We start from the raw sequence: 144,179 nt of genomic DNA, 5'->3' as shown, positions 1-144,179 counted from the left end.
CTTCACTGGTGCAGGTATATAAATATAAATTAAATAATTGATGATATCTTTAATAGATGTTTTTTTTATCAATTTTCTTATTTTCGTGATGTTTTATGCATCTTTTTATTATAATATTGTGGTTATTTTGAAAGTTTTGGGCATCTTCAAAATATTTTAATATTTTCATCCTTTTGTAATAGTTCATATTATTTTTCGTAATAGTACTTGGGATATTTTATATTAGATAGGGGAAAGTTTTTCGTGTTATATATGTATAAGTTCTTTTTAACCATATAAATGTATCCTAAAACAGTAAGGATTAATTTGACTCAAAGTAAAAAATATTAACAAATTAAAATTTTGGCTAATCATTGGATTTTGAAATTAGATTTGAGCTACATTTATTTTGTGGGTATTTTATGGTTTCTCACTTTACATTTCTATCCAAATTATCCCAATTGCAACACGTCAGATTACATTTTCAAATTAAGATATCCTCATTTATATCTTTGATATTCATATCTCCATGATACTTGGTACTTTTGAAATTTTTATTATTATTATTCTCATACTTGCCTTTATATACAAAAAAAATCATCATACTTTGTGAAAATTTTCATAATCTTACTTCATTAACGTACGTTGCAAGGGATATCGATTTCATTGATATTTCTCTTCCAATATTATTTTAAGAAATAAATATTTCATAACACTAAAATATATTCATTTAAATGTTAAATATGATTCTATGCTATGGTAGTGTATGTTTTTTCTTTAAAAACAAAAAGTTAAAATATTTGACTTTTTTTATTCAACTAAAAATGTCATATTGATATCAAACCATATAATTAAATTAAATTTATTAATAATAAATTTACTTTAGTTAAGTTTATTGATATCAATCGATTACTTTTAGCTGAATAAAAAAATCAACATATTTAGTTTTTCCTATTCAGCCAAAAAACATACACCATTTAAATCTATTTTAATAATGTTTTGAACTGGTATATCATTCCTCGCATGGACAACCTCTATTGTTTAAATTTTTTTTACGACAGTCTTCATCATTTTCTTGGGAAATTTTTGGCTTCAATGTTTCAATATTAAGAGAGGATTGATATATATATATATATATATATATATATATATATATATATATATATATATATATATATATATAGATATATATATATATATATACTTACTTTATTTCATATTATATCATTTGAAATAGAAGTATTGATCTACTTTTGTTACTTGAAGCAAACTATTGCACAAAATCTTCAGAGTTTCCAAGAGAGTGTGCCCCTGATCCCGAATATGTTTGTTTTCAAGAGATGGCCTTGAGATTTGGTGGTGATAAGATGCCTATGAACTGCACCTGCGTTACGCAACTCCCTAATCACTTGTGTAGTTGCATGATGTTAATGTGCTAATTTGTCTCTAAGACAGGACTCCTCAATAAGACAAGGACCCATGTAATAAAAAAGCTTGTTGGAGCTTTTAATTATGTCTATAATAAGACATCCTATGGAAATGTAATGTCATGTGTTCAAGTAAAATGATTGTGATCATATTCCTAATCAGAAGTTTTTACATTTTCTTTTCCCGACTATCTAGGTTTCATGGGGAAATGAATATGGAAAGTTGAAACTTAAGACATCAATGAACTCAAGAAATTATTTGACTTTTTTCATTTAATTAAAAATAACATGTTGACATTAATAAACATAACTAAAATGAATTTGTTATAAAAAAAATTCAATTTAATTATGTTGGTTGATATTAACATGTTATTTTTAGTTGAATAGAAAAAATCAAATAATTTTTCCTTTTCTGTTTAACCAAAAAAACAAACATCACCTTAACAAGTTGTTCAAGAAAGGTAAGATAAAAAAAAAAAAAAAAAAAGGAAAAAAAAAATCAAAATTTGAACATACTTCAATGGGATAATTGTGCTTTAGGGATAGATGAACTTAATAATTTGCCCAAGATCCACAAAACTTGCATATATGATTTAAAAGAGTAGAGAAAAATGTTAAATTATTATGAGGACTATTTTTACATGTCAATATCCAAAAATTCCTAAAATAAAATTCCTTCCTTTCTTTTTTTAAAAGCTCATGTTGAACCCTCTATCACTTTTTAAAAAGCAAAAGTGGATTTTGACTCACTAATTTGAAAAAAAATTAGAAAACAAATTTCAATATTTATAAATCAGTTTTATCTTCATCCATTTAAAAATATTTAAAAATGTATGTACTTTTTCATAAGTCAAATGATTATTTCTTGAAATACCCTTTTATTTGATAATATTAACTAAAATTATCAAAAAATTAATTTATCATTTATTATTTTAATTTGATAAAAGTATCTTACAAATAAATATATTATAAATTTTTTATTATATAATGTGAGATACAAATTATTTTGGAAAAATTTTCTAAGATCCTCAAGTAATAAATAAATTTTTTTTAGTTCTCTAATTAATAATAATTTTATATAGTATATTATATAAAATTTACTCTTCTTCTTACTTTTTTAATATAAATAAATAAAAATTTTGTTACTTGACATCAACAATAAAATAAGAAATTTTAAAAATAAAAAATACACTTAAAACTAAAATATTAAATACAATTAAAACCAATAAACATAAAAAAAATTTAAAAAAATATTGACTCATTGTATTTCCAATTCTTTCTTGAAATCTTAATTTTCTACTAGTGTTATTTGGTGAAGTGAAAATTAATATTTTATTTTTATATTTTTAACATTAAAGTTTTTTTAATTTTAATTGTATTTTTTATTTTTTATTTTTTTATTTTAATCGGTTTTCATAGTAAAAAAATTGTCAATTGGTGTTATTAACTTAACAGTAAAGGTCATTTCAGGAAATAAATATGCTTATGAAAAAAATGTATATATTTTTAAATATTTTTAAATGGATCAAGATAAAATAGATTTATAAAAGTTAGAGTTCCTTTTTCTATATTTTTTCAAATTAGTGAAACATTTTTCCCATTTTAAAATGCTAGGTGGTCACAATAAGTAAATTTGAATCATTTGATGAACTAATGAGACAATGAAATTTTCAAATATTTAATATTTTAACTGAAATAGGAAAATGAAAATATTTTGATTGAAATTTAAGATAAAATTTTACCATCTTAAAAAATTTTAAATTTGAGATAGTAAAAATTTTTAAATGCCTCAATTTTTAAAATATTTTTTAAAATCATTACCTTTTTAATATAAAACTTTAAAAGTTTTTTGTATTTTATGTGAAAGTTACTGTTATTTTATGTTTTCAAATTTGATCTAAACTTCAATTAGAATATTTTAAATTTCCTATTTATTTATAAAATATTTACAAATCAAGTTAAAATATAAAAAAATTAAATTTTAATTCAAAAGATGATTATTTTCTCTCATTTTTAGTTTTATCTTAAAAAATAACCATCTATTTTTATATTTATTGGAGTTTTAAAATTTGAAAAACAAAATTTAACACTTCTTATTTTATTTTTTAAAATTTTCATTCATTAAGACTTTTTAGGTGCTTTGGTGAGGGAAAGAAGTAAGTTGTAAAGAAACATTCAAAGTCCTTCATAATGGGTTATCTTGTACATAAATTGACCTTGTATAATTAGTACAATTGCCTTGTATAGTTGTTCAAAATCCACATACAAGTATGTTAACCATGTTTCTAGTATTTTGTTAATTACTTCTAAAGAGGAAACCCTATACATTTAGTAGGCGTAGGGAATAAAAAACTCTCATGTGTGGGAACACAAACATGCATGGGATGAGTGTGTAATGTGTCTTTCTTGGATGTGAGAAGCCCATAGACAAGGAAAAGAAATAGGGAAGTTGTCGGAAAATACTTCAACTCCCTCACAATGGGCTATGTTGTACACCATTTGTATAGTTAGTTCATTAATCTTATAATTAGTACAATTGTCTTATACAGTTGTTTAAATTTCTACATCTGTACTCTTGAATGTGTGCATAAGAGTGAACCATGATTCAATGGTTTGGTGGGAGGAATCCATGTATTAATTGCTTTCAAAGAGGATATTTGCTTGCAAGTATTATTAAAATGTTTTGTGATTAAGTGTATTTTTGTCTTTCATATTTCACGTCCTTATCATCAATACTACAAAATATCTAACCTTTAGGGTCATTATCATATTCATCTATCCCTAAAACACAATTCTCCATTCTTAAATATATAGAAAATATAAAACATAAGATCCAAAACTTTATTTATTTATTTATTTTACCTCAAATTTCTCAACAACCAAAAAGATATATGTTCACACAATATATATTGATGATATCTTCAACAGGTTTTAATATTTTCTTCTTTTCATGATAATTAATATACCTTATTTATTTAAATATTATTATTATTATTATTATTATTATTATTATTATTATTATTATTATAACTTTTCTTTTATCTACGAAAACTCTTAACTTTACTTTAATTTTTACTAGTCTTTTTCTTAATTTTACTATCTTTCTCTTCTTCTTTTTTTCTTTCATCACTATGTTTTCTTCATTTGCAAAACCTAATGTAGCCTTTCCATTTCTTCTTTGAAAGTTAGGTCCTTTTTCTTCCTTTTGACTTAGAAGACTTTTCAAGTTTCCATTACTCTTGGTTAATGAGTTGATGAGTTGGTAGGGTTTGAAGTGAAAGAGCCTATTTTCATAATTGGATCAATCTTTAAATCAAAAAAGTTATCGGTTCACGTTCCACTGGTTCAATTGTGGTCCAATGGGTAATATCATAAATATATAATTTATATTTTGTTAAAATTAAAAATAATTTGAAGAAATTAATATATATATATATATAATTATTAATAACATTTCATTTTTTTGTATTTGATATGTCAAATTAAATGATAAACATAAATATAAACGTATTAATATATCAAATTTTATTAAATAGAATATTTATAATATTTAATTTATCTATGCATTTTATTATTTTAAAATTTTAAAAATTATTATATTAATTAAAATATTTATTGTTAATAATTATTATAAAAATAAATTTAAAATAAGATAAATAGAATTAATTTATTTATTAATATATATATATATATATATATATATATATATATATATATATATATATATATTAACAAGGGTTGACTTGCCCGTGGCCAAGCATCCATGGTAACACTTTGATCAAAGTTAGCTCGCACCTTAACCAACAGAAATATATGGTCAGGCTTCAAGGGAAGCACCTTGATCAAAGCTAGCTCACACGTTAAAGGCAAAAATATCATGAAGTTTTCCCAAAAAAATCCGTAAAAAAAGCTATAAATATCAATATTTAGACGATAATTTTTAAAAATGAGTGAAATTTCTTCCTATCACTTTCCAAATGTCGTGTCGAGCCACATCGATAAGTGAAATATCAACAACATTTCACCTATAAACCACAACATTTCAATCATAGGCAGTATCATATCATTATGCCGGCATGATTTTACCAAACATTTGCCATATGAGTCTATACCCTATATTGATATGATTTTGTACCATATATTGATTTGATTTTGTACCATATGAGGACTACACTGTCTTTAAATAGTAAACATTTCTTAAGATAAATCTTATTCCCTAAATGTCATTTAAATGCTTATAAAAGCAGCTAGAGTTGGTGAGTATAACAAGAATTAGTTAGCATACAAAAATCATGAAGAAGATTGTAGCCACTCTTATGCTTTCCTTGATTCTTTCCTCGAGCTTGCTAAACTTCACTGGTGCAGGTATATAAACATAAATTAAATAAGTGATGATATCTTTAATAGATTTTGTTTTTATCAATTTTCTTATTTTCGTGATGTTTTATGCATCTTTCTATTATTATATTGTGGTTATTTTGAAAGTTTTGGGCATCTTCAAAATATTGTTAATATTTTCATCCTTTTGTAATAGTTCATATTTGTTTTTGCAATAGTACTTGTGACATTCTATATTAGATAGGGGAAAGTTTTTTGTGTTATATATGTATAAGTTCTTTTTAACCATATAAATGTATCTTAAAACAGTAAGGATTAATTTGACTCAAAGTAAAAAATATCTATATAATTAGAAGTGTATCATAATAAATGGTATCATAACTAAATTCCAATGTCTCAAATATAGGAGTTTTTTTGGTTTGTAAAGAGAGTCTATCTATTTGGCTTCACAATCTTACGAAACATGATGAAGATGTCTTAAAAAAATTAAAAAATTGGCTAATCATTGGATTTTGAAATTAGATTTGAACTACATTTATTTTGTGGGTATTTTATGGTTTCTCACTTTACATTTCTATCCAAATTATCCCAATTGCAACACGTCAATTTACATTTTCAAATTAAGATATCCTCATTTATATCTTCGACATTCATATCTCCATGATACTTGGTACTTTTGAAATTTTTATTATTATTATTTTCCTACTTGCCTTTATATACCAAAAAAAATCATCATACTTTGTGAAAATTTTCATAATCTTACTTCATAAAGTACGTTGCAAGGGATATCGACTTCGTTGATATTTCTCTTCCAATATTATTTTAAGAAATAAATATTTCATAACACTAAAATATATTCATTTAAATGTTAAATATGATTCTATACTATGGTAGTGTATGTTTTTTCTTTAAAAATAAAAAGTTAAAATATTTGACTTTTTTTATTGAACTAAAAATAGCATATTGATATCAAACCATATAATTAAATTAAATTTATTAATAATAAATTTACTTTAGTTAAGTTGATTGATATCAATCGATTACTTTTAGCTAAATAAAAAAATCGGCATATTTAGTTTTTCCTATTCAGTTAAAAAACATACACCATTTAAATCTACTTTAATAATGTTTTGAAGTGGTATATCATTCCTCGTATGGACAACCTTTGCTATTTAAATTTTTTTAACGACAGCCTTCATTTTCTTGGGAAATTTTTGGCTTCAATGTTTCTATATTTACAGAGGATTGATATATTTATATACTTACTTTATTTCATATTATATCATATGAAATAGAAGTATTGATCTACTTTTGTTACTTGAAGCAAACTATTGCACAAAATCTTCAGAGTTTCCAAGAGAGTGTGCCCCTGATCCCGAATATGTTTGTTTTCAAGAGATGGCCTTGAGATTTGGTGGTGATAAGATGCCTATGAACTGCACCTGTGTAACGCAACTCCCTAATCACTTGTGTAGTTGCATGATGTTAATGTGCTAATTTGTCTCTAAGACAGGACTCCTCAATAAGACAAGGACCCATGTAATAAAGAAGCTTGTTGGAGCTTTTAATTATGTCTATAATAAGATGTCCTATGGAAATGTAATGTCATGTGTTCAAGTAAAATGATTGTGATCATATTCCTAATCAGAAGTTTTTACATTTTCTTTTCCCGACTATCTAGGTTTCATGGGGAAATAAATATGGAAAGTTGAAACTTAAGACATCAATGAACTTAAGAAATAAACTAATTAATTGAATAATTTTTTATTACATTTTCTAGCATTCAATATAATAACAAACTTATTTATAATAAACTAATCATACTTGCACTATAATTCCAATAGTCTCCCTTAAGACGAGTTGTAAAGTCAATAACACCAAACATCATCTTCAACTTTATGAACACATCGGTCTTTAGTGACTTTATAAAAACATCAACTTGATCGTTTGATCTACAAAAATCAAGTTGGATCTCGTCATTTTTCTAGAATTCCCTGATTTAATGAAGTTTGATGCTTATGTGTTTATTTCTATGATGAAACATTAAATTCTTTATCAATGCAATAGCAGACTTATTATCATACAAAATCTTTATAGGACCTTTTTCTATTGGGTTGGGTTTCCTTCTCATGTGAAGGATGGCCCATATATGTAAAACCCAACAAAGCCCATATGATATGGGCATTTTTGTCTTTTGGTATAGGGTTTTTTTGAAAACCCCTAAAAAGGATTCACTTCTCGGAATACAGAGTGAGAAGGGTGTAGTCGATGATTTTGAGAGAAAAGAGAGAATAGAAAGAATAAGAAATTGAAGAGTGTGAATGAGCCATTTTCATCCAAGTAATTGATCTTCATGATCTATGGTCCGTTTAATATGAAACTTGGTCAGTTGGTTCATCACTTGTAACTCTTCATTCTAACAGTGGGATTATTGATCGGAGTTGTCTATTTCATTCTATAATTTCCTAAATAGAGTTGGTCAGAAATATAATCGCTTTGGATCAGTTTTGATAAATCTTCTTGATCACTATTTTGAACCGTTGGATCGTTCTAAAATTTGGATAGTAGCTTCGTCTCTTATTTCTATTGATTCTGGTTAGTTGGATAATTGAATGGAGTAGTCAAATATAAGTTAATCATCCGAATAAAGCATAATGGAAAAGGAGAGGAGAACATCTCGGTTCTGTGCAGTCTTCATCAAAGAGTGATATATTTTTTATCCTTGGTCCGATTGAGGTGAAATTTTAACATGAGGTTCGGCACTCATGGTTCTTCAATATGATTGGTTGGATCATCAATTGGAGTTTTTTGGACAAATTAATATACTCGAATAGTACACTAAATTTGTGATATCTTTCTGTTACTATTTTATTATTTGGTGTTTATGTTTGTGAAGCCAATAATTTTTTTTTCTTGATGGTTGTTGTTGTTGATGGTCCCTAATTAATGTTGGGATAGATTGTGTACTCTAACTTTGGTTGATAGTAAAGCCTTTTTTTAGTGGCCTCCAGTCATGTGGTTTTTACTCTTCACATTGAGAAGGTTTTTCACATTAAAATTTTTGGTACATGCATGGTTGATTTTAATTGTAATATTGTGTTCAAATTTCTCCCAACATAGTTTTAAATTCCTTTAATATATTTATATTTATTTATTTTAAAATTTTAAATTTATTTTTATTAAAATATGTTTTATTACATTTTAAATATAAATTTAAATCATTTTTAAGATTTATATAAAATATTTTAGTTGAGATTTAATTTCTAAAATTTTATTACTTGTAGTGCCGAAACTTTTTGTTATTGATATTAATTTATTTAAATAATTAAAACTATTAAAAATTATATTAATAATTTATCTTATCAAATTAATTTTAATTTATAAAAAAAATAAAAGTGAAATGATCGTGATTTTTTAAAATTATATTTATATTCATTTATTTTAAAAATTAAAAACAATTTTTATTACAATTTAAATAAAAAAAATTACATACTTTTTAAGATTTATATAAAATATTTTATTTGAAATTTAAATTCTAAAATTTTATTACTTGTGGTGCCAACTTTTTGTTATTGATGATTAATTTATTTAAATAATTAAAATTATTAAAACTTATATTAATAATTTATCTTATTAAATTAATTTTAATTTAAAAAAATTGAAATGATATTAATTTTTAAAAAATAAGATTAATGAGATAAATGATGATACATTAATATTAAAATTGATACATTAACATTACAGTACACATGTTAAAGTAATTTTGTAAGTGTAATTGATATAGGTATGATCAAGAATGATATTTATAATTTTTTTTAGAAAAATTATATTAAATTACTTTAATATATTTATATTTATTTATTTTAAAATTTAAAATTATTTTTATTAAAACATGTTTTATTACATTTTAAATAAAAAATTAAATCATTTTCAAGATTTATATAAAATATTTTATTTGAGATTTAATTTCTAAAATTTTATTACTTGTGGTGTCAAACTTTTTGTTATTGATATTAATTATTTAAATAATTAAAATTGTTAAAAATTATATTAATAACTAATCTTATCAAATTAATGTTAATTTATAAAAAGAATAAAAGTCAAATAATAGTGATTTTTTAAAATTATATTTATATTAGTTTATTTTAAAAATTAAAAACTATTTTTATTAAAACATGTTTTATTAAATTTTAAATAAAAAAATTACATCATTTTTAAGATTTATATAAAATAGTATATTTGAGGTTTAATTTCTAAAATATTATTACTTGTGTTGCCAACTTTTGTTATTGATGATTAATTTATTTAAATAATTAAAATTATTAAAATTTTTATTAATAATTTATCTTATCAAATTAATTTTAATTTATAAAAAAAATTAAAAGTGAAATGATATTAATTTTAAAAAAATAAGATTAATGTGATAAATGATGATACATTAGTATTAAAATTGATACATTAACATTAGAGTACCCATATTAAAGTAATTTTATAAGTTTAATTGATGTAAGTATGATAAAGAATAATATTTATAATTTTTTTATAGAAAAATTACATTAAATTCCTTTAATATATTTATATTTATTTATTTTAAAAATTGAAAATTATTTTTATTAAAACATGTTTTATTACATTTTAAATAAAAAAAATCAATTTTAAGATTTATATAAAATATTTTTATTTGAGATTTAATTTGTAAAATTTTATCACTTGTGGTGCCAAACTTCTTTTAATGATATTAATTTATTTAAATAATTAAAATTATTAAAAATTATATTAATAATTTATCTTATCAAATTAATTTTAATTTATAAAAAAAATAAAAGTGAAATGATAGTGCTTTTTAAAAATTATATTTATATTCATTTATTGTAAAAATTCAAAAACTACTTTTATTCAAACATGTTTTATTACATTTTAAATAAATAAAAATTACAGTTTTTTTAAGATTTATATAAAATATTTTATTTGAGATTTAATTTCTAAAATTTTATTACTTGTGGTGCCAACTTTTTGTTATTGATAATTAATTTATTTAAATAATTAAAATTATTAAAAATTATATTAATAATTTATCTTATCGAATTAATTTTAATTTATAAAAAATTTTAAAGTGAAATAATTGTAATTTTTTAAAATAATATTAATGAGATAAATGATGATACATTAATATTAAAATTGTAATTTATTTAATTTGAATAAATTATGATACATGTATGTTTTTTTTATAATATTTATATTTTTTATATTTAACTATAAATGATATAAAAAAAAAGGTTTGTTAAGAAAATTATAATGATGGTTTTTATACTTTTACTAATCAATTAAATAAAATAAATAGAATTAATTTATTTATTAATATATATATATTAACAAGAGTTGACTTGTTTGTGGCCAAGCTTCCATGGTGACACTTTGATCGAAGTTAGCTCGCACCTTAACCGACAGAAATATGTGGTCAGGCTTCAGTGGAAGCACCTTGATTGAAGCTAGCTCACATGTAAAATGCAAAAATATCATGAAGTTTTCCCAAAAAAATCCATAGAAAAGCTATAAATATCAATATTTAGACTATAATTCTTCAAAATAAGTGAAATTTCTTCCTATCACTTTCCAAATGTCGTGTCAAGCCTCATTGATAAGTGAAATATCGACAACATTTCGCCTATAAACCACAACATTTCAATCACAGGGGGTATCATATCATTACGTTGACATGATTTTACCAAACATTTGTCATATGAGTCTGTACCCTATATTGATTTAATTTTGTACTATATGAGGACTACATTGTCTTTAAATAGTAAACATTTCTTAAGATAAATCTTATTCCCTAAATGTCATTTAAATGCTTATAAAAACTGCTAGAGTTGGTGAGTATAACAAGAATTAGTTAGCATACAAAAATCATGAAGAAGATTGTAGCCGCTCTTATGCTTTCCTTGATTCTTTTCTCGAGTTTGTTGAACTTCACTGGTGCAAGTATATAAACATAAATTAAATAATTGATGATATCTTTAATAGATTTCTTTTTTTATCAATTTTCTTATTTTCATGATGTTTTATGCATCTTTTTATTATAATATTGTGGTTATTTTGAAAGTTTTGGGCATCTTCAAAATATTGTTAATATTTTCATCCTTTTGTAATAGTTCATGTTTGTTTTTGTAATAGTACTTGTGACATTCTATATCAGATAGGAGAAAGTTTTTTGTGTTATATATGTATAAGTTCGTTTTAACCATATAAATGTATCTTAAATCAGTAAGGATTAATTTGACTCAAAGTAAAAAATATCTATATAATTAGAAGTGTATCATAATAAATGGTATCATAACTAAATTCCAATGTCTCAAATATAGGAGTTTTTTTGGTTTGTAAAGAGAGTCTATCTATTTGGCTTCACAATCTTACGAAACATGATGAAGATGTCTTAAAAAATTAAAAAAATTGGCTAATCATTGGATTTTGAAATTAGATTTGAGCTACATTTATTTTGTGGGTATTTTATGGTTTCTCACTATACATTTCTATCCAAATTATCCCAATTGCAACATGTCAGTTTACATTTTCAAATTAAGATATCCTCATTTATATCTTCAATATTCATATCTCCATGATACTTGGTACTTTTGAAATTTTTATTATTTTTTTTTCATACTTGCCTTTATATACCAAAAAAATTCATCATACTTTGTGAAAATTTTCATAATCTTACTTCATAAAGTACGTTGCAAAGGATATTGATTTCGTTGATATTTCTCTTCCAATATTATTTTAAGAAATAAATATTTCATAACACTAAAATATATTCATTTAAATGTTAAATATGATTCTATACTATGGTAGTGTATGTTTTCTCTTTACAAACAAAAAATTAAAATATTTGACTTTTTTTATTCAACTAAAAATAGCATATTGATATCAAACCATATAATTAAATTAAATTTATTATTAATAAATTTACTTTAGTTAAGTTGATTGATATCAATCGATTACTTTTAGCTAAATAAAAAAAAAATCGACATATTTAGTTTTTCCTATTCAGTCAAAAAACATACACCATTTAAATCTATTTTAATAATGTTTTGAAGTGGTATATCATTCCTCGTATGGACAACCTCTGTTGTTTAAATTTTTTTAACGACAGTTTTCATTTTCTTAGGAAATTTTTGGCTTCAATGTTTCTATATTTACAGAAGATTGATATATATATATATATATATATATATATATATACTTACTTTATTTCATATTATATCATTTGAAATAGAAGTATTGATCTACTTTTGTTACTTGAAGCAAACTATTGCACAAAATCTTCAGAGTTTCCAAGAGAGTGTGCCCCTGATCCCGAATATGTTTGTTTTCAAGAGATGGCCTTGAGATTTGGTGGTGATAAGATGCCTATGAACTGCACCTGCGTTACGCAACTCCCTAATCACTTGTGTAGTTGCATGATGTTAATGTGCTAATTTGTCTCTAAGACAGGACTCCTCAATAAGACAAGGACCCATGTAATTGGAGCTTTTAATTATGTCTGTAATAAGACATCCTATGGAAATGTAATGTCATGTGTTCAAGTAAAATGATTGTGATCATATTCCTAATCAGAAGTTTTTACATTTTCTTTTCCTGACTATCTAGGTTTCATGGGGAAATAAATATGGAAAGTTGAAACTTAAGACATCAATGAACTCAAGAAATTATTTGACTTTTTTTATTTAATTAAAAATAACATGTTGACATTAATCAACATAACTAAAATAAATTTGTTATAAAAAAAAAATTCAATTTAATTATGTTGGTTGATATTAACATGTTATTTTTAGTTGAATAAAAAAAATCAAATATTTTTTCCTTTTCTGTTTAGCCAAAAAAAACACAAACATCACTTTAACAAGTTGTTCAAGAAAGGTAAGAGAGAAAAAAAAAGGGAAAAAAAAATAAAAATCTGAACATACTTCAATGGGATAATTGTGCTTTAGGGATAATTGTGCTTTAGGGATAGATGAACTTAATAATTTGCCAAAGATCCACAAAACTTGCATATATGGTTTGAAAGAGTAGAGAAAAATGCTAAATTATTATGAGGACTATTTTTACATGTCAGTATCCAAAAATTCCTAAAATAAAATTCCTTCCTTTCTTTTTTAAAAGCTCATGTTAAACCCTCTATCACTTTTTTAAAAAGCAAAAGTGGATTTTGACTTACTAATTTGAAAAAAAAAAATTAGAAAAAAATTTCAATATTTATAAATCAGTTTTATCTTCATCCATTTAAAAATATTTAAAAATATATGTACTTTTTCATAAGTCAAATGCTTATTTCTTGAAATACCCTTTTATTTGATAATATTAACTAAAATTATCAAAAAATTAATTTATCATTTATTATTTTAATTTGATAAAAGTGTCTTACAAATAAATATATTATAAATTTTTTATTATATAATATGAGATACAAATTATTTTGGAAAAATTTTCCAAGATCCTCAAGTAATAAATAATTTTTTTTTTAGTTCTCTAATTAATAATAATTTTATATAGTATATTATATAAATTTACTCTTCTTCTTACTTTTTTAATAAAAATAAATAAAAATTTGTTAGTTGACATCAATAGTAAAATAAGAAATTTTAAAAATTAAAAATACAATTAAAACTAAAATACTTAAAAATTAAATACAATTAAAACCAATAAACATAAAAAATTTTAAAAAAAAAATATTGACTCATTGTATTTCTAATTTTTTTCTTGAAATCTTAATTTTCTACTAGGGTTATTTGGTGAAGTGAAAATTAATATTTTATTTATATATTTTTAACATTAAAGTTTTTTTAATTTTTATTGTATTTTTTATTTTTTATTTTTTTTTATTTTAATCTAGCAAAAAAATCGTCAATTGGTGTTATTAACTTAACAGTAAAAGGTCAATTCAGGAAATAAATATGCTTATGAAAAAAATGTATATATTTAAAATATTTTTAAATGGATCAACATAAAATAGATTTATAAAAGTTAGAGTTCCTTTTTGTATATTTTTTCAAATTAGTGAAACATTTTTCCCATTTTAAAATGCTGGGTGGTCACAATAAGTAAATTTGAATCATTTGATGAACTAATGAGATAGTAAAATTTTCAAATATTTAATATTTTAACTGAAATAGGAAAATGAAAATATTTTGATTGAAATTTAAGATAAAATTTTACCATCTTAAAAAATTTTAAATTTGAGATAGTAAAAATTTTTTAAATATTTTTTAAAATCATTACCTTTTTAATATAAGACTTTAAATGTTTTTGTATTTTATGTGAAAGTTACTGTTATTTTATGTTTTCAAATTTGATCTAAACTTCAATTAGAATATTTTAAATTTCTTATTTATTTATAAAATATTTACAAATCAAGTTAAAATATAAAAATAAATAAATTTTAATTCAAAAGATAATTATTTTCTCTCATTTTTAGTTTTATCTTAAAAAATAACCATCTATTTTTATATTTATTGGAGTTTTAAATTTTGAAAAAAAAAAAATTAACACATCTTATTTTATTTTTTAAAACTTTCATTCATTAAGACTTTTTAGGTGCTTTGGTGAGAGAAAGAAGTAAGTTGTAAAGAAACATTCAAAGTCCTTCACAATGGGTTATCTTGTACATTAATTGACCTTGTATAATTAGTACAATTGCCTTATATAGTTGTTCAAAATCCACATACAAGTATGTTAACCATGTTTCTAGTATTTTGTTGATCACTTCTAAAGAGGAAACCCTATACATTTAGTAGGCGTAGGGAATAAAAAACTCTCATTTGTGGGAACATGAACATGCATGGGATGAGTGTGTAATGTGTCTTTCATGGATGTGAGAAGCCCATAGACAAGGAAAAGAAATAGGGAAGTTGTCGGAAAATACTTCAACTCCCTCACAATGGGCTATCTTGTACACCATTTGTATAGTTAGTTCATTAATCTTATAACTAGTACAATTATCTTATATAGTTGTTTAAATTTCTACATCTGTACCCTTGAATGTGTGCATAAGAGTGAACCATGATTCAATGGTTTGGTGGGAGGAATCCATGTATTAATTGCTTTCAAAGAGGATATTTGCTTGCAAGTATTATTAAAATGTTTTGTGATTAGGTGTATTTTTGTCTTTCATATTTCACGTCTTTACCATCAATACTGCAAAATATCTAACCTTTAGGGTCATTATCATATTCATTTATCCCTAAAACACATTCTTCATTCTTAAATATATAGAAAATATAAAACATAAGATCCAAAACTTTATTTATTTATTTATTTTACCTCAAATTTCTCAACAACCAAAAAGATATATGTTCACACAATATATATTGATGATATCTTCAACAGGTTTTAATATTTTCTTCTTTTCATGATAATTAATATACCTTATTTATTTAAATATTGTTATTATTATTATTATTATTATTATTATTATTATTATTATTAATATAACTTTTCTTTTATCTACGAAAACTCTTAACTTTACTTTAATTTTACTATCTTTCTCTTCTTCTTTTTTTTCTTTCATCACTATGTTTTCTTCATTTCGAAAACCTAATGTAGCCTTTCCATTTCTTCTTTGAAAGTTAGGTCCTTTTTCTTCCTTTTGACTTAGAAGACTTTTCAAGTTTCCATTACTCTTGGTTAATGAGTTGATGAGTTGGTAGGGTTTGAAGTGAAAGAGTCTTATAAATTGCAATATTTTCATGATCGGACCAATCATTAAATCAAAAAAGTTATTGAATCACGTTCCACTAGTTCGATCGTGGTTGAATGGGTAATATCATAAATATATCATTTATATTTGTTAAAATTAAAAATAATTTGAAGAAATTAATATATATATATATATATATATATATATATATATATATATATATATATATAATTAAAAATTTTAATAACATTTCATTTTTTTTAATATTTGATATATCAAATTAAATGATAAACATAAATATAAACATATTAATATATCAAATTTTATTAAATAGAATATTTATAATATTTAAATATGGAAAGAAAATTATAATATTTAATTAATCTATGTATTTTATTCTTTTAAAATTTTTTAAATTATTATATTAATTAAAATATGTATTGTTAATAATTGTTATAAAAATAAATATTTATATATGTTTCAATGATTTATATTATAAAAATTCGGAAACAACATTAATATAGTATGTAAACTATATATTAATTTAAAGGATTGTGTAGTATACTGGTTGTACAACCCACTTTCAAATCCTCTTCATGCGGGTTACCTACACTTACAGGTACAAGCAAAAAGAAGGCTGGGTAATGGGCCGGTTAGCAGGGGGAGTATGGGCCGAATGAGGAGAAAAGGCCACGGTGGATTTGGCCGAAACCACAAGTTGGCCGGTTTCCAGAAAATCGGACGGTGCGTCCGTTCTACGGTCTGACCGCCGGGTCTTGACAGACCTTTAGAAGTAGTAAACTTCTTTGATATTCGTCGTTGGCGTTTCCCCTGCTTGAAACCTAAAATCCAGCTTCACCTCCATTACTGCTAAAATGCCTCCACCTACCACCACAGCCAGCTTCTCCCACTCTACTACTGCCCCCAATTTGTAAATAACTTGAAAGCGAGTGGTTATTTTCCCTGATTCGAGGTCACAATAAAAGTACTCCAAATGGTTTTCAAAGGTGTCAAGCACCAGCCACCAGCAACTGCCCCCTCCCCACCGACCTCCATCTCCTTCATTACCCCAAATTCGTATTGCCCACATAAACAAAAACTATATACGCCCATCAACATCTAACAAATGAAAACACAGGCAAGCAAATTAATACAATCTCCACACAAATAGGTACTGTATTGTAGGGATATCCCAAACATTGAATGCCTAAAAAGTCCAGAAATCATCTAACAACCATCATCATTTCTCCTTGAAAATCTCGAAAAATTAGCAGAACCCCGCAAAACCCACTATAATTTTTCTAACAGAGATGCATTTAGGGTCGTCCCAAATTCCCAATCTCGGGGGAAAGAAAAGCATCAACACAAGCATACTGCACCTGATCAGTAGAGAGATAGAAATTGTCCCACCTACTCAGAGTAACCCTCCTCGGCTTCTGAACCTCCTTCCCAAGAACCTCTACTTAATTCCTTTCTGAATGGTAGTCCTGTTTCCAATCACATAATTGATGATGAGAGAGTGTAGAGCAATATTCCTTGTGGTTCCCTTGCTTTGCTTCCTATCCTCACGTGAACCAAACACCTTGGTTTGCAATGAGAAGCAGAAAAATGCCCTGCTTAGCTTCAAACAAGCTCTCTCAGACCCCGCAAACCAACTGACTCTCATCTTGGACTGCAGAGGAAGATTGCCGTGGGTGGATAAGAGTTCACTGCCATAGCATCAATGGTCAAGTCATGGAGCTAATTAGGTGTCCCATGATTGAAATGATTCCCAGAAAGATGAAGGTATGTGAGAGATGTAAGATTTACATACCCGAGCGACGGACTCATGCTATCAAGTTCACAATCGGACAAGTAAAGATAGCATAGATATATTCAAAAGAATGAACTTCCCTGTAAAGGTCGACTTCAACCATAGATAGGTTTTGCAAAGAAGATACGAGAAATCCAACTGAGGGCCTCAAACATATAAGCCATGAAGAATATCAGTATAATTCTGGGAACCCTAGACTGAGGTAATGAAGATCGGAAAGATTTCCAAGCTGAGGGGGGACTAGTCCATCAGGTATGTTAAACTCCGCATGGAACCCAAGAAACTTGGAACTGGAGCACCTCCAAACTCAATGGAGCTCAAGTCCAAGTAATTAAAAAAATTTAGTTGCAGCAGAGCAGGACTAACCTTGCCGCCCAATCCAAAACCGTGGAGGTGGAGCTCCGTGACTTCATGACCACTGATGTTATGGCAGTGGACTCCTATCCACCCACAGCAATCTTCCTGATCAGCAGATCGAGATGAGAATTAGAGTTGGTTTGCAGGATCAGAGAGAAGTTGTTTGAAGCTGAGAAGGGCATGTTTCTACTTCTCATTACAAACCAAGGTGTTTGGTTCACATGAGAGAAGGCAAAGCAAGGCAAACACAGGGGATATTGCTCTACACTTTTTCATCAATTATGTGACTGGAAACAGGAGTTCTATTAAAAAAGGAAGTAGGTTGTTATGATGTAGCAAGCCACAATCGAGTTGCAATTTATAGGACTCTTTCATCTCATTGCACTTTCACTTCAACCCACCTTCTTCAACACTTCTAGGAAATATCATTTCCATTCATGTCTTGTGCCCATACCTTTGTCTTTATCATCCCCACCTTCTTCATCACTTCTAGGAAACATCATTTCTGTCTTTATTATCCCCACCTTCAACACTTCTAGGAAATATCCTTTCTTTTCATGTTGTCTTGTGCCCATACCTTTATATTTATTATCTTTATCATAATGTTTATCTTTTTTTGGTTCTATTGGAAAAGCACACAACCAATATGAAATTTTATTACCCAAATTTGGGGGATAATAGTCCTTCTTTCTTGTACCATAGTTAATAAGGTTAAGTTAGAGTATAACATGCATGCATGCATAGCAAATTTCATGAGTTAGAAATGAGCAAAAACATTTCATATATTCTTTAATTGATTGAAGTTAAACTATATTAACCTCTTCTATTTGATATTCACAATTTCAAGTATCTTAATTTAATTTAGGTCTACAATTTTTTTTGGCACAATATATCAAAATATATATAATCTTGTAGAGGCATATAATTTTACATTAAGATGAAATTGTTTCCAACCTCAATCTTAGTGAGGGATTTTCTTTTATTTATTTTTTTATTATTATTTTTTTATCATATTCCAAACTTACTTTTTTCTCTTCATCCAACACCGAGAAATTTTGAAGAATGAAGGATTTCCTTTAGTTATTGGAACTAGGTTGAAGGTAGATGACTTTGAGATATAATTTAAATATTTCCATGGATATGATTGTGACAGAAAAATGAAATGTAAGAACATGTAGATAGGTTTTAAATTTAATAATTATTTTTGTCACTTCTCATGTGATATTATATTTTCTTCTTTCTATTATAAGAGGAAAATAAGATTTTAATATTTCACTTCTTCATTTTTCTTCTCTCGTGCATGATGGAAATGAGATTTAAAATTATTACTCATTAAAGCTTTGAATAAGGACACAAAGAAATGGCAAAATAGAAGCAAGTCTAATTTGAAACTTATCTTTGATTAATTTCATATCTAAAAGAGACTTCCCTCAACTTCCAATATTTATAATTAGAGGCATGAGATTGAATATGCTCTATATATAATATAGAATTTTATTTTATTTTTTGCTATTTTAGGTATATACCAATTTATGTGAAGCCACTAGTATGGATTTATTAAGTCTTGAGATTGAAAGGATTGTTCAAATTAACTTATCTTATACTCAACATAGGTCATTCAATATACCTCATTTGAATAAATTTAATTACTTGACCATTCCAATCAACATACCTCACTTGGATGCCCTTGACTTTGAAGACTTCAATCTTCCATTAGTATTCTTTCATTAATGTGAAACTAAAGACTTAAAAAAACATTTTTAATAAGGTAATGTGAAATCATTATTCATAGTCTACAATTTATAACCATCATTTTTCAAAGTCTTAAAAGGAATGGACTTCGCTAAGGATTTCTTAACTATAAAAATGTTCCTAAAATCCACTTTCAAATGACCTAAAATGGATTTCTTCTTTCACAAATCACACCTTAATCGACCAACATTAATGTTATAATAATAAAAATATTACATAAAACACTTTTTGAGAGTACCATGGAAACTTCTTGTAAGATATGAGACTATTAATATTTTGAATTAATAATTATTTTCATCACTTTTTCAGTGATATTATTATTATTATTATTATTATTATTATTGTTATTATTATTATAAGAGGAAAATAAGATTTTTACTATTTTATTTCATCATTTTTCTTCTATCATTTATAATGGAAATGAGATTTAAAATTATTCCTCAATAGACCTATGAATAAGGACATGGAGAAATGGAAAAATAAGAGTCAAGTCTAAACCCTTATTAACATTGATTATTGAATGTTTAGTTTTGTCAAAGATCAAATTCTTGAAAAGACATTCAATATACCTCATTTAGATAAATTTAATTGATTTATTTACTTGACCATTTCAATTAACATACCTCACTTGATGAACTTAATTGATTTAATTACTTGTCATTCACTTAGAAGACTTCTCAAACTTCCATCTCTCTTTCACTAGTATGAAACCAAAGACTTAAAAAGCATTTTTGATAAGGTAATGTGAAATCATTATTTATACTTGTCATTCACTTTGAAGACTTCGCAAACTTCCATTTTTCTTTCACTAGTATGAAACCAAAGACTTAAAAAGCATTTTTGATAAGGTAATGTGAAATCATTATTTATACTTGTCATTCACTTTGAAGACTTCGCAAACTTCCATTTTTCTTTCACTAGTATGAAACCAAAGACTTAAAAAGCATTTTTGATAAGGTAATGTGAAATCATTATTTATACTTGTCATTCACTTAGAAGACTTCCCAAATTTCCATTTCTCTTTTAATAGTATGAAACCAAAGACTTAAAACATTTTTGATACGGTGATGTGAAATCATTATTTACAGTCTATAATTTCTAACAATCATTCTTCAAAGTCTTAAAAGGACTAGGATTCCTAAGGATTTCTTAAGTTAAAATCCAACCTTCAAATAACTTGTATGAATATCTTCTTTTACTAGTGACACCTTAATGGACCAACATTAATGTTACAATAATAAATATTACATAAATACTTTTAAAAAAAATATCATAAGAACTTCATGTATAAAGTATGTGAGTATTAATATTTTAAATTAATAATTATTTTTGTCACTTTTTTATGTGACATTATATTTTCTTCTTTCTATTATAAGAGGGAAAAAAATAAGATTTTAATACTTTATTTTATTATTTTTCTTCTATCATTTATAAAGGACATGAGATTTGAAAGTATTCCTCCATAGGCCTAAGAAAAAGGACATGGAGAAATGGAAAAATAGGAGTCGAGTCTAAACCCTTTTTAAAATTGATTATTGAATGTTTAGCTTGGTCAAAAATCTAATTCTTAAAAAGACATTCAATATACCTCATTTGGATAAATTTAATTGATATAATTACTTGACCATTTCAATCAATATACCTCACTTGAATGAATTTAATTGATTTTGATTACTTGCTCTTGACTTAAAAGACTTTTCAAACTTCTATTACTCCTTCACTGATATGAAACCAAAGACTTAAAAAACATTTTTAATAAGGTCATGTGAAATCATTATATGTAGTCCATAATTTTTAGCAATTATTCTTCAAAGGTTTGAAAGTAATTGAATTCCCTAATTATAAAAAGGATAATTAAAACAATTTTTTAAATGTCATAAAATGGATTTCTTGAGGGATTTTCTTTTTCTTATTCCTCAATAGAGTTATGATAGACTCACGAGCACGGACATGAAAAAAATATGAGATGGGTCTAATTTCAAAATTATCTTTAATTAATTTTATATCTGAAAAAGACTTTCCTCAACTTCTAACATTTAATAGTTAGAGGCATGAGATTGTATATACTTTATATATAATATAGATTTTTTTTTTGTACTTTACATATGTACCAATTTATGTGAAGACAATAGTATTGATTTAATTACCTGACCATTTCAATCAACATACCTCACTTGGATCAACTTAATTGACTTAATTACTTGGCATTAACTTAAAAGACTTTTCAAACTTTCATTGCCCTTTCACTAATATGAAACCAACGACTTGAAAAACATTTTTAATAAGGTTATGTGAAATCATTATATATGGTTCACACTTTCTAGCCATCATTTTTCAAAGTCTTGAAAGGAATTGAATTCCCTTACTATTTAAAGATAAACAAAACAAATTTTTAAATATCCTAAAATGTATTACTTAACTATAAAAAGATTACTAAAACTAAATATGAGAGATTCCTTTCTAGAACAATTTTAGAAAACATTTTCTAAACATATCCTTAGTTTATTTTGTGATGTATTCAAAAATAATATTTAAATAAAATTTTAAAATCAATTCATGATTATTTTTTAAGTGTTATCTATATTTCATTGTTTCACAAAACACTATATAAAGCCATTAAAAACATCTTATATCTACTTAAAAAAATAAATTATCAAAAAGCATTTTCAATTAAAAATCTTCCAAACACATTTTTAGGTTAAAAAAAACCTATTTTATGTTCTATAGGGAAAAAAAATTGCTTTCAGAAAATAATTATTGAACAAGCTCTTATAATTTTTTATTCCTCTAGTTACCTAAAAATAAATAAAAATCATTCGTCCATTAATTTTTCAAAATTTTTCTAAAAATATATCTTAAAATCTATCTTTTTAAAAAAAGAAAAAAGAAACAAAGAAAATGTTGATACAAACTTTGTCTTTTATTTTTCCTTATCGAGAAAAATGTCCAACTAAACTGTTTCATGGAGATGTCATCAAAATTCGGAGTAAGTAGCGTGGTCTAGAAATGAAAATGCAAATTGCATCAATATAAGCACTCATGCACATGTCTAGTTGTTTGCCATGTCATCTTACAAAAATGTAATAATCCTAGTTGTCAAACAGGTTGGCAACATTTACTAATAATTGGTTGATTTGTTCACCATTTTTATTTAATAAAAAGCTTACGATAATTATGTTTTAATGTTTAATTTTATTATAAAAATACAAAAGAAAATTAATATAATTTATTATAGTAGGCTTTCACCATCTCATGCGCTTAGGTTCCATCACCCCAACATATTCCTTTGTTTTTTCTCTTCTATTTTTTTTTTCTTTTATTTTGTTAAGCCACATTTAGAGTTAATGTTTTTTTTATTTGGTTATATTTCGTTTAACCAAATATAACATTTTTTTTTCTTTAGGTTACGCTGGCTCCTGAAAAGTTTGAGGAAAAATGAGGGAAAGAAAAAAAAACTTAAAATCAATAAATTATTTACATTTACCATTGGAAAGTGAGTTTACTTATTTTAACTCTTTCATATAAAAATTAAATGATATAAAAAATGTATCAGACTAATTTTAATTATACTTGGTTTTCTTTTATATCTAAAATATCAAAATAAAAATAACACTTCAATATAACTACCATTAAAAAATTTATTTAAAAACAAATGAACAAAAATTTTAATTTGCTTTATAATTACAATTGAGAATGAGGAAACAAAAGAATTTTTAGATATAAGTGAAAAAAAATAGCTTTATAGAGATATTTTACAACAAAAAAAACAAAATAAAATTTTTCATATTTTGTAGTAATAATAAAAAACTTGATAAATAGAGTATGTGAAACTAAGGTTTGACTAATATCAATTTTGATGATAACAAAATAAGGTTTGAAACTAATAATTATATTTCAAGGTAAGATGGTTTTTAAAGTGGCAATCATAAAAACAAAATTAAGTCAAAGGGAAATCAATAAGAGGAAGAAAACTTAAAAAGAAAATTGTTTTTCAAGACTTAAGCTTTATAGAGTTATTTTGTTTTAAATTTTTTAAAATTGAATGATCTCATGTTTTCAATTAAAACCTTCTGTTAAATACTTTCCAAACTTATTTAGAAGGTTTTACGTTTAAAAAAAAAAATGGTTGTTGAGCCAAAAACGACTCAACTGATTGAGGGATCAACTTAACCAATTGAAGAATCTACTCAACCGATTGAACCGGTTGAGAAACTAGTCAACCTGTTCAGCTCAACCAGTTGAAGGATGTAAAAACCTTATCTCTATTCCAGAATGTTTGTTTGATCGATCAAGATTGAACTTCATTCAATGAAGTACCAGTCGAGGTTCAACGATCACTTGTAATTAAATGTTAATGACTAGTGAATCAGTCAAACTAGACCTCGACCAGACAAACCTCCAATGGTTAGTTTGGTTTCTCTTCTTTATAAAAAGACTTTAATCTTCATTGTTTCAAGAGTTTAACCATCTTAAACATTTCTTGAATATATTTGAGTCTTAGGAAAGTATTTTTTTTTAGTGTACCATTGTTCTAAAACTCGATTATCATTAGTGCACCATTCAATCTTATTTTATCTTGTATCATTTGAGCCTAAAGTTTTATACTAGGATTTTGTGAGACCATTTTATATCTTTATTTGTAAATCTTTGAGAGGAAAAATCTAAGTGTGAAGCATCACTTAGGGATTTTCAAGTGCGGGGCATTACTTGAGGGGTTGTTCAAGAGTGAGGTATCTCTTGAGGTTTATAAAGGGTTTTTAGAGCCAAAAGTACAAGAGGGTTGATTGGAACCATAATCCAATTGTATTGTTTAAAGGTTTGGTTTGAAAGCTTTAAATTAGTAAAACCTCAAGCTTGGGATTGCAATTAGAAGAGAGTGGACTTATGTTGTATTGCGTCAAACCACTATAAAAATCTTATATTCCCCCTACCTCTCATGATTACCTTAAGTTGGATTAGCCAAAATTTCTAATAGATGTAATATATGTAATAATATTATAAGTTATTTTAAAAAATTATAAAAAGAATAATATATTAAAAAAATATATGGAAAGTTAGTTTAGAAAAATTTTATTTAAACATAAAGAAAAGAGCATTAAAGCTTTAGAGTAATGAATTAGTGTTGATTTGATACAATTTCTATTTTTTATTTTTAAAATTAGATAATAGAGGTATCTTTTATATAGTTAGAAAAAAAAAAAAAAAAATAGGCCATTGTATAGAAAAAGTAATGTTTTTAAAATGTTTCTAAAAAATTGAGATATAAAAAAAAAAATTATTACCTCCATGTTAATAATTTTTTAAAATTATTTTTAAAGATATAAGATAAATTATTCTTTTTATAGAATATGTTATTTTTTTATAAAGTGTCTGATTTTAAAAATCAAAAGCAAAAAGTGTATCATATTAAGTGAGTAAATTATTTATAAAAAAAAAAAAAAAAAACTATAGAAAAAGAATGTTTAGAATATGGAAATCTACGAAACACTTTTTGAATTTTTAATATGTGAAATAATTTTTTTTAAAAAAAGAAAAAAAATGTATAAAATTATAAATATATAATATGTGACACACTGAAAATTTTCGAAATGTGAATAGGTATTTTACAAAAAAAAAAAAAAAAAAAAAAAAAAAGTCAAGAATAATGATATTCAACTAATTGCCAAAATTATTTTAGCTTCTATATATGTGATTTAATTGTCTATAAATTTGATTTTTTTTGCCATTATGATTGGAAGAGTTGGAAAATAAAGAAATCATGAAGGTGGTAGTCCCTCCCATGCTTTCTCTCGTTATCTTATCAAGTCATCTTACATTTGCTCGAGCTTAAGGTACTTATTTTTTTTAAATAGTTTTATATTTTCTAGAGAAAAAAAAAAAAAAAGATTGCCGATGAGGAGACAAAAAACATAGGGTCTCTTTGGCAAATATTTTTAAGAACAGTTTTCTATTTTCTAAAATAAAAAAATTAGGAATACACATTCAGCAATTAGAAAATAGAGTGTTTTAAAGAATATTTTTAGTTGTTTTTTGAAAAAAAATTATATCGACATATAGAATGATTAAAAATAAAGCACTAGATGTAATTTTTTTTAAAAAAAGAAAAACTTATTTAAAAATATTTAAAATAAGTTAAAATTTTTCAAGTTCTTAAATAGACTTTTGTTCTATAAAAGGTCGAAGAAAATTTTTAAAAAACTGTTCATATTTTCAAAAACAGTTCAAATATGGTTATAGTGTTTTAAGTCATTTTTACTTGTTTTTTAAGGTCGTACAAATATGAAAAATAATTAAAAATAAAACACCACATCTAAAAATTATTTTTAAAATATATTTAAAACATTTAATAAGATTAAGAACATTTTAAGTTCCTACATTGGCTCTTGTACTATATTGAGAGAACCTTTGTTTAAAACAATTTTCGAAAACATTTTCCAAACATACCCTTAATTTCTTTTGTGATGTTTTCAAAAATAATTTTCTAAAAATAATATTTAAAATCAATTCATAATTATTTTTAAAAGAGAAAAATTTTATTTGCAAACTCAAATATAAAAACATTTTTTTTTACCTTATTCTCTATAGAAGTAATGTATATTTTTCTATAATACAAAAGTTTTTAAAGTGTTATTTATATTTCATTGTTTCACAAAACACTAAAAAAAAAAGCACTAAAAAACATCTTACATTTGCTTAAAAAAATAAATTATCAAAAAAAAATTGCAATTAAAAATCTTTCAAACACATTTTTAGGTTTAAAAATATTTTATGTTCTTAAAAAAATTGTTTTTAAAAAATAGTTACCGAAAAAGCTCTTATATTTTCTATTTCTTTAGTTACCTTAAAAAAAACATTTAAAAAAAATCTATTAATTCTTTAAAAATGAAAAGAAAGAAAGAAAGAAAATGTCGGTACAAACTTTGTCTTTCATTTTTTCTTGCAAGGAAAATAAAATATTGCACTATGACCGAGCATTTTCCGGGAAAATGTCCATCTAAACCATTGGGTTGCTTCATGGAGATATCATCAAAATACGGTGCAAGTAGGATGGTTCAGAAATACAAATGCAAATGGCATAGGCCTAAGCACTCTTGCACATGTCTAGTGGTTTGCCCGCCTCCGCCAGCATTTTAGTTATGTCATCTTCCAAAAATGTAATAATCCTAGCTGTCAAACTGGTTGGCAACATTTATTAATAATTGGTTGATTTGTTCACCATTTTTATTTAATAAAAAGCCTATAAATATTATGTTTTAATGTTAATTTTATTATAAAAATACAAAAATAAATAAATAAATAAAATTTATTATATGCTCTTTCACCATCTCATCCACCTAGGATTCCTCCATCACCCTAACATTTTCCTTTTTTTTTCTTTTTTTTCTTTAAACAAATTTATAATTATTTTTTTTCTTTCCTTCTAATTTTATTTTTATTTTCTTTCACCAAATAGAACATTTATATATATATTTTTTCTTTAGGTTATGTTGGTTCTGAAATATTTGAAGAAAAATAAGGGAAAGGAAAAAAAAAACTTAAAATTAATAAATTATTTTTATATACTACTTGAAAGTGATTTTACTTATTTTAATTCTTTTATATAAACACTAAATAATTTAAAAATTATATCGAACCAATTTTAATTATATTTGATTTTTTAAATATTTTTAATGATAAACAATTATTTTTTTCATGTTTTGTTTATCATGAAAATATGGAAGAAAATGAAATATAATTACAAATAATTAGAAAATGATGTATTTTCAAAATAAAATGAATTTGAAGAAATATGTTATTTTTCTTCACTCTTTCTTTCTTTTTTTATTTTCTTTCCTTTCCATTTTTACATTTTTTTTTAAAAAGGACAATTTTCTTACCATATCTTACTTTCTTGTAAATGTTTGAATGTCGAATAAATTAATAATATAAATATTATTGATTTTTTTTATTGAGAAGGTTTTTCAATTTTTTTTTTCATTTGTACCAAACCAATGACATTAATTTATCACAATAGCTTAATGAACAATCTTCAAATTGTACACTTCTAGTTATATATATCACTAAATATATTTTTGTTTCTTATTTTAAATATTTTAAAAATTAAAAACATAATTAAATTTTTTATACTTTTAAAAATAGTAAAAACAAAATTATATCCAAGAGAACACCTAAATTAGGGACAAATTTTAATAAAACTATCCATTAAATTTTGTGTTAAATGTGTTGTTATATTAATCTGGAGAATTTTAGAAATATTTGAGTCCATATAAATGTTATTGTGAAATAATATCTATAAATTATAAATTTAAATTTGGTGTCACACATTGAATTTTGTTACTTCTTAGATAATAGTTATGTCTGCATATTAACATGAGTAAAAATAATTAGGGTTTATTACACTTTACCCCCAACTTATAACATGTTTTGCACATTACCTCATCGAGTTCAAAATTGAGCAATGTACCCTACATCGTTTATAATTGCATGCAATGTGTATTTTTTGAGAGACGACGTTAATTTTTTTAATAGAATGACATGTGCTCTCCACGTGATCAAGAGTAAAATGGTCCATTTTTGGGTTTATTACACTTTACCTCCCAACATATAATGTGTTTTGCACATTGCCCCCTTAAGTTTCAAAATCTAGCAATTTACCTTTCATCCTTTATAATTGTATGCAATGTGCATTTTTTAAGAGACGATATTATTTTTTTTTACATAAAGACATGTTCTCTCCACATGACCAAGGGCAAAATGATCAATTTATAACCAGTTTGGCAAAATGACCAAGGGCAATCCAATTGCAATGTCAAAGCTCCAAACCCTCCAAAAAATAAATTTAAAATAGGAAAAAAAAAAAAAAACACTTCAATTCGATGTGATTACCTCCGATCACAACCAAAGATCCAAAAAAACCAATCTTTTTTAAAAAAAAAAAACCCAAATCAAGAATTTGGAAGTCCCACATCACACAATTCTGCAAATTTTTTAATAAAAATCTTAGCGAAACCAAAACTTTTCCTTGGTGGGTATCTTTTTATAGGTGAAAAACAAATGTCCAAATGCTTATCTAGCATCGACTACTATGGAAATAGGAAGGAGAGTGAAAAAGTGGAGAGAAGAAAAAGAAGAAAAACAAAGAAGAGAAGGTTGGTTAGGGTTTAAAATTAACCCTTTTGCCCTTGGTCATGCACATTACATACATACAATTATAAAAAAAATAACATCGTCTCTAAAAAAATGCACATTATATACAATTATAAAGGATGAAGAGTACATTACTCGATTTTGAAATTAAATGGAGCAATGTGCAAAACACACTATATGTTGGATGGTAAATGTAATAAACCAAAAAAAATGACCATTTTGCCCTTGACTACGCGGAGAGCACATTTCTTTATGTTAAAAAAATTAATGTCGTCTCTCAGAAAAATACACATTACATATACCTATAAAGGATGAAGATACATTGCTCGATTTTGAACTCGATGGGGTAATGTGCAAAAAACGTTATAGGTTGGGGGTAAAATGTAATAAACCCAAATAATTATTTTGTAATTAAATATCATTTTTATATTTTTATTGTTTTATTTAAATTGAAATTTTTAGCCAATTTGGTCTTACCGTTGTTTTTAGATAAATTATTTTTTATTAGCTTTTCTTAAAGAATAATAAGTTTCTAATAAAAACTTTAAGTAAAATATGATTTTTTTTTTCAAAGTGTTATCAATTTTAGAAATAAGATTTAAGTGATTATTTTATTATGAATATCTATAATGTCAAAATAGGGATGATGAAAATTTAAATAATTTTTATTATTTTATATAAAAATCAATATTGAATTCTGTTAGAATTTAAATATTTTTTAAATTCACCATGTCCATAGGTGGGTTGAATAAAAAGGAGGATACATAAGTAGATAAGTAGATAAGATTACATTAAATTCAAATTTTGTTTTTGAATTATATTGGTAAAAAACAGAATGAAGATAATTATCCATCTAGTTTGGACTTATCTTTTACCAATAAGGTTACCCATAAATAGTAGACTCGTTGGTGAGTCCATCAATTTTTCCTCCATAAGGTTTGACCTTCTTTATCTCTCTTTTATTTTTTTTTAAATTATTTTTAAAGATATAAAGTAAATTATTCTTTTTATAGCATATATTACTTCAAAAAAAATTTACTAAAATATGGAAATATATGCAACACTGTTTTAATTTTTAATATTTGAAAGAATATTTTTTAAAAAAAGTAAAAAAGAAAAAATGTGCAAAAATATAAATATATAATCCATGACAGATATTGAAAATTTTCAACATGTGAAAGGGTATTTTAGAAAAAAAAAAAACAAAAAACAAGTCTAAGAAGTCTGATATTCAATTAGTTGCCAAATTTATTTTAACTTCTATATATGTGATTTCAATGTCTATAAATTTGATTATTTTTGTCATTATGATTGGAAGAGTTGGAAAATCAAGAAATCATGAAAAAGAAGATGGTAGTCTCTCTCATGCGTTCTCTTGTTCTTTTGTCAAGTCTGCTTACATTCGCTCAAGCTCGAGGTATAAACCTTTTTTAAAAATGGTTTTATATTCTCTAAAAAAATAAAAAATAAAAAGAAAAAGAAAAAAGAAAAGGGATCATGAGGGAGGAAACAAAAAACATAAGGTCTCTTCGGCAATCATTTTCAAGAACAATTTTCTATGTTTAAAGACAGTTTTTTGTTATTTAGAACAAAAAACAAATAAGAAAACACATTTAATAATCAAAAAATAAAAAAATAAAAAAGGAAAATGTTTTTTTTTTCAAAAAAGAAAATGTTAATACGAACTTTATCTTTCATTTTTTTCCTTTCAGGGGAAATAAAATATTGCACTACGACGGAGTATTTTCCAGGAAAATGTCCAACTAAAATGTTGGGTTGCTTCATAGAGATGTCATCAAAATACGGTGCGAGAAGCATGGTTCAGAAATGCAAATGCAAATTGCATCAGTTTAAGCACTCCTGCACATGTCTAGTGGTTTGCCCGCCTCTACCAGCATTTTAGCCATGTCATCTTCCAAAAATGTAATAATCCTAGTCGTCAAACAGGTTGGCAACATTTATTAATAATTGGTTGATTTGTTCACCATTTTGATTTAATAATTCTTTAAAATTTGTCAGTGTTGTTGGATGTAGAGCAAAAAGAAAGAGAGAATCCTTTGATAACACTGAGGTTAAAAATCCATTTTTAATAAAGTTATGTGAAACCATTATTTATAATCCAGAGTGTCTAACAATTATTCTTTAAAGCCTTGAGATCAATCAATTCTCTTTAATTATAAAAAGACCACCAAAACAAATTTTTAAATGTTCTAAAGTGAATGTTTTAATTACAAAAGAATTACTAAAACTAACTTTGAAATGACCTAACATGAATTTTTTCTTTCACAAGACATACTTAATTTTGATTCATTTGATTAATTAAAATTACTTTCATCCTTTCAATTAATGTCTTATAAATTTAATTGATTTAATTAAATACCCTTGATTTATAATACTTATCAAACTTTCATTACTCTTTCACCAATACGAAACCAAAGACTTGAAAAACATTTCTAATAAACTTATGTGAAATCATTATTTATAATTCACACTTTCTAGTCATTATTCTTCAAATTCTTGCAAGAAACTGAATTATCTAATTATTTAAAGATAACAAAAACAAATTTTTAGATATCTTAAAATGGATTTCTTAATTATAAAAATATTACTAAAATCAACTTTCAAATGATCTAAAATGGATTTCTTTTTTTATAAGTCACACCTTAATGGACCAATAGTAATATTGCAATAATAAAAATATTGCATAAACATTTTAGAAAAGTACCATGGAAACTTCATGTGAGGTATGTGAATAGGTAATATTTTAAATTAATAAAATAAATAAATTGGATGTTAGACACTTCTATTATTTGATCTCTAAGAACTTTCTTATATTTTTCATTTTTACTAAAAATTTGCTTTGATATGCATATCTCATATAAAATATTATATAAGTTTCTTTGGAATTATTGATAATAATCACCATATGAGAATTTAAGGATACTTATTATAAAGTTTAAGTACAAAATATTGCGTATTAACTTAATTTAAAATTATATTATTTCCTTCTTAAGTGAAAGTTAAGGACTCGTAACTTTCCACATGAATAATTAATGATATCGATGTAGTTTCCTTTAACATGACAAAAGGGAAAGAAATAAAAAAAAATAAAAAACCAAAGACCATATATTTACTTTATTTGAAAAGTTTATTGAAAAAATGGTAAGAAGAAGGGAACGAAAAGATCATGACTTATCTTACATTCAAATAAAAATATATTCTATCATACTCTCAATTTAACCCTCTATTTTTATCATTTAATTGAATATCATCAAATTCTCAACCTTTTACAATTGACTTCATTTGTTAACAATATTTAATCTTCAATCAATTCATCTTTTATATAAATTCCCAAATTCATGTAACACAAATTTAATCTTAATTTAATTTTCCTCTAATTCTATTTCATATTTTGTATAAAGTTCAATTCCAATAATGAAAATTGAACATCATTACTAGGTGATTAAAATTCAAAGTTAAAAGCAATGCCCAAATTGATCTATATTCAACCCTTAAACAATTTAATAAATACATCATAATACAGTGTATATGGTTAATGAACATTGGATAGTTGGAAAGCAAAATGTAAACTTACTATTAGGAATATAAACAACAAATTACTAAGATATCTTATTATAAATATGATCCAAATCTCGAAAAGCCAAATCTCATTGTCATCTCTTAAAAGTAAACATATTGTGGATTTGGGGCACAATGTCTTGGAAACTCTAAGTTTGTACTGTAATATGTTTTGTTTTCCCTTCAATTAATCAAAGTATATCAATATTTTATTTCATATGATATAATATGAAATATAGTATATCTATCCTTTAGATTATGTTTGATTCCTTGGAAAAGTGAAGGAAAGAAAATAGAGAGAAAAATCAAAATTAGTTTTAAATACAGTAAATGATTTTTATAAGTTACTTTAAAGTCATTTCACTCATATTTCCTCTTTTATATAAAGATTAAATAATTTAGAAATACACAAGTTTTTAACTAATTTTAACTATGTATATCAAATGTGAGAAAATAATTTTTTTTGACAATTATTTTTCTTTAATACTTTACCAAATATAGGGCCTTAGAAACATGGAAAATTTTTGTAAAAAGAATGATGAAGATTGTCATCAAAATATAATTATTATTTTTTAAAATAATAGAGGTTGACAATATGAGGAATAATATACCATTTCAAAATATTTACCATGGAATTGTCTATAATATGTAGATAAAAAACAAGTTTATCATAAGAGATCAAAAATGATTGCCAGAAACCTAGATTCTAAGATTTATAGTTCATCTAACTATAATCTCATCACTAAAGATAATATTAAAAAAAAAAATATCATTTCTGCAAATGCAACAAAAGCAGTAGGTTTCAGGCACTTATCATAATTGAAAATTTTGAACTTCAAATAAGTGCTATGTTAAGGTACTCTGTGCTGGCAGATCTGTTTGCATTCGCACCAGGTCCAGCAGTTTCTTTTCAAGTTGGTGTTGTTCAGAAAGCGTCATCAACATCAAATTCACATCCGGCACAAGTTGCAAAATGAGCAATGATAAACTGTCCTGAAATGAATGCTGCTTCATCATTATGGAAACTAGCATTATCCTTTCTTTGAATAACAAGTACACACAACTTGAGTGTGGGCCTGTGGGGATTGTCAATGTAATTTTAGAGAACTAAGGTATTGTTAGTTACCTCATGTGGTGTTTGTGTAATATTCTCTTGATAAAAGACTTTTTCTCCCATTTTAGAATCTTGCTTTCATGTCCCTATGTGTATTTTCCAATGACACCATTCAATCTTGGTCCCATCATGCACATGACTTGCCGGTGTAATGAAAGCACTTCCTTTAAATTTTGATAATGAAAGGTTGACAAATGGGAAGAAAAACATTTTTTTGAAGGAACATGGACGATTACATCACATTCCATTATCAACAGGACAGCGGCGTCTCCTGATACTGGCAAAGCCGGTGTCAATGTCAGTTCCATTGTCGTATATCCTATCCCTGAATGTCACACATCTTGCTTGGCCTATTGTATGGGAACCTGTGTATCCATTGAATGAATTAATCAGTGTTGAACCTTGCATATACATGATGAGAAGGGAATTGAACGCTTGAAATATATATATATATATTTTCATCTTATAAATTATTTTTTTCTTAAAAGTGCAAATAGCATTGAAATGGAATATCTATGAAATCAATACTCATTGATACCTACCTTATGAAGAAAATTATAAAGATTGTAGATTTTAAAATGTATAATGATTTTTTTTTTTTTTGGGTAAATCTAAGGCAAATATGAAAATTAAAAATAATAATATATAAAAAAATACCAAAAAAAAAAAAGCATGGAGATACGAATATAAAAGATATGAGGATATCTTCCAAATTACACATTTAAATGCCACATGTTGTAATTGAAATAATTTGGAAGGAAATATAAAATGAGATACAATAACTTACCTACAAAATAAATGTAGTTAAAATGCATTTTCAAAATCTAGTGATTATCTAAATTTTTAGTTTTTTTTATTGTTAGTTCTAAGAGAATGGTCAAAATTTCTTTGTATTTTCACTATCATATGGTAATATTTCAATATAAATATCCACAATAGACTAAAACATGTGATACAAAATTTAATGTACAACTTTATTAGCCAGAACATATTAGTTTTAGGAAATTTACTCTCTCATATTTCCTAAAAGTAATCTTTCCTTTAGGATTCATAAAGATATAGAAAATCTAGACAAATCACATAAATGCATTTTAGACAACCTCTATTGTCTAAAATGCATGAAGTGATGTTAAAAAATTGGAAGTTTTAAATACATTATCTTTTTATTTTAAATAGATAAATGACAATTAGATGGTTTTACTAATCCTTCAAGTTCTAATAAACATTGCACAACTTCAAGTTCTAATAATCATTGCACAACAATGCATACAGATCTTGAAACTTTCAATAGTAGGAAACAAAGAAAATTTTTTAAAGAACAACCAAATGTGATATTTTCAAAAAAAAAAAAATTTTGAGATTTTCAAAATAAAATTCTAAAATTTTCAAAAGAAATTCAAGATTTTCATTTTATCAACACAAAAATTTAAATCTTCTTCAAGATCTTAGATGATAAATTAGAAGGCTCAAGTTACAGGATAAGCACAGTCAAACACATGATGCAATTTATTGTTGATTGTAGCACTTTTGGAATTTCTATTCAAGGAATGAGTTTTATTTGGTAAACTAATTATAACAAGATCAATAATGAGTATTTGATCCTTTGTGTAGAAAAATTCTATTAAAAAAACAAAACTATAAGTGTGCTCTCACTTATAATATTTGCAAAGTCAAAATAGACTTAGACGGTTATCGCCCAATAATCATCAAATACAATAATGAACAAATCAAGTTAAGAGTGTTCCTAAAAAATCTTCTTAGTCTTTTGTAATTCCTCTCATTTATTGAATCTTGATAGAAGCTTAATAATTACATGGAGAGAGATTTTGATTACAAATGACAGATTTTTTAAATGAGATGAATTACAAAAGGCAAAAAAGATTTTTTGGGAACACTCTTCTAGCTTTTATCTACTCTTAGTTGTCCCTGCCTTGCAATTGATCTTGATGACTTTAATTATAGAGAAAATTGACGAACTTGAAACTTGTTAAAATTCACGAGATTGAAACTTGTTCAAATCCATAAAATTATTTGAGTCGACACGTCTTTGTTTCTTCTTATAGATTATTGATAAAAAATTTCCGATGTCACAAATCTTGTTTCCTATCAACCTTATATATTTCACATGTTTCTTTTGAAGTAACTCTTTAAATGGGAGACATCACTTCTTTCATTTTGGAAACTTTTCAAAAAGTTTTTCATCCACTAACTTTTCCATCCACTTTCTTTCTTTACAACTTTTTTTTTTCAATATTTACATCTTTTCACAACCTTTTTTTTTTCTTTTTCTTTTTTTTTTTTCATTAGAAATGCAAAACTATAAGTGTGCTCTCACTTATAGTATTTGTAAAGTCAATTGAACTCATCATTGAAAGCAAACATCCTGAGCAGTCGAATGATGGAGGAGTTTACCCATCTTAACATCTCATTTTCCTTAAAGTCTATTGATAAAACATCCTTTGTTCGAAAAAGAGGCCTCTTGGCCAAGTCTCAAAAAACAAATTCATCATTAGAGATCAAGAATGATTGTTAGACAATTAGACTTTGAGATTTATGGTTCTTCTAACTATAAATTCATTACTGAAAACAATATTCAAAAAACCATTTCCTCAAATGACCTTCCTTAAGTCCCTTCTCTTTTTCAATCTCAATTCTCTTAGCTTATGGATATGTACAAAAGAAAATATGTCAAAGAAAGGCAAGCTAGAGAAGAATTTGAAAATCTTCTCTTAGAAATAATATATTTAAAGATTTCAAGAATTTTTTATACAATTGTATCTTTATAGTTATCTAATGATTAAAAAAAAGTTGAAAACAAAGAAAGTGGATGGAAAAGTTAATGGGTGAAAAGCTTTTTGAAAAATTTTCAAAATGGAAGAAGTGGTGTCCTCCATTTAAACAGTTACTTCAAAAGAAACGTGTGAAATATATAAAGTTGATAGAAAACATGATTCATGACATGGGAGAAGTTTTATTTTGCAAAAATCAAAAAGTTGTCGACTCAAATAATTTGTGTATTTCAACAAGTTTTACTTTGTAAATTTCAACAAATTTCAATCCTGTGGATTTCAACAAGTTTCAAGTCCGTCAATTTTCTCTATAAATAGAGTCATCAAGATTAATTACAAATGTAATTTAAAGCATAAAATAAAGCATAATAATTGAATCTGAAATAAACTTTGTATTGAAATCATACTTTGATACAAAGAGTTTAAATCTTGACACAAGCTTAATGATTACATAGAGAAAGGTTTTGATTATAAAGGAAAGATTTTTTTAAAAAGAGAAATTACAAGCTAAGAAGAAAGTTTTGGAACACTTGAAAATTTTTGTTGTTAAAAGGATAAAATGAAAGGATATTTATTCAAATTAGATTTGTTAAGTAGAATAAATTAATTGAAAGAATGAATTCGTGTATTAAAAGATAAAATGAAAGGGTATTTATCCAAATGAGTATGTTGAATAAAATAAGTTAATTAGAGTACATGAAAGAATGAATTATTGTGTAACATCTCGAATTTTTAGATAGAAATTTTTTTTTTTTTTGAAAATAATAATAGTAATACTAGTAGTATCATTATTCCTCAATCTCTATTGTTTAAATATTTTTCATAATTTGATGAAGATCATCATTCTTCTTACAAAATTTTTGGCTTCAATGTTGTCATGTTTCTAAAGTGTTAATACACTATATTTCATATCATATCATTTGAAATAAAAGTATTGATCTACTATGATTGCTATATATATATATATATATATATATATATATATATATGACAATACAACTTTAGAGTTTCCAAGACATGAATCAATTAATTGAATACTTTGATGGTTGTTCTTGAAAGGTTAAAGAAATAGGAGAAACAAATCAAAACCTAAATTGACTTACTAAATTTATATTGTAGGTATTTAATTGTTTCTCAATCTACATTTCCTTCCAAATTATTCCAATTGCAATGACATTTAAATCCGTTAGGAGGTTCATGACATAAACAAGGATTAAAATAAAATAATCTATGATATCCTCGTGATATCTTCTATATTTGTGTCTCCATGGTACTTGGTATTTTTAATATTTTTATTACTATTATTATTATACTTGCCTAAGATATACCAAAAAAAAGGAAAAAAAAATCATCATACTGGTGAAATTTTTCATGGTTTTCTTAATTTTGCTTCAAAAAGGTAGGTAACAATGGCTATTGGTTTCATTGATATGTCTCTTTTACTTTAAAAGATAAATATTTCATAATATTAAAATATATTCATATGCTCACAAAATTTCATGCTAAACAAATGGTATATTGTTCCTCATATTGACAACCACTGTTATTTAAAAAAAAAAATTATATTTTGATAACAATCTTCATCAGTCTTCTTGCAAAAAATTTCTATGTTTCTAAGACAGTGTTTGATTCCTAGAAAATATTAATATATATAGATTAAGACTAATGGTTTTCTTGTATTCCACAAATACAATTAAAAATCTCCATCATTCTTCTTACAAAATATTTCTATGTTTCTAAGACAATGTTTGATTCCTAGAAAATATTAGGAAAAGAAAAAAGAATATTAAGACAAATAGTTTTCTCGTATTCCATAAATACAATTAAAATTAATTAAAATTTTATACATTTTTAAAGTATTTAATATTAATATAGAAAGAAAAATATAAGTGAAGGTAGCTTGTAAAAATAATTTATTGTATTTAAATCTAATTTTGTTTTTCCTCTTCATTTTCTTTCCTATACATTTTTTTAGAAATCCTAATTTGAAGGATTGATATACTATATTCATATTGTATCATTTGAAATAAAAGTATTGATCTACTCTAATTACTTGAATGGTAGACGGAAAAAAAATGACAATGAATTTCCAAGAGATTGTGCCCCAAATCCCCAATATGTTCGCCTTCAAGAGATGGCAATGAGATTTCATGGTACTCCATAATCACTTGTGTAATTAAATGAGAGAAAGGCACATGAAATAAAAAGCCGGTTGTACAGAGATTTGGATCATATATATATAATAAGAAATCTCAGCAATTTGTTGCTTATATTTCTAATAGCAAGTCTACATTTTTTGTTTCCAACTATCCAAGGCTACACACGATTCCATGCTAAAGCTATTTTAATAACGTCTTGAACCTAGATGGTATATTATTCCTCATATTGACAACCTCTATTGTTTAAAAATGTTTCATATTTTGACAACAATCTTCATCATTCTTCTTACAAAATTTTCGGTCTCGGCATTTCTATGTTTCTAGAGGATTGATGTACTATATATCATTTGAAAAAAGGTATTAGTCTTACTTTGGCTTTTATCTTAAACTTGTAGGACAAACAAAATATTGCAATACAACTTCAGAGATTCTTGAATGGTATGAGCAGATTTTTGCAAATTATGGAGCAGATTGTGACATTATTCATCAACTCAAGGCATCGTCTATGATATATTACTATCGATTCTTGTCAAAGGAAGAGGATGATTCATGATCCTAATCATCATATTCTAAACATATTGATCTAACTATAAAATAAAAGAATATCCAAGCCCTACCCTACAACTAAATACAAGGACCTCTGGTCTTAATTCTTATTGCCAAAGGACACTAGAGCTGATCTACACCTTGGGGGAAAAAGAAAAAAGGAATATTACTTCCTATGATTCCATCATCCCCTCATATAGAGACATTACAAAAATTTGTTTTCCATCAACCTACTCATATATCCTTCCATTTGTTCTATTGCTATATTTTCATATCAATACAAACCAACTAAAATATAATCAATTTGATTAATGATAATAAGCACATAAATAAAGAAGTTTCCAAACATTCTGTTTTTTAATGAGTTGACAATGGATATGATAAAAAACATTAGCTGGCAGAAACAGGAAATATAACCGTAAGAAAAGAAAATTGATGCTGCTTCTGTTATGAGCATAGTAAGTAGCAAAACCAATCCATTCCTACTCTTATTGCTTTGTTTCCATACTAAACAACTGGATCTTGCGCAAATTGAATCAAGAAACCGCTTTTTTTCTTTGCCTGAGCACAATAATTTAGATTAAAGAGAAAAAAAAAAACCTATGTGAGAAACCCTCCTTGGCTCACCAACACCACTTTGTCGCATCCTTGTGAAGCTACTTGAGCTGCAACATCATTGCCTATAGAATCAAAATTCAAATGCAAAGTTCTTTCTCAGCCACATGTACCATATCTGAAATAACCATCTCATTGCTCAACTAATTACTACTTAAAAAGCGCATATTATTGATGCTAATTTAGAACTCTATTGACATGTTTTAGGTAATGATCATTCTAAACTTATGCAATTAACATATTGTCCTCTTACAGTGCTTACCAATAGTCTTTATGAGCTGTGGAAATGTTTTAAGGTATAATTGGCAAGGAATTATGCATAAGTAAGGGTGAGCTTAAGAAGATGGAAGTTGGAATGGTGGATGAACTGTTAATGATTGAGCTGTATTAAAATTGTGGATGGTGAGCATAACATCAAATAGAAGTGTCAGGGGAAGAGGAAGTGGGTGTGTTGAAGGGAAGGATAGAAGTAATGAATGGATTTAGAGGAACAACACAAAAACCCGGATTGAAAGTTTAATTGATGCTGTTGATATATGGGTATTGGATAGTAAAGGGGCTAAATTCATGCAAAGGAAGGAACCAGATGATAGACAGCTTATGGGTGAGAAAACAGAAGCAATATACATGTTTTGGTCAAGTTTGAATGACAATTCAAAATGGGGTAGCATGTGCAAACTTGGGATGCTTGACAGTGCAGTTTGAAACTTCATTACAGTGCAAATTCAAAGAGCCATTTGAACAGGACCAGTAGGTTATAATTCGAGAGATGTAGCAACTCAGTTTGGAACCCCATGCAAACTTGTGCTCTGCCATTTCAAATGTCCATGTGAGATCACACGGCAACTGTGTTTTTAAAGTTTTCATGCAAAGATGGTTTGGAATAAAATTCAAGACTCAGATGAAAATGTTCAAGAGTTCACATGTCATGTGCTGGTTCGAAAGTTCAAATCATCACTTGAAAGTTGTCTCCAAGTTGGTTTGAATGTTCTTGCAAAAGGAAGATGATTGCATCTCTTGTGCAATCAATCTTCCCTTGTTGATGTTTAGAAATCATGTTTGAGAATGTTGTGAGGGGATTTCTACGCTTTTGAATTATTGCACCTGCATTCGGGTGAGACTTCTTGAAGAACTACGTTGATTTCAAATGATGTTGAAGAAGAGAAGCTTTAATCTTTGCAGATGGATGTGAAATCAAGTTCAATTCATCTTTCAACTCATTCAAGCTTGTTAGATGCTGGGTTAGCATGCTTTATAGCTGAATTTGATTGCTCAGTGAGCAAGAAGAGACACAACTTGCCATGCTCTGTTTTCAACTGGATTGAATTGTGAACAATTGATCAATTGAACTGGAATTTCTACATAGAGAATTATTTGATCTAGACCTATTGCCAAATCTAAAATTGGTTTAGCGATGATTTAAGATCTTCACCTAACTAGATGAAAAATGGATCAATATGAGATCTAATTCACCAAGAAAATTAATCTCTAGTGAAATCCAATTCTGAGAGCTTTGTCATTAATAGTTGTTTCATTTTGATTTCCAGCCAATTTTGATATCCAGAATTTTTTCAAATTTGATTTGTTACAATACATCAATTGGACCCTCACCATATCAATTCACACCATTTATACCTTGATCAACTTATACATAATCATCCTTGAGGACAATACATGGATCACCACACTACGATAGCCAACTCATTACCCTTAATCAAGATGAGGGCCACATAATGTGAAATCCCATTTTTGAGAGAAGCAATCACATATGCAATCAATCATCGGCATAAGCATAGATATCCACTATACCAAAAAACAAATCTCTTTGTGCAAAAACTCCACACCCAGGTGCACTAATCACAGTGTTTCCCTGATTAAAAATCTTCAGCCCATGCATTCAAAAGCCTCACTGACCCATGTCACTCTAATCATGGAACTATAGAAACCAAGAAATTAGGACCCAAAAATGAACCAGAAACCATAACAGAATGTTAACTAACATTACTTTCATAATCTAATCAGTCTCCCAAAAAGTCCATCAACTGTGGCTTCCATAAAGAATCTTGGTCTTTTAGGACTTCTGACTCCAAAAATAACGAATTTTCGCTCAGAAGCTCACACCACAAGGATGATCATGAAGTTCAAAGTTTAAACTAGAAATGACTCCCTTTTTTGTACTAAAGATGTTCCAAACAAGTTGCATTTCAGAGCCAATACTCATTCTTCTACAAGCCCTTTTCAACAATGAGTTTTTCCATGGTTCAATCTCTTGTTTTTTGCAATTTGAATTATTATAGTAACTAGATTGATAAGGGCTTTGGATTAATTGATGGTTGAACATAGTATTATATCTTCAGTATAGGGTTCAACCTTTTGTTTATTCCCCTATTTGTTGAACCCATGAGCAGCTCACCTGAGACAAGATGCTAAAGGGTTTGCGGTTTGATATACGCTATTGGCTGTCTGTTTCCTAAGAGTTTAGGCTTTCAGGTCAATCCATCGCTAGTTTAACCAAAATAAAGCATTCTCAAGCAAATCAAAATCAGTTCAAATATCGACATGGGGATTAGAGGTTTTCAAAATGCCACTCAAAAACTTTTCAACAAACACGTTGCATACTGAAATGCTACATACAATCTCAATAACCAAAAACAACCTCAGTCAACACATTCAAATGGGATTCCACAATGTCAGCCAGGCAATTCATCAAACATAGGGCATGTGCTCATAGATATCAAGGAAAACGCAGCAAAAGCTGAGAAAAACAGCAAACCATTGATGGGTTTCAATCTATGACCTGTCTTCTATAAGAAATCCCTCAGATTCAGGTACCACGTCAGTTATGATTGAGTCATTGGGAGTGGCCTCTTGCTCTTGAGTTCTGGTGAGCTGTTGTTCCATGTCTCTTAGCCTTGTCCTCATCACACTTGTAACAAGAACTGCAAAACCATGGGGTCATAAATGTGTAGATAGAGAAGAGAAAAAAGGTTGGCGAGAATAGGATTAGAGAGAGTACTGCCAGCAGTGCCAATCGTCCATAGCCAGAGGATCTTCAAGCCAGGGCTCGTCTCTCTTGGCATTGCTGATGATGTTGTTATTATTCCAACTCATAAATCTATGAAATATGGCTACTTTTGATGTGGGCATGGGCCTCTTTACCCTTTTTAATGTGGGCTTGGGCTTCATTGCCTTTTATTGGGCTCACCTCCCAACGGAAAATTATGGGCGTGTTTGGTAACTGTTTTTTAAAATAATTCTGAAAAATAATTTTTGAAAATTATTCTTTGATTTTTTGTAGAACAAAAATATATTTAAAAACCTAAAATATTTTTAACCTGATTTTAATATTTTTATATATATTTTAAAAATAATTTTTATATCTAGTATTTTATTTTTAATCATTTCATATATTTATATAATTATTTCTTAAAAAACCTTTAGAAGAAAAAATGTGAAAAAAAAAAAAAACATGTTCTATGAAAATATCCTTTTTTTTTTTAAATAACCAAAAATAATTTTTGGTTGTTAAACATGTTTTTTATGTTTTTTATTTTGAAAAATAAAAAACTGTTCTTAAAAAATTCTTACAAACTAGCTATTGGGTTTGGTTAGGTAGATAATGATGATACCATCAATAATTTTTTATAAACAATTGGAATTAAAAAATAAAAAATAAAAACAATTATCAAGAATGTATTCTTTTAAACATGTGCAATTCTATTTTGTCCAAAAGGATAGGTAGTTTGTATCTTTTCTGAAATGTCAACTTGGTAGAGCTTCTTGTAAAGGCATTGCCTCAAAATTTTCAAAATTTTAATTTAAAAAATATATTGATTAATAAAATGTATCCAAACAATACCTATAATTTTTTTATTACAAGTAATTTATTTAAAACTCCTAAATGGTGTTTTTTTTTTTTTTACTTAAATCTAAATAGAATATTATAAGTAAACTCTAAATACAACTTAATAGGATTAAGTATTAAGTTTTTTATTTTTTATTATTTATTTATATTAAATATTAATAGGGTGAGGGTCATAATAATATTATTTTTTGTTCTTTCAAAATTTTATTTTGAGTATTGAGTAAAAAATAAATATTTTGACTTTCTTTATTTAATCAAAAAAAAATTAAAAAGGTAATAAGTAAAAAAATGTTAAAAATAAATCATGTAAAATTTAAAAGCAAATTGCATTCAAGTTTAAAAAACAAACACCACTTTAATATTCTCACTCAAATAGACCTTTACATAATTATTGTAAATTTTTAGTTTGTTAAGATACCCAATTGATTAGGGCAAACGATAAGATGTGTAGTAAAGATACATAATCGTGGACTCAATTCCTATTACTAATTGAATGTCTTGAACTACCCAATACTAGTTGTGGTAGATGTGATCAATACCCGTAGGTTTGGATCTCATAGAGAACTACACAGTACTATTTGTTGTAGATGTGATCAATACCCTGAGATTTGGATTCTATGGAGAGTTTGAAGAGTACAACCTTAATGTTCTTTCACTTTGATAGATCTTTTACATAATTTTTGTAAGTTTTTAGTCTATCAAAGTACCTAATTAGTTAAGGGAAACAATAGGATGTGCAATAAAGATATATAGTCGTGGATTCAATTCCTATTGCTAGTTGAATGTCATGAACTACCTAGTAAAAGTTGTGGTAGATGTGAACAATATTCAAAGGTTTGGATCCCATGGAGAACTACCTGGTACTAGTTGTTGTAAATGTGATCAATAACCCTAAAGTTTGGATCCCATGGAGAGAGTTTGAAGGGCACCACCCTAATTTTCTTTCACTTAGACAAACCTTTTACACAATTATTGCAAATTTTTAGTCCATCAAAGTATCTAATTGGTTAGGGTAAACGATGGGATGTGCAATAAAAATACACAATCGTGGATTCAATTCCTATTACTAGTTGAATGTTATGAGCTACATAATACTAATTATGGTAGATGTGATCAATACTTGGAGGTTTGGATCCTATGGAGAACTACTCGATACTAGTTATTGTAGATGTGGTCAATACCCTGAGGTTTCGATCCCATGGAAAGTTTGAAAGACTCGACCATTTGTGGACCCCGCATTTCGGCTCATGCGTTTCCCACTCGATGGCGAGCTCGATTCTTTTTATTTTGAAAAATTGATTTTTAGTTCATTAAGAAAATGACTTGGAGTCGCCACTTATTTTTGTTTTATTTTTAAAAGGGTAAACAAAATAAGAAAGAAAAACCCTAAGTGTGACTCCTTATTTTAGAAAAGGCGATCTGCGAAAAACCGGATCGGGTTCGGGGGTCAGGTTACTTATCGGGAAGGTACGGTACAGACCGTAGCACCCCTTTAAGTCCCTAAAGTCGGGTCTCTACTAATAAGATGAAGCAATCATGGCAATTGATGAGAAAATCAATGAATACTCAAAGTGATCATGCACACGTGAGAATCTAAACATGCATACCGAAAATGACCAGAGCAGATGTGGATGCGTACCTGGGCAGTGATCCATGAAGCGCTGTCAAGAAGTGAGGTTAGTGCATAATAACAATCACGAGATATGTCACAGAGCATAATAAAATCTATCATTCATGGCAATTAAATCAATCAATTATAAATTCACTTATGTGGGGCCCCCACCAAAGCCCGATTGATCTTGCACGAATTAATCTCACAAATTCCATTATTTTGAAATTATGAAAATGACATTCATGCTTGCTTGTGTAAAAATTAAAAGAAATAGAACATTATTTAAAAATCGGAGTGGAATTAAAACTGTTCAAGAGAAAATTGGATTTTTGAGATTTATTTGGAAATTGAAGTATTAGGAATTTGGAGTTTTAGAGTTTGTTTGGAATTTGGATTTTTAGAAATTAAATTTAAAAGAAATTGGAATTTTGAAAAATTAAACTTTAATGATTGGAATTTTTAAAGGAAATAAACAAACAAATAAATAAAATAATGATAATAATAACGAAATAATGTTTAAACGAGTGAACGTGAATACTGGAATTTTTGAGATTAAAAATTGGATTTGGAAGTCGGATTTTTGAAAAATTGAATTTTAATGATCGAGATTTTTAAAAGAAATAAATAAATGGATAAATTGAATAATGATAATAATAACGAAAATAATAATAATTAAACAAATAAGTGTGAAAGATTAGAATTATGGGAATTGGGGATTAGAATTTGAAAACCGGAATTTATAATTATTGTTACTATTTCTTGAAGATTTACTTTTAGGTGATATTTTAAAAATTAAATTTAGTAACTAGACTTTTTGAAAAATTTATATGAAGATGAAATTTAGAAAATAATAATAATAATAATATTAATAATAATAATAATAATGAGATAAACTAAAGTAAAAGTTGGAGGTTAGAATGAAACGTGTAAGATCAAAAGAAAAATGGGCATGTACATTCTAGGATGGCCCACAAAAAAAATCTTCCATTGACTTCATTGACATGTGATGATTCCCAAGCAAGAAAGTAATAATAAAAGAAAACCACAAATGGTTCTCGGATGTAAGGGGAATGAATGGGTTTATAGGTATTTAGGTGGGGTAGGTATTGGGGACGTGGGTAGTGAAGAGAGGTTTAGGTTAATGGAGGTGAGTAATGGCATGGGTAGGGATGAATGACTATACATGCATGGTTCCATTTGTAGCATATCCAACATAAGTCAAATCCCATAAATAACATGGTACAGCTTCTGTATCATAAAGGGATGGGCTGCTGAAGACATCTTCATGAAAGGTAAGAAGGTTGACTAATGCATTGCCCATCAACACCCAGATTCTCTCGTGCCATAATACCCGGAACACCCACCACACTTCAGTTACCGCTTATTCATTCCAACCATGGCTGCCACTAGAGCAGCCCGATCTCCAACGTTGGTACTGACAGCAAGATTAGTAACTAAGGAAAGCACCAAATCCTGCAACACGGCCAGCCAAACAAGTCGCTCTGGGCTATTGAACACTTGAACAGTCCTCCTTTCTTAGATTCAGAAAGCCATCAAACTAATTCTTTGCAAGAATCTTGAACTCGGACTTTAATCACTTCAAAGGACAGGGAGCCATATTGGCGAGTACTTTCTGTAGTTCCTTACCCCTCAAGCAGAGGTGAGAAAATGGACACGCACCATGGACGGATATCAAGAGCAGAGGAGGATAACCAAAACAGAGCACAAAGAGTTGCTACAAGAAAATGAGCCTGACAAGCTATGCTTCATATAGTACCAACAGGCTTAGATGATGGTGGGTAAGATTAAATGAGCATCAAATGAAAGGTAAAACGTGGTTACAAAAAATATCTCATGGAGAAATCAAAACCAGTGCAAACCAAACCACTACAAAACCATTAGCAAAAATCTGAAGGTGCTCACTCCCAATCAACAATCATCATCCGAGAATCAGTAAAAACAGAGTAGAAATGCACACCAATAGATGCTGACGAAAAATCTACAATAAACGTACCTCGAAATAACTCTCTCCAGCTGGGTGGGCAAGAAATCAGACCGCTATCCTTCCACCTCTTCTCCCTCTGGCTATCCCCCGTCTCTGCATCCCCTTTTCTTTTCTTCTTTCACAAGCCATGACCAACTCTCCTGTTCACCCATCAGCAGCATGGTGGTTTTTTTAACCACCAGCATGGCTGTCATCCCCCATTTGCTACTCGTCCAATGCCGCTTTCCCCTAGCAGAAAAGGGGCCCCCTCCCCTTATTTTAGAAACAAATGCAGAGAAGTCAAAAAAACTCTCTCCCGGGTCCCCCACAAAAGGGGTCTACACCATTATATTTTCAAAAATATATAAAATGATGAATTTAAAGATACAAAAATCTTTAAATAATTTTCAATTGTACTCTCCCATAGTAAACCGAATAAAGGAATTTAGATATCCTTCTAACCTTTCTTTTTTTCCTCTTATTATGACACTTTGGAGCAATTTTGATGGAATAATACAACCAAATCTAAACTCAATTCAAACCTTTTGACTAACCTTTATAATCATTTTTGATATTTAATTCAATTTAATATAACTTTTATAAACTCAATTATAACTTTTTAACCCAATTCAATTCGAATTAAGCTTAACTCAAGTTTCGAGTATCACAAGCCTAACATAAATCCCATTTAATCACTTTCTAATACATGTAATTTTATGTATAATAATATTAATTTCATTTATTTATAATATATTTTTGAAGAAAAAGTATAAAATAGTAATTATGTTATCTAAATTGCATTTTCTTAGAAATATAAATAAATTTTATTTTCGTTTTTATTACTTCAAATATTATATAATTTACTATTTTAATCATGACATAAATATATAACTAAAACAAAAATATTTATATGCCAGTCAAATCTAACCTCATCCATCTTGAACTTCTTATATAGAACAATTGAATCTAACCACAGTAAATTCACTTAAAAAACTAAAGTCAAATTAAATTTAAGTTAAACACTTTAAATAAAGTTGAGTTAAGAATTTATTAATTCAAATTAGCCTTGGATCAGTTAAAAACTTAATTCAATTTTACTAAGTATTTATTAATTCGAATTAGGCTTGGATAAGCTAAAAACCCGATTCAATTTTGCCAAGTTGTGGCTCACATAAATTCTCGTGTGGTTACAATCGAGAATGGTACAACTTTCATAAAAATTATATCATTCTTTTGTGTAGTCACAATCGAAAATGGTACAACTTTCATAAAAGTCATATCATTCTTTTGTGTGGTTACAATCGGGGATCTCAAGATTGTCGGCTTAGGACAAGCCACCACCATGTCAATTCCATATACATTATTAAATATAATCACATCCGCATCCCTTGAAGCAAAAAATTTTAAGGGGAAAATATGTAAAGATGCACCATCTAAAAAATATGGATGAATTGAGAACTTTTAAAAATGGGTTTCATGGAGTTATATTTTGGGAAAAATAATTTATAAATCATGTACTAGAATAATAACTTGTATATACTTCTAAGACCACCTTTCAACCAGTTGATTTACATACTTCGAAGACCACCTTTCAATCGATTGAAGGTGGGTTGCTACCTCTATCAGGTAAAATGACAGGTACACTTTATTAGGTCTCACGTACACAGTTGTCACATCATCTATTATCACTTCAACATCTATATGATTGTTTTTACCTAAAAATAATAATGTTAGAACTAAAAATAAAATGACAGGCACATTTGATTAGGCCTCACGTACGCAGTTGTCATATCATCTATTATCACTTCAACATCTATATGATTGTTTTTACCTAAAAGTAATAATATTAGAACTAAAAATACCATTATAGGTAGTAGTATATATTAGCCTATTTATCACTCATCACGATTTTAGGTTACATATCAAACGTGCAACTAGAGATAATAGCATTGTTTTTATTTAAAGTAACAATATTAGTAGCTAAAAGTGTCACTGTAGTTAATAGGATGTACTAACCTATTTAGTTTTTTATGATTTTGGCAATGATTATTAAATAATATGCAAAAAAAAATACACATAATGTACTTTTTTAAAAAATATTTATTAAAAATAAAAAATAATTTTAATAGTTTAAATTTTTAATTCAACAAAAATATACCTTTTTACATATTTAATAAAAATTATCAGTTTTTCTGTTTTTTTTTTTTTTAAATATCAATGTATTATGATGGGAATTGTGAATTTATATTCAAAAATTTAATGCAAACGCTTTTAAATTTTTAATTTTACCTACCTTCATATATTAATTTTAAAATTAAATATTCTTAAAGAATGATCATAACTAATTTTTTGTTGAATGAAATTAAAGGTAAGTTAATATGTTAATATTTTTTATATTATTTTTCTATTTTTATTTTGAAGAAAACAAAAAATTTAATTTCAAACACATGTGGATAGTGTTTTTTTTAAATAAAAAAAAAACAAGTTTAATATTCTATAAAAAAATTAAAAATATAAAAAATATAAAAAAAAAAATGAGATCTGGAAATTATAAATATTATAAATATAAAAATATTATGAATAAAAAATAAAATAAAATATTATATATATATATATATATATATATATATATATATATATATATATATATATATATATATGTGTGTGTGTGTGTGTGTGAAATCAATATTATTTAAAATGTTAGTATTTATTTAATTATTTATTAGATTATTAATTATTATGGGTGAATATAATTTTATATTAAAACTAATTTATTTTAATGTATTAATTATATATCATGTTAAAATTAAAGTTCGATAAAGAAAATGAAAAAAAATAATGAATAAATGAATTGTACATATAAAAAATAAATTTTGCTCTTTTTAATTAAATAGGTTTTCAAAAACAGGGGGGAAAAGGATTATTTTAAAAAGAAATCAAAATTAAAAAACGTTTTACAAAACATGAAGAGAAATGGAATAGGGGAGGATTGACTTGGGGAAGGAAAAAAATAGGAAAGGAAAGAAAAAAACCACACGTGCTTTGCTTTTTTGGGTGGCAACCTGCATTTATGACGGGACGGTAATCTTGGAAACATGCATAAAGGCATGAAATGAAAATTATTTTCCTCCAAATCCACTCCTAGTGAAAGTGCCTTTCTTGGGTTCTCAATTCATTCATATTTTATAGACCGTTCATGTTTACATTATTTCCCCATTTTCTAAATTATTTTTATAATTCTTTATTTATATTAAAATAAATATATCTTAACATCTCCTTGGACTTTAGTAGGCAACAATTAAAGACAAGGATATACCATGTCCATGACTATATGGTATTTCACCCAATTAACAAAATAATAATTATAAATTATAAAATTAGAGTCTAAAATATATTTTTAAGCAATCTTTTTTCAAAATAGATTTTTTAAAAATTAGTTTCTATAAAAAAAATTTACCAAATATATTTAAATTAAAAATTATTTTATATTATGAAGAATAAAATTTACCAAAGACATTTGACATGTTAGGAGTCAAATGTTCAAGGTTGTATGGTGTTTACGATAGGTTGGACAAATCTCGTGTTAGGCAGTGTATGGTTGATTTCTCTAACACTTGTTGCTAACGTGATTGGATAAGGTTCCCCTTCAAGATTTGTTACTCGTATAAGTCTCGTCACAACCCTTTGTTCCTTGTACAAGTCTTATCGTAGTCATTGGTGTCTATGTCATGCAATTACCAAGCATGTAGGATGTTCTTTCCAGAATCCATATGTTTAGATTTCCCAAGTCGACTAGTGCAAGCTCTCAAACAATTTGGGAATGAATGGATCGAAAGCTTCCCTACTAGAAAGACTTGATTAGACAATACAGGTTTCAATACTTCTTCACAATAAGGATCCGGGCTCTCATTCCCAAAGTGCCCACTGATAGAGATATACTATTAACCATGCATATGCGTGAATTTAATAGTATGTTATTATGATGACATTCTATAAACAATTATTTCTTTGTATTTAATTGGAGATTTGCATTAGATAAATTAATCTTTCGGTATAATTTAATAATAATTGTGTTAGTATATTTTATATATAACTAACTGGACCAAGTAGAGAATGGATGTTTTGTACTGACTGTTAAAACATATTCTCTAGGACATTAGAAATAAGATTTATGTTTTTAATCATGATTTAATTAATATGAGCAAATATAAAATGTCTTGTGTTTTGATTCATTAAAGAGTGAGTTTCATTTATTGGAGCGATAAGACTCGATGAGTTGGACAAAGACGCTTTATGTTTGCGATGTATTAAATAATGATTGAATCCACGTCTCGGTATAGAGATTGATGATGCACTTTAAGTAAGCTTATAAGGTTTCATAGTGTAAACCCTGCAGGCGGATTTTTATCCGACACATGAATTAAGTTAAGCGACAATCTTGAAGATCTATTGTTACTAAAATAAATTGTCAGTAATTTGTTTGATGTAAATAGCATCTGTAATCTTAACGTGGGAAACATAAATTATTATGTAATGGAATTGTAAGATTAATAAGGAGTTCAATCATGAATTTTTAGTGGTATAATTTGTGATTAATTATAATGAGAATATACTGGTCCTGTATGAATTCTTATTATAATTAGTAGCCTTGTTAATTTTATTCCTGCGGTCCCTGCTGTGCCTTAATTGTTTGGACTATACATGAATAATGTGTTTTAAATAAATGATAGATTAGTTTTTAATTAAATTTTATTTAATTAAAAATAGATAATCTAATTTATTTAAAATGAGCATTTTAAGGGAAAGGGTTTCTTAGAAAGCGGTTTTTTTAAATAAATGATAGATTAGTTTTTAATTAAATTTTATTTAATTAAAAATAGATAATCTAATTTATTTAAAATGAGCATTTTAAGGGAAAGAGTTTCTTAGAAAGTGGTCTTCTTCCCATCGAAGAGATTGATATATTAGAAACAGAAAAAAGAGTAAAAAACCCTAGCTATTGTTTTTCTGCCCACTCAGAAATCATAGTCCGGAAAATTGATAAGGTAAACAGCAGAAGATTGTAGGAGATTGTGGGCGTTTTCAGCAGAGAAAAAGGTCAGTCTTTTACATATGGTTTTGGCTTGCCTCCATACTTGTTTCATCATGATTTGTTTCCGCTGCGTAAATCATGGTTTCTATCAATTGGTATCAGAGCTTTGTCTGAAACTCGTTTGGAGGTAGCTAAACATCTTTTATATAGATTCTCATATTTACAATGGATTGTTTTTGTGTTTCATCTATTGTATGATATGGGTGTTTTACGATTCAAAATCACAAAAGATTTTTGAATGACGGAAATTGGGTGTTTGCTGTTTGCAACGCAAATGGTTGTTGTTTTCTTTTATTATGAAAACAGAGTTATATGCGTTGGATTAAAGAGATAATGGCTGCAGTTGTTATATGAATATGCATATGTTCATTGATGTTAACACGCAGATTGGGTTTTTTTTTTAACATTACCACAATTATTAATATTATATTGCTCTTGGTTTGTTCTTTTTGAATTCAACGAAGATTGGCATGATAATGGGTGTTTTATATTATAATATTATATTGCATATAAGGATGTTAATGGCTGCCATTTTCAATATTATAATATTATATTGCATATAAGGATGTTAATGGCTGCCGTTTTCATAAAATGCTTCAATTATAATATTGTATTGTTGAATGCTTCTAATTATCGCAAGTCAAGAGTGATAATGGCTGCAATTTTTTTTAAATATAAGTGCATAAGTTCACTGCTGTTCATCCGAATGTCATGCATAATTTCATTTGTGATTTTGGTGATTTGCCATGCGAGTTTTTGCAATAAGATTGTACTGTTGTAGACTGCGCAAAAGACAATAATTAGAATGCTACATGGTTGAACATTGGTGTTTATTGCTGATTTTTGTTAGGTTATTTTTTCTATCGCAAATCAGAACATGCTTGCTGCAGTTTTGGTTTTGATAACATGAATGTTTTTAGTAAACCAGCAGCTCATTTATTTCCATTAATTTGTGAGTATTTCAAGAGTTGCTAGTTGTGATTACTTACATTTTCTTCCTCATCGGCAGATGATATGTTTTGATGTAATCACTGTAACTCTTCTAGTATTGTCTATATTTATTTATCTCTCTATCTGAGTAAATTAATTAGGGACATAGACTAGAAGTTATAATTTCACATTTATATTTAAGAGGCATGTTTTCTCCCATCGAGTGGTACATGTTGATCTTATGTTGCTTTTATATGCATAACATATGTTTAGTTTAATTCTCCCATCGAGATTACTGTCCATGGATGTTATGATGCATATATGAATTTTGCTGTCATTATTGTTATTATGCAATCTTGATTTATATTCAGTTTTTTTATTATTATTGAATTGCTGTAATTTTATTTTATGCATAATCTTGTGACAGAATGACATCTTTCAATCCCTTAGCCAATATCCTAACCCAAAACAAGCTTGAGGGTCCTAACTATGTTGATTGGAAAAGAAACTTGGACATTTTGCTTACTGCAGAAGAATATAAGTTTGTGCTCAATGAAGTGTGTCCTGAAAAACCCGGTGAAGGTGCCACTCAAGATCAAATTAAGGCTCACCAGAAATGGGTTAAAGCTGATGAGATGGCGCGATGTTACATTTTGGCATCTATGTCAAATGTTTTGCAACATCAACATCAGAAAATGGATACAGCTTATGACATCTTAGAAAATCTCAAGGAGATGTTTGGAGACCAAACTAGTGCAGCAAGGCAGAACGCACTAAGGGAGATCCTGACTTCTAAAATGGAGGAAGGAACTCAAGTAAGAACTCATGTTTTGAAGATGATGAGTCTTCTGAATGACATGGAGGTTCTAGGTGCTGAAGTTGACAAGGCTACTCAGATTGAGATGGTCTTGAACACTCTGCCTCCCAGTTTTCAGCAGTTTCGTTTGAACTATAACATGAATAAAATGGATTTTACTCTGTCTAAACTGCTGAATGAGCTGGTAGCTGCTGAGACTATTATTAAGCAAGGAGCTGCACCTGTTGTGCTTAACATTGAGCGAGCTTCTTCATCTATCCAGAAAAAGGGTAAGAAAAAGAAAAATGTTAAGCCGAACAAAAATGGTGCTGCTAATGGTGTAAATGGTGTTGTGAAAAAGCCAAAAGGTAAGTGTTTTCACTGCAAGCAACCTGGTCACTGGAAGCTACAATGTCCGACATGGCTAGCCAAGAAAAAGCAAGGTACAACTCCTTTTCATTTACTGGTTGTTGAAACTTGTTTAGCGGTGTTGACTACACACCAATGGTGTGTAGACTCAGGAGCCACTAATCATGTCTGCAATTCATTGCAGGGGTTTCAGGAAACACGCCAGCTAAGTAAAGGGGAAGTGAACATTTTTCTGGGAGATGGCACTGAAGTTGCAGTTTTAGCTCTAGGAAACATTGCTTTGAATTTTAAGAATAATAGAACATTGATTTTAAAGAATGTCTTGTATGTTCCTTCGATTAGAAGGAATTTGATTTCAGTTTCTAGTTTGAGTAAGAACGGATATTCTGTTTGTTTTAATGAATTTTATGATGATTCTGTCGTTATTAAATTTAGAGAACAAATGATATGTTCTGGCTCTTTAATTGATGGTTTATATATTCTTAAAGTTACACCTGAACTGCAACTTACTAATTCTGAAGTAAATAACTTTGATATTGTTGCTCCATTGAAAAGAAAGCGTCCTATTGAATTGAGTTATACTTATCTTTGGCATTTGAGACTTGGTCATATTAATTTAGATAGAATTTCTCTGTTGGTTAAAGATGGACCTTTGAGTTCATTGAAAGTGGAGGCACTACCAACGTGTGAATCCTGTCTAGAAGGAAAAATGACTAAGAGACCTTTTCCCTTAAAGGGCAATAGAGCCAACGATGTTCTTGAATTAATCCATTCTGATTTGTGTGGTCCAATGAGTGCCCAAGCTAGGGGTGGTTTTGAGTATTTTGTGACATTCACAGATGATTACTCAAGGTATGGATATATTTACTTATTGCGCCGTAAGTCTGAATGTTTTGAGAAATTCAAAGCATTCAAGGCAGAAACGGAGAAGCGACATGGAAAATATATCAAGACATTACGGTCTGACCGTGGTGGAGAATACATCTCTAGGGAATTCATTAACTTTTTATCAGAACAAGGGATTACTTCACAGTTATCTGCACCTGGTATGCCACAACAGAATGGTGTAGCAGAAAGAAGAAATAGGACACTTATGGAAATGGTTAGATCAATGATGAGTTATTCAGATTTGCCAATTTCATTCTGGGGACATGCAATTGAGACAGCAGCATACATTCTGAATTTAGTTCCTTCTAAGTCAGTACCTAAGACTCCTACAGAACTGTGGACTGGACGTAAGCCCAGCCTGAAACATGTTCGGATGTGGGGTTGTCCAGCACATGTGTTGAAAGGGAAAACAGATAAGTTGGAAACAAAAACAGAATTATGTTTCTTTATTGGATATCCGAGAGGAACGAAAGGTGGTTTATTTTATAGTCCTAAAGATAAAAAGATCATTGTTAGCACCAATGCACATTATCTTGAGGAAGACTATATTAGAAATCATATTCCCAAAAGCCAATTAGCCTTAAATGAGTTGAGAGGAGACACCATACCAGCTAGAATTTTTCCATCAGAACATGAACCTGAACCATTCATGGTCGGAGCTGACATTCCGTTACCTCAACGTAGTGGGAGAAATGTTAGTGGACCGGAATTTGAAACTTCTAACATTTCATTGCCTGTTGGTGATGAAGAAAATGTTGAAGCACCAATACGTGTGTCGTTTGAAGAACATATTGATGAAGTACAGGATGTGGTCCCACCAGTCATAGACTTGCCGGCCTTACAGCCACAGCAAGATGAAAGTGTGGCTGAACAACCTGTAGTACTTCGTCGTAGTGGGAGAACAAGACGACCACCGGTTCGATATACACTCTTGGGAGAAGCATTTGATAGAATCCCTGAAGAAGTGAATACCGAACCAGTATGTTACGACGATGCACTACAAGATAAAGATGCTGATAAGTGGCTTGTAGCTATGAAATCTGAGATGGAGTCTATGTACTCTAATCAAGTCTGGGAACTTGTAGAACCACCTAAAGGGATGAAACCCATTGGATGTAAGTGGATCTATAAGAAAAAGAGAGGTATAGACGGAAAAGTGCAAACTTATAAAGCTAGGCTTGTTGCAAAAGGGTATACTCAGAAAGAAGGGATCGATTATGAGGAAACTTTTTCGCCAGTAGCCATGCTTAAGTCTATTAGAATTCTCTTATCCATTGCAGCTTATTTCGATTATGAAATTTGGCAAATGGATGTCAAGACAGCTTTCTTAAATGGAAGTCTTGATGAATGCATCTATATGAAGCAACCAGAAGGTTTCATAACAAATGGGCAAGAACATTTGCTATGCAAATTGAATAGGTCCATTTATGGCCTTAAACAGGCATCTAGATCTTGGAATACTTGTTTTGACCAGACGATCAAGACTTTTGGTTTTGATCAGTGTCATGATGAGTCTTGCGTGTATAAGAAGTGGAATGGTAAGAAGGTGGTATTTTTGGTACTATACGTGGATGATATTCTACTTATAGGAAATTGTATAGGTATGTTGACTTCGGTCAAGGACTGGTTGTCTCAGCGTTTTGATATGAAGGACTTGGGAGAAGCTGCTCATATTCTTGGGATCAAGCTTATGCGAAATCGCAAGAAAAGGATGATAGGCTTATCCCAGGCACTTTATATTGATACTATTCTCAATCGTTTCAACATGCAGGGTTCAAAGAAGGGTTTTCTTCCTTTTAGACATGGAATCGTTCTATCTAAGGATCAGTCTCCTAAGACTCCTGAAGAGATAGAAAGCATGAAGGCAGTTCCTTATGCTTCTGCAGTAGGAAGTCTCATGTATGCGATGTTGTGTACTAGACCCGATATCTGTTTTGCTGTTGGCATGGTAAGCAGATTTCAGTCTAACCCAGGGAGAGAACATTGGACTGCAGTTAAACATATAATCAAGTACTTAAAAAGAACTAGAGATTATATGTTAGTTTTCCAGTCAGAAAATCTTGTGCCTATAGGGTATACAGATTCAGATTTTCAATCTGATCAGGACTCTCGGAAATCTACCTCGGGAAATGTTTTTGTCTTAGGAGGTGGAGCCATTAGTTGGAGGAGTATCAAGCAAACTTGTGTTGCTGACTCCACCATGGAAGCTGAATATGTGGCAGCCTCTGAGGCAGCCAAGGAAGCTGTGTGGCTTAGAAACTTCCTTTTGGATCTAGGTGTGGTTCCTTCGGTTCAATCGCCTATTACACTTTATTGTGATAATAGCGGGGCGGTTGCAAACTCGAAAGAGCCACGGAGCCATAAAAGGGCAAAACACATAGAGCGTAAGTATCACTTGATACGAGACATAGTTCAAAGGGGTGATGTGGTGGTGATGAAGATTGCATCGGAAAACAACCTAGCAGATCCTTTTACAAAGAGCTTATCGTCCACGACTTTTGAAAGACATGTAGAAGGAATGGGGGTTAAAGTAACAAATGCATGGTTATAAGTCTAAGTGGGAGATTGATAGAGATATACTATTAACCATGCATATGCGTGAATTTAATAGTATGTTATTATGATGACATTCTATAAACAATTATTTCTTTGTATTTAATTGGAGATTTGCATTAGATAAATTAATCTTTCGGTATAATTTAATAATAATTGTGTTAGTATATTTTATATATAACTAACTGGACCAAGTAGAGAATGGATGTTTTGTACTGACTGTTAAAACATATTCTCTAGGACATTAGAAATAAGATTTATGTTTTTAATCATGATTTAATTAATATGAGCAAATATAAAATGTCTTGTGTTTTGATTCATTAAAGAGTGAGTTTCATTTATTGGAGCGATAAGACTCGATGAGTTGGACAAAGACGCTTTATGTTTGCGATGTATTAAATAATGATTGAATCCACGTCTCGGTATAGAGATTGATGATGCACTTTAAGTAAGCTTATAAGGTTTCATAGTGTAAACCCTGCAGGCGGATTTTTATCCGACACATGAATTAAGTTAAGCGACAATCTTGAAGATCTATTGTTACTAAAATAAATTGTCAGTAATTTGTTTGATGTAAATAGCATCTGTAATCTTAACGTGGGAAACATAAATTATTATGTAATGGAATTGTAAGATTAATAAGGAGTTCAATCATGAATTTTTAGTGGTATAATTTGTGATTAATTATAATGAGAATATACTGGTCCTGTATGAATTCTTATTATAATTAGTAGCCTTGTTAATTTTATTCCTGCGGTCCCTGCTGTGCCTTAATTGTTTGGACTATACATGAATTATGTGTTTTAAATAAATGATAGATTAGTTTTTAATTAAATTTTATTTAATTAAAATAGATAATCTAATTTATTTAAAATGAGCATTTTAAGGGAAAGGGTTTCTTAGAAAGCGGTTTTTTTAAATAAATGATAGATTAGTTTTTAATTAAATTTTATTTAATTAAAAATAGATAATCTAATTTATTTAAAATGAGCATTTTAAGGGAAAGAGTTTCTTAGAAAGTGGTCTTCTTCCCATCGAAGAGATTGATATATTAGAAACAGAAAAAAGAGTAAAAAACCCTAGCTATTGTTTTTCTGCCCACTCAGAAATCATAGTCCGGAAAATTGATAAGGTAAACAGCAGAAGATTGTAGGAGATTGTGGGCGTTTTCAGCAGAGAAAAAGGTCAGTCTTTTACATATGGTTTTGGCTTGCCTCCATACTTGTTTCATCATGATTTGTTTCCGCTGCGTAAATCATGGTTTCTATCACCCACACGGGTGAGCAAATACACGGATTGACCGTCTCCTATGTTCAATACCCCCACATATATCATCACATAATTGGTGACACTTTTTTCTTACCTACCCAAAATAATAAGATTGGGTAATGTAAATGGACACTAATTCATTATATCAAAGATGTTTATATTTTAAGATTTTTAGTAGTCCAAAATATGACTTGACTTTGGTGGGTGAATATAACAAATTTGACTTTGGGCCAAGGTGACAACTTTGACCAAGGCCACTACCACCGTTGGAGTTGGTGGTATGATCCAATTAAATTATCCCTTTTATCGAAATTAATATTATAAAACTATGCCATATTGCATTTTAATATTAATCTTATTACAATCTTGCTTTATATGCGCCCATTTTGAATAGTTGTTAGCCTCTACAAAGAATGAAAAAATGAAAAAGCGGAAGTTGATGGTTTGTTTGAGATAGGCACTTAAAATTATGAGATTTATTTTATATTTAACAAAAATATTTAATTAAAATTTTTTATTAAATAAAAAATTATTATTGACACCATATTTGAGAAAAAGAATGCTATTCAAGCACCATATTAGAAGAAACCTAAATGTGAGAGTTTTATTGAAATATCTTTAAATTTGTACCGAACTTCCAAATCATTGGCCAATTTAATTAGTGCCCAATGGGGGCATGCGCCACCTGAAAAATTAAAAAATCATTTTGATATGGTGACCTCAATTTCAAAGAGAAACAAATCAACCATTAAACTAGATGTTGTTTTTTTGGCTTATATTTGCCCCCTAAAACCACTCTCTCTTATATTGATTCCTTGAACCATATTTTTAGCTCTACCTTGTTCCAAATATCATTATTTTAACTTATTAAGAACTTAAAAAAAATAAATTAAAATATACTTAAAAATTATAAAAAATTTAAAATTTAAGGTTTTCAGTTAACACCCGTAAAAGTTTTAATTTGAATTGTTTAAATTGTATCATAAAATCTAAATCATTAAATAAATAGAATTACAATTTTTTTAAAAAAAATTGTCTCATAGTATTGTCGATTTTAACTTGTGCCTAAAGGAGGCATGTGCTATTTGAAAATTTGAAAAATCATTTTGATTCTACGACCTCTGTTTCAAATAGGAGCAAATGAACTATTAAGCTAAAATATTGCTTTTTGACTCATATTTGCCTTCTTAAAATTAATTTCTATTATATTGTTCTTCTTGAACCATATTTTTACTCCGCTCTTATTCCAAATATCATTCTTTTAACTTATGAGAACTTTCGAAAAAAATAAAATAAAATATACTTATAAATTAGAAAAAATACAAAATTTAAGGGTTTCAATCAACACTCATTAAAGTTTTAATTTGAACCATTCAAATTGTATCATAGAATCTAAATCATTAAATAAATAAAATTACAACAACAAAAAATTATCTTAAAGTATATAATAATGGGATCGAAAAATATAAACCAGTGAGAAGGTAAAAATCGATAGTATCTTGAATTCTTGAAAGTTTCAAACTTTGCTTCTAACATTTAAAAAACTATTTTAAAATGATTCTCGTGCTACTTTGATTAAACAAGGAGCAATGAATCCAAGGATGATCTTGAAAAAAATGAACCAAAAAATATCCTTATACTCGTACAATAAGCTCAAAACAAAAACAACAATCATACTTTTTTAGGTTGTTTTTATTGTTAAAATCGTGTGTATTGCATGTGACATTTTATTTAAATGCCAACTTGTTGAACTTATATGAACTAATCCATCGTGGCATCCAAATCACGTGCATAACATATACGTCACTTGTCGGCAATCAAAATTATTCTACCAACGCATCCCACGTGTCCATTCATTAGGACACGCCACATGCAACCAAAAATGCACGGAAATCCGGTGCTCGTGTCCCACGAGTCTTGTCGTCAAAAACTTGATATACACTACCACGACAGCATCATGCCATCTTTAACAACCACAGCTAAATCGTGAGCCGTCCTTGGTGTGGAAAACTTACACAGTCAAAGCTTCCTCCCGGAAAATGAAGACTTTGAGTGGGCTGTCATTCTGATTGCCGCTTTTCCGCCGTCACTGTATCATCAAATTGAAGAGAATATCATAGAAGGCCCTGAAGCTGTTTTAATATCATTCACCCACACCTACCCGTCCTTGCCTAAGTTATTAATGCAATTATTTTTAGTTGGATTTGGAAATAAAATCCAAATTCATTAATTTCATTTCTATTTATTTTTAGATTAAATTTGGATGTGTTTGAATAAAATAAAAATTTTGAATTTTGAAATGTAAAAATGGAAATTTAAAATAAAAAATGAAAAAAAAAACTTTTTTAATAATTATTTAATTATTTTGGATATGATAAGACTAGCCTAGATTTGCTGGATTATCTCAAATGAAATATTAGATTTTTCTTGATTGATTTGACCTTAATCCCTCCACCAAAAAGTCAAATATACTATTAAAGGGCATTATAATTAAAATAAAATGAATAATAATTACATAATATTGTAAAATAATAATTACATAATATTGAACCTTATATTCCTTCAAACCTTTACATGCAAAAAAAAAAAAGTGTATTTTAAAATAATTTTATAATCCAATTTGTTTTTTTTATTAGAAACAATCATAACATATTATGGGGTTGGTGACTATTTTCAATAACAGTTTTAAAACGTATTTAACAATTAAAAATTATTTTTTGTTTTTAGTTCTTAATAACAAAAAATGAGATGTTTTCGGATAATATCTTTTAATTGTTTTATGTTTTTTTTATGATTATTTTAAAAAATAATTATACAAATATGTAAAATAATTAAAAATAAAACAATATAAAAAATATTTTTAAAACATATTTAAAAATATTAAAAATAAGTTTAAAACAGTTTTCAAATAGACTTTTGCTCTCTAAAACATCACAGAACAATTTTCAAAAACTATTCTAAAAAATTGTTTTTCATAACTATTTTAAAACATAATTACTAAACAAGCCCTATATAAAAAAATTACGATCTCAAATTTTAAATTTTTTATAAGATGTTGTATTTTTAATTTTTTATATAGTAGTTTCTTATTTTAAAAACAAAAATAGAAAATGTATCCAAATGGATTCCAAATTATCAACTTTTTTAAAATTTTAAATTATCACAAATAACTTTTATACATTTTTTTAATGTTCATAATAATTTTGATAACCTATTAAATATCAAAGAAAATTAAATATAATTAAAATTAATTAAAATTTTATGTATTTTTAAATTATTTAATCATCATATAAAATAGTTACAATAAGTAAAATAAATTATAAATAATTTATTGAATTTAAATCAAAATTTTATTTTCTTTATTTTTTTTTCTTTTTTTCTGTTTTTCTGTTTTATTTTTTTCCCTAATGTTTTCTCTTATATTTTTTTAGAATCAAACATAGTCTCAGATAGTATTTGTTTTTTGGCTCAAAATATTTTATTTTTTTTATTCAGTTAAAAGCAATATATTAATATAAACTAACATAAATAAATTAAATTTATTGATAATAAATTATTTGATTTTTTTATTTAGTTAAAAAAAATAAACATCACCTTAATAAATAAGACGTTTTCAAATATGATTTATGTGTAATATTTATTTGAGAAAGATAAATAGAGTGGGAGAAAGAGAAAAATAAGATATTTTAAGTATTAGCAAAATAGAGAGAGAGAGAGAGAGAGAGAGAGAGAGAGAGAGAGAGAGAGAGAGAGAGAGAGAGAGGGGGCATCTTCTAGAAATGGTTCCTTATTTATTCTCATTTTTGTTTGTGAATTATTTATCTAATATGATAGGTTCCTTTTTTCTTGGCAAAACTGTGAGAGTGGTTCCTCTTTTATCCTCTTTTTTGTTTCCACATTTCATTTGTTCTCTTCCATGGACTTCGAGTGGATCTCTCTCTCCCATTTACGTGGTTAACATACATGGATTAATCCCGAGATACCATGGATTGGATCCCCGAAATGACAAAAAGGAAGCTTTAGGCTATATTGGGTTCCCGAAAAATGTGAGAGAAATAAAATTATGAGGAAAAATGAAAGGAAAGAAAAAACTAAGAAAATGAATGTAATTTTTTTCACTTGTTTGTTTGGTTATCCATAAAAAAATTCAAAGGAAAAAGAAAAAGAATTCATTTTCTTTTATTTGGTTAACCACAAAAAAAAAGTAAAAAAAAAATAAAAAGGAAAATAAAATCAACAATTTGTGTTAGATGATTATCAATTTGTTGAATAATAAAAAATTTTCAGAAAAACAAAAATTAAACTTTTGAGTAGATTGGTAGAAAGATATCAGTCTCATTCAAAGATTGACCAATTTGCCTTTGCAAAGTCTATCAGTTCCTCTAATTGTCTTCTTGATGCAGCATGACCAGTTGGATTATTTGGAGATATATTTAATACAAAACTGAAAGAAAAAAGTCACTCTATGAAATGCTTGCCTGAGACTTCACTTCTCCATTTTCAAGGTTGAAGATATATTTAAGAAGTCCTTTTCCAGTAAATAGGTTAAATGTTACAATCAAAATAATAATTATGTTCCAGCTAGGTTGAATTGTGGATTGCTAGTTAGCATCCACTCAACTTTTTCTCCTCGCTCAGTTATGTTCTCAGTTTCTGCAATTAAGATGTGCCATTAAGGGTCCCACTAGAAAAACTGTGGCATATAAAATAACAACAAAGCCTTAAATCTCAGCTATTTTGGAATTGTGTACAAGAATTCTTCCTCCCTTAAAAAGACAAGTAACAATGATGCTTAAGTAACCTCCAGCCAAATTAATAGATTGAGTGTGACAAAAAGAGAAGAAATCTGGGAAACCTAGCTAAGAATTACCTACAAACTTATTCAGAATAAGCAAAAAAAAAAAAATAAAAAATAAAAAACTCTTCTCTTTAGCTGATAATCCTACACTAGAAAGGATGTTATAATAAATTGTTTAATGTTTTGAATGAACTAAAATGATATAGAGGCTGCCATTACAATGCATTGCCCTCTGAATAATCACTCATTTATCTGCAATGAAACATGCAGAATTCGTACATATATCCTATGATCAATGTAGAGATACATGAGCAAAAAGAACTAGATAAAAATGTAAAAATGGATATCAAAACTAAGGTTAAAGTAGCTATAGATTTGATTATCCTTAAGTTGATTTACACAACTTCTAATAGTAGCTGACCACTGAAATTAACCAACTATACAGAGTGTCATGCCACAGCCTTAATTTTTATCAAATGTTAAATGCTGGTTGTTGATGCCTTGCGTCCCAATGATCCACGTAGTTGCCAAGTGGACGCACGCTTTCACCAAGATAGAGTTCTGGTTCAGTCTTCCCTGCAAAAGATGTCCAGACAGGATGTCCGGACACACCCTCCGATGGTTTTGTTAGCCATGACTCAAGAGATTAAGCTATCAGGCTTTTTAAGGGATAGACAGCATACCATCCTCCTTGTGTGAAGAGCCTTTTATATAGTGTCAGAAGCTCTACCTCCCTCTTTAATGGTGGGAAGACTTTTTGGTTCGTCATGATGTTTCTAGGTGATGGCAGGGTCATCATCATCCTACAGACGGCTGTCAGAGATCGTGGGAGGCAACTTGTCACCGCTCTTGTCATTTCGCTCTACAGGCAGGGGAATGTGGGCTGTGGCAGGCTATCAGAATGACGTAGCAAGGCTTGCTCACTTCAGTCAATGATCCGGACAACATATCCGGATAGGATATGCTATCGTCTGAGTGTGATGTTCGCTAGTGCCGTGTGCTTCTCCCTGAGGGAGTCCGGATAGGGGAGCGCACCACGTGTCCTCTTGGGGATTCCGAATGGAGTTGCTCCGGATAGTGATGCGCGCCACGTGTCATCAGGGGGAGGGGTCCCTACAATGCCCTCCTTTTAACCTGCCGATTTTGCCCGGGCAGAATGAGCGGGTTAAAAATGATTGTTTTTTAAACTTAGGTTACTTTTTTCACTCATTGGGCCACGTGGTGCGCGGAGGCGAAAAGGAAAAAGTAGCCGAAGAAATACATCTCGTCCACCTGCTTCTGGTATTCTGTCTCGAGCTCCTCCCTTTGCGCGGAAAACTCAGCCTCCAACTCTTCTTTTTGTGCTGATAAATGCAACTGCAAGTCCTCTTTCTGTTTTTTCTCAATCGACACCTCTATCCGGAGTTGTCTCACTTCCCCCTTTAGCTGGGCCGTCTCGTCCTCCGCCTCTTGCAGGCGGACTTCTGTATCTTCCTCCCGGCTCTTCGCCTCTGCTAGCTCTATTCGGAGAGCCTCGTTGTCGTCTTGAGACCTCTTCAAAGCTTCGGCACTCTCTTTAGAGGCTCTCCGGGCAGCGGATAAGTTGGCTTCGGTCTGCTCCAATCTCGAGCGCAATTCCTCTTCACTGCTCATGCGCTGGGAGGCGAAGGCCTTCATGTGATCGGTAATCCGCAGCAGGTCTGAAAAAAGATCGCTTTGTTGAACCATGCCGCGAATACCGCTCACCAGCTGCAGAAAAACCCACAACAACAAGTTCAATTACCAGCCGTATGAAAAACACACTAGTATGGCAAGAAAAATCAAGGGGAATAAGTTATACCATTTCCGCTGCTTCAAACAGTTTTGCTGAAGGCAGAGCAATATCTGAGCCGGGAGGAATCTGTTTCAGCATCTCTCCCAACTCCGCATAGCTGAAAGGGCTAGCAGAGGTGCAAGCCGCATCATCAACTGGACTCCCCCCTGACGAGGCGTTATGGTGTGACTCCTCCCCCGGATCCTGGCCCCTATCATTCACGGCCGACTGGATCTCTTCGGGCGAACCCTCATCCGGGACTAGCAACGAGTCGGTTGGTTTCTTTTCTGCTATCTCCGTCTGACTCCCCTCCGGATGACCCTCCTGGACGGATGAGCAACTGACTTCGATGGTTTCCAAAAGACGATCCTGAAGCCGCCCACTGATGCCAGACTTTAAATCGCTGGCCGGACGAGACCTCCCCACAGCTGCCCCTTTCACTGGTACAAGTGCAAGGGAACTCGCCTCACAGGGGGGCAAACCCTGCCTTTCAGCTCCCGTTTCTTCCATCGGAGGGGCCTTAGGAAGCAACGGGTCAGGGCAAGAGGCCTCGGCTGCATCCGCGTCCGGGTGGGGAGAGCCAGGCTGATCCACTAAGATTTCTGCCTCAGCCAGAAGAGCCAGCCGCTCAGCCGCTGGCATTGAAGGCCTCGATCCGTTTTGACCAAGGATTCATTCGGAATCGCTTGAAACAGAGGGCAAGTCGGAGGAAGCTGGAGATCTTATTACTATTCCCTTTGTGGGAACCTTCTTCTTCTTTTCCGCTGGGGCACGAGCGGGAGGAAAGGGCGCGGAGCGTTTATCACCAGGGGCCCTCCGCAAAGTTCCCTTTTGCTTTCTTTCCTCCCAATCGTTGAGAAGTGCTTGGCGTGCCTGGGCGTCTGCCTCGCGCGCCTCCATGTAGAATGGGAGATCTTTGAGAACAAAGTGTTCTCCAGCCATCACATTTTTGGGCAGCCGCCTCGGGAGTATGTTGAGTACGTACGGCTGGGGCTCTTGGGTAACCAAGCGGAGATTTTGCGCGGAGAGAAGCGTTTGACAGCTCCTCTCGTCCGTTGCAATCTCAAATAACTTGTTCAAACGGTCGAATGACGCTTTTTCCACCCACTCGACTACGCGACCCCTCTTGTCCGTATCTGCATTATCAGCAACCAAAGATGTTAGCTATTTGATAACCCTGAAATAAGAAAACAACAAGCGAGCGCCGGACAAACTTTACAAGCTGCCTTACTCGGGAGCACCAACGAGCGGTTTGGGGAAAACGGTCTCTTCGGATGCTCCAGTAACCCAGCCCAGACACCTCGGACTAATACATGCCCCTTGGCTCCCCCCTTCGTCAAATCTAGAAGATGAGTCACCAATTGGAGGGAAGGCAGGCGGGCAGCCAGGCTGAAGAGGTCAGTTTTCCCCTTCTTGATGGAGTAGATGAAAAGAACCTCCAGCAGTGAAAGCTCCAGGTTGAACAGCATGCTCAGAATGCTGCACCCCATCAGCACCCGGACTATGTTGAGATGGATGTAGGGCGGGGGGATCTGGGTGAAGTGAAGAAATTCTCTGAACAACGATGGGAGGGGGAACCGGAGCCCAGCATTGAATTGCTCCTTGGTGAAGTAGATAGCGTTGTCCGCAGATTTCTCAGTGGACACGGCCTCTCCGTCCACAAGCTGAACGGACACGCCATTCGGGATGTAGAAGCGTTCACAGAATTGCCTCACGTTCAGCTTGTCCACGGATTTTTCCGTATAGGCCACTCCGGACCCACCTTTGCAGCTTTGTCCGGCTACCCTAGACGAAGCAACGTCCTTTTTCACAGGCATTTTTAAGAGTGGGGCCAAAACGGAACCTGCATGGCAGGATGCCAACAGTAAAAAACAAGGACTCGATCCCACAACCCTAACGGAAAAAATGCCCAGAAAACTTAACGTCTTGGCTCTACCCTAAAGAAGGATCAGTAACCCACAAAAGGTGCAATGGGGCAACAGGAACCCTAACACAGCCAAAACAAAACCAGAATCCCCCGAAAAAGCCCTAAAAACCAACACCGACCCCCAGTCGCAAGTAGCTTGTCCAACAAGCTAGAAACAACCGCAAAACAAACACAATGAGGAGAAGGCAGGAATAGAGAACGTACCGAGCGTAAACTGGCAAAATGGAGATGAAGTCCGCGAGGTAGTCACCGTCACGACACAAGTATTGCTGGCAGAAACCCTAGAACTTCACTTGCAGATGAAGATACGCAGAGAGCCGAAGAAAAGCACTACCAGCAGAAAATGCAGAAGGAAAAAACGCAGGAGTAGGGGGCTCGGTCTGCTATTTATAGAGAGACAGCCCCTCGATATCCCAAACGCCCAACCGCGCCGTTATTGAAAGGACACGCTGCCTGGGAATTCCCAGGGACGGCGGCTCATCATAAATGTTCTTCTTCCTTTTCGCCTCCACGCACCATGTGGCCCAATGAGCGAAAAAAGTAACCTAAGTTTCAAAAATAATCATTTTTAACCCGCCTATTCTGCCCGGGCAAAATCGACAGGTTAAAAGGGGGGCATTGTAGGGACCCCTCCCCCTGATGACACGTGGCGCGCATCACTATCCGGAACAACTCCATCCGGAATCCCCAAGAGGACACGTGGCGCGCTCCCCTATCCGGACTCCCTCAGGGAGAAGCACACGACACTCGCAAACATCACACCCGGACGATAGCATATCCTATCCGGATATGTTGTCCGGATCATTGACTGAAGTGAGCAAGCCTTGCTACGTCATTCCAACAGCCTGCCATAGCCCACATTTCGCCGCCTGCAGAGCGAAAGGATAGGAGTGGTGGCAAGTCGCCTCCCACAATCTCTGACAGCCGTCTGTAGGGTGATGATGACCTTGCCATCACCTAGAAACATCATGACGAGCCAAAAAGTCTTCCCACCATTAAAGAGGGAGGCAGAGCTTCTGACACTATATAAAAGGCTCTTCACACAAGGAGAATGGTATGCTGTATATCCCTAAAAAAGCCTGATAGCTTAATCTCTTGAGTCATGGCTAACAAAACCATCGGAGGGTGTGTCCGGACATCCTGTCCGGACATCTTTTGCAGGGAAGACTGAACCAGAACTCTATCTTGGTTGAAAGCGTGCGTCCACTTGGCAGCTACGTGGATCATTGGGACGCAAGACATCAACACTGGTGATGTTTGGTATTGGGAAAGTAATGAGGAAACAAAATAAATTATAATTGGTGGGTTCAGATCAGTGAGAGCTGATAAGCATCTAGAATAACTACTTTAAAAAAAAAAAAAAAACTTTATGGTTGAAGAATCCCAATTAGAGAGAGAGAGTGATGTGAAACAGGGCACATGGGAACACGGGGGCATGTGGAGAAGGTTTAAAGCACTTTCTTGAATTAAATTTTGAAGTAGAGGAACCAGGAATAACATGGATCCACCTTTGTGATTAAGACATTTCTTTGGGAATTTTTGAAAATATACTTTTTTTTTCAACATTAAAATACTCATTTTTAATAAGTTAATAAAAATAACAATTAATTTTATTCATAAAAATAACTATTTTTTAAACATTGAAAAATATTTGGATAAACATGAGTTCTATACTTCTCTCATTTATGTTAAGAAAGAATCAGTGCGTAAATACAAATTAAGAAAAATATTTTTATTTAATTAAAATATTAAAGTCTTTTAAATTATTCTTATTTTTAAATCATATTTGAAGGAGTTTTTTAAATGCTGCAATTTTTCAAAAAGTACCCAAGAAAAAAAGAATGTTAAAGAAAATGATTTTCTCGTTTCATTATTAAATAAATATGAAAAAATAAAATATAATTAAAGTTAGGTAAAATTTTATATATTTAAAATTATTTAATATTTATATAATTGAGGAAAATAAATGAAATGAATTTAAGGAAATATATAACAATAATTTTTAGATTCCTTTTTACGGTGATTCTAATTAATACTTTTAATGTAAAAAATGTTTTTAAAAAAAAATTAAGAGTTCATTTGTTAGTGATTCTAGAAAACGTTTTTCATATTTTTTATACTTAAAATTTTTTATCATTAAAGTATTAAAAATATTAAAAATACTTTTTAGAATCACTCTCAAATATAGTCTAAGAATATATTTGATAGCGATTTTAGAAAATATTTCTAATATTTTTTATATTTAAAAATTTTTATCATTCAAGTATTAGAAAAATTAGAAACGTCTTTCAGAATCACTACCAAATACACTTTAAGTGATTGGTTAAATTTATGAAATATTTTTAAAATTTTGAAAAATCAATACCGAAACTTATTTATAGTGTTTTGGATAAATACTTAAAAAAAACTCATTTGACAGTGGTTTTAATAACAATCATGCTTTTTGAGGTTGTTTTAATTATTAAAATCGTGTATATTGCACGTGACATTTTATTTAAATGCCAACTTGTTGAACTAATATGATGTTCCTAATCCATCGTGGCATCCAAATCACGTGCATAACATGTGCGATTTTGGTTATCGGAAATCAAAATTATTCTACCAACGCATCCCACGTGTCCATTCATTAGGACGCGCCACATGCAACCAAAAAGAAATCCGGTGCTCGTGTCCCACGAGTCTTGTCGTCAAAAACTTGATATACGCTACCACAACAGCATTATGCCATCTTTAACAACCACAGCTAAATCATGAGCCGTCCATGGTGTGGAAAACTTACCAGTCAAAGCTTCCTCCCGGAAAACGAAGACTTTGAGTGGGCTGTCATTCTGATTGCCGCTTTTCCGCCGTCACTGTATCATCAAATTGAAGAGAATATCATAGAAGGCCCTGAAGTTGTTTTAATATCATTCACACACACCTACCCGTCCTTGCCTAATTTATTAATTAATTTGAGAAAAGTCATTAATGCAATAATTTTTAGTTGGATTTGGAAATAAAATCCAAATTCATTAATTTCATTTTTAAATCAAATTTGGATGTGTTTGACTGAAATAAAATTTTGAATTTTGAAATATAAAAATGGAAATTTAAATTAGAAAATGAAAAGAAAAAAAAAGCCTTTTTAATAATTATTTAATTATTTTGGATATGATAAGACAAGCCAAGATTTGTAAGTGGATTATCTCAAATGAAATATTAGATTTTTCTTGATTGATTTGACATTAATCACTCCACCAAAAAGTCAAATAAACTATTAAAGGGCACTATGATTAAAATAAAATGAATAATAATTACATAATATTGTAAAATAATAATTACATAATATTGAGCCTTATATTTCTTCAAACCTTTACCTACAAAAAAAAAAATGTATTTTAAAATAATTTTATAATTCAATTTATTTTTTTATTAGAAAAAATCATAAGCTGGTGACTATTTTCAAAAACAGTTTCTTATTCATTAAAATCAAAAACATATTTGATAATGAAAAATTATTTTTTATTTTTAGTTCTTAATAACAGAAAATATGATGTTTTTAGATAATATTTTTTAGTTGTTTTTACTTTTTTTTTTATTATTTTAAAAAATAATTATGTAAACATGTAAAATAATTAAAAATAAAATAATATAAAAAATATTTTTAAAACATATTTAAAAATATTAAAAATAAGTTAAAAACATTTTATGTTTTCAATCAAACTTTTGCTCTAGGAAACATTACAAAACAATTTTCAAAAACTATTCTAAAAAATTGTTTTTCATAACTATTTTAAAACATAATTACCAAACAAGCCCTATACCTTCTTGGTGTGTACACTTTTATGTTTATCTAGTTTTAGAATTTAAAAATAATATTAAAACTCTTAAAAATTTAGTATTAAAAGAAATTACGATCTCAAGTTTTAAATTTTTTTTATAAGATGTTGTATTTTTAATTTTTAATATAGTAGTTTCCTATTTTGAAAACAAAAATAGAAAATGTATCAAATGGATTCTAAATTATCAACTTTTCTAAAATTTTAAATTATCACAAATAACTTTTATATATTTTTTAACGTTCATAATAATTTTGATAACCCTTAGAAAATGGTATTAAATATCAAAGAAAATTAAATATAATTAAAATTAATTAAAATTTTATGTATTTTTAAATTATTTAATCATCCTATAAAACAAGTACAATAAGTAAAATAAATTATAAATAATTTATTGACTTTAAATCAAAATTTTATTTTTTTTTATTTTTTTTCTTTTCTTATATTTTTTCCCCTAATGTTTTCTTTTATATTTTCTAAGAATCAAACATAATCTTAGAAAATATTTATTTTATGGCTCAAAATATTTTATTTTATTTATTCAATTAAAAGTTATTTAGTCATAAAAATAAACATCACCTTAATAAAAGGTTTTCAAATATGATTTATGTGTAATATTTATTTGAGAAAGGTAAATAGAGTGGGAGAAATAGAAAAATAAGATATTTTAAGTAAATGAGAGAGAGAGAATTTGGGCGGATTCCTTTTCATTAGCAAAATTGAGAGAGAGAGAGAGAGAGAGAGATGGCATAGAGAGAGAGAGAGAGAGAGAGAGACGGATTCTTCTAGAAACGGTTCCTTACTTATTCTCATTTTTGTTTGTGAATTATTTATCTAATATGATAGGTTCCTTTTTCTTGGCAAAATTGTGAGAGTGGTTCCTCTTTTATCCTCTTTTTTGTTTCTACATTTCATTTGTGTCTTTTCTCTTCCATGCACTTCGAGTGGATCTCTCTCTCCCATTTATGAATCCAAAGATACCATGGTTTGTGATTAAGACATTTCTTTAGGAATTTTTCAAAATACACTTTTTTTTTCAACATTAAAATACTCATTTTTAATAAGTTAATAAAAATAACAATTATTTTTATTCATAAAAATAACTATTTTTTAAACATTGAAAAATATTTGGATAAACATGAGTTTTATACTTCTCTCGTTTATGTTTAGAAAGAATCAGTGCGTGAATACAAACTAAGAAAAATATTTTTATTTAATTAATATATTAAAGTCTTTTAAATTATTCTTATTTTTAAATCATATTTGAAGGAGTTTTTTAAATGTTACTATTTCTCAGAAAATACTCAAGAAAAAAAGAATGTTAAAGAAAATGATTTTTTTTCATTTCATTATTAAATAAATATGAAAAAAATGAAATATAATTAAAGTTAGGTAAAATTTTATATATTTTAAAATTATTTAATATTTATATAATTGAGGAAAATAAATAAAATGAATTTAAGGAAATATATAACAATAATTTTTACATTCCCTTTCACAGTGATTCTAATTAATACTTTTAATTTAATTTTTTTTTTTAAAATTAAGAATTCGTTTGATAGTAATTTTATGAAGCGTTTTAAATATTTTTGATACTTAAAATTTTTTATCATTAAAGTATTAAAAATATTTTTTAGAATCACTCTCAAACACACTCTAAGAATATGTTTAATAGTGATTTATTTTAGAAAACACTTATAATATTTTTAATACTTCAAAATTTTTACAATTCAAGTCTTAGAAAAATTAAAAATGTTTTTTAGAATTACTACCAAATACACTTTAAGTGATTGGTTAAATTTATAAAATATTTTTAAAATTTTGAAAAATCAATACAAAAACTTATTTGTAGCATTTTAGAAAAATACTTAAAAAAAAACTCATTTGATAGTAATTTTAAGCACTTGTAACCTAAAAAATATTTTTGAAGGTGTTTTATAAATTTTTAAAAACACTTTTTACTAAAAAAAATTATTTATAGAGACCATTTGGTTGTAGTTGTAATAGAAGTGATTTCATTGAAAATGTTTTTTTCCATACCACTTTTATGAAAAACACTTTTATAAGAATAGGAAAGAGTGACTCTAATAGCATTTTTATAATATATCTAAAAGTTAGTAATTTTTTTCTACTTGTTTCCAAATTTAGATAAATGAAATTGGATTAAACTTTAAAAGTATTGGTAATTTAATATGGGAGTTATTAAAAAAATAAGAAAAGTCTTTTAATCATTTTTCCCCACTATTTTTTCAATCATGCCTAGAATTTTTTTCTATAAAAAAAATTATAATATTAATATTTTTTTCAAAAAAAAAAAATAAATTTAAGAAAATAAGATTATACAAATCCACATTTACAATATTTCCTAATAATAATAATAACAAGTCACAAATAAAAATAATATATATAGATTTTTAATATGTGGTCGCTTCCAATCTTAAAACTCACCCAAATGTCTGTGTCTTCTCGTTTATATACTTTTGCTTCTCCGAAGCACTGCGCTCTCCCTCAAATTTCTCCATCATTTTCTCTAAAATTCCCTCCGATTCTCACCAGAAGCCTCCCCTTCGCTTCCCACTTTCGGAGGGCATCTCTGTCCTTTTCCACCCGCTCCACCGCCATGGGTGACGCTGTTGATGCCGGCATGGACGCTGTTCAGCGCCGCCTCATGTTCGAGGACGAGTGAGTCACTTTTCTCTCTGTACTCTCTTTCGTTGTTTTTGATCTGTTTGGATGCTGAGAAAATCAAGGAAACTGAACGAAAATGGAACTTTTTGGTTGGATTTTTGTCTCTGCTCGACTGAGTAGAAGTTGTTCATGTTCGTAGCCTGTTGATCAGTGAAAATTTGTAGGATTTGATTTTTTTTTTTTTTTTGCCTTTTTTTTTTCTTGCTTTTTCTCAGTTGCCAAACGGAGTTGGATTCGGTGGTTTGACTGTGAACTACTGATGTTGTGTTTACTATTTATATCCAATCTGTGATCGCGATGGTGATGATGATGCGGTTCTTTTCCTTCTTCTTTTTTTGCCGAGAACATGAAGGAAAGTGAAAATTTTGGTTGTGATTTTTTTGTTTGGCGTTTTTATTGGATTTCTTCTATTTTGTTTGGTAATTGGAAAAATGAGAAACTGCTTAGTTGAGTGGAAGATTTGATTTCTATTTTTTTCCCTTTCTAAAATTTTCTTGCTCTTTTTCAGTTGTAAGAGGGCTAAGGTTCGATGGTTTGACTTTCAATCTTCACTGTTCTATTTAGATGGTGATGATTACCCACTCATTTTTCTTCTCTTTTGGTGAGAACATGAAGGAAAATAAAAGAAAATGCGATCATTTTTCCTTCCTCTTTTTAACAATTTTTTTTTTTCGGAACGTGAGAAACTTAACCCCTCAGTTTGGTGGAAGATTTCATGTTTTTTTTTTTTTTTCCCTTGAAATGCTCTTTTACCATGTCCTCAGTCGTGGAACAGAGTTCCATTCGATTGTCCGACTTTGACTTTTCGGTATTATTTGTATGTCCAATTCAATATTGTGATAGTCATATTGATGATAGTACAACTTGTTTTGTCTCCTTCCTACTGTTGCCATGTGTTTGGCTTCTGAGAAAGAAATATGTGAAGAAAAAGTTTTGCTGAGAAAAAGAAGGAAAAGGAAAGAAATTTGAAAAATTCCAGTTTGTAAGTTTTCTTTTCTTGTAGTTTCTGAAGAATACAAAACTTTCCATGGTCGGTTGGGTGTCCTAATCAACATGACCTTTTCTCGGTTTTACCTTTTATTTTTACTTTTTGGTGTGGAGGGTCTTGCCTTTTCTCAGTTGTCAAAAGGAATTAGATTTGATTCTTTGAATTTTGCACGTTTTATTTATTTCCAATCCAATCCATGATTGTCAAAGTGCTAATGGAACACTTTATTTTTATTCCTATTTTAATTTTTGGCTGTTGCTCATTGTTTGGTTGCTGGGAAAAAGGAACTGGAACCTTGAGAAGCTTTTTTTTCTTCCCTTTTATTTTGTTTTGTTTTTCTTTTTTTTTTTTTTTTTGTGAATAAAAAATTATTAATTCACTTCAGCTAAAGCAATAGCTGTGAAAGAGGTTGTTGTTTTTGGAGCTCTAAATGAAGGATGCAAGTTTTGCAGTTCTGATTTCTCTTTGGTTTCCCCACATTTTTTTTTTCCACTGACCAAACATATGGTTAATTATATTGACCTGTTTTTTCTGTGTGAATTACAGGAACGGGCTCTTCTCATATTTGGTCACTGATGATGATATAATTTGTCATCTTCATAAATTTGATTGATAATCTTTTGTTTGTATTTGGCATGTTGCTGTTCTATCAATCTCTTTTGTTGTTTTCTTTTGCTCAACCCTCTTTTTGTTTGCTGAGAAATGAAGAAAATGAAAGAACTTAGAAAGCACCCGATGAACTGAACCTCGTACATCTATTTGGCTTATCTTATATATATATAAATTGTACTTTTCTTTCTTTGCTTTTAACATATTAAAATCAGCCCCTAAATATACTTTTAAGAGGGGTAGATAGTCATTTCTTTTGCATTGGGATTTCAACTCTTGTTGGGTCCACAGTGAATGCTGAAATCAAAATAGAAAAGGTGTAATACCCTTGATAGCAATAGCACTAGAAGACTTTTCCCCTCAATGGCTTCAATTTTGATGATCTGATATATGGATAATCTAGTAGGATTCCGGTTACTCAAAACTGAAACAAAGTCCTACTTTACTCTCTAGTAGCATGCTAAATGGAAAGGGGTTTGTAGTTTGGTTGTAAGGTGCAGTTAATCAGGATTTGTATAATGTTGTTGTTGCTATTTGAGCTTCCATTTTTATTTTTTATTTTTTTGTTCATTGAAATTGTTGAGAGAGAGAGAGAAAGAAGAAAAACCTTAATTCTCATTCATGTAATGTCTACTTACAATTGAGATATATATATATATACAAGGCTAGGAGTCCTAACTACCATACATGTGACCTATATTAACAAGGAAAGATAATATATTATAAATACATTATATTCAACACTCCCCCTCAAGCTAGAGCATATACGTCATATGCATACCGGTTTCTTCCAGGATGTCTAAAGCATACTTCCTTTGGGAAAGGACCACGCCAGAACTGGATTGAGCTATCTCAATTCCCAAGAAATACTTGAGTTTCCCCAAGTCTTTGGTCTGAAAGTGGGTAAAAATATGTTGCTTTAGTTTTTGAATACCATCCTGATCACTACCTGTAATGACGATGTCGTCCACATAAACAACCAGATAAATACACTGCCCCAAGGAGTTATGATGATAGAAAACTAAATGGTCTGCTGTACTGCGAAGCATGCCAAACTCTTGAACAACAGAACTAAAACGGCCAAACCATGCTCGAGGAGATTGTTTCAAGCCATATAGAGAACGACGTAACCTGCACACTAAACCAGAGAAATCTATCTGCATCCATGGGTGTAACCAAGATTGGTTGAGCTTGTTACATTAGTCGTCTGTTATCTGGTTAAGGGTTGAAACTCATTCAATCTCATTGATTATAGGTAACCTTTTTTTCTTCTGTCCGCTTGTTCTCCATGCCCTTTTCACTTGAGCCATACCTCAAGGGCACATTCAATCTCATTACAACTATGATGCTTGAGGAGGCCTTTTAATGTAGGAGTTATTTTTTCTAGATAGACAAACAGGGATAATATATTGACATTGAACCGTGTTTCTTCTAGATATATTGATCTATCTTCCTTGGGATACTACATTGAGAATTTCTTTCTCTAATCCTCTATATGAGTTGCCTTTTGTGTACTCTTGGATGACTGTTCAGTAATTCAATCACTGTGTTCATCAATCAAGTTTCTGACCGAAAATTAATGTGCAGTATTAGGCACAGGTAGAACTACTGTTGGTTGAAGTAGTTTTATATCTTCTATCGATGTGTATTCGTTTGATTACTAATATGTTTTTTAGTAGCTTTTAATCAGTTCTGTATTTTACCCTGTATGTCTGAGTTGCTAAAATGTTTTGAACTTTAAAAACCACATGTCATTGTTTTGATGAAATTGGTTATTTTATTTTCTAATTTAATTTTGTTTTAGTATTTCATTCCATTTGGAGCCATTTTCCCTTGCTTCTATTCCAAACCTATTAATTAGGTTCTCTGTTTAGCAATACAGGAAGCCTATGTTTCTTCCTAGTTATTGTAATACTTCTTTCTTTCTGACCCTTTTCAGATGTATTCTGGTGGATGAGAATGATCGTATTGTTGGTCATGATACCAAATACAATTGTAAGTAAGATTTCCATGTTACTACTTTCTGTGTTGAGGTGATGATTATTGGTTATTACACTGTAAAAATTGTGATCATTTGAACAAGTTTCTTTCAGGCATATATTCTCTTGCTTAACTGATATGTTCAGGCTGATGCTGTCATGTTAGTTTTAGAACCTGGTTGTCTCATGTCCCTGGAAGAATATTCTTTTCACTGTAATAATAACATTTGCTTTGCTATTTGAAATTTCATTCTTCCCAGAGTGACACTGCTTCTTGGGCTTTCTCTTTGTTTATCTTTTTTCTATTGTGTGCTGCACGTTAATTTTAATCTGGGAACAAAGGAGTTCCTCTATTAAATCATTAAAAGAATGGTCTCTCTAAAGTGAGGGCCCTTTTTCTTTCAAGCCTCTTTATTGTTTTGAAATATGAAGTGAACTTTCTATTGTGTTTCCTGCTGGTTGAGTATAGGAACCATTATTACAAATCGCTGTCCACATGCATGAATTGCACTCACAATGTGACATCAGATTGATGTTTCAATGTATGGATATCTTGGTTTACTCATCATTCAGAGCTACTGCTCATTTGCAGGTCATTTGATGGAAAAGATTGAATCTGAGAATTTGCTGCATAGAGCTTTCAGTGTATTTCTGTTTAACTCGAAATATGAATTACTCCTTCAGGTATGTGGTTGAATTTTTGGGAAGTGACAAGTTTCCTGCTTGCATGGTGTGGGTGCAAATATGGAACTTGACTAGGCTGTTCAGTGGTTCATTTATTGTCATTTTGTAATCATATAAAAATCTACACAAATAATTTTATATCATAGAGTACGTAATGAGACTATGCCTAACTAGGGCAGTATAATTTATATCATCATAGAAAGTTTTTGTTGTAAAATTTGGGTATTGTAGTTTTTGGAGGATTTTACCTTTTGTCATCATCCTTGAGAAGTTGAAGGGAAAACAAAACAAAGTATCCCTATCTATTTGTGTTGGAAACGGAGCCACTCGACAGTCTATGGCAAAGGGTCAGGGAGGGTGGTTTTTTTGTGGGGATTTAGGGTGAAGGGCGGTAAGGGGGTGGGAGCATCCCATTTATTGTTTGTAAATAATACTCTATTCTTTTGTGAGACCACACAAGGTCAAATAATGTTTTCTTCATAAATATATGATAAGTAAAAGGGTAAATTTTATAAATGACAAACAAGGATACCATACACCAAGGTATACATAACATATACAAAGGGTGCCAAAGGGCACAACCCCAAAGGGAGAGGACAACAAAAAAAAAGTCAAATGTTACATTTAGACCAGGTGCTTATGTGGTTTGAAGTTATCTCGGTGCTGAAAATTAATCTTGAGAAAAGTGAATTGATTCTAATAGGTAGAGTGGCTAATGTGGAAGTTTTGGCTGGGTGGCTGATGTGGAAGTTTTGGCTGTAGACTTGGGATGTAAGGTTGGGGAGCTTCCAACTACTTACCTTGGGCTTCCTGTATCCAAAAGCAACATTAATTTGGGATTGTGTGAAAGAAATATTTTGCAGAAGACCATCAATGCGGAAAAGGTAATATATTTTGAATGGGGGGAGGTTTACCTTGATACAAAGTATGTTGTCCTATTTGCTTGTATATTTTATGTCATTATTCAACATGCCCAGAGAGGTTAGATTGAGGCTTGAGAAAATTTAGAGAGATTTCCTTTGGGAAGGTGGGATTTTGAAGAAAAAGACGCATTTAGTGAAATGATCAATTATTTGCAAGGAGAAAAGAAAGGGGGACCTGGTAATGAGAGGCTTTCCTTTACGTAATAGGGTTTTTTTAGGAAAACGGTGTTGGACATATGCTTCAAAAGGAGAAACATTTTGGACAAAGGTTATTCATGGAAGTTCTTCCAAAATGAGGGAAAGGTATGGGGTTGGGGTATGTAAAAATATCAGAATGGGATGGGACCTGGTCAGTGGTAGAGTATCCTTTGAGATGGGAAATTGGAGGATAAAGTTTTGGAAGGATAGGTAGTGTGGGGACAAACCCTCATGTTTGTCTTGCCCCTCCTTGTATGCCTTAATAGTGTCAAAAAAAGCTCGGGTGGAGGATATTAAGGATGATTTGGGAAAGGGGCCAACCGTTGGAATCCTGGGAAGGGGGGCATGGATTGGAATCCTGGGAAGAGGGGTATGGATTGGAATCCTTGTTTCTCTAGGAACTTGAATGATTGGGAGCTAGATAATGTAGAGGCTTGTTTCTCAAGGCTACAAGGAAGGTTCATGAAGAGGGAAGAGAAGGATAGGGTAATAAGGATGGTCTCAAGGAATGAGTCTTCTCTGTTAAATCTTTATATTCCATTTTGAAGTTAGGGCATGCCATTCCTTTTTTCAAATGCCGTTATTTGGAATTCATGGGTCTCATCTAAAGTGAGGCTTTTTGCATGGGAAGCTAGTTAGGGTGAGATGTTGACTTTAGTTCAGCTTTAGAAGAGAGGGTGGTCATTGGTGAACAGACATCTCCTTTGCAAAAGCAAAGAGGAATCAATGGATTATAGTCTCCTACACTATGCAGCTTCTTTTCACTTTGTTCGGCAATGTGTGGGTCCTACCCTCTATGGGTGAGGAGGCTCTTTTAATTTGACATGACTCTTTTGTGGGAAAAAACACGAGAAAGTCTGGAAAATCGCTCTCCTGTGCAATTTTTGGACGATTTGGAAGGAAAGGAATTGAAGAGTGTTTGAAAGTGAAGAGCAACTAGTTCAATCTCTAAAGTGCTATGTCCTTAGAAATCTAGTATTATGGGTTAGCATTTTACATAGAAAAGGTCAATGTCTTTAATTGATTTTGTAGATTAGATGAGATCTAAATAAGGGAGTAGATTTTTAGTATTCTCTCCTTCTAGCAATGCCTTTTGGTACCTATCATATATGTCATGTGTTCTATTGACATCTTATTCATACTGTCCAGTCAACATTAACTGTTTAGTCTGTGCTCAATTTGGGAGTAAAATCATAACAGGACATCCTCCTGCCTTGGTCCCTACAAAAGCAAGGACTCCCCATAATTTTAAAATAAGAATTGGAAGCACATCACTCTCAAAAGCACCCTTGTTCCAGGTCCACCCTCAGAGTCCCCTTGTTCTTGCCATTTAGATACTGCATAGAATACAGCGCAGCGTGTTCTCTTGTTTCACCCTGATTCTATCAAGATATAGCATTCTTTGTAAACATCAGCCAGAATTTGAGAATCACATGCTGTGTTCTTTCTGCATGTTTCTTGTACAGCAAAGGTCTGCCACAAAGGTGACATTCCCTTTGGTGTGGACAAACACCTGCTGCAGCCATCCTCTTTACCGTGAATCAGAGCTTATTGATGAGAATGCGCTTGGTATTCCATTTTCTTTCTTCTTTTGGAATGCCATTATGCTTTGTCACTATGACTTTTCTTAGTTCTTTGTTCATTCACTAACCAGGAGTGCGGAATGCTGCACAAAGAAAGCTGTTGGATGAACTCGGCATTCCTGCTGAAGATGCACCTGTTGATCAGTTCACTCCACTGGGCCGCATGCTTTACAAGGCACCATCAGATGGCAAGTGGGGAGAGCATGAACGTAATAATCTGAACTTGATTTATTTCAAATCTCAACTGATTTATATGGTGCTTTGTTTTAACTGTTTCATAAAGTTGTCTGAAGCTTTGAGCCAGGGCATAAGTTTTAAGCTCAAGTTGTAATGGCTATAAACGAACCAAGATTGACAAAATGCATGGCTGTCGATTGACAAAATGATGTTGCCGATGGAATCTCATGGAAAATCCATATTCCTAGGCTATGTACATATTCCTAGGCTATACATAGCCTTCACATTATTCAAAACCTGTTTTTATCCATTGTAAAGCTCATTAGCTTAGCCAGCTGCCCGGTTTATACTGCCAGTTGTGAGTGTTTCTACCTTTAACTATAATGTTGACCCTTTTTTCCTTATCTCCACAATTACAGTTGATTATCTACTCTTCATTGTCCGAGATGTTAATGTGAATCCAAACCCTGATGAAGTTGCTGATGTTAAGTATGTGTCCCGGAATGATCTGAAAGAGCTGTTGAGGAAAGCGGATGCTGGTGAGGAAGGTCTGAAGCTGTCCCCTTGGTTCAGACTGGTGGTTGACAACTTCCTCTTCAAGTGGTGGGACCATGTTGAGAAGGGGACCCTCCTTGAAGCTGCAGATATGAAAACCATTCACAAGTTGACTTGAAGGAAAAGAGCAGCCACCTTCAGTGCTATCACATAACTTGGAATAAATTTGGCTGCAAGAGTTCCAAACCCCTCTTTTCAAAGGTGTGCGAATATCCTCCTTGTTTTCTAATTTTGTCGTGAACGCGTATCTGTATGTTGTTATGTCCAATTTGGAGTCATATCTTGTGAACTATTTGGAACTGGTAATTCAAATTTGGCTTGGTGGTTTCCAACCACAGGAAGAAGCCTCTTTTCCTACCATTGGTGATCTTGAGTTTCATCGTTATCTTGAATGGTTTTTGTTGATGTTTGGGGTTCAGTAAGAGTGCAAATAAAGTTCATGATGCAGGATTCTTTTAGTTCATTTATTGGCTAGGCTCATTCTAAATTAGTATCTTTGAAATTTTGTAACTCAACGGGTCCTTAGTCCATCCACTCTGTTGAAAATTCAAGTTGTGATTAGGAAATTGAATTGAGCTTTCTGCTTAGCATATTTGAGGGGCTAAATTAAAGAACAAATCCACATTTGCTCTGTAATAGACTAACTAGTGAGAATAATGCTGTTTACAGTCATATGCCGTCTAAGTGTTGTATGGGTGCATGGAAATCTCTTTAGTCTGTCTCACTAGGATGAACAGAGAACATAACACCATGTTGCTTCTTCTGCTTTCTTTCTTTTGTCTATCTACCTTATCAAAAAGTGACATCTAATCTAATCACAATCCCCTTCTGAAAAAATCTCATTTATTTACATTTTTGGGTTTAATTTTTTGTTTTTTTTATTTGATTCTTATTTCTCCAGATTTTGAGTTCAATCTTGCACCCATTTCTTTTTAGATTTTAAAGGAAAAAAAATATTAAAATATAATTATATTATATACTTTTTCATTTTTTTTAAAAAAAAGATGTATAAGTTTATTTTTACTTTTTATTGCTATCTTGAAATTTTGTCTTATTTATTATTTAAATTTTGGTATAAATATATAGAATTTTAAGGGGAAAAAAGCCCCACTATGAATAAATTTTGAATAATCCAATCTAATTAACCCGACCAATTCGAATTTAGCTTGATCAACTTGAGTTTAATCCGAGCAACCTAAGTTTTATTCAAGCAACCTAAGTTTAATTCGATCAATCCGAGTTTAACCCTACTTTAGAAAAATGGGGTTGGATTGGACTTAAGTTGAGTATCTTAGTTTAGAGTTAGATTGGGTTAGTTATATGTGGAATTTCATTTTGTCGAGAATTGAGTGAGGTGTAAGTATAGAAGTTGGTGAGTGTTTGCTAAACCAACTTAATAATTTAATAATTTAAAGCGACTTAATAATTTAATTTAAGTTATTAAGTAAATTAAGTATATTTAATAAAATAACTTAATTGAATGACTTAAAGTAAAAAAAACATCTTTAAATAATAAATAAAAATAATTAACTTTTTCTTAAGTTCACATGTTCATTTTACGTTTTTATTTTTATTTGTCTTAATCACATCTTCAGATGTTACAAGGAAGAAGAAGAAACTAGTGACCAAATTCTCATCCATTGTTCGGAAGCTCGTTTGTTGTGGCAGTTGATCTTTGCACTTTTTGGCATTCAGTGGGTGTTAAAATTGTTCAGTTAAAGAGGTCATTCTAAGTTGGCATGAGTCATTTGTGGGTAAAAAGAGGAAGAAAGCTTGGAAAGTTGTTCCGTTTTGGGCTTTCTAGTGGGAGAGAAATAGGAGGTCTTTTAACAACTTTGAAAGCACAAATCAAACAATTAGGTTTTTTTTTTTTTTTTTTTTTTTTTTTTTGTATCTATTTTGGGATTGGTTAGATTGTACATTAAGGACGGATCTTTATCATTATTAGATTTTGTGAATTGGGTAGGCTCATGATAGGGTGTGGTAGTGGGTTTTCGTGTCTTCGCGCCTTTTTGTCATTTTTTCTTCATATACGACGTGTATATTTTCTTTCTTTTAATACAATTCTTATTTACCTATCAAAAAATATAAAAAAAATTCCTACTTCATGATCTCCATTGGTACTCGATCTTCTTTGCCCTAATTATAATTTATAGGAATAAATATGTAAATTTGAGATTTATAATGAAATTTAAGTTAATTTTATGAAACACTCTTAATGCTTAAAGTAAGTATTCGCTAATCAATTTTAAGTCAACTTAAGCATAATTTAATCTAAAGTCAACTTAAGTCATTAAGTAATAAGTATTAAGTTTTATCAAATATCCCTTTAGTGGGTATTTGGTAAACCAACTTAATAACTTAAAATGACTTAATAATTTAATTTAAGTCATTAAGTAAATTAAGTATGTTAGGTAAAATAACATAATGACATGACTTAAAGTAAAAAATAAGTAAAAATAATTAATTTATTCTTAAATCTACATCTTCATTTTACATTTTTACCACCATTGCCCTAATTATTTCTACGATCTATTCTCCTACTTCATTATTATGTGACCTCATTTGTCTTAATTATAATTTATGAGGATAAATATGTTAATTTGATGATTTAGAATAAAATTTAAGTTAATTTTATCAAACAACCTTAATACTTAAAGTAAAAATTAAGTAATAAGTCTTAAGTTAACAATTTAAGTATAATTTAACTTAAAATCAACTTAAATAATTAAGTAATAAATATTAAGTTTTACCAAATATCCCTTTACTTGGGGTAAAATTTTGATTTCAATTTTGAAACTTTGCAAGTTTATTTTAAATTAATTTCTTATCCAAATTCCAAGTTTTTTATTTTGTTGGGGTTTTTTACTAATAATTTCTCATAACATTTTAGCTTTAAATTTTCTTGATAAATAAGAGAAAAAAGAAACAAAAATAGAGTCTAATTACACAAAATTCAAGGAGGACTTGTTTGAGAATGTTTTCGAAAACAATTCTTAAGTACAATTTTCAAAAACAGTTTTAAATTATTTTGAAAAACAAAACTCCTTTTAGAAATAATATGAAAATAGTCTTTCCAGCTTATTTTGCATAAAAACAATTAATGCAAAGTATAAAAGTTTTCAAAACATTCTTTATATTTTCAATTATTACTAAGAATGCTTTATAAAAAACAACTTAAAATACAGAAAATTTGTTTCAAAAATAAAATATTTTAAAAATAAGTTCTCAAAAAATGGTTTTTTGTCAAAAATTTGTTATAGAAAACTATTTTCTAATCTAAATAATACAAAACTATTTTTAATAATAGTTGTCAAATACAACCTTATTTTTGTGGAGGCTTTTTTTTTTCTTTTTTTTTTTAATAAAATAAAAAATAAAACCTTTTCTTCCGGATGCTGCCATGACCACTCTTTCCCCACTCACATGGGATGGATCTTAAATCCCGGATCTAAGCAACTTTTCAGTGACCACCCTGTTTGGATGGCAAGAAAAAGGGGAAAAGAAAAAATGAAAAAGCTTCCACTCTTCAACAAAGAAAGTGGTCCCTTCCCTTCATAAATAACCTTTTCTTAAATCAAGTAGAGAACTGAAGGCATATTTTACTATGAAGAAACAGAGAAAAAGAGAAAAAAAGATCTTGATGGAAGCTTTTCTGATTTGTTTAAGCATGGTGAATCATGAAGATTTGTTCTACTCACATGAACTTCAAGATTTGGTCATCATTCTAACATATAATATGAAATTAAATACTTGCAATTAATCTTTTTTTTTTCTTTTTTCTTTTTTTATTGGGTCATTCTATCTTGTGCTAAAAATTAAATTTTCAATCTAAATAAATAAATAAAATTGTGTCAAACCACAAATTACCATTAATAAAAAAATTGAATTACCAGAAGACTATGTTTGGTTTCTTTCACATACTTCTTTAAATTGAATTACCATTAATAAAATTTAATAAATTATTTTTATATACTTCTTTAAATTTATTTAGTTTATTTACCTTTTTAAATAATTTTAAAAAGTATAAATTTTAATTATATTTAATTTTCTTTCATATTTTGTATAGTGAAACAAAACATGAGAAAACTATTTTTTTGACTTTTTTTTTTCTTTTTTTAATACTTTTCGAGAACTAAACATAACCCACAGAAAGAGGATTTAGAAGATATAATCTATTAGTATGTAATTTTATAACTCCAAATATTGGATGTAAAATAAAAATAATATAAATTACAAAAATCACCCATTTGTGTTTTAATTTTCTTTATCAACTCCTAATTTTTAAAGTAAAAATATTAATTGAATTTTTGTTAAAATTAAAATAATTTAAAAATAATAAATTATTTTTATTTGCTACTTCAAATTCATTTCACTTATTTTAATTCATCAATATAAAGATCGAATTATTTAAAAATAAGTCAATTTTTAATCTATTTTAATTATATTTAATTTTCTTCCATATTTTTTCATATGACAAAAAAAAAAACAATTCTTTATATTAAAATGTTTTTATATCTTGTTATAAATGTGAATACAAACTTCAAACACTACTTTTCCCCCACCTTCAAAGTTGACTTGGAAAAGAGAAATGGATTACTTATTTGAAAAAGAAAATAATGAAGTGGGTGACACCAAATATATGAATAAATAAATTTAAAACAAGTAGATTGACCAAAATATTTACCACATTTATAATATATCACCATCAACAACCGATGGCCAGTCAGCCATTGGGGAATTGACATGACATTCCACCATCAAATGGGTATTAGTGATGAAATCATGGCGGCCAAGGCAATAATTGTTCCATGAAAATGAAGTCAATCTCCATGCCCTCCACGCTCAAATCCATTCACATTTCATCCAATGCCCAACAATCTCAACTTCACCCTTCCCTCCATAAGTTTTGAATGAAATCACTAATAACTATTTTAGTTTTCATAGCACAAGAGTATTCACATTTATTTTCATTCTACAAAGAAAATTTTATTATATTAAAATTATGTTTGGTTCTGGAAATAATTTTTTTTTTTAGTATGAAAAATATAAAAGAAAAGTGAAATATAATTAAAATTTTATATATTTTAAAATTATTTAATTTTTATATAAAAAGTTTAAATAAGTGAAAAAAGTTTGAAGTGGTATATAAAATAATTTATTAATTTTATGTTTATTTTGTATTTTCTTTTGTTTTTTCTTTCTTACTTTTGGATTTGCTTTTTTACTTATGTGGACAAAAGTTTCAAGTCTATTCCTCATATTTTTAATTATTGCTCAAAACGCGACATAAAAGAAATTAATAATACCTAAAATTTGTTGTGAAAAATAATAAATTTTTTATTATAAGTATTTTAAAAATTACTTTATGTAAAAAATGAGTTAGGAAATTGCTTTTTGTTTTGAAAAAATATATAATTTTTTTTAAAAAAAAACAAATCTCTCTCGTTTCATTGATTGGTTGGGAGTAATTTGTATTTGTCTCTCTTATGATGCCTTTTATAGGCCTCCTTTATACCTTCTTTCATTCCACATTACTTTTTTTTTCTTTATAGGTAAATAAGAATTGTATTAAAAAAAAAGTATACATGCAATATACAAAGAAAGAAGGATAAAAAAGCACGAAGACATGAAAACGCGTTATTATACCCTATTGAGAGCCTACCCAATTCACAAAGTTTAACAACTATAAAGAACCACCCTCAATGTACAATCCAACCCAATTCCAAAAAATATATAAAAAAGAATTTTTTAATTATTTGATCCGTACAGTCATAATTGTCAAAAGCCATCATATTCCTCTTCTGTCATAAAGATCAAAACAAACACAAGAACAACCTTTCAAGTCTTTCTCCTCTTTTTACCAATAAAGGACCCGTGTTATTTCTCAAGGACCTCTCTAATTGAACAACTCAACACCCACGCCCTTATATTCCTCTTCTGTTACAAAGCCCAAAACAAACACAACAGAGCAACATTTCAAACCTTTTTCCTTTTGTTGTACCAATAAAGGACTCATGACAGCTCAAAAGGACCTCTCTAATCGAACAACTCAACACCCACGGGATGCCACATTATAAATATATTTCATATCTAGTTATAGAAAAAATAACTCATGATTTGATAGGAAAAGTATGTTTGTATTAGTTTTTGAAAAGTAAGAGAATATTTGTTAATTGAAAAAATTTATATTTTGATAATAGTTGTTAAAAATTTAGGGTTAATTTCATTTACCTCATTTGAGGTTTTAGTTAAATACATGTAACAATGTTTGAAACTTCATCACATACCTTTCCTATCCTTTTCGTTTTTTCTTTTCACTCATCTCCCATTTCATTCAAAATAAGGAAGGTGTACAATGAAATTACAAAACTTACGAGGGTTAGATGTATTTAACCAAAATTTATAATAACATTTGATTTTAGAATGAAAATATGAAATATATATTAATGTAAATGTTTTCAAAGTACTTTTATTATTTTTAGAGCACTTTATAAAAAATACTTTTAAATTTATTAAATTCGTTTTAAAAAATAATATGTTTTCAAAACATTTTATTTATTTTTTATTTTCAATAAAAAAAATTTTAAAGTGAAAAAAAATTGTTTTTGAAAACAATTTTCAAACATATTACTAATTTTTTTATCGACATATTATAATGAATGTGGTGTAAAATTTAAATATATTTATTATTAAAACCAAAATTATTTTTACTTTCTACAACCTTTTCTTAAATTTGATAAAAACAAATAATTTAAACAACCTAGTTTAGTTAATTTTTAGTAAAATTCATAAAAAAGAATGACTAATTTTTATTTTTAATTGCAAGATATGAAAAGAAGGAGGTTGAAATGAAAATGACAGCTCAAGCTCATTGGGCTGTGAATTTTTTCACTGTCAACCACAGGTACACGGATCCACATTCTCTCTCTTATTTATGGGCGCTCGCAACAGTTCAAAGTCGAGCCCCTCTTGGTCTCTCTCTCTCTCTAAATTCTCCCTCAAAAGTCGCAGCCAAAAAACGACACCCGTTTCATCTCCGACAGTCTACAGTTGGAGAGTTCGCCGGAAGGTAAAATTTCAGCCGTCCAATCACCTTCCGTCGGTCCTGATTGATCGGTCCATTTCTCGGGAAGATATCACAAACGAAATATTATTTTTTAAAAGCCAGATTATTGTCTTCATTCTTTGTTCTGGTTTGGATCTGGAGCTCCTTTTGTCTCTGTTTTGGTTGCCGAAAAAATGGAGAAGAAAGGAAATTTTTTTTTTGAAATTTGTGTTTTGCGTTGGACAGCTCAATTAGAGTTTGAGTGTTTTTTTTCCTTGGCGCTTTCAATCTCTGTTTGATTTCCGAGAAAATGGAGAAGAAAATAATTTGAATTTCCTGGAATAGTGTTTTTTTTTTTCGTTGGACACTGAATTAAATTTCTAGCGAAAATTTCTTTTCCTTTTGTGATTTAGGATTCTGTTTGCTTGCCGAGAAAATGGAGAAGAAAATAAATCAAGTTTTTTTGAATCTTATGGTTTTGCGTTTGACAGCTCAATTAAAGTTCTAGTGAAATTTTCTGTTGTTTTGTGATTTTGGACTCTGTTTGGTTGCCGACAAAATCGAGAAGAAAATAAATCAAGATTTTTTTTTAATCTTATCTTATGGCGTTGTACAGCTCAGTTGAGTTTGAGTGAATTTTCTTTCAAGAGTTTACATTTTCTTGTGCCCCAACGGTCGTCGAGAAAGTGATGTGTACCTTTCTGGTAAGATTGATTGGAAACTTGTAGTCGTTTGGACGGTCTTGGATCTTGATGATGCATATATTTGAAGTTGAAATTTCTAGTTCCTCTGTTGTTATGTGTACATTGTAATGCTGATTGGAGGTTTCTCTCCTAACTGATATCAACCATAGAGAATAATTGGTTGATCGGAAATTGAATTCTGTATACCATGTTTTGATCTTTTTCACAACTCACCTTCAGCCCCTTTTTTCTTTTTAAATATGTCTTGGGAACCAAACGGAGAGTGAGGATCCCGTGTTTTGAACTTTTTCACAACTCAACTTCAGTTTTTTTTAAACTTTTCTTGGGAACCAAATGGAGAGTGAGGATATTATTTATTTATTTTTTCTGATGAGTAAGAGTGAGGATATTAATCTTTGGCATCTTATTAGGATTGATTGGAAAGCTGGTTTTTTTGGACAGATTTGGATCTTGAGGATGAAAGATATTGAAATTTGAGATTCTTGGTTTCTATTTTTTTTTTTTTGCCCATAAATTAATTTGTAGCTTAATCTCAGTTGGCTAACAACAGCTGATCTTGATCTTTTGTGAGGGTATGGATCAGACGCCATTGATTAGACTTTATTGGACCTTTGAATTTAAATTAGATTTGTTGAATTTTGGTGAGGTTTAAGGAGAGTGTGAAATCTTACTTGTTAGTAGTTAAAATTTAGAGAAAATAATGATAAGTTCTGTTTTATGAAAATGTCTTATGTATGCCAATTTCATGATCACATAAAGGAAAAGGTACAGAACTATCCGATCCATAAAAAAGTGGAGGTGCCGAGTTTGTGACTAGTTCAAAGTAAGTTTTTATTCATTTTTCAGTGCAAAAGGACAAAGCTTCATCCTCAACTATTAATTTACCATTATGCCATATTAGGTTTTCTCTTACTACTTTATCTTACACTTTTTTTTAGCTTCCCCTTGTCTTTACAGGCCCCTTCTGATTGATTCAGATTCAGTCCTTCTTACTCATGCAGGCCAGTTGCATGTTAATGCTGCACAGTGACTAGAAAAATTGAGTGTATAGGATTTTCTTTGTATTGGGATTTGATAGTCCATTAGTGGGTGGCTTTAGTAGATTTACATATTTTGATTTATAGTTTGGAGGGTTTGGTATGTTCCTTGTTGGCGTTAAGTTGGGTCTTATTTATAATTTGTTGAAGGTTAACTCTTTCTGAACTTGTGGTTTTCCTTTATCATATTTGATAAACTCCATATAATTGTTCTATTCTCAAACTTGTCTATTCATTCAAGGTACTTCATGGTTGTTTTTCTTTCATGAAGCTAAGCTAGACCTTTTGAAAGTTTGAGAGCATTTCGAAGGAGATTAAGCACCATTTTGGGAAGTTATTTGCCAAGCCTTTAGATGGTTCTTGGAGGATTGAAGGTTTGGATTGGTCTCCTATTTCAGCAAAGAGTGCTAAGTGGTTGGATTGCCCTTTTTCGGAAGAGGAGATTCACAATGCTGTGTGACATTTAAATAAGGAAAAGGCCCTTGGACCAAATGGTTTCACCATTGCTTCTTATTAGGAGTGTTGGGAGACGATTAAGGATGATCTTTTAAGAGTGTTCTTAGAGTTTCACAATAATGGAATAATCAATCAAAGCACAAACGCTACCTTCATTGCTCTAGTGCTAAAAAAGAGTCAAACAAATATGATCTCAGATTATAGACCCATTAGTTTGGTTACTAGCTTGTACAAAATCATAGCCAAAGTTCTATTAGGGCGATTGCGTAAAGTCCTCCAAGACACCATCTTTTTAACTCAAGGTGCTTTTGTTGAGGGGAGACAAATTCTGGATGCTGTTTTGATTGCTAATGAGTTGGTGGATGAGAAAAGGAGATCAAGAGAGGAAGGGGTAGTCTTCAAAATTGATTTTGAAAAGGCATATGATCATGTTGATTGAGACTTTTTGGACCATGTACTTGAAAGAAAAGGGTTTAGTTCAAGATGGAGGTCCTGGATGAGGGGATGCTTATTTTCGGCGACATTTGCAGTCTTAGTAAATGGAAATGCTAAGAGGTGGGTTAAGACATACAAAGGCCTAAGACAAGGAGATCCCCTCTCTCCTTTTCTCTTCACCTTGGTGGTTGATGCTTTAAGCAGATTGATTGTGAGAGCGGAGGAGAGAGGTTTATTCGAGGGGTTTCTAGTGGGTAGAAATAGGACCAAGGTGTCTCATTTACAATTTGTGGACGACACCATCTTTTTTTCTAAAGCATCATTTGAAGAGTTGCATTCTCTCAAGCTAATTTTGTTGGTGTTTGGGCGGTTATCAAGGTTAAGGATCAATCTAAATAAGAGCACTCTCTCGGCAATCAACATTAGTCAAGACCAAACCACAAGGTTGGCTTCTCTGCTTGAGTGTGTAGTCTTTGATTGACCTTTAACGTATTTGGGTCTCCCTTTAGGGGAGAACCCAAATTCGCTCTCCTTTTGGGATCCAGTGCTGGATAAAGTCTCTAGGAGGTTGGAAAAAAGTCTTTTTGTCCTTAGGAGGTAGAATCACCCTAATTCAGTTTTGTCTGTCGCACATCCCAAGCTAATTTCTTTCTCTTTTTAAGGTTCCAGCTTCAATAGTTTTGAGGATTGAGAAATTACAAAGTGATTTTTTATGGTCAAGTTCTGGGGAGGGTAAAAGAGATCATTTGGCGGTTTAGGGTTTGAGAAAATCTCTATAAGGAACAAAGCTTTATTAGGGAAGTGGCTTTGGAGGTACCCTAAGGAAGGTTTTGCCCTTTGGCATCATGTTATCTTGAGTATCTATGGGACATATCCTAATAAATGAGATGCCACCAATATAATCAGATGGTCACATCGTTGCCCCTAAAAGGCTATTGCTCATATTCTTCAAGTCTTTTCTACATACATTCGCTTTGTGGTAGGTGATGAGACTAGAATTTGTTTTTGGGAAGATCTATGGTGCCGACTAACCTCTTTGTTTACAATTTTCAAGACTTTTCAAAATCACCACTACTAAAACTTGTCCTATTTAAGCTATTCTGGGTAATAACACTTCATTTTCTTGGGATCTAGTCTTCAGACGCAATCTAACTGATGAGGAGATTGTGGATCTTGAAAGACTAAAGTCCTTACTTTTCCTTGTTCATTTGACTCCTTCAATTCCAGATGCAAAAGCTTGGATATCGTCCTCTTCGGGAATTTTCTTAGTTAAATAATTTTTTTTAGCCTTATCCATTGTCTCAAATTTTGTTCCTTTCTACCCAACTAATCTTTTGTGGAAATCAAAAGTCTCCTCTAAGGTCAAGGCTTTTGCTCAGTTAGTGACACATAAAAAGATAAATACCAATGACATACTGCAGTTGTGAAGGCTTTTCAAAGCCCTTAGCCTTAATTGGTGCATCCTTTGTAAGAGGAGCAGAGAGACGATTGATGATTTCTTCTTGCATTGTCCGATTACTTTGGGATTGTGGCATAAAAGTTTTTCATAGGCTGGGATGGATGGAGCAAGTTCAGCCTAGTAGTATTTGCGATATGTTGGTGATTTCTTTCAAGTGTTTTGAGAATTCTATCAGAGGCAAGATTCTTTGGAGGATCATGTGTCTCTCTCTGTTGTGGATTGTGTGGTGAGAGAGAGGAATGTTAGGATTTTTGAGAACATTTAGAAGATGTCGGAGATGATGTGGGATCAACTTTATTTTTATGTTTCTTTTTTGGGCTTATTGTACAAACATTTTTAAACCTTATCCTTTGAGTATAATCTAGCTTAGTTGGCTTTCGTTATGTACACCCTAGGGTTGGGTTTATCATCCTTTTATACTTTTATCATCTTTTCCTACCTGGTCACTCAAAACCTCTTTCTTCAGAAAGGCTCTGTTTCCTACTGTCTCTTCTGCCAAGGGTCATGCACCAAATTGTTTCTGTACTGGGGGAAAAAACACCGTAGAAATAAGGACCGTAGCATAAACAGAAACCGTCAAAGAGTTCTAATTTGTAATTTTTTTGGGTGGTGAGTTTCTGGAGACAGCAGTGGTGGTAATGCATGTGGATTAGTGGTGGTAGATTAGAACTAGATTAAGGTTAGGATTTTGAAGAGATTTGTTATTTTGAATATTGAAAGTTCCTTGTTATTAATTGATTTTTAAAATGGTGAGATATTATCCAATAGGGAATAATAAGTTAATAGCTTTTTCTTTGCTGGATGTTTGCTCAAATCTCCCTTTCTAAAAACTGACTGATGTGATGGTTTTTTGTAATTTCTGGTTTAACTATCACAACAGGAAAGCTAAAAAATGTTTGAAACATTATGGTAGATTCTCTGAAATGTTTGTGTTTAATATTTTTAGGGTAAAACTGAATCTTTATCATTTTCCTGTTTGAATCTTAATAAATTCAGTGTGTGTCCTCCCCTGAAGGTACTTGGAATAGAATGGCATTGGTCACAACCGCTGAAGTTTGTGATGCAAACCCACAGCTAATTGTTAGTGGAGAGCTCCGGGCACTGCAGCCCGTGTTCCAGATTTATGGTCGGCGCCCAGTCTTCTCTGGGCCAATTGTTACCCTCAAAGTCTTTGAAGATAATGTCTTGATCCGCGAGTTTCTTGAGGAGAAAGGTAATGGCAGAGTTCTTGTTGTTGATGGGGGTGGAAGCATGCGGTGTGCAATTCTGGGGGGCAATCCTGTGGTGCAAGCTCAGAATAATGGATGGGCAGGTATAGTGGTCAATGGCTGTATACGGGATGTTGATGAGATCAATGGTTGTGATATTGGGGTAAGAGCTCTGAACTCCCACCCGATGAAAGCCAATAAGAAGGGGATTGGGGAGAAACATGTACCAATAGCCATTGCTGGGACAAGAATCTCCGATGGGGAATGGCTTTATGCAGATACTGATGGAATTCTGATTTCCCGAACTGAGTTATCTGTCTAAGCGTCCTTTCCTCTGAAACCAGTACTTGCACGAAGCTATTTCTGGGAAGTAAGTTTTATTGTATTGCTTTGTTGGTAAATTTGTGTTCTTAAGCTCACTTCAGAGCCTTGATGTTTGTACTATTCTCCAAATATGTGATAATGGAAGTATGCTGTTCTGTCCACCATGGATAAATGTCTACCTTGTGTTTTCCTATTTTTTGTTCTAATCTTCTCCGCCTTTGGTTAAATGTCTAAAAATACAGGCCCTATGTCAACAATTCAAGTACTGCAAGAAGTATATCTGAAAGATCTGCATAGCCTAGCTAGATGGTTTAGGTTTGTTTTTCCTGGATTCATTATCATTGCACATTTTTTCGAGTTATATATGGAGGGTGGAATGGAAATCTTGCCTCTCTAAAAGAACAAAAAAGGGTAGAAGATTCACATTCTTGCTAAGCGAAAAGATGAAAGGTTAAAATCTTGAAATGATGTTAAATCCATGAACAGGAAGTTTAGGAGAAAGTAACCTTTGTTCCATTACTAGAAATGTTAGCTTCTGACATCATGATTTCTTCTTTCCTCCTGGGTTGGGATATTAGCTTCTAGGACTAGAGTTTGTGCTGTTGGTCTTGTGGATTTCTAGATCAGTTGAAACTGAGTTGTGAGTCTCCTGTTTCCTTTATCTCTACTGTGTATTGATTTCACTTCATCACCCTAAGGTTCCGATCTTTGAGTTCATTGCCTTAAGGTCCAAGTAATAGTTGACAGCCAAAGTTAGAACTCTGAAAGCTTCCAAAGCCAGTGAAAGGAAGCTTGTCTGTTATAGATACATGGTCCAAATAAGAATAGTTATTTCACTTGGGGAAACCTGATGATTGATAGATTTTTAGGGTACACGTCAGTGCCAACTTGATTCGTTTTGGCTATAAGGTTCAGTACTTCATAATGAAATCGAAATCAGAAACTGAAACCAAAACGAAACCGAAATCAGCATCTGGAACCACCATTGAAACTGAAATCAGAAAATTTCTTGTACTGTTCTCTCCAAAGGTGCCACAGGGCTTACAGTTGAGATGGAGATTAAGTGGTAGGCTGGCAAAGCAGCAGAGAGGCCCTTCTACTTAGCCAAAATGTTAGTGTAACCAACTTAATCTTGTTGATTAACCATATCATCCATTAAGAAAATTGAATCCAAGCAAAACCAAGATGTTAGCAAGTTGCAGTGTGTAGATTTTGTGGAATAGAGTAAAAGATTTGTGAATCAAAGCCAACCATAATGCTCCCAATCTTCAAGTGAACCTGTAACTTATGAAAACTGTGGGAGGAGCTTATTTATTTTTTGTTTTCTTTGGGACTAAATTTGATCGAAAGTTGAGATTAGGAAACCGATTAATAGTTTCCTACATGATCGCTTCCAAATCAGAATATCAGCCTGTAAAGATTAGTTATGACATTCACAAAACCCTCCAAAATCTTGTGCTATATGGCCCCCAGCCAGTGACATCAAAGAGGTAATCTAGTTCTTAGGATGGCTTATTTGATACAAAATAATTCTGTTTGGCTCTTGAAATCACGCATGATACTGGGAAACCTCTTTGAATGGATTCCGGTGGAAGTCTTAGTGGGATGGTAATGTCAGTACTGTTCTATAGTTTAATGCTCCAGTTTATGCTGATCCTCGCAGCTTTGTTAAATCCAAAGAATACGTAAGACTAGGGGACCTCCGGTCTCTTTTTTTATGTTCCTGGCTATGGAAAGACCCATGCAAAACGCTGGCAATAGTTGGATCTAACTATGACAAAATACATGGATTTCCCTGTTTCCTTGTGAGGGCAATAAAAATTTCAGCTAGCTGAAGCGGCTTTACAGTTGTGTTGTAGGACTGTTCTCTTTATTGTCTTACCCTTTTCAGGAAGAAAAGATGGGAGATAATAGGACATGCTTTTGATTTGAGATAGTAACACTTTCCAAGTCAATATGGTTGTAGTCTTATGCTATATACCGGTAGTAAACCCATGTAGCAGCCGCTCCTCTTATCATATAATACTCTAGCAATACGTGCGGAGTTACTGAAAATCTCGATTTGTCCGGCTGTACTTGCATCTCTCACTCGTTGTCTCCTTTATGGTTTGAACCGTGTGGACCCAATTTCATATCATCTTCTGTACGGAATTTGTCAATCCCCTACTCATCACATGGACTTGTTGCTTGGATATTTTCAGTGTGCGGTCATAGTTTGAATGGTTGTCATTGACGGTAGCCCAAGTGAACAATTGGACGATAACTTCCAAGAAGCAAGTGGGGGGCTGCTGGGAAGTGGGGTAGTAGATGGGATATGTAGGGAATAGAGAGAAGGAAACAAGATTGGTTGCAGTGGTAAGGTGTCCCTCTTTGCGTACCCAAGTTGCCAAGTCCTGATCCCCACACACTTCATTGGCTCTATTAGGTATATATAGCAATCCCAGCTTTATAAATGCACAAGCCAAGTCTATCATCCTAATTCGGATCCTCTACTCAAAGCCCATCCTTTATCTCCTTCCTCTTGACTGATAAACATGGGTATTCGTTTGCCCTCAGTGATTACTAATGTGAAGCAAATCCTTAAACTGCAGAGGGATGTTCCAAGAGGACATCTAGCTGTTTATGTGGGAGATATCGAGACGAGGAAGCGATTTGTTGTCCCGGTATCTTACTTGAATCATCCTTCATTCCAAGACTTGTTGAGGCAGGCAGAGGAAGAGTTTGGATTTGATCATCCAATGGGAGGTCTTACATTTCCTTGCAAAGAAGACACTTTTGTTGATCTCACTACTCAATTGGGTGCCTCATAACAGATGAAAGAGGGAGATCCCCTGCAATTTTGATGGGTTTCCTTTTTGCCCTTTTCCCATTTTCTTTTGTAGAGCATAGGAATCATGGCAGACCCATGTATACATTCTTTCTCCATGTAAATGGCTAGTGATTCAGATGATACTTGATTCTCCTTCAGAAATCTATGGCTGGATTCTCTTGCTTTTTTTGTGCATATTCGTACATTAGGAGTGAACCCAAGTCCATTTGTCAAGTGTGATTTGATCCTTTGTTGTTAATCAAATAGGATTATTGATTTGATGATCTTTAAGGCACAAGACACCGGTAAGCGACAAGGCACCTAAAAAAAGTTCTAAATTTATGATTCTTATCAATTCTAGTAGTCAAGATTAAAGCCCTATGATCTTACACTGTCAAGCTTCCAAAATATGCTCAATTCCATATTCTGCTATGGAGCTCATACTTTGGTCCTCCTATAGTTTTTCTGCTGTGACATAGACTCTACAAAATCTTGCTGTTGTAGTGAAAGTCGGGCTCCCTGCTGAGATTCACTTTAGAAGATTATATTTATGTAGTTTTTTTGTTGATTCAGTGCACATCAAAATATCAGCCTTAAGCCTTGTGGTATGTTTGGTTCCTGGAAAATTTGAAGAAAAATGTAAGGAAAAGAAGATAGAGAAAAAATAGAAGAAAAAAAAAAGTGAAGGAAAAGAAAAAATAAATTTAAAATTAATAAGTTATTTTTATACATCATTTTAAACTCATTTCACTTGTTTTAACTTTTCGATATAAGGATTAAATAATTTGAAAATGTGTATATTTTTAATTATATTTGACTTTTTTTGATATTTTTTTATAGTAAAATACAACGTGAAAAAAATTATTTCCTAGATATTTTTTTTCTTTCCTTAATAGTTTTTGATAACCAAACATAACCTTAGTGATGGACTCTCTTAGGATTTCAAACTCTTAGTCAATTGCCTTAATCCATTGATTTTATAGAGGCGGCTTCTTAGCTCTTAGGATTACTTATTTGACACGGAGTTTTGGTTTGACTCTCAAAATCACACATTTGGTTTGATCACAAGCAAGCTAAATAGACCCTTGCCAATAGCTAAAGGCATGAGATAAGGGAATCTCCATTGTTGTTTTCTGTTAACCTTGCTACTGAAAGTCCTTTACATAGGGAGTGTTTAGTAAAATTTAATATTTATTACTTAATAATTTAAATTGATTTTAAATTAAATTATACTTAAATTGTTAATTTAAAACTAATTATTTAATTATTACTTTAAGTATTAAGATTGTTTGATAAACTAATTTAAAACATATTTTAAATCAACAAATTGACATATTTATAATCATAAATTATAAATAAGGAAAAAGAGGTTGAGTAATAGTAGAGATAGTGGAATAGCAAAGAAAATCGTTGAGGTAACTAGGACAAATAAGGGTAAAAAAGTAAAATGAAGATATGAATCTAAAAATAAGTTAATTTTTTATACTTATTACTTTTTGTTTTTTTATTTTAAGTTATACCACTGAGTTATTTTATAAAATATATGTAATTTATTTAAGAATTTAAGTTATTAAGTCACTTTAAGTTATCAAGTTGATTTACTAAACACACGCAATGTTAGCAATGATGGATCTACCATGTAGTGAGACCAACCAATCTAGTTGAAGAATCTATGAATTTGATGAAAGTTGTATAGTAGTACATTCTCTACCAGACAGTGTTGGACCCCTGGATCAGCTGCTCCTCTACGAAACATCATCATGCAAGGAGTGACAAGAATTACAGTAGAGCATCAGCTAGTTGGTCTGTACTTGCATTTCTTACTTTCTCAGTCTCCTTTCTGGTATGAGGTGTGTAGGTCCAAGGTTGTCATCAAATGCATCTGCGGCTTATATTATTCCATTGTACGGCCATAGTTTGAAGAGCCATGTGGGGCTGCTGCAATCATCATTTAGCTAAATAGTCTTATCCTCCTGAGAAATAAAAGAAAGAAGGTGATGTTAGGACAAGTTTTTGAGTTAGGATAGTCATGCTTTCCAGATCAGTAAGGTTATACGCGTGGACAATGTCATGGTCATGGACCAGCTGCTCCTCTATGCTACATTATCAGACACTAACAACAAGTGCAGATTGACAGAAAACAATGATAAAGCACCACTTAGTTGGTCTGTACTTGCCTTTCTTAGTTTGAGTTGTCTGGGTCCAAAGTTTCCGGATCTTTTGCTCAGAAGTTTCCAGGGTATGGCCATGGCTTTTATATTATATCATACGAAAACATTGAATATTAGAGTTTTGACAAGTTCAAATTGACAAAATATGATCTTAATATATAGATTTATCACATAATTCATAAAAATAAATTTATTCAATTTTTAGTTCCAAATTCTAATTAGTTTTATGTACTTATTGTTTTGTTGATTGATACTTATATGTGTGTGTGTGATCTTCAAAATTCTAGCCTTTCAAGTTCGTCATCATTCTTTTTCCACTAAAAAAGAAATAAAAAAAGCTAATATTAAGTAAAAAAATTTATTCACTAATCGCTATCATTTTTATTGTCAGCATTCAAATCATTCAAACGAAAATTTTCTGATATTCTTTGTAAAAATAAATTGACTCGACTTTTAATGTAACATTTGACAACAATAATATAGTCTTTTTAAATAAGATTATTTTTCTAAAAAATCATAGAAAATAGTTGAAGATATATGTATTGTTGTATCGTAATATCGCATATTGTATCATGTATTGTAAGATATATTTTAAAATAAGATATAAATTATGATATGTGTCGATTTTCATTAAAAAATATATCGTATCGTTGTATTGTTTTGTGTGTCATAAGTTTTTAACAACCATGTCTACCTTGTACTTATAAATAGGTAGACCACATCCACCATCCTACTCCAAAGTCTTCTTCTAGTATCAGTTGATAAATCTTGTACTCAAAAGGTCTATTCTTGTGCATTCCTCCTTGGTGATATTCATGGGTACCTGTCTGCCCTCGGTGATTACAAACGCCATGCAAATCCTCAAGCTGCAGCCTGTTCATATTAGAAATCAGTCTGATGTTCCAAGAGGCCATTTTGCAGTTTATGTGGGAGATACTCAGAAGAAGCGATTTGTGGTACCAATATCTTACTTGAATCATCCTTCATTCCAAGACTTGCTGCAGCAGGCCGAGGAAGAGTTTGGATTTGATCATCCAATGGGTGGTCTTACAATTCCTTGCAAAGAAGAGACTTTTGTTGATCTTGCTTCTCGACTGAATCATCTGTGACTGCTGGGAAGTAGAGATATTCTACTATATTTCTTGGGATTTTCTTTTGTTTTTTTTTTTTTCTCGTTTTTTTCCCTCTAAGATAGAGGTGTAGTAAACCCCCGTATGGTAAATGCTAAGTTCAATCCCCATAAATGAAGTTGTTTCTCCCCAAGTTGAGCCAGGTGACAAATAGTTTTCCTTCAAAACTCTCACGCTGATTCTCTGGCCTTGTATCTGAGGGAACTGAAAATTATGATCAGTTTGCATTGTATACAAGTCTTCTGCTGATTGGAAATATTTGAACACCAAAACACAGTGTGCAACATGAACGTGTAGGAGACTGAGTCAAACACCTTTGTGGTTCAGAGAAATTCTCAATGATTCTCCCTATGATGTCAAAACATGATTCGGTCTTAGGTCTGCCATACACAAGCAAACTACATAGAGCAATCACAGTTAAGCTTTAATGTAGGACCATGTGTCTGGCATCTCATATCTAAAGGGTGAGAGCCTTCCGCAGGCTCTGCAAGGTGTAATAAACAGAGTAAGAGAAAATCCTATGACACTACTTGTAAGTCGATCAAAAATTATTTCAAGGTGTTCGTAGTAACCTGTCTAATGTTTTACACTCTTCCAATAATTTCCTTAGAAAAATTGCAGGATCCAATAATTCCAGATGGCTTCTTAATATTTCTTATCGATCCACTAATCAAGATCATAACCCCTTGATCTTACACTATTGAACTAGCAAAATATGCTCAAATCCTTATTCTGCTATTGAGCTCGTACTTCGATCCCTACTGAGGTTCTCTTCCTACAATATAGACTTGCAAAATCTTGCTGCTATGACTTCTGGAACAGCTCAAAGTTAGAAATCTTTGGTTTCCTAAATGATCTCATTCGCATCATAACACCAGCCTATGACCCCTAGCTACAGTTCTCGTAAATTCCTAAATGTTGGCCATGGCTTCTGCAAGTGATTTCATATAGGAGACTCTTAGTTTTTTTTATTACTCATTTGGCAAGGAGAAAGAGAAATGAGACCTTTTCCACCTGCTTTGGAATATGGTGTCCAGTGGTAGTCCTGGTTGCTTTAGATCTAAAGAAGGCATAAGATTAGGAAACCTTTAGTCTCTCATACAAAATGTTGCAATTGCTGGAATCTAACTATGATACTATTGATGCTGTGAGGCCAATCAAAATTTCAGCTATCTCAAGAATCTACGAGTTTTATGAACTTGGTTTCACAGTTGTATGGTGGGATATTCTCTTGATGGCTTTATCCTTTCTGAGATGGAAGATATATGGTAATGTTGGTACAAGTTGTTGCCTTGGTATATTCATGTTTTCTGGATCGATGTGGCTATACACTTATGCTAGACAATGGTTGACCGATGGACCAGTCAGTCCTCTGCTATACATCATCAGACTGTATGAACATGTATGGTCTGAAAGACGATTAAGATAAAGCATCATCTAGTTGATCTGTGCTTGGTTGTGGGACTCGGTTTGGTTTCTTTTCTGGTTTGAGCTGTGTAGGTCCAACTTGTATCATCTTGTTCACTGCATTTGTCTATATCCAACATGCCACATGCATCTGCTGCTCATAAGATCCAGTGTAAGGTCATAGTCTGAAGAGTCATCCTTGACAGCAGCCTGGAATGGTCAATTGGATGATAACTACCAAGCATAGGTGGGGCTGCTGCAGAATATAGGCCAGTTGATGGGTAAATGGGGAATGGAGAGAAAACTAAAACTCAGAGAGTGTCATTGAGATAAATGAGCAAAGCCAGTGAGAACCTTGATAAGGGGGGCCCTCTCAGACCCAACTTGCCATGACCCTGACCCCAGACTTGTTGGCTCATTGGATATATATAGCAATCTCGTCCCTGTAAATAGACAGACCAAATACATCATCCTACTCCAAAGTCTTCTCTCAACAATCAGTCGATAAGTCCTGTATTCAAAAAGCCTATTCATTACATTTCCTCCTCTTCCTCGGTGATAAACATGGGTATTCGTTTGCCCTCAGTGATTAGTAATGCCAAGCAAATCCTCAAACTGCAGTCTGTTCATATTAGAAGTCAGTCAGATGTTCCAAAAGGGCATTTTGCAGTTTATGTGGGAGAAATTCAGAAGAAGCGATTTGTGGTACCGATATCTTACTTGAGTCATCCTTCATTCCAAGACTTGTTGCAGCAGGCAGAGGAAGAGTTTGGATTTAATCATCCTATGGGTGGTCTAACAATTCCTTGCAAAGAAGAGACTTTCATTGATCTTACTTCTCAATTGAGTGCTTCATAACAGATGAAAAAGAGCAATCCTCTTGATCCTTCTTATTTTTCTCCATTTTTTAACCTCAGAATAGAGGAGTTGTTGTAACATGTACATTTTTTTCTCCATGTAAATGCTGGGAGCAATCCCCAATAGATGGAGTTCTTTATCCCCTAATTGATCCTGATGGTAAATAGTTTCCCTTCAAGACTCTCAGGCTCATTCTCTGGCTAGTTTCTGAAACCTACATCATATGCACTTGACTTGAAAGGATTTGAAAACTATTGAGCATTGTGAACGATCATAGACTTCCAAAATCATGCTGCTATATGACCTCTGGTACAACTCAAAGTTAGGGAGCCCTGGCATGACTTTCATTCAATGGGAATCTTATTGATTGCATGCATTCTGCCAAGTCGACAATCTGCAGCTTACATGCAAATCACAATTTTATGATCATGGACCAGTTACTTGAAAAATTTACCTTCAAACCTATGATTAGTACTTCATCACATTTGAGATGTGGCCAAGAGTCTATAAGAACCAATTCCCACCGTCTACCCCTGCATTTACTGGATTATCTTTGAATATTTAATGCACTGGATAAATGCCTTATATTCCTACTTTATTTGCAGATGAAATCATTGGGTTCTCTAAGAAAACAAATTGAAGATTTGATCTAGCATCACAAGTCCACCCATTGCTTACAGTTTTGATTAAATAGCTGACATAGGTTAAAGCCATGCACACCCTTTCTCAAGTCTATACTCTGCTGGAGAAGTAGGTCCAAGCTCAGGTCACCTTTCACACTGTATTTGTTGATATATGAACAACACCACATGGATTATCTTCTTGAGAAGAGCACATGGTAGGCTTTCTAATGTGAGCTTATTATCCGAATTGCTGATCTTGACAGTAGAAAGGGCTGGATACAAACTAATAATATAAATCAAACAGGATTACTGAAATAATGAACAACAAGACACCAGGAAATGAAAACAAAACAGTCTTTGCAAATTGAAAATTACCTCTGGCTTCTGTTAGGAACTATGTATGACGGTCCATGTTGAAGGTTTTGCAGTACCGAATATCCTTTAGATTTAGTGGTAGGTCTGAGCTTGTGATGATATCACCATGAATTTATCTGTACATTAGCAATGTCACATAGTTTGGCTTGGTAGTTTTCAAGTCCATGGTCATATCAGCTCAAGGTGAAGTGGTTTGGACAATTATTTCAAGCAGGTTGGGCAATGCATCGTAGGTGGAGAGATTGCTCTGTCTCACAGGGAGTCCATGTGATTGTTGAAGAGCTAGGTCCCTGGCCCAATGGTCAACTTGATGAGCACAGTTTCCAATCACCACGCACTATCTGAAAATTTTCTGAAGACATGGCAGTATTATTTCTATAAATGCATAAGACTGACTGCATTAGCCTCCAGCTCCAATTTTCCCCCCTCATGCTCCTCTAGTGTTAATGTTCTTGGTTCTTATTCCATCCTAAAGCACTTGAGATTACCTTGTGTCTCTGCTTCAGCTGATAGTCATGGGTATTCTCTTGTCCTCAATGGCTCTTCATGCCAAGCAAATTCTTAAACTCCAGTCTCTTACCAGAAGCTCACCAAGTCAATCAGAAAGAACAGCAGATGTTCCAAAGAGGCTCTTTGCAGTTTAAATTGGTGACATCCAGAAAAGGAAATGATCGTTTTCAGTGTCCTACTTGAATCATTCCTTATTCCAAGAGTTCTTAAGTTGCGTTAAGGAGGAATTTGGCTTCAATTGCCCAATGGATGGCCTGATAATCCCATGCAAGGAAGATGCTTTCAATGATCTTACTTCTCGACTACATGCATTCTGAGAGTAGGGATACCAAAGAGTTAACAAAATAGTTGCTTCCCTCTACGTTTTCTATCTTCAAATTTGAACTCATGTAAATTCTTTCATTCATATACATAACTTGCAGTGTGATTAAATTCATCTTCAATTGAAACGTAAATATATTCCTTTCTATTATTTCTTTCAAATAGCAGAATAAGAGTTGTACTCTTCATTATGCTGTGCATGATCACCCTCAGATTTGTAATTTGTGAGCTCTTTGACTGTGATGAACAAAGGGATGGGAGAAGGAAATTAACAGATGGGAAAGTAATACCTTGCATCCTGCAAATCTTGATCCTAGGAAAAAGTTCTCATCTCTGATGCTTCACCATGGTCGTTTAACAAGGAAAAATGTTGACAACAAGACATCTTCTGCAATTTTAGATGCTATAGTCTCCTGTGCCCTTCACAACTCTTTGATCAAGCATGAAGATCCTGAACAGTTCTATAATGTTGTTCTTCAATCATAATGTTCAGATAACCATAGGTGAGGATTTTACCCTTAATGGCTATTATTAAGATGGATAAATCAAAAGTCTTTACCTCAAAAGTGTCATGGGAAATGTCTATTTGTTCACAAAGCACAACATTCAGCAGCTGAAAGTGAAAGCATTGGACGACATGAGTCAGATTCCAACATATGAGAATGCAAAAAAGAGTTCCTCAGTACCAAAAATCAATCCTCACAGGATATGATTTAGTTAATGATCGCCAATGCTCTGCACTGAACTATCTGGTTCTGATATTAGGAAACTGCTAAGAATCATGAGAGGACCTCTGCCTGTAAACAATTCAGAAGCTAGTGATTACATTCCCCAACTTGGAGCTTGGCAGCAGACAGCTTCTGCTGCTTGAGTACGAGTCAAAACAATATGACCAACTTAGAAAACCATCCTTCTCAATGAATTGGGTGATGGGTACTTTGTCAAGTGTGCAACACAAGCAGTAATCTAAATCTTCTAGTTTGGCTGGTAGGATTTAGAAACATAGGCTGGAAATCAGTATCCTTTTATAGGCCTCAATGCAGTCTTAGTTGAGATAGTGACACAAGATCTACATATGGTTTGAAGAAACAGTATGATCACATCATTCTACATCCTATCTACTTTGATCATTTGTATAAATGAAGAAAACTGAATGTTCTATGAGACTTGAGACAGCTTTTTGAACTGTGTCTAAAATGGTATGACCTTCTCATTTGCATATCACTACTGACACCATCACATGAATCTGTTTCTCTTCCCTTTCTAGCACATGGTAGGTGCCTGTCTGCAATTACTTGTTTCCAGAGCAGCCCTTGGCTACTATGTCAATAATGAATTGAAAGGAAAATGTGGGGCTGATGCACCATAGGCTGGGGGAGGGTGAGAGACACACAGAGGGCAAGACCATGTGATACCCCATGGGGTAGGCTATTCGTACACCCAACCGCAATTTCTTCTGTCTATGGTCACCACACACTCTATTAGAAAGCATTGGGAAATACCGAATTCCTTATCTATAAATACAAAGACTGCCAGATCACCTCAACTCAAAAGTTTTCCCCACTTCCAGTTGAAGTATTCCAAGCTTCAACCCTTGACATCAAGCTCATTAGATCCATTCAAAATCATTGTCCTAGGTTCATTTCAGAGAAGGCCATGGGTTTCCGTTTGCCCTCAATTATTCAAGCTAAGAAGATCCTCAAACTGCAATCTCTTCTTACCAGAAGTCAGCTATCTATATCAGCAACAACAGCAGAGGTGCCAAAAGGCCACTTTGCAGTTTATGTTGGAGAAGCTCAAAAGAAGCGATTTGTGCTTCCAATATCTTACCTGAACAATCCTTCATTCCAGAAATTGTTGAGTTGTGCTGAGGAAGAATTCGGCTTCAATCATCCAATGGGTGGTGTCACAATCCCATGCAAGGAAGATGCTTTCATTCATCTCACTTCTCAGCTAAATTCAATATGAGTGATGGAAGAGTTGAGAGCTAGGGAAATAGCCAGCCCTTTAGCTCCACCTTCTCCAATTTTGACTCATGTAAATCATTTCATTGATGTGCATAAATTGAAAGAGGGATAATAAATTTATTATCTATTGAGAGATCAATATACTTTATTTTCTCCCATCTCTAATTGCAGAAACTTGAATACTTGTACTTGCTCATCTGAGCATTATGTATATACTAAGATTCACCAAGACCTGTATCAGAACTTACCTTGAACTTTCTAAACCATTGGATGAGAAACAATTCTTTAACAGATACAAATATAATGCCTTGCATCCAGCGGATCTTGATATTAAAGCATTATCATCAAATGTACTGGCTATCTACAGTTAGTATGAACATATAAGGTAAATTGATTTAGGTACGTGTTACAACTTCTATGGTTGTAACTGGATCAACTCATGCCTCAGGTTTGAACAAAGAAACACCACATGAGTCTAACTTCTATCTTGTCATCTTATCACTTGATCTAAATCTCTCCTCTAGTGAAGATCTCAGTTCTTGTTCTATATATTAAACCTTTTACCTCTGCTTCAGCTGATAGTCATAAGTATTGGCTTGCCCTCATGGCTCTTCATGCCAAGCAAATTCTCAAACGCCAATCTCTTGTTACTAGAAATCCACCAGGTCAATCAGCAACAACAGCAGATGTCCTAAAGGGGCACTGTCCCAGATGAAACAATTTGTTGTTCCAATATCCTACTTGAATCATCTCTTATTCCAAGACTCTTTAAGTTGGGTTGTGAGGAAGAAGCTTTCATTGATCTCCCTTCTTGACTACGTGCATCATGAAAGAAGGAAGAAAAGAGTTAGCGAAATATTTGGCCCCCTCAAAAATTTTTTATCTCCAATTTTGACTCATGAAAATCTTTTTGTTGATCTACAAATGATGTTTATTTCAACCCGTATCATCATGTCTTCTACCTACTGTAATCATTTTTAGAAATGCTGAAAATTATGAACTATGATGAGTTGAGACAACTTTATAGCTGTGTCTTAGAATCTTATGACTTTACATTGCATTATCAGTACTGACACCATCACATGAGTTTGTCTTTCCCATTTTTTTCTAGCCCAAAAGCTAGTCGCCTGTCTGCAATTACTCATAGCCATGGCCGTTCTGGCTACTATAGGGATAATGAAGTGGAACATGTGGGGTAGAAGCACCGTACTCAACATGTGATTCTTGATGAGGGAGGCCCTTCAAGTACCTTGCTACCATTTCCTCCAACCATGGAAGCATCAGAAAAAAGGCATTTCTTTCTCTATAAATACATAGACAACTGAATCACCCTTCATGTCCAGTTCAAGTGTTCCAAGGTTCAATTCTTGTTCTACATAAAACTCATTGGATCTATTCAAGATCCTTTTCCTAGCTTCATTCCAAAGAAGGCCATGGGTATTCGTCTCCCCTCAATTGTTCAGGCCAAGCAGATTCTCAAAGTGCATCCTCTTCTTTCTAGAAATCAATTGTTTATATCAACAGAAGCATCAGAGGTGCCGAAAGGCCACTTTGCAGTTTATGTTGGAGAAGCTCAAAGGAAGCGATTTGTAGTTCCAATATCTTACCAGAACAATCTTTCATTCCTGAAATGATTGAGTCATGCTGAGGAAGAATTTGGCTTCAATCATCCAATGAGTGGTGTCACAATCCTCTGCAATGAAGATGCTTTCATAGATATCACTTCTTGATTACATTCATCATAAGAGGAAGAAGGGTAGAGAGTTAGACCTCAAGCCCACTATCTCCAATTTTGAACCTTGTAAATGATTTCATTGATGTACATAATTGGCAGAGCTATAAGATCAATATACTTTCCTTTCTCCTACTTCTTTCCAATTGCATGGATTTGAGTACTTGTGGCTTCCAGCATGATAGTATATGTCCATTGATAATCACCCAGATCAATAATTCAGGATGTTAGTTAAGAACTTTTAATTCAATTTTTCTCCTGGATGCATAATCAGAAAAAGATGATTGGTATACATATATTACATCTCTCCAAACTCGATAATAAGCACTGTCATCTCATTTGGTTATCAGCATGTAACTCTGGCAATTACATTTAACTTGTGTGATCTTTCTTCAATTGGAAGATCAATACACCATCATTTGTCCAACTCACTTGATGGCATAAAGTTGAATAGTTGTAGTGTTTGCTATCAATATACATTCTCTTCCCTTCAATCTACAGAGAGATGAGAGATGAGAATTAATTGATAGGATCATAATATCTTACATCCTAGAAATCCAAATATTAAAGCTTTGTCACCTATCACAGATTTTGATTTACCTACTACATTGCTATCTTCAGTATTTTCGCACTTGTATGCCTTGATCCTTGAAAAAGCGTCTTATATCTGGTGTTTCAGACATTCCTGAACTCGCGTTGATTTAGAACTCTAGGTTAGTTCATAGCATTTACTGTTTGAATGCTTGGCTGCATGTGATTTCCAAATTTCCAAGTGCTGAAAGCCTTATTTTTTTAAGTCCTTAAGCTGATAAATACTTAAAATGCAAGCTAGAGTTTTGAAATTATAACATTTTCGCTTTCAAGAGCAGCTTAGAATCACACATTACAATATACTTTAACTAACATGATGTTTCTTCACACTAGATTGGCTACTACATTATGTGTGCAAGGTGTCTGCATTTTTCGGGTTTGGTTAGTATCTTGTTAGAACATTATGCTGGGAGTTAGTATCCTTGTGTAGACCTAGTGCAACTTCTATCTTATACTTGAATAGGGACACGAGACCTACTCATGTCTCTCACCGGTTTGTTGAAAAACAGTGTCATTAGATCAGTCTATCTTCTATCTAAAGCTTTTATGGCTGTCTGTTAATCTTATCACCTTCTCATGGATTTATTTCTTTTTCGTTTTCCAGCACAAGGGAGAGGTCTGTTTCCAACTATTTGTAGCAATAGGGCCAAAATGTTTTACATGGATAACAACTTTGAAGGCACATGTGGGGCTGATACACCTAATTAGGCTGGTGGTGGAAGTGAAAGATACAGAGAGATAGGGAAAGGGAGGCAAAACCATGTGACCCTTGATGAGGAAGGGCCTTCATTTCCCCAACTACCATTTCCTCCAATCACGAAAGCTTGGAAAATAAGGGATTCTTTCTGTATAAATACATAGACAACTGAACCAACCCTCACATCCAGTTCAAGTGTTCCAAGTTTCCTTTCTTGTTCTACATTAAGCTCATTAGATTCATTCAAGATCATTTCCCTAATTTCATTCCAAAGAAGGAGATGGGTTTCCGTATGCCTTCAATTCTTCATGCCAAGCAGATCCTCAAACTGCAATCTCTTCTTACCAGAAGTCAGCTATCTATATCATCAACAACAGTTGAAGTGCCAAAAGGCCACTTTGCAGTTTATGTTGGAGAAGCTGAAAAGAAGCGATTTGTGGTTCCGATATCTTACTTGAACAATCCTTCATTCCAGAAATTGTTGAGCCATGCTGAGGAAGAATTCGGCTTCAATCATCCAATGGGTGGAGTCACAATCCCATGCAAGGAAGAATCTTTCATTGATCTAACTTCTCGTCTAAATTCATCCTGAGAGAAGAAGTTGCAGAGTGTTGGGAAAATAGTTGGCACATCAAGTCTGCTGTCTCTAATTTTGACCCATGTAAATGATTTCATAGATGTACATAAATTGGCAGAGGGATACAAAATTCATATTTCATTGAGATTATTCTCCTACCTTTTTCAAATTGCAGAAACTTGAGTGTTTATACTGTTCAATATGCCAATTATGTATACACTGAAATTCACCAACATTTGTCCGGGAACTGTATCCTGAACTTCTTAACTGCAATCTGCCTGTGGATGAGATGCAAACATAAAAATCTTGCATGCTGAAAATCTTTATACTCTTGTAGTGTTAAACCTCCTAGTGCTCACTCTATACCACCACTTGAGATTGTCTTTGACCCCTGTCTCTTCCAAGAAATTCGCCTTGTCAATCAGCAACAACAGCAGGTGTTCCAAAAGGGTTACTTTTTCCATATCCTACCTGAATCATGCCTTATTCCAAGACTTGTTAAGGGATAAAGATACTGAATAGTTCTATAGCAAAAATCAATTTTGATCTTCAATTTTGATAAGGTGTCGTGACTATAAGTGGGACTTTTCCTCTAGTTACCAGGTTGATGGTTGTTCTGATAATGGATAGATGCTAATGTACATATATGGGCAGAGTGATTAAAATCATCTTCAATTGAAAGATCAATAGACCTTATTGTTTCTTATCTCTTTCATATTGAAGAAACGAGTTGTACTATTCAGTATGATGATTTTATCTACACTGATATTCACCCTATCACTGATTGGCTTGTCAGAATTGTAGTATGAACTTTTTGGACAATGTAAGAAAGGATGAGAAACGAGTATTAACAGATAGGAACATGCTGCAAATCATGATATTAAACCGTTTTCAATTCAGGAGCTTGTATTCAGGCATGTTACAAATACTTCCATGCTCCAAGGCAATGATCTATGGAAGAAACTCTTGTTTCTGTTGCTTTACCATGGTACTTGGTAAGGGGAAACTTTGACAGCAATTATTTTCTGCACTTCTAGACACTATGGTCTTAGGTCAAGCATAAAGATCCCCAATATTTCTATGCTCATAGTCAGTTCTTCTTCACTGATGCCCTCCACTCATCGTGCTTATTGAAATAGCTGGTTCTGATGTATCAATGCTCTCTGATATTGTGATAGCCTGAATGAATGATAAAAATCAGCCAACAACATGTCTACCGGTAGCATTTTCTGTTCAGATTACCAGCACTTGTGCCCGCTGCCTAGACATCAAAGGGCCTTAAACCTAGTTTTTAAGTCCTCAAGCTGACAAGAACAATGTGATCGTCTCTGCCAAAACAATTAGAACATTGTGACTTATGTTCCTTAATGTGTGATGTCTGGAAGAGGATTCCTCGGCTGGTTAAGTTTGAACATTAGGCTGGGAATGATTCTCGGTTTATAGGTCTGGTAGAATCTCATGTAAGAGACAATAAACCTACTCAGTTGTATGAAGAAAAAGTCCAGTCATCCTATCTTCTGGCAACTGCAATCATTTGTAGAAATGCATAAACTATGAGTACTTCATGACCAGTCCAGACAGCTTTTATAGCTTTTGTCGAAAATCTTGCCTTAAGATTGCATTATCAGTACCCAACACCATCACTTGGATTTGTTTCTCTTCCTTTTCTAGCACAAGGTGGTTGTTTTACTGTAATTACTCGTATATAGAGAAGCTAACATATTGATAAGAAGTCAATAGGAACATGTGGGGCTGATGCAGCATGGGCTGGGGGTGGATGGGAGACAAACAGAGAGGCAAGATCATGTGGTGGTTCATCAGCTAGGTCCTGTATACACCCAACTGCCATTCCCTCTTTACTATAGTCACCACACACTAGATCTGAAAGCATTGGGAAGTACCAGATTCCTTGTCTATAAATACAAAGACTACCAAATCATCCCTTCAACTCAAAGCTTCCCTCCACATCCAGTTCAAGTATTTGAAGTTTCAATCCTTGTTCTACTTTAAGCTCATTAGATCCATTTCAAAGAAGGCCATGGGTTTCCGTTTGCCCTCTATGGTTCATGCCAGGCAAATCCTCAAACTGCAATCTCTTCTTACTAGAAGTCAATCATCTATATTAGCGACAACAGCAGAAGTGCCAAAAGGCCACTTTGCAGTTTATGTTGGAGAAGCAGAGAAGAAGAGATTTGTGGTTCCAATATCTTACTTGAACAATCCTTCATTCCAGAAATTATTGAGCCATGCTGAGGAAGAATTTGGCTTCAATCATCCAATGGGTGGTGTCACAATCCCATGCAATGAAGATGCTTTCATTGATATCGCTTCTCGGCTACATTCATTATGAGAGAAGGAAGAGTTAAGAGTTAGGAAATAGTCGGCACCTTAAGTCCATTTTCTCCAATTTTGACTCATTTATATCATTCCTTTGATGTACATAAATTGACAGAGGGATAAGAAATTTATATTTCATTGTGAGATCAATATACTTCTTTTCAACTCACTTTCAAATTGCAAGTCCCCAAGATCTGTTTCAAGCTGTATCTTGATCCTTTACTGAGTTGTATGTAGGGACGAGAAATAATACTGTTAATCTCTTTCAAATTGCAAGTCCCCAAGATCTGTCTCAAGCTGTATCTTGATCCTTTACTGATTTGTACCTAGGGACGAGAAATAATACTGTTAAGGAGATGCATACAGAGTGTCTTGAATCCTGCAAACCTGATATTTAAGCATTGTCATCAGATTTACCAATTAGCATTGAGGCAATCAGACCCTTTGTGAACTCATATAAGTGGATAAGATGGTAAAGAGTCAGCAGATATCCAAGAAATTAAAAAATACAAAAATAGCTGTTGAATACCATGATCCTGTTACATAATTCCATTGTTTGATCCATAATACAACTGCTCAAAGGTTTGATTGTATCGACTTGTCTTCGTTCTAATTATCTAATCATTGATCTCACTCCACCATTGCAGCCTCTTAAGAATCAATATATTGTGTTAAGGCTTGAAGTGTGGACTGTAACTTGCATTCCAACAATCTACTGTTAGGACCCATTATGGGCTAAATTGATTTAGGTGGGTTTTACACATCTGAGGGTCAGAATTGATATCCTTCCATAGGCCTAAAACAATCTTATATTGAGATAATGGTACAAGATCAAGTCTTGGATCAGGTCTACTTGAAGAACCACTTCAACAATATAGGTTCCTTAAGAGTAAGTTCCTTAGAGAATCTTCTTATAGTACTATTGTTGTAGACAGAAACTCCCATTATCGTCCTTGGGAAGCAACAACACAGATTCATACAACTCTGGGATCAAGCATAATGATCCTAAATAACCATTAGTGAGGGTTTTACCACCAGTTTCTTGGTAAGGATGTAAGCTATAAGTAATATGTCATCTAGGCTTTCAAATGCAATATTAAACAGCAGGACTTTAGAGTGGAAAATTTGACGAAATATAGCAGGTATTAAGAGAAATCTGAAGTTCAGAAAATTGATCCTCATGCAAGATGATTTAGGCAATGTTTACTGATGCCCTCCACTCAAAGTGACTATTGAACTATCTGGTTGTGGTATATGAATGATGAAACCACAATATACTAAGCCAATTCATGGGATTTAAGTTCTCAGGCTGATACCTCTGCACATTGAAAGCATATAAAGTACAAGCTAGAGTTACAAAGTTGTAGAACATTGACATCTGGGAACAGTAGAGAATTATAAGAGGACCTTGTGATATACCCATTTCCTAAGACGAAGCTTGAAAAAACTGTTCAAACCAAAAATACAATCTACTTCCCTAAAGACTGTTCAACTTTGGCTAAGTGTTTTTTTTTTTAAATATAGGCTGGAAAATTGTATGTTTTTTTTAGGCCTAATGCAATCTTATATTGAAATAGTTACAGAAAATCTACTAATGTTCAAGCAACACTCATATCCTCACATCTTCTACCTACTGTAATCATTTTTAGAAATGCAGAAAATTATGAATTCTATGATGAGTTGAAACAACTTTATAGCCATGTCTTAGAATCTTATGATTTTACATTGCATTATCAGTACCAACATCATCACATGATTTTGTCTTTCCCATTTTTTCTAGCCCAAATGCTAGTCGCTTGTCTACAATTACTCACAGCCATGCCAGCCCTGGCTACTAGAGCGATAATGAAGTGGAACATGTGGGCCAGAAGCACCATACTGACCAAGTGATTCTTGATGAGGGAGGCCCTTCAAGTGCCCTACTACCATTTCCCCCAACCATGAAAGCATCAGAAGATAAGCAGTTCATTCTCTATAAATACATAGACAACTAAGTCATCCTACATGTCCATTTCAAGTGTTCCAAGTTTCAATTCCTGTTCTACATAAAACTCATTTGATCCATTTAAGATCCTTTTCCTAGCTTCGTTCCATAGAAGGCCATGGGTATTCGTTTTCCCTCAATTGGTCAGGCCAAGCAGATTCTCAAATTGCATTCTCTTTTTACGAGAAGTCAATCATCTATCTCAACAGAAGCATCAGAGGTGCCAAAAGGCCATTTTGCAGTTTATGTTGGAGAAGTCTAAAGGAAGCGATTTGTGGTTCCATTATCTAACCTGAACAATCCTTCATTCCAGAAATTATTGAGTCATGCTGAGGAAGAACTTGGCTTCAATCATCCAATGGGTGGTGTCACAATCCCCTGCAATGAAGATGCTTTCATAGATATCACTTCTCGATTACATCCATCTTGAGAGGAAGAAGAGTAGACAGTTAGAACTCAAGCCCACTATCTCCAATTTTGACCCTTGTAAATGATTTCCTTGATGTACATAAATGGCAGAGCTATAAGATCAATATACTTTCTTTTCTCCTACTTCTTTCCAGTTGCATAGACTTGAGTACTTGTGGCTTCCAGCATGACAGAATAAGCCCATTGATACTCACCCAGATCAATAATTCAGGATGGTAGTTAAGAACTTTTAGTTCAATATTTGGCGTTTCAAACCTTCCTTAACTCACGTTGATTTAGAACTCTAGGTCGGCTCATAGCATTTACTGTTTGAACGCTTGGCTGCATGTGATTTCCAAATTTCCAAGTGCTCAAAGCCTATTGTTTGAGTCCTTGATCTGATAAATACTTAAACTGTAAGCTAGAGTTTTGAAATTATCACATTTTCACTTTCAAGAACTGCTTAGAATCACAACATTACAATGCATTTTAACTAACATGATGTTTCTTCACACTTGATTGGCTACTGCATTATGTGTGCAAGGTGTCTGCATTTTTGGGTTTGGTTAGTATCTTGTTAGAACATTATGCTGGGAGTTAGCATCCTTGTGTAGTCCTAGTGCAACTTCAATCTTATACTTAGATAGTGACACAAGACCTACTCATGTCTCTCACTGGTTTGTTGAAAAACAGTGTCATTATATCAGTCTGTCTGCTATCAAAGCTTTTATGGCCCTCTGTAAATCTTATCACCTTCTCATGGATTTGTTTCTTTTCGTTTTCCAGCACAAGGGAGAGGTCTGTTTTCAACTATTTGTAGCAATAGGGCCATAAGATTTTACATGGATAACAACTTTGAAGGCACATGTGGGGCTGATACACCTAATTAGGCTGGTGGTGGAAGAGAAAGATGCAAAGAGATAGGGAAAGGGAGGCAAAACCATGTGACCCCTTGATGAGGAAGGCCCTTCAATTGCCCAACTATCATTTCCTCCAACCACGAAAGCTCGGAAAATAAGGGATTCTTTCTGTATAAATACATAGACAACTGAACCAACCCTGACATCCAGTTCAAGTGTTCCAAGTTTCCATTCTTGTTCTACAAAAGCTTGTTAGATTCATTTAAGATTATTTTCCTAATTTCATTCCAAAGAAGATGGGTTTCCGTATGCCCTCAATTCTTCATGCCAAGCAGATCCTCAAACTGCAATCTCTTCTTACCAGAAGTCAGCTATCTATATCAGCAACAACAGCAGTGGTGCCAAAAGGCCACTTTGCAGTTTATGTTGGAGAAGCTGAAAAGAAGCGGTTTGTGGTTCCGATATCTTACTTGAACAATCCTTCATTCCAGAAATTTTTGAGTCATTCTGAGGAAGAATTCGGCTTCAATCATCCAATGGGTGGAGTCACAATCCCATGCAAGGAAGAATCTTTCATCGATCTAACTTCTCGGCTAAGTTCCTCCTGAGAGAAGGCACAAAGTGTTAGGAAAATAGTTGGCACATCAAGTTTACTGTCTCTAATTTTGACCCATGTAAATGATTTTATAGATGTACATAAATTGGCAGACGGATATGAAATTCACATTTCATTGAGATTCTTGTCTTCTACCTTTTTTAAATTGCAGAAACTTGAGTTGCTATACTGTTCAATATGCCAATGATGCAATGAAACTCACCAAGATCCGTCTGGAAACTGTATCTTGAACTTCTTAACTGCAATCTACCTGTGGATGAGATACAGACATAAAATCTTCCATCCTGAAAATCTTTATACTCCTATGGTGTTAATCCTCTTGGTCCTCAGTCTACACCGCACCATTTACGATTGTCTTTGACCTCTGCCTCATTTCATAGTCATGGTATTCCAAAAAGGGTACTTTTCCCATATCCTACTTGAATCATGCCTTATTCCAATACTTGTTAAGAGACAAAGATAATAGTTCTATAGGAAAAAATCAATTTTGATCTTCAGTCTTGATAATGAGGCATGACTATAAGTGGGATTTTTGCTCTATTTTCCAGGTCAATGGTTCTTCTGATGATGGATAAATCAACAGTCTTTACCTAAGAGTGTCAGGTGGGATGCCTATATCATGAAGGGCAGTATACCTTCTCAAATTACAAAATTCCTTGGTTGAAATGAACATCTTAAGCATCACTAGTTAGGTACCTACACATTCTTTACCAGAAATATGCTTTAATAGATGTTTCAATAGTGTAGAAGAAATGTTTTTGTTACACATAATCAATCACTGCCTAAATTCAAAATTGCCTAGGGCTTCATTTTTAGGTCCCCAAGCTGATATTTGTGCCAAATATTCATGATGTTTTGCAAAACACAGCCTCTGCTGGTAGGATCTGAGTCAAAATGATGTACATCGACATAGAAACACATTCTTTAACACTAAATTGGCTATCTTTCTACTAGAGAACTAAATTTTGGATAGTACTTTTTTAAAACATTAGTCAGGGACTAGTATTCTTGTTTAGGCCCAAAGGTGAATGCTTATTGAGATAGTGACACAAGATCTCTTCACCATTGGAATGAATCCTCAGATCATCAATTTTCTTGTCTCTGAAAATTATGATCTTAAATCATATGATGAGTAGATACAGCTTTTATGGCCCTGTGTAAAATCTTATGACCTTGAAATTGCTTTTGTGAGTACTGACATCTCACATGGATTTGTTCCTTGTCTCTTCTCAGAGCAAGAAATAGGGCCCTAGGCTTTTATATCAGTAAAACTTTGAAGGCACATGTGGGGCTGATGCACCTTAGGTGGGTTGCAAAAGAAAGAGAGACAGAGAGAGGGAGGCAAAACCATGTGATCCTTGATGAAAGGGGTCCTCCAAGCATCCACCATTTCCTCCAATCATGAAATCATTGTGAAATAAGCAATTCTCTCTATAAATACATAGAGAACTAAATCTATCTTCATATCCAGTTCAAGTGTTCCAAGCTTCAGTTCTTGTTCTACATTAAGCTCATCAGATCCTTTCAAGATCATTGCCTACTTTCATCTCAAAGTAAGACCATGGGTTTTCGTTTTCCCTCAATCATTCAAGCCAAACAGATTCTCAAGCTGCACTTTCTTCTTTCTAGAGGCCAATCATCTATATCAGCAACAGCAGCGGAGGTGCCAAAAGGCCACTTTGCAGTTTATGTTGGAGAAGCTGAAAAAAAGCGATATGTGGTCCCAATATCTTATTTGAACAATCCTTCATTCCAGAAATTGTTGAGTCATGCTGAGGAAGAATTTGGATTCAATCATCCAATGGGTGGTGTCACAATCCCATGCAAGGAAGATGCTTTCATCAATCTCACTTCTCGATTCAATTCATCATGAGGTGGAATAGCAAAGGGTTCTGTCCCTTTCAGCCTATTATTCAAATTTTGACCCATGTAAATTTTTTGTTCATGTACATAAATTGGCAGAGTGATAAAGAGCTTTCCTTCAATCAAAAGATCAATATACCTTCTCTTCTCCCATCTCTTTCCAAATTATAGGACATTGAGTCTTTTCCCTGTCTCTTTTAGTTTGAACTTTTTTTTAACTGCCATACTTGAAATGAGGAATGAGAGTTAACAGATAGGGGAATGTTAGACTTTCTGTCCTGAAAATCTTAGACTTCACCAGCTAAAATTCAGGAAGCCACCTTTAAATTCATGTCTTCAATTTACAGCAATCAGTTGTAGGAATGTGGAAACTATGGTTGTATTCCATGATTGGTTGAGATTGAAATCTTCTATTTCCTCTGTTTCTCTGGCTTTTGTAGCTCAAGGTAGCTGTTCATTTTCAAAGTGACTATTGCACATCTGGTTCTGGTATATGAATGATGAAAACTACAATATACTAAGCCAATTCATGGGATTTAAGTTCTCAACTGATACTCTGTGCAGATTGAAAGCATATATACTACAAGCTAGAGTTACAAATTTATGAACACTGACATTTGGGAACTGCAGAGAATTATAAGAGGATCTTGTGATACACATTACCTAAAATGAAGCTTGGAAAAGACTGTTCAAACCAAAAATACAATATGCTTCTCTAAAAGTTGCTCAACTTTTGCTAGTGAGTGCATGTGTGTGTGTTTCTTTTGAAATGCAGGCAGGAAATTGGTATGTTTTTGTAGGCCTAATGCAATCTTATATTGAAATAGTTACAGAAGGTCTACTAATGGTTTCAAGCAACACTCCTATCATCATATCTTCTACCTGATGTAATCATTTTTTAGACACGCAGAAAATTATGAATTCTATGATGAGTTGAGTCAGCTTTTATTGCTGTCTTAAAATAGTATGACCTTCACATCGCATTAGCCATACCGACGCCATCACATGAGTTTGTCTTCCCATTTTTTCTAGCACAACTCATAGCCATTCCTGTCCTTGCTAATATAAGGACAACGCAGTGGAACAGGTGGGGTTGATGCACCATACCCGACCATGTGATTCTTGATGAGAGACACCTTCAAGTACCCTACTACCATTTGCTCCAACAATGAAAGCATCAGAAAATAAGCAGTTCTTTCTCTATAAATACAGACAACTAAATCATTCTTGGCGTCCAGTTCAAGTGTTCCAAGCTTCAATTCTTGTTCTACATTAAACTCATTAGATCCATTCAAGATCTTCTTCCTAGCTTCATTCCATAGAGGGCCATTGGTATCTGTCCCCCCTCAATTGTTCAGGCCAAGCAGATTCTCAAACTCCATTCTCTTCTTACTAGAAGTCAATCAGCTTTCTCAACAGAAGCACCAGAGGTGCCAAAAGGCCACTTTGCAGTTTATGTTGGAGAAGCTCAAGAGAAGCAATTTGTGGTTCCAATATCTTACCTGAACGGCCCTTCATTCCAGAACTTGTTGAGTCATGCTGAGGATGAAGACGGTTTCAATCATCCAATGGGTGGTGTCACAATTCCCTGCAATGAAGATGCTTTCATAGATATCACTTCTCGTTTACATTGATCATGAGAGGAAGAAGAGTAGAGAGTTAGACCTCAATCCCACTATCTCCAATTTTGACCCTTGTAAATGATTTCATTGATGTACATAAATTGGCAGAGCTATAATTTCAATATATTTTCCTTTCTCCTACCTTTGGATTGCATAGACTTGAGTACTTTTGGCTTCGAGCATGATGATTATGTGTCCATTCATACTCACCAAGATCAATAATGCAGGATGGTAGTCAAGAACTTTTAATTCAATTTTACTACTGGATGCAGAATCAGAAAAAGGTGATCCGAATATGCATATTACATCTCTCCAAACTCGATAATAAGCATTATCAGCATGTAATTCTGGTAATTACGTTTAGCTTCTGTGTGATCTTTCTTCAATTGAAGATCAATATACCTTCATTCATCCAACTCACTTGAATTGCAGTAAGTTGAGTGGTTGTAGAGTTTGCTATCGATCTAGATTCTCTTCCCTTCAATCCACTGAGGGATGAGACACAAGAATTAGCCAATAGGATCATAATATCTTGCATCATTGAAATTTAAATATTAAAGCCTTATCACCTATCACAGATTTTGATTTACCTACTACATTGCTATCTTCAGTATTTTCATCATTGTATGCCTTGATCCTTCGAAAAGCGTCTTATATCTGGTGTTCAGACGTTCCTTAACTCATGCTGATTTAGAACTCTAGATCAGTTTATAGCATTTATTGTTTGAACGCTGGGCTTCCAAATTTCCAAGTGCTCAAAGCCTAGGACTTAACTAACATGATGTTTTTTGAATTTTTCACACTAGATTGGCTGCTACATTGTGTGTGAAGTGTCTGTATTTTTGGGTTTGGTCAGTATCTTGTTAGAACATTATGCTGGGAGTTAGTATCCTTGTGTAGGGCCTAGTGCAACTGCAATATTAAACTAAGAGACACAAGACCTAATCATGTGTCTTATTGGTTTGAAGAAGAACAGTATCATTAGATCCGTCTATCTTCTATCTACAGCTTTTATTGCCGTCTGTAAATCTTATCACCTTCTAATGGATTTGTTTCTTTTCGTTTTCCAGCACAAGGGAGAGGTCTGTTTCCAACCATTTGTAGCAATAGGGCCATAGGATTTTATGTGGATAACAACTTTGAAGGCAAATGTGGGGCTGATACACCTAATTAGGCTGGTGGGGGAAAAGAAAGATACAGAGATAGGGAAAGGGAGGCAAAGCCATGTGAACCTTGATGAGGGAGGCCCTTCAAGTACCCAACTACCATTTCCTCCAACCACGAAAGCTCAGAAAATAAGGGATTCTTTCTGTATAAATACATAGACAACTGGATCAATCCTCACATCCAGTTCAAGTGTTCCAAGTTTCCATTCTTGTTCTACAGTAAGCTCATTAGATTCATTCAAGATCATTTCCCTAATTTCATTCCAAAGAAGGAGATGGTTTTCCGTATGCCTTCAATTCTTCATGCCAAGCAGATCCTCAAACTGCAATCTCTTCTTACCAGAAGTCAGCTATCTGTATCATCAACAACAGCTGAAGTGCCAAAAGGCCACTTTGCAGTTTATGTTGGAGAAGCTGAAAAGAAGCGGTTTGTGGTTCCAATATCTTACTTGAACAATCCTTATTCCAGAAATTGTTGAGTCATGATGAGGAAGAATTCGGCTTCAATCAACCAATGGGTGGAGTCACAATCCCATGCAAGGAAGAATCTTTTGTTGATCTAACTTCTCGTATAAATTCATCCTGAGAGAAGGCGGTGCAAAATGTTAGGAAAATAGTTGGCACATCAAGTCTGCTGTCTCTAATTTTGACCCAATCAAATGATTTCATAGTTGTACATAAATTGGCAGAGGGATACAAAATTCATATTTCATTGAGGTTCTTTTCTCCCACCTTTCTCAAATTGCAGACGCTGAGTGTTTATACTATTTGATATACCAATCATGTATACACTGAAATTCACCAAGATCTGTCCAGGAACTGTATCTTGAACTTCTTAACGGCAATCTACCTGTGGATGAGATACAAGCATAAAATCTTCCATCCTGAAAATCTTCGTTCTCTTACAGCATTAAACCTCTTAGTCCTCACTCTTATGGTATTCCAAAAGGGGTGCTTTTCCCATATCCTACTTGAATCATGCCTTATTCCCAGACTTGTTAGGGGATTAAGAGACTGAATAGTTCTATAGCCAAAAATCAAGTTTGATCTTCAATTTTGATATATGTGGCATGACTATAAGTGGGATTTTTCCTCTAGTTTCCAGCTCAATGGTTCTTCTGATGATGGATAAATCCAACAGTCTTTACCTAAGAGTATCAGGTGGGATGCCCAAACCATCAAGGTCAGCATACCTTCTCAAAATACAAAATTCCCTGGTTGAAATGAACATCTGAAGCATCACTAGTTAGGTACCAACATATTCTTTACCAGAAATATGTAGATGTTTCATGAGTGTAGGAGAAATCTCTTTGGTACACAATCAATCACTGCCTGAGGCTTAGTTTTTAGGTCCCCAAGCTGATATTTATGCCTTTCAGGATAGCATTCATGATGTTTTGCAGAAGACAGCCTCTGCTGGTATGATCTGAGTGTGAACACACAATTTCATTCATATGCTGACATATAAATATTACAATTTTAGGCACATTACTGTTAAGTCAGTACCAAACCCAGCTAACATATCTAGCTTTTTCAAAAACAAATTCCACAAAATACGGATCTTCACACCTTTACAACTAATTCTACTGTTAACAAAAGATACAAAAGATTTCTTAAAGTATCTAGAAAATTCTCAAATTCTAACACTCCTTGAGAATTTTCTTAGAGACTCCAAGCCTTGATCTTAGCTCTTCGAACTTGGCTTTGGAAAGTGCCTTAGTTAATATGTCAGCAATCTGATTTTCTGAGCAACAATGCACCAGATTGACTTCACCATTCTTCTCAGCTTCTCTAATTGCATGAAACTTCACATTTATGTGTTTGGTTCTTCTATGCTGCACAGGGTCTTTTGCAATAGCAATGGCTGACTTGTTGTCAACCCAAATTATAGTAGCATCATCTTGGCTTTGCCCCAAATCAGCCAGCAGTTTCCTTAACCAAATAGCTTGGTTTGCAGCTGCTGTTGCAGAAATATACTCAGCTTCTGCTGAGGATTGAGCCACGACCTCTTGCTTTTTTGAATTCCAAGAAAAAACTCCACTACCAAACGAGAAAGCATAACCAGAAGTGCTTTTGGAATCATCTAAACTTCCTGCCCAGTCACTGTTTGCATATCCTTGGAGTTCTTTACTTTCTTTCTTAACAAACCACAAACCATAGTCAAAAGTACCTCTAATGTACCTTAGAACTCTCTTAGCTACCTCAAAATGAATTTTACTAGGTGAGTGCATAAACCTTGAGAGTAGGCTTGCTGAGAACATTAAATCTGGCCTTGTAGCAGATAAGTAGAGCAGACTACCTATTAGGCTTCTGTAAACAGAGGCATTTGCTTTGATGTTAACTTCATTCTTTGATAATTTCTCATTCACAACCAAAGGAGTTGCTACCGATTTGGATCTTTCCATATGAAAATTTTTCAAAACCTTCAGAGCATATTTCTGTTGTGAGATGAAGATTCCAGCTTCACATTGCTGAATTTCCATGCCCAAAAAATATTTCATCTCACCTAAATTGGACATTTCAAACTCACTCTCCATCTGCACCATGAATTGCTTCAAGATTTTTGAATTACAACCTGTAACCAGCAGGTCATCTACATACAAAGAGACAATAAGCAGAACGTCTTCTTGAACCTTCAACACATATAGAGTAGCTTCACTTTCACTTCTTTTAAATCCTTGTTGCAGCAGATAGGCAACAATTCTACTATACCAAGCTCTTGGTGCTTATTTCAAGCCATAGAGAGCTTTGCGGAGCTTGTAAACTTTGTCTTCACAACCTGAAACTTGAAATCCTTCTGGTTGCTCAACATAAATATCTTTTTCAATCACACCATTTAGAAAGGCTGACTTCACATCAAGATGATGAATTTTCCAGCCCATCTTTGCTGCTAAAGCCACTAGAAGCCTTATAGTATCATGCCTAGCCACTAGAGCAAAAGTATTTGAAAAATCAACACCATACTCTTGAGAATAGCTCTTTACAACCAATCTGGCCTTAAGTTTGTTTACAGAACCATCTGAGTTATATTTGATTTTGAAAACCCACTCAACTCCAATTATCTTTTGATTTTTGGGCCTATCAACCAGCTCCCAAGTTCCATTTTTATTTATCTTTTTTAGCTCCTCCTCCATTGCAACTCTCCACCCATTTTTTTTAGTAGCTTCATCATAACATGTAGGCTCCTGTAATGCTACATCGCATCTCTCATATATTTCATTAAGTGACCTTGTTCCTCTTACTGGAACATCATCTAAGTTATCAACACCAACTTCATCTTCAGTTTCTTCTGGAATTTGGGGTACGGTTACCCTAATTTGATCAACATCTTCAACTTCTATCTCATTTTTCTCCCAGTTCCATACTACTGCTTCATCAACTTTGATGTCCCTGCTAACCATTACTTTTTTTGTTTTCAAATTGAAAACTCTATAGCCCTTGGAGGTTGAGCTATATCCCAGGAAGATTCCCATCTTAGCTTTGTAGTCCAACTTGTCTCTTTTCACATCTGGCACAAGAGTGTAACACAAACTCCCAAATACTTTCAAGTGCTCCACAGCTGGTTTAACTCCATACCAAGCCTCAAATGGAGTTTTATTCTTCATAACTTTGGTTGGAAGTTTGTTCAACAAATACACAGTTGTGTTAACAGCTTCTGCCCAGAAACACTTGGGCATTTTCTTTTCAAATAGCAGACACCTTGTCATCTCCATAATGGTTCTATTCTCCCTTTCACTCACTCCATTTTATTGAGGGGAGTAAGTGACAGTCAGCTGATGTACAATTCCAGCTTCAACACAAAACCTATTAAACTTGTCAGATGTATATTCAGTCCCATTATCCGATCTTATTACCTTAATGCTGCAATTTGCTTGATTTTCCACCAAGGCCTTGAAATTCTGAAACACACCAGCCACTTTTGATTTTTGCTTCATAAAGAAAACCTAACACATCCTTGTTTTATCATCTATGAACAAGATGAAATACCTACTTCCATTCAACGAGGGTGTCTTCATTGGTCCACACACATCAGTATGGATCAATTGCAACCTTTCTGAAGCTCTCCAAGCCTTGTTTATAGGAAACGACAATCTACTTTGCTTCCCAAATTGACAGACTTGACACACATTTTTTTCATCACAAATGACAGGTAGGCCTTTTGTTAGCCATACCGACGCCATCACATGAGTTTGTCTTCCCATTTTTTCTAGCACAACTCATAGCCATTCCTGTCCTTGCTAATATAAGGACAACGCAGTGGAACAGGTGGGGTTGATGCACCATACCCGACCATGTGATTCTTGATGAGAGACCCCTTCAAGTACCCTACTACCATTTGCTCCAACAATGAAAGCATCAGAAAATAAGCAGTTCTTTCTCTATAAATACAGACAACTAAATCGTTCTTGACGTCCAGTTCAAGTGTTCCAAGTTTCAATTCTTGTTCTACATTAAACTCATTAGATCCATTCAAGATCTTCTTCCTAGCTTCATTCCATAGAGGGCCATGGGTATCTGTCCCCCCTCAATTGTTCAGGCCAAGCAGATTCTCAAACTCCATTCTCTTCTTACTAGAAGTCAATCAGCTTTCTCAACAGAAGCACCAGAGGTGCCAGAAGGCCACTTTGCAGTTTATGTTGGAGAAGCAATTTGTGGTTCCAATATCTTACCTGAACGGCCCTTCATTCCAGAACTTGTTGAGTCGTGCAGAGGATGAAGACGGTTTCAATCATCCAATGGGTGGTGTCACAATTCCCTGCAATGAAGATGCTTTCATAGATATCACTTCTCGTTTACATTTATCATGAGAGGAAGAAGAGTAGAGAGTTAGACCTCAAGCCCACTATCTCCAATTTTGACCCTTGTAAATGATTTCATTGATGTACATAAATTGGCAGAGCTATAATTTCAATATATTTTCCTTCCTCCTTACCTTTGGATTGCATAGACTTGAGTACTTTTGGCTTCGAGCATGATGATTAAGTGTCCGTTGATGCTCACCAAGATCAATAATGCAGGATGGTAGTTAAGAACTTTTAATTCAATTTTACTACTGGATGCAGAATCAGAAAAAGGTGATCCGAATATGTGTATTACATCTCTCCAAACTCCATAATAAGCATTATTACCTCATTTGATTATCAGCATGTAATTCTGGCAATTACATTTAGCTTCTGTGTGATCTTTCTTCAATTGGAAGATCAATATACCTTCATTCTTCCAACTCACTTGAATTGCAGTAAGTTGAGTAGTTGTAGAGTTTGCTATCGATAAACATTCTCTTCCCTTCAATCCACTGAGGGATGAGACACAAGAATTAACCAATAGGATCATAGTATCTTGCATCATCGAAATTTAAATATTAAAGCCTTGTCACCTATCACAGATTTTGATTTACCTACTACATTGCTATCTTCAGTATTTTCATCATTGTATGCCTTGATCCTTCGAAAAGCGTCTTATATCTGGTGTTCAGACGTTCCTTAACTCATGCTGATTTAGAACTCTAGATCAGTTTATAGCATTTATTGTTTGAACGCTGGGCTTCCAAATTTCCAAGTGCTCAAAGCCTAGGACTTAACTAACATGATGTTTTTTGAATTTTTCACACTAGATTGGCTGCTACATTGTGTGTGAAGTGTCTGTATTTTTGGGTTTGGTCAGTATCTTGTTAGAACATTATGCTGGGAGTTAGTATCCTTGTGTAGGGCCTAGTGCAACTGCAATATTAAACTAAGAGACACAAGACCTAATCATGTGTCTTATTGGTTTGAAGAAGAACAGTATCATTAGATCCGTCTATCTTCTATCTACAGCTTTTATTGCCGTCTGTAAATCTTATCACCTTCTAATGGATTTGTTTCTTTTCGTTTTCCAGCACAAGGGAGAGGTCTGTTTCCAACCATTTGTAGCAATAGGGCCATAGGATTTTATGTGGATAACAACTTTGAAGGCAAATGTGGGGCTGATACACCTAATTAGGCTGGTGGGGGAAAAGAAAGATACAGAGATAGGGAAAGGGAGGCAAAGCCATGTGAACCTTGATGAGGGAGGCCATTCAAGTACCCAACTACCATTTCCTCCAACCACGAAAGCTCAGAAAATAAGGGATTCTTTCTGTATAAATACATAGACAACTGGATCAATCCTCACATCCAGTTCAAGTGTTCCAAGTTTCCATTCTTGTTCTACAGTAAGCTCATTAGATTCATTCAAGATCATTTCCCTAATTTCATTCCAAAGAAGGAGATGGTTTTCCGTATGCCTTCAATTCTTCATGCCAAGCAGATCCTCAAACTGCAATCTCTTCTTACCAGAAGTCAGCTATCTGTATCATCAACAACAGCTGAAGTGCCAAAAGGCCACTTTGCAGTTTATGTTGGAGAAGCTGAAAAGAAGCGGTTTGTGGTTCCAATATCTTACTTGAACAATCCTTTATTCCAGAAATTGTTGAGTCATGCTGAGGAAGAATTCGGCTTCAATCAACCAATGGGTGGAGTCACAATCCCATGCAAGGAAGAATCTTTTGTTGATCTAACTTCTCGTATAAATTCATCCTGAGAGAAGGCGGTGCAAAATGTTAGGAAAATAGTTGGCACATCAAGTCTGCTGTCTCTAATTTTGACCCAATCAAATGATTTCATAGTTGTACATAAATTGGCAGAGGGATACAAAATTCATATTTCATTGAGGTTCTTTTCTCCTACCTTTCTCAAATTGCAGAAGCTGAGTGTTTATACTATTTGATATACCAATCATGTATACACTGAAATTCACCAAGATCTGTCCAGGAACTGTATCTTGAACTTCTTAACTGCAATCTACCTGTGGATGAGATACAAGCATAAAATCTTCCATCCTGAAAATCTTCATTCTCTTACAGCGTTAAACCTCTTAGTCCTCACTCTTATGGTATTCCAAAAGGGGTGCTCTTCCCATATCCTACTTGAATCATGCCTTATTCCCAGACTTGTTGGGGGATTAAGAGACTGAATAGTTCAATAGCCAAAAATCAAGTTTGATCTTCAATTTTGATATATGTGGCATGACTATAAGTGGGATTTTTCCTCTAGTTTCCAGCTCAATGGTTCTTCTGATGATGGATAAATCCAACAGTCTTTACCTAAGAGTATCAGGTGGGATGCCCAAACCATCAAGGTCAGCATACCTTCTCAAAATACAAAATTCCCTGGTTGAAATGAACATCTGAAGCATCACTAGTTAGGTACCAACATATTCTTTACCAGAAATATGTAGATGTTTCATGAGTGTAGGAGAAATCTCTTTGGTACACAATCAATCACTGCCTGAGGCTTAGTTTTTAGGTCCCCAAGCTGATATTTATGCCTTTCAGGATAGCATTCATGTTTTGCAAAAGACAGCCTCTGCTGGTATGATCTGAGTGTGAACACACAATTTCATTCATATGCTGACATATAAATATTACAATTTGAGGCACATTACTGTTAAGTCAGTACCAAACCCAGCTAACACATCTAGATTTTTCAAAAACAAATTCCACAAAATACGGATCTTCACACCTTTACAACTAATTCTACTGTTAACAAAAGATACAAAAGATTTCTTAAAGTATCTAGAAAATTCTCAAATTCTAACACTCCTTGAGAATTTTCTTAGAGACTCCAAGCCTTGATCTTAGCTCTTCGAACTTGGCTTTGGAAAGTGCCTTAGTTAATATGTCAGCAATCTGATTTTCTGAGCAACAATGCACCAGATTGACTTCACCATTCTTCTCAGCTTCTCTAATTGCATGAAACTTCACATTTATGTGTTTGGTTCTTCCATGCTGCACAGGGTTTTTTGCAATAGCAATGGCTGACTTGTTGTCAACCCAAATTATAGTAGCATCATCTTGGCTTTGCCCCAAATCAGCCAGCAGTTTCCTTAACCAAATAGCTTGGTTTGCAGCTGCTGCTGCAGAAATATACTCAGCTTCTGCTGAGGATTGAGCCACAACCTCTTGTTTTTTTGAATTCCAAGAAAAAACTCCACTACCAAACGAGAAAGCATAACCAGAAGTGCTTTTGGAATCATCTAAACTTCCTGCCCAGTCACTGTTTGCATATCCTTGGAGTTCTTTACTTTCTTTCTTAACAAACCACAAACCATAGTCAAAAGTACCTCTAATGTACCTTAGAACTCTCTTAGCTACCTCAAAATGAATTTTACTAGGTGAGTGCATAAACCTTGAGAGTAGGCTTGCTGAGAACATTAAATCTGGCCTTGTAGCAGATAAGTAGAGCAGACTACCTATTAGGCTTCTGTAAACAGAGGCATTTGCTTTGATGTTAACTTCATTCTTTGATAATTTCTCATTCACAACCAAAGGAGTTGCTACCGATTTGGATCTTTCCATATGAAACTTCTTCAAAACCTTCAGAGCATACTTCTGTTGTGAGATGAAGATTCCAGCTTCACATTGCTGAATTTCCATGCCCAAAAAATATTTCACCTCGCCCAAATTGGACATTTCAAACTCACTCTCCATCTACACCATGAATTGCTTAAAGATTTTTGAATTACAACCTGTAACCAGCAGGTCATCTACATACAAAGAGACAATAAGCTGAACTTCTTCTTGAACCTTCAACACATATAGAGTAGTTTCACTTTCACTTCTTTTAAATCCTTGCTGCAGCAGATAGGCATTAATTCTACTATACCAAGCTCTTGGTGCTTATTTCAAGCCATAGAGAGTTTTACGGAGCTTGTAAACTTTGTCTTCACAACCTGAAACTTGAAATCCTTTTGGTTGCTCAACATAAATATCTTTTTCAAGCACACCATTTAGAAAGGCTGACTTCACATCAAGATGATGAATTTTCTAGCCCATCTTTGCTGCTAAAGCTACTAGAAGCCTTATAGCATCATGCCTAGCCACTGGAGCAAAAGTATTTGAAAAATCAACACCATACTCTTGAGAATAGCCCTTTACAACCAATATGGCCTTAAACTTGTTTACAGAACCATCCGAGTTATATTTGATTTTGAAAACCCACTCAACTCCTAATTATCTTTTGATTTTTGGGCCTATCAACTAGCTCCCAAGTTCCATTTTTATTTATCTTTTTTAGCTCCTCCTCCATTGCAACTCTCCACCCATTTTTTTTAGTAGCTTCATCATAACATGTAGGCTCTTGTAATGTTACATCGCATCTCTCATATATTTCATCAAGTGACCTTGTTCTTCTTACTGAAACATCATCTAAGTTATCAACACCAACTTCATCTTCAGTTTCTTCTGGAATTTAGGGTACGGTTACCCCAATTTGATCAACATCTTCAACTTCTATCTCATTTTTCTCCCAGTTCCATACGATTGCTTCATCAACTTTGATGTCCCTGCTAATCATTACTTTTTTTGTTTTCAAATTGAAAATTCTATAGCCCTTGGAGGTTGAGCTATATCCCATAAAAATATGATAATATTTTCATAAATTATTATTCTATGGACATGATATGATATTATGAACTAAAATTAAAATGTTATAAATTTTAAATTTAAATTGAACTTATATAGATATGATATTATATACCACTTAGATATAGCATATAAAAAATTATTAATTAATATAATAATTTATATTATTATTTATTAAATAGGTTTTCATAATTTATTTGTTTTAAATAAATATAATTTATTATATTTTATTTATATTTATATTAAATATAGTATTTTAATAAAATTAAAAAATATGTTTTTATATCAAATTAAAAATACCAAATATTTAATTTTATATATTTTAAATAATGACATAAGTTTATTTAAAATAAAAATAAAATTATTTATGCCAACAAATATAGTTGGGGTCCCAAGACATGGAGGAGCTAATAACATATGCATTTGCAGCAAACCTGGAAAATTTTAATGAAATTCTAGGATGTGTAAGGCTTAGAATGAAGTTATGGCCAAGAAAATGTATCTGATAAAAAAAAAAAAAAACAATTGCCGAGAAAATGTACACGCATGTAAAATGTATGCAGTCAGTGGTCTTTGTCACACATGCAGTCAATGGTCTTTGTGACAAAGACCAAATCACTCCTTTTTACATGCAGTCAGTGGTCTTTGTCACATGGACAAATCATTTATAATGATATTTAGATTTACCCATTTGGTGTTATTTGTGTCTAATACTTAAATAGCCTCTGCAATTTGCACCCTAGTTACATAATAGTTAATACCATTTTAGAATTTCTACTAGTAGAGGGACATTTGGTGGGATAATAAAAATTATATGCCTAAATGCCTTTGTGGGCAGTTTAAAGTTGCCCCAAATTATTTGAGTAAATTAAAAAATCTCATAAATGCTCCAACGAGACCATCCAACTTTAAGTCCCAGAAATGACAACCAAAAAAATATGTTTGCCAACCTTCTCATGCGATCATGCAAACGTATGAGTGCGAGTTTAGCAGAATAGTACAGCGAAAAATGCCAAACCCACAAAACGGAGGGTTATTAGCTACAAATTTAACATTCATGGATTCATCTCAAACCTCCTCAAGCTCCATATTAAGCTCTAAACCCTAATAAACCATCTAATTCAAGAAAAGCTAGAGGAATATCATATTTGCAAACCAGCGCATGTAGAGTTTAGCATGTCAATGTAGTTGTAAGAAGTCTTAACTAATGTAGGGGAAATTTAGCTGAAATAAAATAAGGGTAAAATTGGCATAACATAGTCACGTGTCCCTAAAATTAAGGAAGAAGAGTACTTTTATAGTGATAAGAAGGTTGTTTTGAGTCATACATTTATCCAAATAACCCGAATAAAAAATTATTTCTAAATCGTAATTATTTTTTTAGATTTTAAACAAAAGGAAACAAGACATATTGACCACAGATGATTAAAGAACACCTCAGAGAAGTGGAATATAAGGATGCACCACATACCAAAGGCTACTGCCTGAAAAGGACGGCGGACCAAGCCTGAAAAAGAAAGTGAAGCATTTTAGTGAAGCGCATGGCTGTCTCTGAAGAAGTTCTTAGTTGGAAAAACGCACTCGGAATCTCATTAGTAAAAGGATATCACCTTTGAGATTGTGGACCAAAAGTGAGATGGATGGACTCTCCCCATGTCCTCATCTTCCCTTTTCCGATTCAAGGCGACCACCTCAATGCCATGCTTAAACTCACCCAAACATTGCGTGCTGAGCCTCCAACTCAAATACCATTGCCACAATTTTTTTAATCCATACCACTTACAAGAAAAACAGAAGCATTCCAAATTCTAGTAAATGACATGCAAAAAATAAGTAAAGAAACCAACATAAAATCACAAACACACAAACAAAATGATGCAAATGGTTCACCCAATAAGGGTGTATTCACAGGCAAGGACAATGAACAAACTTCACCAATGATATCAATTTTTTTTCCCTCGGAAAACCCACCAAAAAACACCCTTAAGCATAAAGCTTGAAACAAATACTCTTTTAATTCAATTGATTTACCCCAAAGTCCACAACAATTAATATCTAAAACAAGACCTGAACAATAGTTGCATAAAGAACCAAACTCAGAAGAACAACCATCCTAGCAAGAGTCCACCCCAACAACAGCCACCACACTCTTGCTTAAGCATGCTTCATCATGCATATCATACGTTACACTTTGAACTTCTTTCCTATAAAAATATTTACCCATTTTAATTTTTGTTACCAAGAAACTAAGGAAGAGATCAAACTCGTTTTTTTATTTTATCTAGAATCCAAGCTTGAAGAGGCATGTGGAGTACTCTCTGGTGGTGTCATCTAAACATCTTCTTTGAAAAGCCCGACATTCTTCTTCATGACAGCCACGTTCGGGTCATCTTCCTTTAGTTGTATGTCGGATTCTCTGCGGTGACTTCCACTGGAGTTGACAACCTAGTTCGACATGATGAGCCAAAAAACGTTCGGGTCAGGCCATCCCGACCACCTCTTCACTGATCATTTACTGCATATTGAAAATGCTATGGTGTTCAGTTTGAAGGAAAGAAGAAGACGGAATAAAAATGTGCATGTGTGGAGGGATACGGAGGGCAAGCATGGATAGCTATTCATTGTGACATATGGGTTTTGGGCAGCCCAAAGTATGGGTTGTGGTAGAAGAAAGACGGTTGATGAAGGTGGTAGGGATAGGTTTTTTTGATTGCCTAAAGAATAAACTGTTGCAAGGTATGGCATGGTCTGAGTGTTGTACTTGTGTTGAGCAACTAAAAATAACATAGGCTTTAAAGAGAGAGTGGTATAGCTCATGGGTTAAGATACGTTTTAAGCCATCTGAGATATACAACTGTTTTCTAAAACAGTTTCAGCAATGTTGGAGGGTAAACCGACACCCAAAGTTGACTTTCCAATCAATGTTTTTGGGATGAAATTTCAAACCTTCTTATTAACAACTGAAATAAATGATGTAATTTCTACAAATGAGTTGAATATGTTTCTATATTTGGTGAGATTTTGTTGTAAATCTTTATATTACATTCATGATATAAATAAGTAGAAGCTGGTTTTTTTTTTTTTTTTTTTAAGTAATTGTAAATTGGGTGATATTTCATTAGGTGGTTGCATGAATATCTGGATGATACACTACATGAGAAAATTATATTTCTTCATCTAGGAATGGTGTCCAAGGCTGGAACAATAGCCCCACAAATTGAAAAAAGAGCAAGGTTCGTTGTTTATCACCTAATTGACTCCAAATTGGCATATCTAATTTTTCTTTCGTATAACCCAAGGTAAGTTGTTAATCATGATTGTTTTTAATTTTTTAGCCTTATAAATGTTATTTATCTAAATTATATGTTAATATATTGTAGGTTTCATTGGGTTTTGGCTATAATTGACCTCAAATCACAAACAATCTACTATTTTGACTCGCTATTACAACAACCATACCAAGATATAAAAAATATTGTGAACATGTAAGTCTACCATAATTTTAGTTTTCATGTCTCAAAATGAACACTAATGTAATCTTATTTTTTGTAGGGGGTTTCGAATTTTTGTATCTCAAAAGAAGAAAGGATCTAAAAAAGAGCTCAAGTGGATAGTTATTGAGGTTAAATTTTTTTATTCTCCTAAACTTTTTGAAGACTTACCTACATTTAAGTTGCTTTCTTGAATTAAAGTTTACTTGATTTTTGAAATGTAAAGATTTTATATGGCTTCCTCTCACATGAATATATACCTATATATATATGAATTTTCTTAGCTTATAATTGTTTTTGTTATTATTTCCTATTCCTAACTTGAGTTGAGAAGGATACCATATATGTTTGTTTCACCACCTTATGAAAATATAATCTAAATTGCTATGAATACAATGTACTCGTATGTCCATTATTCCACTAGTAATGAAGTAGTACTAAAAAAGAACAAACCCATTTTGTTCCTTGTATTGGTTGAAAAAGTGGGTATTTTTTTTAAGACAAAAGCAAAACTCAATATATATATATATATATATATATATATATATATATCCATGAGTATTAATATATTTTTGTGTTTCTATGAAATAAAAAATAAAATGAAAATCAATTTATTTATGGTTTATGTTTATCCATTCTTTTTTGGATTGCTTTATTTTTAAATTTATTCGTGATCTAAAGCTCTCACATGAATGTTTATGAACCTAAATAACATGAATTAATAATTATTTCTTAAATAAAAAAATGTACTTAAGTTCTAATAATACAAACTCCTTTGTTCTAATAATTTATGTTAACTATTATCCAAATATGAGTTTCCAAATGTACACAATAAGATATAAATATGGAATGAGGATGGTATTTTAAAATGATTGGGAACTTATATTCTCAATACAACATTGATTTTTTTTTCTATAATTTGATGCACCTTATTTTATTTACTATATTTTTTTGAGAGCGATTTTGAGTATCTCATAAATTAATGCATTTATTAAAAAAAAAATGTAAAACATGACATGAAAAATGGGAGGATGATACAAAGAATGTGAATAAGGTATAAAAATTGTGAATATTATATAAAAATGGAAGGATGATGCAAAGAACGGAAAAATAGTATGAAGAAAGTGAGAAAGGGTACAAAAAATGTTAATACAATATAAAAATGTGAGAATAATGCAAAAAATGTAAGAAGGTATGAAAAATTCAATTTTATGAAGTTAAGAATCTGAGAAAAATATTCATTTAAATTAAAAATATAAAAAAATAATTTAATTTTTCTAAGTGCTCTCAAGTGTACAGAATTAGGTCTAAACAGGACATGCTGAAATAATGAATCATAACTCAACTTTGAGAAACGTTTTCCGACTCAAATAACATTCCAAAATCAACTATAAGAAATAAGGAACATTATGCAAGTTTTGGAAAATTTTTTAAGACAATCTAAAATTATCAAAACAAATTTTAAAACTAAAGGGGCAATAATTGAGTGGAAACTGGTAGGAAATATGAGTTTTTTAAAAAAAAACTCTCATGAACCATATGGGATCAATCAAAAACTGAAGTTATTAACATGAAAACACGAATAATGGCATGGAATTAATCAAACTATGAAATTAAAATTGTACAAAACATCTAAACTAAAAGAATAAATTAAAACTAAGCTTAAGATAGAACTAAAAGAAAGAATTTGATCACATGAGATTGATTATTTAATGAACTAAAATGACAAGAATATAATGACATGAAATTAATTTAACTAAGAAACTAGAATTCTAAACACCCAATAACTAAACATAATTAATAAAAGGTAAAAAAAGAAAAGTTATCAACTTGAAAACTCAAATACAATGACATGGAACTAATTAGGCTAAGAAACTAATGTTCTAAGAACAGACATGTTCGGAATAAATAAAAAAAACAAAACTAAACCAAATTCAAATTTTCTTGATTTATTACAATGAATTGAGATCAAAACTAAACTAATTTTGAACCATTTTAATTTAATCTAGCCAATTAGAATCTAAAACTAAATAAAACCAAACCTTTTGAATTAATGTAATGAATCAAAATTAAGTTAAACAAATTTCCAACTTACCTTTCCGGACAATGCGCATGGGCTGTAGAATCTTCGAAGGTACGAGTTGTGTCCTTGGGGAGTGATTTGAAGTGGTGGCTTTGAAGGGTTTTTTTCATAAATTCCGGGTTCGTTCCCACTCATGGTGCAGGTTGCTGATGCTTGCTTCTGTTGGAGAGTGCTCTAAATGGTTGCATGGTGTCCTCCTTGCAGCGTATTGGCGTCTTTGGAGTGGCTACGTGTGGGGATGTCTACGGATGGCGGTTGTTTGTTCGTTTGCTTAATGGAGCTTGCGTGCTGCCCCAATCCTATGTCACCAGGTTGTGTGTTGTCTTCCCAATGGAGTCTGCATGCCTCTCCACATGTTGATGCTTTTTCAAATAATGATGCAGGCCATGGAGCATTGTAGCCATGCATGTGGATCCTTCTTCGGTGGCAGTCCGCATGTGTCATTCTTCTTGAGTGGAAATCTTTGTGCCATCCCTCCCATGTGTGGTTGTGCATGGAGATTTCTTTCTGACGGTCCCCGAGACCTTGGTGCCTCAAATCCTTCTTGAGAAATTCTAGTGCCTCACCTCAAAAAATCTGCCCTCCCCCAAAATATCTCTCAAATTCAATCTCCCAAAAATCTCCAAAATGGCATGGACTCTCTCAAACAAGTGGCCGCTCGAATACACCTTTCAAATATATTCTTATGCGTGTGGACTAAAAGAGTATTCCTAAAAGAAAATACAAAATTAATCTGTGCATATCACCTAAGGAGTCCCACATTTTCCAAAAACTTCTTAATAACCATATTTAACTCTCCAAACATGATCGATAACGTCCAAATGAGTTTCTTTCATTTTCAGAGTCTTACAAGAATTATTCGTTGGTAAATTTCCCTATAAAAAAAAAATCAAATTATTAAATCAAATAAAGGAATAAAATTTTTTAGAGAATGATAAAATAATAATAATAAATAAATAAAGAGATAGTAAGAGAATAAATAAATAAAAATAATAAATGAATAAATAAAAGTGATTGATAATAACAAAAATAAAAATAAATAAATAAATAAAATAAAAAATGAGTCGCACAAACCATGCAACCATGCAAGTCACTAAGAATGTCTAATGTGCTAAATGTGTCTAAGTGGGCTTAAGTGACCTAGATAAGCCTAAGATGGTGCCTAATGAGCCAAGAATGTCTAAATGGACCTAAGGTTGTGCCTAATGGGCCGGGTTTACCTAAATGGGCCTAAGTGAACCTAGATGGGCCTAAGGTGGTGCCTAATGAGCAAAGAGTGCCTAAGTGACCTAGGTGAGCTTAAGGTGGTGCCTAATGGGCCAAGTGTACCTAAATAGGCCTAAGTGAACATAGATGGACCTAAGGTGGTGCCTAATGAGCCAAGAGTGCCTAAGTGGGCCTAAGTGACCTAAGGTGATTAGGACATTGCCTAAGAGACCTAGGGCATGTGAGAAAGTGTTCAAGTGACCTAAATATGCCTAACTATGTTATCCTAAAAGTGTACCTAAATGAGCTATCCTAAAAAGAGAATGGAAAATCTCAGGTCTAACTCGAGGCTGCCAAAGGTAACAATGAGGGGCCAGATAAATCCCTCAACTAGTCCTCAAGGTGGCTCATAAAGGTAGGCTACATGAGTAGCAATAGGCCATCAAGGAACTGCTATAGAGTACTGAAAGAACACCTAAGGCATGTGCTAAGAGGACAAAATAGAGGGTCTACAGAGAGATATGCTTGTGAGAACTATATGTGGTTGGTAGAGATGTTAGGAAAAGCGAGAGATACCTAATGGAACAAAAAAGCTTACCAAGGTGTAGATGTGAGGAAGAGTGAGATTGCCAATGGAGCAAAAGGGATCGCGGTTCAAGGTCAAGATAGAAAAAGTAAGGAAAAGTGGGATGTTTCAAGACCTAATATTTGTATATGTTTGTATATTCTGCAATATTCTCTATTGTATAGTAAAATATTTTCTCTCATCCATGGAGGTTGACATGATTAGTTGAACCACGTTAAAACCTCAAATACCTTTATATATCAATTGATTTATTTTTGTGCTCTTTCATTAATATGTTTACATTGAAGCTTTCGTTCGCATAACAAGTGGCATCAGAGCTTTTGGTTGAAGATGTTTGGAAAAGCCTTAGAAGAGAAAAGAATAACAAAGCACAAAAGATGATTGCAAAAAGGAATTTTTGTTTAGGTGAAGTCAACTATTTTCTCATTAGAAGGTGATAAAAAGATCAAGGATATCATGGAGTACGACATATCATGTTGCACAAAGGGAATGATAATGCACAAGGAGAGTGATGCATAAGAGGAAACCGTGGATCATGGAGAGATAGAAGATTGATTTAATGGAATTTGATTCAAGGTCAAGATTGTTAATTCTTAATCGGAATATATTTCTTTTTGGAAAAGGAATATTATATAAAATATTTTCTAAGTTTATATGCGATTGTAGTTAGATTCCTTATATAATAAGGAAAGTTAGTAAAAATATCTCTATAAATATTCTAGGTCATGAGCGATAAAAGAAATGAGAGAGAGATGAGTTTGTGAGGACTATACCCAGTAAATAGAGATGTTAGGAAAAGTAAGAGATAATCAATGGAGAGTGAGAAACACCTAGTGGAGCAAAAGGACTCATGGTTTAAGGTGGAAAAAGAAAGAACGTGGAAAAATAGAATGTTTCGAGACTTGGCCAATAGTTGCATTTATTTATGTCATTTCTGATATTTCTCTATTGAATAATAAAATGTTCTCTTTGATCCATGGAGGTTGACATGGTTGACCAAATCACGTCAAAACCTCATGTACCTTTATGTATGGATTGCTTTACTTTTGTGTTCTTTCATTAATATGTTTACATTGATGCTTCCGTTGGCAAAACACGATATACATTGAAGAGTCCAGAAGATTTTACTAAGAACAATGAGGACCGAAGAGGCTATTATGCGAGCAAGAGAATAAGAGGCATTTGTTGATCCCCCATTATCCTGTCTACAAGCCAAGAATCATGCACCTTAGCCCAAGAGGATACTCAAATAGAAACCTTTGAAAGGAAACGAGCAGAAGGTAACAACCAAGAGTTCTTATGTAGAATTGCACCATTGATATACAAGATAGACCAGTTTTCAAGTATAATTGAGAAAAACTTTGAGATGATGATTAATGTCACGATCAAGCACATGGACACAGTAGCAACAGTCACCCATTTGGTCCACTTGCAGCTAACTCTACCAACATTGGTGCAGGAGGCATTATTCTAAGGGAAAGGGTTGGGTGCTTAGAGAGTATTTCAATCACCTATTGTGGTAAGAGGGTTCCACCATGGACTAATAGCACACCTAATCTCACCGAAACTCAAAAGAGAAGAAAGTTGAGAAAATCTAGTGAGAGGGAATCAAAAAGAAAAAAAAAAAGAAAGAGCTGATCAAAGAAGAAAAAGAAATTAAGCAGATGATATCAAAAGCAAACAAATTGGAGAGAAAGAATAATATAATAATTCTGATAACATAATACAGTATGGTGATCAACCTGTCTGGAGTATTCCAGATGGGAGAAACAATTGAAGCAGGATTGATTAAATAAGAAAGAGTAGTTCAACAAGTAGATAGGAAACTGGGAGAATTTGCAAAGTTATCGGCTTGTAGATTTGAAAAACCATAGAATGGAAAGACTTGATACCAACAGATTTGATGATGTCTAATTTCTGTGAAGGAAAAGTGAAAGCTTAGGAGTCATTCAACTTGATCTAATTGTAGGAGTTGAACCTTAACTATCACCTTCTTTGTGGTAGAAACCAGGTCTAGTTAGTACACCCCCAATGAAGATAAAGAAGAGAATTAACCTTCCTATGGTCGAAAGTCAGTTGTCCCCACAACAATTCTGCTAGGCGAGTTCATTGCAAAATACCCAGCCAACCTACTCATAGTTGGGTGAGTTGTTTAAGTAATGATGCAAGATCAAGACAGAAAAGCATTAGACCAACTTAAATTACACCTAGTCAATCACCATTATTGATTGCACCAAATTGAAAGAAGCTAGTGAAGTTGTACACCTCAATAACAGAGTCTTCTTTGGGAAATTTGTTAGCCAAAGACTAGGGCTACAACTTGGACAGTTTGGCTAGATTGGTGGCTAATCTAAGCCTAACCCGAATTAAAAAATAATCAATTTGATCTTAATTCAACCCGACCTCTAACCCAAAGTACTTAACCCAAATTCAACCTAATCTCATTTCTCTAAACTCAAGTTGAGTTTGGATTTATTGATTTAGATTCAGGTTGATCGGTTATATAATTCAAAATCCATTTATAATGTTTTATAAAAAAACTTTTTTCTCTATAATTATGTGAAAATTTATGTAGTAAAAAGAAGAAAATTTCAAGATAGTAACAAAAAAATAGTTATTGTAAAAATATTAAATCGGGTTTGGGTTAGGCTCGGGTTGTATGAACCATAGCTTAAGCCTTACCCAAATTAAACTCGAGTTGAAAAAACCTAACCTAAGCTCATCCCAAGTATTGAAAATGATTACCTAAGTCTATCCAAATGTTAGGTTAGGTTTAAGTTGGGTCGGACCAACCAGCCCAGTTACACCCCTACCTAAGACAATGCGGAAAGGAAAGAACAAGCGTTCTTACTTGAGCTGGGACCATGATGAAGGTAGAAAACAAATATTCACCCATCGAAAAATCTTGCTCTTTATTTTTCAGCTATGAAAGTTGGGACATTATATGTTGCTTGCTAAAGTTATTGTGATGGCCTAAACAGATGGAACAACACATCATAATGTGTACTCTAGTTAGATTTTCCATCCTCCTTTAACAAGACTAAGAAACTTCCATCCTAGGCGTTACGATTCTATTGGAAACAGGGGTGGCAATAGTTCAGATACATGAAGATTCGCAGTTGATACTGAGATAAAATGGTAGTTGAACATAGTTGTACCATTGGAACTTGGCTTCGTATCATGCTCTATAGCATCCTAGTAATTGGAACAATTTAACATGTCATGAAAAACCAAGAAGTAAATAGGTCCACTGTTTCAATATGTTGATTTCCCTTAATCTCCTTCACACTCACAACCAAAAGATCATTCACAGACTAAGTTTGGCTTTCTCATCAACTACCTGGATGACCATAGCCTTGGGTGACCATAGAATCTTGCATCCTCCAAATCTCAATACTAAAACCTTGTAACAGAGCTTAACATAGCCGTCTTGAGATTGATTCTGGAATGTTTCATTGTCACCAATCAATTTTGCTCTTTGGCTCTCATGTTTCGAGGACAACAGTCTAAGATTTCACTAGTTTTCAGTAGACATGGATGAATAAAACGTCTTTACCTCAAGAATCTCAAGTGGGATTCACTTACAGCAAACTACCCCATAGAATCAAACACACAATATTCAGAGGTTGATGCTGAAAATATTCCTGATCCTCACAAAAGATTATTTAGAAAATGGTAACTGATACTACCCCCAATACAGAGTAATTATTGAGCTTGCTGGGTCTCATTCATCAATACTTGCATGCAAGACACTGCCAAGCATAAACTCTAGTTTTTAAGACTGAAGCTCATGTGCTGCGTGCATTAAGATGAACTAGAGTTAGGAGGACCTCCATTTGAGACAGTGAGTAAATTGTCATACATTTCCCGACATGATCCCAGCTAAGAAAGTTTCTGCAGGTTGTAAGGTTTGAACAGAAATGACACAAAAATGACTTCATAAACAAATGTATACTTCACCTAAATGTGGAATCAGGCTTTTCTTGTATGCTTTAGAAGTTAGAACTTCGAGGATGGGAACTTGAGTCTTTCGCAGGTGTGTCTCACCAGTTGGGAGAACGGCTCAGATCAATCTATCATCAATCAACTGTAATAATTTTTTTTATAGATGCAAAATAAATATGAAGTTATGAGTAACATTCCATGATGATTTAAGACAAGCTTTTTTTGCACTGTCATGAATCTTACAGCCTTCACATGGCATCTGTCGGTACCAACACCATCAGATGACTTTGCTTCTATTGCATTTCTAGCCTGAGTTGTCAATCTATTTTCAAGTACTCGAAGGAATAGCTATCCTGAGCTTCTATATGGATAACAAATATTGAGGCCAGGCACCATGGGGTGGGTATGGAGGAGACTGAGGGAAGAAGAGACCAGCAAGTCCATGTGATCCTTGATGAAGTAGTTTCTCCCATGGACCCAACTGCTACAGGTGGGACTGATGGACCTTAGGTGGTGGGTGGTTGGCAGAGGGAGAAGCTAAGCTTCTATTATAGATGAATGGATTCAAGGCAAATGTGGGGCAGATGAGAGAAAGAGGGGGAAGCACGGCCATGTGATCCTAGATGGTCCTTTGCACACCCAACAGCCACTTATGCTGACCTGAAATAAACAATTCCTTCTCTATAAATACATAGACAACCAAATCCCTTTCAACTCCAAGTTTTCTTCCAAATTCAGTTCATGTTCTAAAACTTGCACTTCTTTTTTATAACAAGCTAAACTTTTTCAGCATTTTCCCAAGTTTCAGTCAAAGAAGATCATGGGTATCCGTTTTCCCTCCATGGTTCAAGCCAAGAAGATTCTTAAACTAAAGTCACTTCTTTATAGAAATTGGGCAGAGGTCCCTAAAGGTCATTTTGCAGTTTATGTTGGGGAAGTCGAGAAGAACCGCTATGCGGTTCCAATATCTTACTTGGACCACCCCTCATTCAGATCCTTGCTGTGTCGGGCAAAGGAAGAATTTGGTTTCAATCATCCAATGGGTGGTCTCACCATTCCATGCAAGGAAAAAGCTTTCCTTGATCTCACTTCTCAACTAGAGGCATCATGAGAGAGGGAAGAACAAAGAATTAGCAAAATAGCTCGCCATTTATGTTCACTACCCCCAATTTTGACCTATGTATGTTGTATCATTGATGTATATAAATCAGCAGAATGAAAAAAAAAAAAAAAAAAAAAACTTAATTATCTTCTATTCAGAGATGATCAATATGCTTTCTTTTCTCCTTCCTCTTCCAAGTTGCGGAAATTTCAGGCAGTAGTGGTAGTTTTCATTATGATAATTGATAATTGAAAACATAGGAGTTGAACCAGATCAATTAGCATCTGAACTTTGATCAGCTGCAAAGTACTTAAGAGGTAAAAGCTAAGAATATTTACCAATAGGAACATAATATCTTACATATTTCAGATCTTGATCTTGAAGGTCAGTCACCATATTAAATTTCTAGCTGGTATTAAGGCAATCACCATTCAACTTGATTGTTCCTTTTCAGAATCATAAATCCTGCACGACAAGTCAATTACGAGCAAACCCACATGAAAGACTTGAAAAAATCTCAGTTAAGTCTAGGAAACAATCAGTTTACATCAACTATAGCTAGATACAGTCATTCATTAAAGCCATCAAACACAAGTCGATGTTCTGCCAAAATTAAGAAAAAAAACCCTGATTACTGTGAATCT

General features: G+C 32.0%; 13 protein-coding genes, 2 long non-coding RNA genes and 1 pseudogene across 15 annotated transcripts in view; 14 read left to right on the top strand and 2 right to left on the bottom strand.

The window, feature by feature from the left end:
• Nucleotides 1-16,954: 16,954 nt before the first annotated feature.
• On the bottom strand, nt 16,955-18,946 carry LOC117912094. Its single transcript, XR_004650977.1, has 2 exons — nt 18,251-18,946; nt 16,955-18,146 (listed from the first exon to the last, which is right to left on the bottom strand). It is a non-coding gene; the product is annotated as an uncharacterized LOC117912094 (long non-coding RNA).
• A 21,073-nt stretch (nt 18,947-40,019) lies between these two features.
• On the bottom strand, nt 40,020-43,432 carry LOC117912360. Its single transcript, XR_004651007.1, has 3 exons — nt 43,325-43,432; nt 43,106-43,247; nt 40,020-40,373 (listed from the first exon to the last, which is right to left on the bottom strand). It is a non-coding gene; the product is annotated as an uncharacterized LOC117912360 (long non-coding RNA).
• Nucleotides 43,433-53,878: 10,446 nt separating this feature from the next.
• LOC117913287 lies at nt 53,879-54,959 on the top strand. The gene is made up of 2 exons (XM_034828234.1): nt 53,879-54,913; nt 54,949-54,959. The coding sequence occupies exons 1-2, from the start codon at nt 54,220-54,222 to the stop codon at nt 54,957-54,959; spliced, it is 705 nt and encodes a 234-aa protein (XP_034684125.1). The 5' UTR covers nt 53,879-54,219.
• A 19,489-nt stretch (nt 54,960-74,448) lies between these two features.
• On the top strand, nt 74,449-82,848 carry LOC117912728 (isopentenyl-diphosphate Delta-isomerase I). The gene is made up of 6 exons (XM_034827419.1): nt 74,449-74,683; nt 78,226-78,281; nt 78,858-78,949; nt 81,537-81,639; nt 81,725-81,862; nt 82,250-82,848. Exons 1-6 carry the CDS (start codon nt 74,454-74,456, stop codon nt 82,501-82,503), a joined length of 873 nt encoding a protein of 290 aa, XP_034683310.1. The 5' UTR covers nt 74,449-74,453; the 3' UTR covers nt 82,504-82,848.
• Nucleotides 82,849-89,357: 6,509 nt separating this feature from the next.
• On the top strand, nt 89,358-95,249 carry LOC117912710 (putative 4-hydroxy-4-methyl-2-oxoglutarate aldolase 2). Its single transcript, XM_034827394.1, has 2 exons — nt 89,358-89,457; nt 94,540-95,249. Exon 2 carries the CDS (start codon nt 94,554-94,556, stop codon nt 95,052-95,054), a length of 501 nt encoding a protein of 166 aa, XP_034683285.1. The 5' UTR covers nt 89,358-89,457; nt 94,540-94,553; the 3' UTR covers nt 95,055-95,249.
• Nucleotides 95,250-97,433: 2,184 nt separating this feature from the next.
• On the top strand, nt 97,434-98,149 carry LOC117912712 (auxin-induced protein 15A-like). The gene has a single exon (XM_034827398.1). It carries the CDS (start codon nt 97,591-97,593, stop codon nt 97,864-97,866), a length of 276 nt encoding a protein of 91 aa, XP_034683289.1. The 5' UTR covers nt 97,434-97,590; the 3' UTR covers nt 97,867-98,149.
• Nucleotides 98,150-100,725: 2,576 nt separating this feature from the next.
• LOC117912711 (auxin-responsive protein SAUR21-like) lies at nt 100,726-101,771 on the top strand. The gene has a single exon (XM_034827395.1). The coding sequence runs from the start codon at nt 100,852-100,854 to the stop codon at nt 101,143-101,145; it is 294 nt and encodes a 97-aa protein (XP_034683286.1). The 5' UTR covers nt 100,726-100,851; the 3' UTR covers nt 101,146-101,771.
• Nucleotides 101,772-103,012: 1,241 nt separating this feature from the next.
• On the top strand, nt 103,013-103,611 carry LOC117913371 (auxin-responsive protein SAUR21-like). Its single transcript, XM_034828327.1, has one exon. It carries the CDS (start codon nt 103,138-103,140, stop codon nt 103,429-103,431), a length of 294 nt encoding a protein of 97 aa, XP_034684218.1. The 5' UTR covers nt 103,013-103,137; the 3' UTR covers nt 103,432-103,611.
• Nucleotides 103,612-106,823: 3,212 nt separating this feature from the next.
• Nucleotides 106,824-107,466, top strand: LOC117913181 (auxin-responsive protein SAUR21-like). Its single transcript, XM_034828137.1, has one exon. It carries the CDS (start codon nt 106,917-106,919, stop codon nt 107,226-107,228), a length of 312 nt encoding a protein of 103 aa, XP_034684028.1. The 5' UTR covers nt 106,824-106,916; the 3' UTR covers nt 107,229-107,466.
• Nucleotides 107,467-110,436: 2,970 nt separating this feature from the next.
• LOC117912440 (auxin-responsive protein SAUR21-like) lies at nt 110,437-110,969 on the top strand. The gene has a single exon (XM_034827015.1). The coding sequence runs from the start codon at nt 110,528-110,530 to the stop codon at nt 110,837-110,839; it is 312 nt and encodes a 103-aa protein (XP_034682906.1). The 5' UTR covers nt 110,437-110,527; the 3' UTR covers nt 110,840-110,969.
• A 1,821-nt stretch (nt 110,970-112,790) lies between these two features.
• On the top strand, nt 112,791-113,330 carry LOC117912441 (auxin-responsive protein SAUR23-like). Its single transcript, XM_034827016.1, has one exon. It carries the CDS (start codon nt 112,863-112,865, stop codon nt 113,172-113,174), a length of 312 nt encoding a protein of 103 aa, XP_034682907.1. The 5' UTR covers nt 112,791-112,862; the 3' UTR covers nt 113,175-113,330.
• Nucleotides 113,331-116,637: 3,307 nt separating this feature from the next.
• Nucleotides 116,638-117,148, top strand: LOC117913137 (auxin-responsive protein SAUR21-like). The gene has a single exon (XM_034828074.1). It carries the CDS (start codon nt 116,710-116,712, stop codon nt 117,019-117,021), a length of 312 nt encoding a protein of 103 aa, XP_034683965.1. The 5' UTR covers nt 116,638-116,709; the 3' UTR covers nt 117,022-117,148.
• Nucleotides 117,149-118,513: 1,365 nt separating this feature from the next.
• On the top strand, nt 118,514-119,043 carry LOC117913138 (auxin-responsive protein SAUR20-like). Its single transcript, XM_034828075.1, has one exon. It carries the CDS (start codon nt 118,591-118,593, stop codon nt 118,900-118,902), a length of 312 nt encoding a protein of 103 aa, XP_034683966.1. The 5' UTR covers nt 118,514-118,590; the 3' UTR covers nt 118,903-119,043.
• Nucleotides 119,044-121,872: 2,829 nt separating this feature from the next.
• On the top strand, nt 121,873-122,490 carry LOC117912456 (annotated as a pseudogene).
• A 5,356-nt stretch (nt 122,491-127,846) lies between these two features.
• LOC117912455 (auxin-responsive protein SAUR21-like) lies at nt 127,847-128,576 on the top strand. The gene has a single exon (XM_034827033.1). The coding sequence runs from the start codon at nt 127,930-127,932 to the stop codon at nt 128,239-128,241; it is 312 nt and encodes a 103-aa protein (XP_034682924.1). The 5' UTR covers nt 127,847-127,929; the 3' UTR covers nt 128,242-128,576.
• A 14,677-nt stretch (nt 128,577-143,253) lies between these two features.
• Nucleotides 143,254-144,179, top strand: part of LOC117913455 — a 2,153-nt gene continuing 1,227 nt past the window's right edge. The window contains exon 1 of the mRNA XM_034828438.1: nt 143,254-143,540. Within this exon, the coding sequence (XP_034684329.1) occupies nt 143,254-143,540 (287 nt within the window). The remainder of the gene's footprint in view (nt 143,541-144,179) is intronic.

The sequence above is a fragment of the Vitis riparia genome, chromosome 4 (genome assembly GCF_004353265.1).
Source record: "Vitis riparia cultivar Riparia Gloire de Montpellier isolate 1030 chromosome 4, EGFV_Vit.rip_1.0, whole genome shotgun sequence".
In the NCBI taxonomy this organism is placed as follows: domain Eukaryota; kingdom Viridiplantae; phylum Streptophyta; class Magnoliopsida; order Vitales; family Vitaceae; genus Vitis; species Vitis riparia.
The sequence above is the reverse complement of the archived record's forward strand: the minus strand, read 5'-3'. Positions and strand labels throughout refer to the sequence as shown.

Bases quoted from the DNA above. Each gene is read 5' to 3' on its own strand.
- LOC117913287 (XM_034828234.1), top strand. From the start codon at position 54,220: ATGACATCTTTCAATCCCTTAGCCAATATCCTAACCCAAAACAAGCTT.
- LOC117912728 (XM_034827419.1), top strand. From the start codon at position 74,454: ATGTCTGTGTCTTCTCGTTTATATACTTTTGCTTCTCCGAAGCACTGC. The intron at 78,950-81,536 runs GTATGTGGTTGA...TTTCTTGTACAG, and splicing joins AATATGAATTACTCCTTCAG to CAAAGGTCTGCCACAAAGGT. The intron at 81,863-82,249 runs GTAATAATCTGA...CCACAATTACAG, and splicing joins CAAGTGGGGAGAGCATGAAC to TTGATTATCTACTCTTCATT.
- LOC117912710 (XM_034827394.1), top strand. From the start codon at position 94,554: ATGGCATTGGTCACAACCGCTGAAGTTTGTGATGCAAACCCACAGCTA.
- LOC117912712 (XM_034827398.1), top strand. From the start codon at position 97,591: ATGGGTATTCGTTTGCCCTCAGTGATTACTAATGTGAAGCAAATCCTT.
- LOC117912711 (XM_034827395.1), top strand. From the start codon at position 100,852: ATGGGTACCTGTCTGCCCTCGGTGATTACAAACGCCATGCAAATCCTC.
- LOC117913371 (XM_034828327.1), top strand. From the start codon at position 103,138: ATGGGTATTCGTTTGCCCTCAGTGATTAGTAATGCCAAGCAAATCCTC.
- LOC117913181 (XM_034828137.1), top strand. From the start codon at position 106,917: ATGGGTTTCCGTTTGCCCTCAATTATTCAAGCTAAGAAGATCCTCAAA.
- LOC117912440 (XM_034827015.1), top strand. From the start codon at position 110,528: ATGGGTTTCCGTATGCCTTCAATTCTTCATGCCAAGCAGATCCTCAAA.
- LOC117912441 (XM_034827016.1), top strand. From the start codon at position 112,863: ATGGGTTTCCGTTTGCCCTCTATGGTTCATGCCAGGCAAATCCTCAAA.
- LOC117913137 (XM_034828074.1), top strand. From the start codon at position 116,710: ATGGGTTTCCGTATGCCCTCAATTCTTCATGCCAAGCAGATCCTCAAA.
- LOC117913138 (XM_034828075.1), top strand. From the start codon at position 118,591: ATGGGTTTTCGTTTTCCCTCAATCATTCAAGCCAAACAGATTCTCAAG.
- LOC117912455 (XM_034827033.1), top strand. From the start codon at position 127,930: ATGGTTTTCCGTATGCCTTCAATTCTTCATGCCAAGCAGATCCTCAAA.